The sequence below is a fragment of the Crassostrea angulata genome, chromosome 9 (assembly GCF_025612915.1).
Source record: "Crassostrea angulata isolate pt1a10 chromosome 9, ASM2561291v2, whole genome shotgun sequence".
Lineage (NCBI taxonomy): Eukaryota > Metazoa > Mollusca > Bivalvia > Ostreida > Ostreidae > Magallana > Magallana angulata.
Window position 1 is genome coordinate 9,496,509 of NC_069119.1, and position 144,179 is coordinate 9,640,687.

The 144,179-nt window shown below is 32.8% G+C and overlaps 6 protein-coding genes, 1 long non-coding RNA gene and 1 pseudogene across 8 annotated transcripts; 5 read left to right on the forward strand and 3 right to left on the reverse strand.

Moving 5' to 3' along the window:
- Window positions 1–7,409: 7,409 nt before the first annotated feature.
- Window positions 7,410–48,448, reverse strand: LOC128163815 (low-density lipoprotein receptor-related protein 5-like). The gene is made up of 20 exons (XM_052827485.1): window positions 48,312–48,448; window positions 46,916–47,360; window positions 46,571–46,823; window positions 44,444–44,591; window positions 41,896–42,006; window positions 41,374–41,628; window positions 40,962–41,112; window positions 40,560–40,697; window positions 40,041–40,146; window positions 37,904–38,039; window positions 37,586–37,702; window positions 30,696–30,923; window positions 29,883–30,063; window positions 28,818–28,945; window positions 28,556–28,712; window positions 23,830–23,942; window positions 23,165–23,290; window positions 19,025–19,195; window positions 18,072–18,195; window positions 7,410–7,647 (listed from the first exon to the last, which is right to left on the reverse strand). The coding sequence occupies exons 1-20, from the start codon at window positions 48,373–48,375 to the stop codon at window positions 7,455–7,457; spliced, it is 3,345 nt and encodes a 1,114-aa protein (XP_052683445.1). The 5' UTR covers window positions 48,376–48,448; the 3' UTR covers window positions 7,410–7,454.
- A 6,849-nt stretch (window positions 48,449–55,297) lies between these two features.
- Window positions 55,298–66,281, reverse strand: LOC128163331 (uncharacterized). Its single transcript, XM_052826900.1, has 12 exons — window positions 65,952–66,281; window positions 62,643–62,746; window positions 62,234–62,379; window positions 61,148–61,259; window positions 60,935–61,050; window positions 59,333–59,430; window positions 58,764–58,909; window positions 57,575–57,739; window positions 57,037–57,170; window positions 56,087–56,229; window positions 55,795–55,853; window positions 55,298–55,444 (listed from the first exon to the last, which is right to left on the reverse strand). The coding sequence occupies exons 1-12, from the start codon at window positions 66,211–66,213 to the stop codon at window positions 55,298–55,300; spliced, it is 1,632 nt and encodes a 543-aa protein (XP_052682860.1). The 5' UTR covers window positions 66,214–66,281.
- Window positions 66,282–77,554: 11,273 nt separating this feature from the next.
- LOC128164002 (sarcoplasmic calcium-binding protein-like) lies at window positions 77,555–88,757 on the forward strand. Of its 2 annotated transcripts, none has more exons than XM_052827711.1 (2): window positions 77,555–77,713; window positions 87,936–88,757. In XM_052827711.1, exon 2 carries the CDS (start codon window positions 87,954–87,956, stop codon window positions 88,491–88,493), a length of 540 nt encoding a protein of 179 aa, XP_052683671.1. In that variant the 5' UTR covers window positions 77,555–77,713; window positions 87,936–87,953; the 3' UTR covers window positions 88,494–88,757. The 2 variants fall into 2 exon arrangements, with proteins under 2 accessions (XP_052683671.1, XP_052683672.1); XM_052827712.1 differs by lacking the exon at window positions 87,936–88,757 and adding an exon at window positions 83,215–84,137.
- A 3,086-nt stretch (window positions 88,758–91,843) lies between these two features.
- On the forward strand, window positions 91,844–96,577 carry LOC128162417 (uncharacterized; annotated as a pseudogene).
- Window positions 96,578–96,697: 120 nt separating this feature from the next.
- LOC128162416 (sarcoplasmic calcium-binding protein-like) lies at window positions 96,698–97,585 on the forward strand. The gene has a single exon (XM_052825615.1). The coding sequence runs from the start codon at window positions 96,807–96,809 to the stop codon at window positions 97,350–97,352; it is 546 nt and encodes a 181-aa protein (XP_052681575.1). The 5' UTR covers window positions 96,698–96,806; the 3' UTR covers window positions 97,353–97,585.
- Window positions 97,586–100,011: 2,426 nt separating this feature from the next.
- LOC128163899 (sarcoplasmic calcium-binding protein-like) lies at window positions 100,012–100,852 on the forward strand. The gene has a single exon (XM_052827582.1). The coding sequence runs from the start codon at window positions 100,079–100,081 to the stop codon at window positions 100,622–100,624; it is 546 nt and encodes a 181-aa protein (XP_052683542.1). The 5' UTR covers window positions 100,012–100,078; the 3' UTR covers window positions 100,625–100,852.
- A 4,363-nt stretch (window positions 100,853–105,215) lies between these two features.
- LOC128164250 (uncharacterized) lies at window positions 105,216–105,901 on the reverse strand. The gene is made up of 2 exons (XR_008240923.1): window positions 105,616–105,901; window positions 105,216–105,495 (listed from the first exon to the last, which is right to left on the reverse strand). It is a non-coding gene; the product is annotated as an uncharacterized LOC128164250 (long non-coding RNA).
- Window positions 105,902–107,586: 1,685 nt separating this feature from the next.
- Window positions 107,587–109,931, forward strand: LOC128163252 (sarcoplasmic calcium-binding protein-like). Its single transcript, XM_052826794.1, has 2 exons — window positions 107,587–107,745; window positions 109,254–109,931. Exon 2 carries the CDS (start codon window positions 109,260–109,262, stop codon window positions 109,797–109,799), a length of 540 nt encoding a protein of 179 aa, XP_052682754.1. The 5' UTR covers window positions 107,587–107,745; window positions 109,254–109,259; the 3' UTR covers window positions 109,800–109,931.
- Window positions 109,932–144,179: the final 34,248 nt, after the last annotated feature.

Below are 144,179 nucleotides of genomic sequence, written 5' to 3' on the forward strand. Positions count from 1 at the left end.
CACGTGGCTTCTGTTAATGAAACAACTTTATTAATGCATAGTTTAAACCAATAAACACGCACAGTAGCAAGGCTTTTCTTCACACATGTTCACATGCATTCATTTCAGAGACATGAGTGATAAAGCAACATCAGACATGTACATGCAGATCATGTGCGAATCCGGGGGGCGGGGGAGGGGGTCCGAAGGATAATTGTGTTTCCCGGGGGGGGGGGGGTCCGAGGCATATTTGCGATAATTTTACTGTGTAAATTTCATTAACTTCCATTTTCCGGGGGTGGGGGGGGGATCCCTCCGACCCCTCCCCCCCGCCCATTAGATCCGCGCATGCAGAGAATTTTAATGTAAAATTATTCAAATGCATGCCTTCAGTTCACACATATGTAAAACATATATATTATTAACGCACGTGTAACATGGTTTTTAGAACTCATGTTAACCATGTATTTATTAACATATGTGTAACATGTGGTTGAGATCTACATATGTAAAACATGTGATTTACATATGTTTAACATATGTAAAATCTAACGTATGTTAAACATATGTGATATTGAACGTATGTTATCACACGTATGTTAACCATGCGTTTCTCAACATATGTTTAACGTACGGTTTGACTTCACATGTGTGTAACATATGTTTAACGTATGTTGTACGTGTGTTAAGTTCAAACATGTGTGAAACGTATGTGGCACAATTAGCTGTGTAGGCATAAAAATAGTGTTGATTTTAGTTATAAAAGCCGTGACCCTCGATCTTATACTGATGCCACAGAAGGAGTTCAAAGTTTAAGTTAGAAATATAGAGGAGAAATATATAAAGATCTTCTCAAAATCTACAATGCTTCAATTTGTAAGATTGCAAGCATCCTTAATTGATAATATATTCTTAAATAATAAAGCTGTGCCGACTGGACAGGGGCCCCAAAAAGGGTTCAAAGTTAACGAGATATATATATAAAAAAAAAATTCAAACTCTTCTTCTTGAGAAAAATGATTCTACCGTTAGTGAAAATACTATGCAAGGATCCTAAAATAATGTAGATTCTAAATTGTTAAAGCAAACTATAAACCCAGGACCAATACTGGGGCCCCAGGAAAGGGTTAAAATTTGAAAATTGAAATAGTTAATTATGCTACGAAATTAATGTTACAAGGAATTGTTGTTCAGGTGAGCAATTTGGCCCATGGGCCTCTTTTTTGGTTTACTTTTGACGTTTTTGCTATTTATAGTAAAATTGGCAATTTGCCTGCCTACAGCCAGGATTTTGGTTTCAGCAAAGCCCGACAAAAATACGTTGTTTGGTGTTCCGTGTCGATTTGAAGATTCATGTAGTAAGGATTAGTAAATTCCAGTAACAAATCACAACCCCTTTTGCTTTTAAATGGTTTAAGAGAATCGCTTTAAATAAGGAATAAAGAATCATTCTTTGATTATTATGAAGTGATAATTTTGGTTGGGGCGTGATTAAATCCAATAAAGCCCAAAGAGCTTTATGATAGATTTGATCACGTCCCGACCGAAATTATCACCTCATAATATTCAAAGAATGATCCCTTATTACTTATATTTATATAACATTAAGCCATCATACGATTAAATATTTAAATTTAAGTAAGCAAACCCTGCTGGCGCCTCACTTTGGCGTCATTTGTATTATGGGTTATATAGTACAAAATCGAGTCGTAGTGTTATCACAGGCAAAGAACACTGAAATTGTAAATATATACAATTAATGCTAAAAGAATAAAAGTGTTAGATCATTAGATGCGAGTTTACATGGCTTTTTAAAGACAATTCACATAGTTTGTAAAGTTGATAGGATATTTCACATAATCGTTTTGGTTTTTTTTTTGGTCTGACTTTAACAGTTGCAAACCAAGCCATGCATGAATTTTTATACAAATTGATATCACCTTGTATGTAAACAATAATACATGTTTTTCTTAAAATAGAAGATTAAGCATACTGTATTTAATAATATTGTCGACTACCTTTATGCAAGTGTTTTTTCATGTCTTATTTGGTTTGTTTTCAAAGCGACTCATATTGAGATGCAGATAGAAAGCGTAATAGCCGCTTTGCTTTGCACTGTGTGCTGTATCTTATTGCTGATTTCATTTCAATCTGCAACAAAAAGATTTCTACACGTTGCGATAATCCTTCCTGGTGGTGGTAAACTAAATTCATATTTAGAATTTTGAATTTTAGTTTCTCGTGTTATCAATTCTAACATGTTTACAAATAAATATGTTATTAAAAAATCGAGCTCTCCAGAATATTATTTTGTTTTGACATTTACAAAATACTTATTTTTTTTTATAACAAAGTCTTGATTTTTTGTAGCATTATATGAAAGCGTTCTTATTGGTCGAACTTCAAAAGCTAATGCAAACTTCACTGGAAACTACAGTGACGAAGTGGAACAAGAATTAAAGTTTCCATACTCGATACTACTAGCTGGGATCGGGATGGTGTTTGCTGCAATAGGTTGGATTTTGAGTATTGTCATGTACTTCAAGTTACAAAAGCAGGAATCACAAAGCATGCAAGATCTGGATCTACCTGAAGCAGCCATTGTCTTGCGGAATTATGATGATATTGAGGCTGCAGATACACTCAACATCAGATCACAGGCTGGCTCGTGATTTAAGAGAGTTTAAATATACAAACCTGAGAGGACCAAGCAGTCACTGAGAATGCATTTGCATCAATTACAAGATCATATGAACAAACTATAGCTTAAAACTATGTTTGAACTTTTGAGCGCTTTCGCTGATTATTTCAAAGGACTAAACTAAACACATTTATTTTTGTGTCACATAACCAAAAAAAAGAAATAGAAATAAAACTTGGTTATAACGATTTAAAGGTTCAAAGCAGCATAATAAATTTGTCATTGATGTCCTAATCGAGATCTAATCATCTCCATAGAACTTAGAGTTAAAAGATATATATGTAATGAAAAAGATCGACATTTTTTGGACAAATTGTTTTTTTTTTTTCGGGGGGAGGGGAGGGGGTGATTAAAATGCAAAGAATATTTGGACAAATTGGGTTTTTTTTCGGGGGTATGGGAGGGGGTATAAATAATTGTATATAATTGGCCTCGATTTTGCACATGCTCTCGCACTCTCTCTCTCTCTCTCTCTCTCTCTCTCTCTCTCTCTCTCTCTCTCAGGAAAGCTGCATTGTAAAATTTAAGAGTTTTTTAACCTGAACGTGCATAATAAATGCGCAAAAATACACAGTTACGTTTTTACTTTCGTATCTTATAACCACATTTTGCCAGCTTGTAATTATCAATGAAATTGTCATGTCAATCAAGGCACTGAAGACACGAGAAAACGAATGTAAAATGTAAAAAAAATGTTATAAACGATATTTGCTGTGTAATGATCCTGTTCAATATGTATGATTGTTTTCAAATGTATACTATCATTAGGATTGTTTAGGTATATTAAGATTAGTCATAACTGTAATAAACTATATTCTAGTTTCTTATATTCGATTTAATTAAACTGGTACATGTAACAAAATAATATAAATCCAAGAACATTATATAAATAAACTACTTTCAAAGAATACTTGATAACATTATGCAGGAAAAAATAATCAATTAGTTTCATAATGAGGATATTGATATTGCTTATGAAGTAAATACAACGTTAATTACTGTCTATTTTTATGGTTGATAATAATCACTAGAATAAACCAATTAAGCGTTACGACAAATCCTGCAAAATGCACTAGGGCATTCATCAGTATTACATGTATCTTCAAACTTATTGTGCTGAAGTTGGTTTGATCAATGTGCTTTTATTCATATCAGACCTAAGGCCAACTAAAAGAAGGCAAAATCGTATAATTCGTAAATGCACGGCATTAAAATATCGTCAGCTATTCGTTGAACAAAAGGCGAAAATGAATGGATAATGGAACTTAATAGTAAACATTATTAAAATAGTACTTAATTGTTTTTCCATGGGATTTTTCTCTATTCTTCGGGTTTTCTCTTGCCGATTTTGTGAACACGATTTCTTAGACTATTCTAGATTTTCCATTTAATAAATAAGATTTGAATGATATTGTTTTGAACTTAATCAAAATTATTTTTTATTGATTTTGTCAATCTCATTGTATAAAACTAAACGTATGGATGATTAATTGATTTTTGAGAACCCACTTGTCCATTAGGGTTCTCCTTTACAGAAAAAAGCAATTGGGTTTAAAATTATATTCATGGTAGACAAAAGATTGTAAAACTAGATATATTTTACTGTAACCTTTGTGTTTGTCATTTATAATTCAAATGGTTTTGCGAAGGAAATAGGAATTGTGTATAAACCTTTTTTGATTTATATAACATTGATACAACCTATCCTTCACACCAATGAAATAATCGCCATTGAGTGCATTTCCATGTCTTTCCAAAGATTCTACCAACTTCTAAAAAAATCTTTTGCACAGAAACGTGAACATAGAGAACTTGTAAATTCAATTTCTAAAATCAGTAATTAAAATCTTTTGCACAAAAACGTGAACATGGGAAAATGGTAAATTCAATTTCTAAAATCATTAATTAAAATGAAGTTGTTAATAAAAAATAATCAACGCTTCAGTTCATTTTTTTTAAATTATAGATTGTCGATGTTTATAATTAAACCGCTCGCTTTTCGGACAACTGTAAAGCGGAAGCAATTTCAAATTTAATTAGAATATTTTCTATTTTGATTATGGAAATTTGGTCTTTTGTAATCGTTTGGTAATTAATTGATTAATAAAAGTGGAAAATGTAGTTCCTCTCAGGAAAAACCCAAGTACTTTTAATTGTATAACAATCAAATCCTTTTTGAACTTACGACATTAAAGGGCAGAGCAATTTTAGCCAAAATATTATTTAAGTCTTATCATTTTACATTCAGCTTTAAATCATTTGGAAAAAACGCTAATTGTCAGTATGCAATTTTTTATTGACCGTATTTAGGGCTTATAAATTACTTCATCAAAACGATATAAAGGAAGAAAGAAAAAGATAAATTAAAGAATAAAATACTTGGTTTGTCTTTAAAACAAAATAGTAATGATTTTAACAATTCAAGGTTTTGATGGTAATTTAGAAGTCCAGTCCATGTAGTTCTGAACGGTAACCTGTGCAATGTACAGTCAAGCATATGCGTTTTTTCAGTTAGTGTAAAATCATAGCACGTGAAAGCACTTTTGTTGTTTGCTGCTGTTATACATTCCAATTTCTTGACCTTTGTTTTACGTTAAGGTCTGCATGTAGTGCAGACATGGAAAATGATATGTAAACACCCTCATACAGTTAACCAATGCTTGCTTTTTAAACTAGTAAATAATGTTTAGTGTGTAAGTTTTAGTTTTTGTTACATCTACTGAAGGTTTTATCTATCTTGATTTTTATAATGAATTTTCACTTGTTCCTAAGACATTTTAGGGAATAGAAATATGTTTAATTTGTTAGAAATATGTTGATGATAAAAGCATTTTGAGCATTTAATTTAAGCACTTTAGCGCTAACAGGAATATCAACAATCTCGTTTATAGTCATATTTTCGTAAGTTCTATGGTCAATACAACGACCTTGTCAGCAAATACAATCTTCTACTGGGTCGCATGCTGACTGATAATTTTCAAATTAATTGTTAAACTGTAATTAATCTCCTAATTTTCTAAGGACATTTCTGGGTTTTCTTTCGATTTCGACAAAGAGCACACGGCAGGTGTGACCGGTCAAGAGAGGGTGCCCAGTCCTCCTTGTCACCTGATCCTACCTCTATCTTTTTAGAGGTCCGTGTTGCTCTGCTTTGAATTTGTTTTTCGTTTTATGGAATTTTGAGAGGGTTGACAGTTTGTTATTGATATTTTTCATACAAAACTGTTTTGCTCTTTATCGATTTTATCTTATGTAAGAAATGTAAGAAAACTTTTTTACATTTTGTTTTTCAAGACATAGTCAACGTTAGTAGTTTAAATGTGGTGAATATTTTTATACTTTAACACCTCTAATAAGTGAGCGTAGTTCTTCGTGAAGACATCTTCTTCGATTTTAAAACTAATCTTCGCAGAGTATATGTCTTTATATAATATTCTACATTTTCAATATACCACCGACATATTTGTTCCATAAAAAAAATTAATAAACAACCTTTATTGCAATCATGTGTTTTAATTTCATTGCAAATTATGTTTTAAATAGTTTCCACATGTGCTTATGTGATATATATATGTATATATATAAGGGTGAATTTCTATATATGTATATATATATAAAGGTGAATTTCTCGGTGCTTTATGTATATCTTTATAATTCACTATGGCCAGGTATATGTCTATTTGAGAGTTATTGCAATGTTTGTGCTTATTATATGTATATATCTATGCAATGGTTATCGTCCCGATCCTCTCAAATTGTCGTTTAACTGCATTCCACCTGTATCTCGAACGACCGTGTAGTGAGCGACCAGCGCGCTAGTTTCCCTTCGTCATTGAAAGCAAGATTTTTGTCTTGCATAGATGGCCCAGTGGTTAGTGCGGTGGCCGCTCACTGCTAGGAGAATGAGTTCCAGAGGTCATGAGTTCAAGCCCCGGCCGGGGCGGAGGTGGAGCTCCAAAAAGGTGAATAAGTGTGCTATATATATATATATATCAATATATATATATATATATATATATATATATATATATATATATATATATATATATATATATATATCACTTTTATTGATAACAAATAATAAAATTATCAACATAATCAAACTATCTGCACAGATTATTTAAAATTATTTGGAATTTTTTTCCAATCATCAGAATACGTTTGTAAAATGTATATTATTAACTGATAAATAAATAAATAAATAAATGAATGAATAAATAGAAAAAAAAGTTTAATGCAAAGTTTGTTAACTGATATTTAACTATGTATCTTTTATTCTTTAGTTGTACATTTGAATGCTGTGTGTTTATTGTAGGGATATAAGAGCTAAATTGGTCAATTCTTCTTCTGATATAAATTTTTACAAATTAAATTTGATACTAAAGTTAACAAAATAATGACATGCATAATTTTTCTAATGAAGTTTAATATAAGTGGACATTTGTGCAATGTTTATATTTGTAATGATCTTTTTATAACATTATCATGATAAATACTTTGCTTATAAAAAAGTGTCTTAAAATGTAAAACATTTCTCTTTTAAACGAAGAGTTTTAAAGACAAAATAAACAAAAAAGATAAGAAAAAAGATATATTAAGAAACGAGCATTTTATATTCTGGGTACAAATTGAGTCAATATAGTTCTTTTCCTCTGTTGCTCAGTATAAACGTAAAACTACAAATAGTTATTAATGTTTTGTCTACGACGTCAACATGAGTCATTGTCATTCCTTCCATTCGCCTCCTGTAACTGCTACAGTTCTTCAAATGCACTCATGCTTCATATATTGGGGTAAGGTATGGGTTTGTCACAGACTCGTCATCTAGATCTTCATCATGAATTATGTTATACACAGATACGATGGAATGATAGTGATTCTTAGTTCCTAAATACAAATATCCTTGGCTATCGTAAGATATGTACTGGTTGTTTATTGTATTTGCTGACGTTGGGTGATGTGATCTTCTGAAAGTAAACCGATAGGTAAATCAATTAGTCTTATCTACTTTGACAAGTAGATAATATTGTGAACACTGTGGCGTGTGACATAGTACAACGCTTATCAAAAACAAATTAAAAGATATACAGATGTTTAATATATATCTCAGAAAAGGCTTGAAAACAAAACGCCTCACCCAGAAGTTAATAAATTCCACAATGTCAATATATTTTAGCGATTTCCTCATATGTATGCATTCTTTTAATTGTTATATAGGCAAAACGCATAATGAAATCTTGGTATTAGAATTATTAGATAACTAAATAAATTTTGATAGGATTTTTCAATGTTACATTTTTGCGGAATTTCAGAAATAAAAACCTACAAATAAAATTGTGTTATCAAACATAGCTTTCATCAATCATATAAACAAGCAAATCCAAGAATACACATCCGCATCGACGGTTTTAGTCCAAGTTTGCCCTGTTCTAATAAATGCTAAATACAAATATCTTATTCGTCCGAACAAATCCCAATTCGTCCAAACAAACAACGTATTCGTTTGAACAAATCCTAATTCGTCCAAACAATTAACTTATTCGTCCGAACAAATTCTAATTTGTCTAAACAAATTGTAATTAATCCAAACAAAAAACTTATTTGTCTGAACAAATAACTAATTCCTCCGAACAAGTAGCTAATTCCTCCGAACAAATAGCTAATTTGTCTGAACAAATCTTAATTCATCGGAACAAATAAGATTTTTTTTATCTGACCCTTCCACGCCGCCGTATCTGTCTCGCAGTAGCCTCCCCGCAACAGATTTTGAATTTGATAATTTTGAGATTCGAGGTTTTTTGGTTTTTTGTTGTTGTTTTTTTTTTGCTCGTCGGGATAGGATAATTTGGATGTGGTCGTCTCCCTCCAATTTAAAAAAAAAACATTCTACGTGCCTGACGTTACAGAGATTAATTCTATAAAATATATGTTCATTGTAAATGACAATTTTCATTTTTTTTTCTTGAAGAACTACATGTATTAGTCTTATGTCCTTATTGTTCGAACTTCGAAGCCACTGCAAAGTAAACGTTCCACTCCTGAAGAAGGAATTAGAAAAAAAAAAACTTAGTCTTTTTATTTTATTCAATTAAATTATTAATTTTCCCAGGGTTTTTTTAAGTGTCCTAATTGCTCGAACATAAAAAAAAACTAATACAAACCAAACTTTACTACAATCCACAGTAAAGAATGTATAGGAGAATTAGAGTCAATTTTCGATACTGCTGGCTTTGGGTCCTATGTAATGCAAGTTATATAACCAACGAATGCAGAATTTGCAAGATCAATTCCTTAATGAAGTTGCAGAAACTTTCCCTGAGGTGTCACAAGATCAGTAAATGGCAAAGACTGCATATACATGTACATAAATTATGGGATCTCTTGATCAGGATAAAAGAGAAACCTAAGAAATTATAAGATAATAGTGTCGTGAGCTGACATAAACTTCATATTCACACGTCATGATTTCACAAGATGTTAAAATTACTGGGGCTGCATATAAAAAATATACTTTCAACCAGCTTTTAACTATCTTTTTCTCGCTTCTTTCATATTGTTAACAAAACGATATAATTCAAAGTTCACGAGTTTTTTTTTTCAATTGAATCTTTTTTTTGAAAGTCTACTAACTAAACAATATCTATTTTTTAATCAAAAAATATTTCAGTTTCAATAATTCAAAAAACGTTAACTTGTGTTTAATTCCAATAAAATAAGTAGCAAGAACATAATTAAAAATTGTTTGAATGCATCAATTCTGTCAATCATTTTTTGTTCATGGTTAAAATACAATCAAATCGTTTTAATATATGACTTACAAATGATTAACATACCATTTCATTTTTTTTCTGTTCATTCAGTTCTTGCAAGAAATAAATATTTTAAAGGGCTATGATCTGTTTTATAACTGAATATATAAAATTACCAATATTTATATATATATTATTAGAAGGTTTTTTTCTGTTTATATATTTACCGATAAATCACAGTGTAGTATATCCGTTCTTATTAATAAAAATGAAGACCTGAAAAACAATGCTGACATAGTCATTGTGCTAGTATACATTAAATTGAATGAATCTGTTGATAACATTACTTACCTGTTTTTTATGTAAATAAAAATATTGTAATGAAAAAAAGTGAAAATATGAGCGACAAGAGATGAAGACATTTTCAGATATACTGCTATGTTTGGTTTATGGGGGAAAATAACCAATTAGTTTCATTATGATGGTATAAGTATTTGTTAGACCAGTTAAATGCTATTAACCCCTGGCTTATTGTTGTTTAGTAGAATGGATAAAAGTATCGCTTTGTAAAACATTCCTTCAAAATGTAGTAAAACATGTATACTGTATCTTAGTCAAACCGAAAGTGCCGAGGTTGAATTATTAATTTGTGTCCATTGATCGAAGGCTGTAGTAAAACAACATACTTAAATCGTAATTATTTCACTTTGTGTATGCATTGTCGACGTATATTTACTTATATCAATAGACACAGTAACGCACGTTTTATTGTTCCAGTATGTTTTATTTTTTTCCTCCAAAATGTCACTGATCGTGGCAATAGTGAAAAAAAAATGATTCATGAAGATATAATAAATTTCAAATACAACATGTATTAACCTAAGTCAATGGCAAATAAAAGAGTCACGCCCTTAATGGACGTTGTTGTTTATTTCAATGTATTGTTACAGTATAATTGATCGATTGTGATAGCACCAGAATAGAAAAATACAAAACTCATCTTTTCATTATGAATTGTCTAATTATCTGACAACTTGCATCAGCATAAAAAAATAATCAACATTGTGTTCTTTTTTTAATTCATTTAAAGAAGATAAAAGTTTTATTGGGTTGCATTATTCTATACAATAATTGAAATATAATATTTTATGGTTAAAATCTCCCATATTCCTAAGTCACAAATTGGGATTCAAAAATAAACAACTGTGTCAGTTTGACAAAGTTTTTGAGATGTATGTTAATTATAAAAGGAGTGCTCAGTGACTGTTATTGTTTTGTCAATCAAATTCGTCTCTTTATTTTTGTTTTGACATCAGGAAACCATTTGTTTTCGAACTAGTGGGATCCCTGATTTTTGTGGGGATTTTTTAAAATTTCCGATCACTGAATAACCCCTACATATCATTTATTTATACCGCAGTCCGCTGCTTGATGCAAAACAAAGCCATTTCTTAGTAACTGTGATATATGCGTAAAATATATTTGTCTCTTCAGTTTAAACACACCCGAAGACGTGATATTAGTTGAAATTCAAAACGTTGAAGTCATTGGTAAAGTATGTTTAAAACTTGTAAGACGCATTTTCTTCTAAGCTATCCTTTGATATTTCTTCGTCTTTGTTCTTTTTTTTTCTTTTTTTTAACATCATCAGTTCATGAGTATATTCTACCGCTCATATAAATAATTATATCGATTTTCTAGTTGTTTAACATATCAAACTCAAAATTCATAAATTCTTATGTTTATTATGCTAGCAAATCGCTATTTTGCGCCTCTGTTGTTAAATTGACTTGACTTACCAGCCTTTCAAAACGTTACTTTATTTCGGAGTTGCAAAGGTTTATTTACGTCACTTTTAACACAGCTACAAATCAGAAACGATCAATTAGGGATGTTAACTCCTGAGAACCATTAAGATAAAGGTCAGGGATAAAATAAATGTGTATTTACTTTATTTGTGACTCATGGCACACATGTCTTTTTTTAATACTTGGTCCCAAGAAAAATGATTCTTTTTCTAAAATTATTGCAAAGTTTTGGCATGGAAATTGATGGAAGTTAAAGAAATCAAAGAAATATATATATAGTTTGTACTGTCATTCAATTATGATGTAGATAAAGCAAGAAGTTGAAGAGAAGTAAATACTATAAAAGAAAAATCTAAGTAAAAATTAAAGAAAAAATTGTTCTAGTGGGTTGTCAGAAGAGACGTTAATTTATTTTACTTCAACAATTGTATTTTGCCCCCCCCCCCCCCCAAAAAAAAAAAAAAAAAAAAAAAAAAAAAACAATATTTAAGTTTATGACATAAATTACGTATATGAAATCTTTGATGTTCGCTGTTTACACAGAGTAATTAACAGATATTTGCAAAACCCGGCACCACAATACTTGGCATTAAAACGTCAGTAAGTTATACACACAGTGTGCTCAAAGGATATTTTAAGGTATAAATTATATTTGCGGAGAAGCCAAGAATTTAAAAGTATGTAAATATAACCATTAAATCATTATTTTTTAAAGATATTTTAAAGATATTGTCACAACGTACCGCAGCAATACGTGTATACTAACGCACGTTTCTAAGTTTGTATGCACACACCATTCCAGTTATGTGGCTATATCTCAAACGTATGGTGTATCTTACCCGTGTGATAAACCTTTTGCTTTATCAAACGGGTGATGCTTTATCAAATACTTCCGACCCGAACATTTTTTCACAGTCCCTTGCTTCAACGCTTTAGTGACATATTTTCGAAGACTTGCTATAAACCCCTTTTACTTTCAACATAACTATATCTACTAAAAAATTGAAATTGGATTTTGTCAATGATTTAAATTACAAATATGAAGGAAAACACACAACTGCGTAGCATAGGTGTCGCAACCGGGGGCTGGGATGGGGCGGGTGGGTTTGCCACCTGCCCTCTCCCCCCACTTTTTTGCCAAGTTATACATAACCGTAACCAAATACATTTACGTCCCTTTTAACACAGCTACAAATCAGAAACGATCAATTAGGGATGTTAACTCTTGAGAACCATTAAGATAAAGGTTAGGGATAAAATAAATGTGTATTTACTTTATTTGCTTTTTTGTCAAGATTTTTTTATAAGTTCAGCCCCCTTTCAACTTTCAATTTGCTTTGTGTAGTTTATAAAACTGCAAATTATGTTAACTATCAAGGAGTTCATTTTGACGACGCGATGAAAACAGAACGCTCTGCTTGTGTTTATATACAAGAACTTACCGAACTAATGTTTCTTAAGACTTTTATTCTACTACCAGTAGGTATCCATATTCACTATTTTCAATTTCAAATCATAAGGCTAGTTTTTTGTTTTATAAAACATCAACAACTGTTCCTCGTTCGAGTCAATTCAAATTAACGAGCATTCCCAACTTTGTGTATGTCAACAAACTTGATTATTCAAGTCTTCTGCTGAGTATTTACATTTAATCAAGGGAGTAAGCTCTAAGCAAAATTATTCAGAGCTAAAAGTTATTTCGAGGTTTTTCAGTGAAACTTTACATTAAACCAGTTAGATTTATCTCAGAATTGACGTACTATATTGTATTGAGAAAGGTCACAATAGCCACATAACACAACGTTGCATCATCGTTTTTAATTTTTGAAAAAAATCAATTCGGATCATCTAAGGGACTGTCTCAAAAGTTTCTTAATATAGATAAAATTGTATGAGATAAATAGAACATCTATAATTATGTGATTTTATATTTGCTTTATCCAACTCGTTGAAATAGTTATATTCGCTCGACAAGCCTCGCGAATATATACACCATTTGAACTCGTTGGATAAAGCAAATATAAAATCACACATTTTAGATATCCTCTATGTATCTTTATAAAAATGATATGATTATTAAATGTATGACTACAGTCCATTCTTTCGTTTGAAAGGGATTTATAGTACAAGGAGGCGGGGCAGCGAATCGCACAGCCACGTGATTGTGCCGCCTCTCTGTATCCATAAATCACTTATATTTACATTCCACGTATTAATTGATTGTAAAGTTTGTTGAAAGTTTCGGCACTGTGAAATACAAAAGGTACACACACGTTAACATGGCAAGTTTTATTATGATGTCACGGACCTTGAAAATATGAAACTGCAACATTAAAAGCAAAAATCAAAATGACGCTTGTTTCTGTTACAATGGCTCTTTCATTAAAATGAATTTACCCTTAAGATCAAATAGGAATTTTTAGGTATAAACCACATTTGCAGTCAAGGCATGAAGTTTAAAAATATTGTTTCAGGCGTCCATGATGCAATTAATGACGATATTTACCATCGAAACAAAACATTTATGATTTTTAAAATGACTTTTTTTTGTCACACACATTGGTGCATATTAGTAAGTATCTTACATTCAAGAAATGTGCGATAAATGCAACGAGCTCATTAAGTCTGAATTTGTTTTATCTATTCATGTTAATTCATATCAATGATACAGATATCTATTAATCAAAGAATTCAAATTATGACATTGCGGAAAGGTACTGAGAATTCATAACATACGGCATTTAAAATGACTGAACGGCTAGTCAAACTTGTAAACTAACATTTTTACTTTTAGTTCAATTATCGGTAATAACTTCGAAATGTAAGTGAAAATTATTATTCTTAACATTTATTTTTATACATTGTGCATAAAAAACGACCAAAAGTGTCAAAAACTTTAATTTATTATTTATAAATACATATGAAATCATGTTCATTCATTACTAATCGTACATGCTTGAGCGATTGATACCTATGACGTCACATATGATGGCACGCAGCAATTGCTTTCAAAATATGTACATTGTAAAAATCAAACGATTATGCTAAATATTAGTGTTGAATCGGCTTCAAAGGACTAAGTGCGGTTTTATGCATTTTTTGCCCCCAAAATCAAAGTTTTAGAAAGAGCTTTTAAAATAAGGTGAAAGATAGTTAAAATCATGTTGGAAATAAATGTGTAAAAGGTTATCACCACAGTGACGTCATAATGTAGAAATGACGTCATGAAGATTGCATTATTTTGATAAATTGATGATTTGTGGCAAAATATGGGTGTTTTCCGATGGTTTTTCGACTAGGAAACATCGAGCGCAGGCTTGCTCAAGTACCATTTTTTAGTATAATGTGTATAACTATCTGAATAAAAACATATGTTAAAATCGCACTTGAGCAGACCTGCGCTCTATACTTCCGAATGCAAAATATAGAGCAAAAATGAGAATATTTTCATTTGTTTGCATATTTGCGGGAATTGGGTCATTTAAGTGACGTCATAGATAAACAGCGAATGAGCAATGATGACTAAAATCAACATCAACGTTATAGGAATCCTCTATACAATGATTTGTGAAAATTTTATTTTTATACGATACAATTAAGAAATTGGTTGAAATCGGGGGCAGATATTTGACCATACCGCACATAGTCCTTTAATTGATTTTACGTCAATGTGCAAAAAAATAATTCTAAGTGATTTTGAAAACGTGACAAAGACCCTCCAATATTTTTTTTTTCAATTCAACGATACCGGTATTGAAAAATCGTAAATAAAACATTATGTAAAAAGGACTATCATAAAAAAAATATATAAAATGGTCTCCTAATATGTAAGTCTTTTTTTTTCTTTGTACAAACATAAATGTAAAGTAAGTTTATGATTTTCGTTTTGATTCAAATGCCAACCATTTAGAAATATGACTTCACAAACTTCAACATTCCACATTATTGTTTCAATTTTTTTCCATGTTCAGAAAACATTGAGTTGATGCTTAAACAAACAAAACAATTTCATTAGAGGCATATCTATTAACAACTAAACAGAGACAAAAATATGTTCTTCTTATACAAAGTGTCGCTCTATATTACAGCATCAAAATATATAAAAAGTCTTAATATAAACTTTATGGAAAAGTGTTTACAATGAAAAAGTTCCAATTTTCTTTTCTTAGAATAAATAGGAATAGAATTGTTTTAAATGAAAATTTAAAACATTTATTTGTTAAAAGGTCACTCGTCACTTCTTTTTATATTTCTGCCCATTGTCTTTTGTCAGCTTTCAAATACAAAGAAATCTGTTACATTGTTTAATTGATGTAAAATGGGACTTATGTATTTTTCCATCCAACTTTTTTTATCATCATGATCATAAATTTATTCAAATAAAACAAGTTAAGGGTTACTGGTGGGTGCGTTATACCAATTATGCATTGTATCATAGACATGATTGACAGTATGGTAATGTTTTTCAGGACCAGTATATCCACAAGTCTCAAACGTAGAAAGCGTTTCATTTGATGTATTTAAAGGGGGGCTTTGGGGCAAGTTTCTGAAAGTAATGTTTAAGAAAAGTAATGAACTAATGAATGTTGATCTATGATTATATTTGAAACTATTATGTGGTGTATTGAAATATATCCAAGAGTTAAATCCTTACGAAGAGGTAACTGTAATGTCAAAATAAAGCAAGCATTCTAATAGTATTGCTTGAGCAATTAACGTTCCAAATCGGCATATGTGAAAACTTGGTTAAAAATTGTTTTCTAGAGGAAAAAAGTCGTGAAATATTCCCTTTGATATTTTGTTTGTTTGTTTGATTTTTTTTTTTTGGGGGGGGGGGGGGGGAGGGGGTCTATTATAGTTCATTTGAAAAAAAAAGAAGCGGCGTAGTACTAAAAACCTATTGTTGTTCAATAATTGTTCAAGTATCAATTCACATTCATGATACAAATAAAAAAAACAAATTGCTTTTGCTCCACTGTTACTTATTAATATAAAATGAAAATTTTAATAATCATTACATGTGTATTATTTGATGTTATACAAATATCGACTGGAGGGCATCATTGATTATATTAGCCCCGAGAGTTTTTGTAAAAGGGACCTTATATAGTCAATGTTGCCCAGAAACATAAAAATGCACAATATATGTTTACAATATATGTTTACATTCCCTAACTCATATTTTGTTTGAATGCACATATTCTAAGCGATTGGGGTAATGTAAGGGTTTGCCATGGACTGATCTTCATCATAATGCGCCACATTGTACACAGACATGATTGAATGATAGTGGTTCTCAGTTCTTGAATATTCCCTTTCAAATGTCACACGTAAGTATTGGTTATTTAGTGTGTTTGATGTTCCGTCATATAAATCTCTGAAAATCAAAAAATCAAGAAAATTAATTAGTTTCAATTTCACACTTTTGAAGGTAGGTAACAAACACTGAAACGTGCAAACTTTCTAACGAAAACCGATTTAATTTTTTTTTTACAAAGGTAGTGGATACTTTAGTTTCATATCATTTAAACAATTAATGATGCAAGCATAAATGCATTGTTCTGTTGCAGGATGTATAATAAATTTTTATCGATATTAATAAATTTCCTGGGGGTGGGCCTAGAAGGGTAGTAGAATCTTAAAGACAATTTTAAAAAGATCTGTTTTGTGGATTAAAAAAAAACTCATGCTAAAAATGAATTACGAAACAAAATCACGAATTAATAACCTCACTTAACATAAACATTCTTAAATCCTTGCAGCTATATTTAAAGATTTTATTTAAGCACATAGTATTCCATTTTTGAATAAATGTGCTGCAGACAAGTTCCTTATATACAGTGTATAGATTTTTAAGTGGAAAAAGTAATATGTTCTAATAACTACTTAAAGAGATTGGCAAAAAATGATTACTGGTTGCAGTATTGTTTAAGCTGAAGTTGATTTTTTTTTCATAATTTTTGCTCGTAAACGGCAGATTTTGTAGTTTTATATGTTAATTTGTTTTGGTGGTTAATTTGTTGCTTTGGTGTTTTAAAACATCATTAATGTGGAGCATTTACAAGTATTTGTACTTTAAGAAAACGAACAATATATCAAGTAATTTGACATTTTATATAAATACGCCGAGGGAAAAACGAAAAAAATAAAGGTTAATTTTTTGGAAGTCGATTTTAATCAACTCTCCAATGCAAGTACTCTGGCAAACCGAAAGTAATACAGTGTTTGGACCTAAGCACAAATCATCATCGCTGACAAGACTTAGTTCTTGAAAATAATCGATAAATTCGCTGTAATGAATTCTGAAGCACTGTTTTTTCGAGGAAACTTATTTATAAATACCATGAAAATAGTCAGATTTTAAAATGTAGGAACAATTTAGATATTTTTTTGTAGTGGTATGTATTCCTATGCTAGAGATTACTAAAGTCTCGTTCAACAAGACGATCGGTGGTTTCCGTAAATTTTCGACAAGCAGACAATCTCTCTTGCGTGTCGGAGATTAACGGAGACAGCCGAACGTCTGGTTGAACGAAACTAGAGTCCAATATTGTTTGGATCTATACAATTTTTCAAAAATATTTCGGTTACTGATACGTACCTTGATGGAATTTATAGTATCTTTAAATATTTCACGGCATGATTCATATGGGTTTTCGAAATTCTTTTCGGAAAAGTCCGAGTATTCATATTATAAAAAATGTGCGTAATTCAAATACATACATGTGTAAACACCACTTGCCATGCATAATATCGTTGATACTAAAATAAATAATAATCAATAAAATCAACTCCCGTCAGTACTTCAGTACTTTGATTCTTTTCAAGTCATACCGAGAGCTGTTTTGTTTCTTGACCAAGCAGACCATTCCAATTATTCCCATGATAACAACAAAGGCACCTAATGTGGATGCTCCGGCGTATAGATACATGTACGTTATTTCCGTTTTTCTTTCCTCTGTTAGAAAACAATAGAATTATTAACTGCAGACGAGCGTGTAATATTGTAAAAGATGCATAGTTAAGGTAAACTCTTATCATTTCATTGCTTTTCAAAAAAAATGTATATTCAAAGTAATGAATTTTAAAGGCATATATTGTAAAAGAAATTTCTACTTAAGAGATTAATACAGAATTTTTGCATTATCCTTAAAAAGAATTTTTTAGTTTGATAATATACTTTATCAATAAAGTCTTTGTACATATGTAAATAGTGTGGGTTTTTTTACCTTTATTTTATAGAAGATAGAAAAACAAATGCTGTTTGATTATTTAAATATCTCTATGTAAAACAAACATAATTGTACAGCATTCTATGAGGTTGTATAATAGGTCATGTTGTTTATTTTATAAATGTACATGTATTTTAAATTGATACGATGATCAAGAGATTCGATTGATGTCCTCATTTCGTATGTTTTACGATCGATACAACGACTTTATCAGCAAAGTTTATACAATCTTCCGCTAGGTCGAATGCTGTCTGACGTTTTTATACTTATTGTTAGTCCATTTTTAATCACCCAATTGTCAACGGATTTCTTGCTGACCGATAACACGACGGTATGACCGGTCATGATCAGCAAGGGATGTTCACTCTTCCATGGCACCTGATGCTATCTTAAATACTGTAGAGGTCCATGTTTGCTTTTGTAATTTTCCTAATATGAATTTTCTTACAGTGTTTCGATTATTTTTTTGTTATTATTGTGACATGCATCAACAAGATGCTTGAGTTCATGTTGTATATATAGTTTATGAAAAGTTTAAAATACTGTGAAAATTACCTTCACAGAGTATGTCAAGTGATGGTATCCATTGCCCAGCAGGGCCACATAAAACAGTGGTATTTGTAGCAAGCTGAAATCCGGCTTTACACTTGAAGTCACAAGACTGTCCAGGATAGGCGATGCAATCAATGAAACTTAGATTCTGCTGCACAGTTTTACACTGAACCACTGATAAAAACAAGAGGCCCATGGGCCACATCGCTCACCTGAACAACAGTTTCTTGTGACATTCTACTTTGTAGCGTATGCTTTTTTCTATTTTAAACATTGAACCCCTTTATGGGGCCCCAGTATTGGTCTGAGGTTTATAGTTGGCTTTAACAACATAAATAGTAACATAGGAATGAAAATGTGTAGCACTACGGCGGGACCGCACGTACACAGCCTGAAAAAATGAACGTAGAAGACTTCTACATCAAGAGGAATAACTCTCAGACTGTACAGAACAACATCAAGAAAGATAACTCTTGGTTCCACTACATTTGAGTTTACACAATTTGAGGATCCTTGCATAGTAATCTCACAAACTGTAGCATTATAGTTCTCGAGAAAAACTTATAAAAACATTTTCAATATATTTTTCTATGTTAAACTTTGAACCCCTCTTGGGGCCCCAGTATTAGTCCAGTGCCAAAGCTTTATTTATTTGGAATCTACATTATTTAAGGATGCTTGTATAGTAATCTCACAAGCTGAAGCATTATAGTTCCCTAGAAAAAGATTTTTCAACATTTTCCCTCTATATTTCTATGCTAAACTTTGAACACCTCTTGGGGCCCAGTATTAGATCGAGGGTCACGGCTTTTATAATTTCGAATCTACACTATTTGAGAATGCTTACGTAGTTATCTGACAAATTGAAGCATTGTAGTTCTTAAGAAGAAGATTTTAAAATATTTCCCATATATACTTCTACATTTAACTTTTAACCCAGCTTGGGTCCCCTGTATTAGTCCAGGGGTCACTATTTTAAAACTATCAAACCTACATTATCCAAGGTTGTATGCATGCAAGTAATCTCAAAAATTGTGAAGTATTGTAATTCTTGAGAAGAAGATTTTTTAACATGTTACCTTTATATTTCTATAATAAACTTTGACCCCCTCTTGGAGCCCCAGTATCTGTCATGATTTTACCAATTAAGAGTCTACATAAGCCAGGGATGCATGCATAGTAATTCCACAAACTTTAAAATTGTAGTTTTTGAGAAGAACATTGTTAAAAGTTTTCTTAATATTTTTTAAAATGTTAAAATTTTGATCCCCTCTTGGTGCCCCATTATTTGTCCGCGAGTCACGTTTTTTTTTACAAATTAGAATCTACATTATTTAAGGATGTACATGTATGCATAGTAATCTCCCAAACTGTTGCATTATAGTTCTTGAGAAGAAGATTTTAAAATATTTTCCTGTATATGTTAAAATTTAAACCCCTACTGGGGCCCCACTTTTTCTCAGGGGGTCACGATTTATACAATTTAGAATATTCACTCACTATATATACAACCTTTTGTGTAAATATTGGCATTTTTGGTGCAGTAGTTCTTGAGAAGAAATTGTTTAAACATTTTTCCTATGTAGTTCTATTTTAAACTTTGAACCCCGCCTGGGGCTCCAGTTTTGGTCCGAGGGTCACGATTTCTAAAATTTAGCGTCTTCACTATACATATCAAAGGCTGGAACGCCCACAAAGGCCTCGAGCTGGCATTTTCTTTAAGATAGGTATCATTAATTTAAATTTCTGTACCAATAGTCGTATATCAAATAATATCAGAATAAAAATATTTTGTGTAACTAAATTCGTACATATTATAGTATTTATTGCCAAGCAGACAACATACAAATACACATAAAACATGGGTTCATCATCAAGAGTTCACAATAGCCCTCACCGTGCACCGGGACACATCCGTCCTTGACCAGGGAGCCCGCGGAGATCACTACAGTATTAAATGTTACTATATATTCTTACCAAAATTGCACGACTTGACATACAGATTACAAATTCAAAACGAACTTCTGGGAAAAAAATCCTCTTGACATATTTTTAAACAACGCTTCATTTACAATTTTCTAGCAAAATACACAAGTGCATCCAGCAAGGCGGGAGACTTTGTTTACCTCCAAGTTACACATATGTTTGAAAATCAAGCCCGGGCCTTTACCCCCCCCCTCCGGAAACAACACAAATCACAAATTCAAATGACCTCGCATTATTACGAAACTGAAATAGTTAGACCTCTTACACATTGTTTTTCATCTTATAAAAAAATCAGCTCCTGTCGCGTGCGGAAACGCCCCGAATTTAAAGGAAAATTCGGTAATTATTTTGCCTCAGCCATGTCAGTGAAATACTATCAGGTATCACAACACTATTTCTCTGAAGGTTCACGTCAAAACATGGCGGACAGAATATAGAACCCAGTTTTTCCCTTTGATTTGAGGGTTTTTCCTAAAAGGTGGATGCCCAATTTTTTATGAGGTGTAAATTCAAGTATTTTGCTTCAGATGATATGCTTAAAAAAAATTGAAGAGGCCAAGAAATATTTTTAATTTTGTTTCATACAGAGTGGGGTGATTTGGCTCCAGGCATGGTTTTCAAGCACCTGCTTGACTTAGATGTAAACAAAGTCTCACGCCTTTGTGGATGGGTAGGTATTTTTTGGTACTGAAATGTACAGTAAGAATAGTACTTTAACATGGGAAAGGGAAACGTCTGGGAAGTTTGTTGTACCTGAGTGAGAGCAGTCTAAAGGTGAGTGGGTTTGGTAAGATTATATAGGGGAGTTTAATAGTGTTGTGCAACCATATGACACCTGCACGCGCTGTCTGAGTTAGGTCGTACCTACAATAAGTCCATAAATACACAATATGCAACTATATTTTTATATGCAATTTTAACATCACCATGTGACTGTATACTCAGTACATTTCCTTATAAAATACGTAGTGATGCATTTGTAATACAATGAATCATAACTCATCATGGTTACAAAAATCGAAGGAATTTCAAAGTTTATAAATAAATTATCTTCTTTCTGCTTTAAACACTCTTCAAGTTTGAACAAATTTTACGGGTTTATCATTTGTATACGAGGATAACACATAAACAGTGTTTCCCTAACTATAATCAAACATACTTGTTTTTAAATTTAATTCCCGTGTGAAACAAAATTATCTATGGTCTGGTTGTTTACAAATAAATCCACACAACGTACGTTGATCTGCCGTATCTATAATGCTCAACAAAACTAGCTGCAATCTTGCAACAAAATCACAAGATAAATTAATCGCTTATATTTATCTTGGAGACCGTGCCCGATAACAAATAAATTTACATAATCATTTTTATTTTCATCAGGCACGGTATCCAAATAAAATGTAAGCGATGAACTAAAATAATATTTAGTGAATTTTTTGCACCTTATCATATTCATACGTCATTTCTTATTTAAACAACCTTATATACTTACACAATGAGTTGTCAATAATCAGGGAGACACAGTTGGGTTTTTTGGTGCACAATTTAGTTGAATAAATGGAACAAAAGTCATGTAAACATTTTTCCTATGTATTTGTATGTTAAACTTGGGTGCCCCAATTTTGGTCCGGGGGTCACGATTTTTACAATTTAGAATCTTCACTATATAAACAAGCTTTTGTGTTAATATTGGCATTTCTGGACCAGTGGTTCTTGAGAAGAAGATTTTTTAAACATTTTCCTATGGATTTCTATGTTAAACTTTGAACGCCTGAGGCCCCAGTTTTAATCCGAGGGTCACGCAGTGGTTCTTGAGAAGAAGATTTTTAAAGACACGCACCCTATACTCATTGTTTTGTAATTATCTCCCGTTTGAAAAGGGCTGTGCCCTTTATTTTAACAATTTATAATAAGGATGCTTTGTACCAAATTTGGTTAAATTTGGCCCAGTGGTTTTTGAGAAGAAGTCAAAAATGTGAAAAGTTTACTGACGGACGGACGGACAGACGACGAACAACGGGCGATCAGAAAAGCTCACTTGAACCTTCGGTTTAGGTGAGCTTAAAAGAATAAATTATATAAATGAAATGCTATTTAGACAAATCTGCAGAGATAGCCTTTATATAATTCTGGCATATTATTTATTTCACAACAAACCTTCTTCACATGTTAACTGATCCGATAGAAGATTAACGTTGTCTTGGCAACCACATGTTCTTCCAGTTGGAGTCGGAAAACAGAACGTACTGCATAATCCATTTTTGATAGAACAGCTTGAACTTACTAAGTAAGGAAAATAAATAAATAGTTAAATAATTAAATAAATAAATAAATAAATAAAGCAAGTTAAAATAGATTTTTCAATTGCAAACAAATGCATCAGCACAAAGACTTTTGAAAAAATTCATTCTTAGAATACATTGTTTTACCAAGAATATGTGCAACTACAGGGTAAATCTTTTTTTTGTTCTTAATTGAATGATTACTGAAAGGTTTGTAAAATGTGTTGTACAGAAACATGTCTTTTAGTCACATTTTAGTTTCGAAGAACAAAGTGTAAAGAAACACTGATCATAGAACATGCAATGTACTGTAGAAGCCGATATATTCGTTGAGGATCTAATTTCGTTATTTTCGCTTTACAATTAAGCAAAGACAAACACGATTTCTTATTTTATTCTGACTGTAGTATGAATTAACGTCGTGTATTAAAAAAATGACACTTCTTCAAAAACATCAGAAGACAAAAATTGCATTTTGGTTTCAGTAAAGATTATACTTATACAGAAATAAGAGTATATTTTTGGTTATTTTTGATTTACTGTCTCGAATTTCATCTGCATAGATATCTAAGCTATCAAGTCGTCCAAACTCTGGATGATCTGTCATGAAGTTCACCTTAGACCCCGTTAATTTATCCATTTTAGTAATACGTCTGTAATGTTAAAAATGAAGTCATAATATTATCCTTTTCTGATTCAAGTAACAAAATACAACATTTGACATAGAGAGAAGAACTCATCATAATTGTTTGTATTTTGATATGAAAATCCGATACAAAAATATATATATATATATATATATATATATATATATATATATATATATATATATATATATATATATATATATATATAAAGCACAGAGAAATTTACCTTTTTTGAGCTCCACCTCCGCCCCTGCCGGGGCTTGAACTCACGACCTCTAAAACCCATTCTCCTAGCAGTGAGCGACCACCACGCTGACCACTGGGCCATCTAAGCAAGACAAAAAATCTTGCTTTAGATGACGAAGGGAAACTAGCGCGCTGGTCGCTCACTACACGGTCGTTTGAGATACAGGTGGAATGCAGTTAAACGACAATTTGAGAGGATCGGAATGATACACATTGCATAGATATATACATATAATAAGCACAAACATTGCAATAACTCTCAAATTGACATATCAATATGTAATATGTAATATTAATATATAATGTTTGTGCTTATTATATATGTGTGTATATTTGCAATGTGTATCGTTCCGATCCTCTCATATCAATTGGTTAATGTTCTTTTTTTATCACTAGAAATAGTTTTAAAATTGCTATACAGAAACAAACGTAATCTATCAAAACTTTTTTTCACAATTCATGATATCGTTATTGACAATTATTAAAATATAAATTGAATTCAAACGATATTTTTTTAAATCGTATCAACTCATATGAAAACATATTCCTTACATAAAACAAAGAAAAAGTATGATTATTTGCATAAGAAAAATTTGTATTTATTTCTATTTTTTTCTCAAATTTATTCATAACATAATCTTGGGAAGAACAAAATAAATGAAAAAAATCAGACTCAATATATGCATGACAACGGATTTACCACGAACTGTTTAGGATTAGTTCCATTCACATATAAACTAGTAGAATGTATTTTAACAGTACATGCATGGTTTTTACTCTATTCTTCTTTAACGATGCTCAGTTATTTGTTTAACATTTTATCTTAAAAAGGTGTCCTTTATCTTATATCAATACCAACAGCTTTAAAATAATTATTATATTTTCAATAGAGGCGAGTGATCATCCAATAAAATAACATACATTACAGAGTTTGATTTACAGGTTTAGACGATTGCAGACGTTACCGATGACCAAGGTAATGATTGATAATTACACAGTGCCGAAAAGTTTCAATTTAAATAGGCGACTTCACATGGAATAATCGTACGAACTAAAGTTGCTCGCATAACAAATGGACAGCATTTGTATCAACACAAGTGATATCATTTCACCGATGAGATCACACAGTTAGGCTTATATACAGTAAAATACCTTCGATTTGTTTTTATTGAATTCGCCATTCACTCTTTTCAACATAAGATGCCCTGTGGACTGTCCTATGCCAAATTAATGTCCAATATTTAACGCATTGCCATTTATTTGACATGAAACACATGAAAACAAGTTGTTTCTTTGATGGAGGATCCCCAATGCCACCGTTGTGATTTGATGTAAAGCAGGCACCAGCCTTGGTAAGTATTCTTTCGAACATTTCTTTACTTATTCGAAAATGGTATCAAAAGTCAACTGTCGAAAATAATGGGATGATATGTCCAACTTACCCGGTTATCCGTTGTGACATATATCATGTGTTCATCCTCTCTGTCATCCAGTAAATTTTCAAAAACATAAAGGCATAGCATTTTTTTTTCTGCCATCTTGACACAAACGCGCGAATTACTATCTTTGTCAAGTTAGAGTTTTGCAAATTAGGTGAAATTTAGACATATGACGTCAGTTGACCTCAACTTGACGGTGTACCGAAGTTCCAAGTGAAGTCGCCCAAAAACGCAGGGGTGTTAAGGAAGCATATGGGCAATTTAGCATCTTATTTTGACTGTTATATTCAAAATCGTGAAATTAAATAACTATTTTAAATACGATCAAAAACTTAGTATTATCCTTTGAAATAGATGTCAGTGCAATAAAATCGGGTAGTACATTACTGCCACATTGGTGCATTATCACGTGACAACTATAAATAGCTTACGTATATTCCTTAACATAAAATGAGATAGAACAACACTACCCCGCAGTTTCCAAAATAAAATAAACATACCAAGTGAAGGCAAAACATCTCAGTTTAATCAAAACTGCTGCTAGAATCTTATGTTTTTCTTAATTCAATAGTTATTCATCCGGTTCTCGTAAAACCTTCCCAACTTTAATAAAGTTTGTACGGAAAACGGCAAGTTGCATCACAACAACACACAACATGGGATTCTAGCAGCACTTTTCAATTTAAGCATTGATCAAACTAACGATACGTATAAAATTTCAAGTTCAATATATGTCGGGTAGTGTTGTTCTAGTCGGATTTTTATATCGTAAACAACGACAGAGGAAAGCCTGGCCGAGAAATAAAAGCAAATTTACATACCTTCTAGCGAATGATTGATAAAACTATTATCTCTCCCAGTATTCTTATGTTCCATTCTCAATAAATCACACCACAATATTTTATTAGAGTTCTTAGATTAGTTATATTTTGAATATGTTTACAATGTTTTCCGATCAAATTCACACGACATTCAACTTTTAGTCATGACGTCACCAATGTGTAAATCTACGTAATACAAAGTGGGTTGAAACTAATTTCTGAAAAAAAATTTGACTTCAGTTTTTTTATTTGCTTTTGGTCTACGTTTCGTTGCTTAGATAATTGAATATGTACATAATAACTAAGATTTGTGATTTCACGAAATTACATGTAACTCAGAATCCATATGCTTCCTTAACACCCCCGCGAAAAAACCCACATACGAATGACGACTCTACATTACATGTACATATATCACCAAGAGTTGGTTTAAGAAATAACGAGTATACAGATACATAAGTGTTTTGTTTATAACAAACTCTTTCAGGAGATGTAAAACATAGGGAACCAGGGGGGCTGGGGGGGGGGGGGTTGAGTCCCCGCATTTTTTTTTTTGCAAAGTTAGACCTAAACATTTGGCACATAACAGAGTAGAGGGTTCAAACCCCCCCCCCCCCCACCCCCACTTTTTTCGCAGAAAACATAATTGTTCCTTAATGTACCTTTGAAAGATTAAGAAGTTGGAGTCAAAGGCAAACTAGCCGCCCTTCCCTCCCCCCTCCCCCGGATTAGGATTTTCATGATTTGGGGAAAAAATGCTATGGCAGGAAAGATTTTGGAAGTATAGGTTTACCCCCCCCCCCCCCTCCACGGATTAGGATTTTCATGAATTTGGGAATTAGGTTTTTTTCTCTCAATATTTCTGAGGATTAGTCTAGCCCCCCACTTTCAATTTGCTTCCGACGCCAGTGTAAAAGTCTAGCGGCCTTTTGAAACAATTGATATTTGAGAATAGTTCCGAATACAATCTGATAAAACGTTTCACGCGATTCATTGTTCGAAATGCTTTGCACGCCAAAACTCGACAGACTTTGTCCGAAACGCTTAATGATTTACACGAAACACTTCACGGTCCATTAGAAACGCTAAACGGTTTTCATTAAACGCTCAACGGTTTACACAAAACGATTCCACCCGAAAGTCACATACCTTTTGATGTAGTTGTACATTTAAGGGTCCGTATTCGTATCTTTCACACAAGTTTAATTATATATGATATTTTACATACTTTTTTTGTAAAAATAAATTTAAAAAAATTTCTGTTTATTTTCCTTTTAAAATATTCCAATTTTCACCCCCACTCTGCAGCATTTTGCTTTAAACAACCTTGAATCTACACCTCTAGAGAATGCTTTGACACGTGCACGTTTCAAATTTTCAAATTATACAAATAAACCGGAATCTACACTACATGATTATTCCTCCCTATTAGTTTAAATGCTTCTTGGCAAACAGTTTTTTTTTAGATTTCTGAAGATTATTCATTGATTTCTATGTAAAATATCAACCAACACTTGCTATCTTTTGGGATCAGGATTTGAATAAATTTAAATCTGTACTAGCCGATGATTTTTTCACACTTGTTTTAGCCAAAAAGATTTCAAAAAAAAATAAAAAAGATTTTTAAAATGCAAAATAATTTTCATTAATAATTATTATAAATTATCTTTCCTTAAAAGAGGGAATAGCTCTTCATTTGAACAAGCTTGAAACTCCTTCATCTTTACAATTTTGTGCCAAGTTGGATAAAAAAAAAGCCCAGTGTTGAAATGTTTACGGACGGACGGACAGACACGACACACAGACAGACAAACAGATACAGAATGTGATCAGAAAACCTCGGCTGAGATTTCAACTCACGTGAGCTATTCAATGTGTAAAACTGAAATCTTATTGACGAAAACATTTCTCACAGTTCATAAAGTGGAGTAATTCTAACGAATAAGTGATTTGCATCTTCTATGTTCACTACATGTCAATATATTATTCGTGGCAAAATGATTAATTGCCGTCAGTATGATAAAATGAAGAAATAAATTTTCAACATACACCAATTAGTTCAAATACAATGCATTTGATGAAATTCAATCAGTATCAAATATATGGAACTTACGCTCGTTGCCATGCCGTGTAGAAAAGAAACTGTCCATAGACCACAATATCATTTATGAAAGCATTAGAATCAATGGCGAGGACATGGCGATTCCCCCCATCGAAATTAGAGGATTCAATCCTGTTTTTACGTCCATCCGTCCAATACAAGCGACTTGCTAAAGTGTTGGTAATTGGGAAAAATGAAGGTACATGAACAATTCATTAGAGTATCTTATTTTTAAGTATGCATGAAAACAAAAATTTCGTTTGGAAAACTTTACATGAAAAATCAATAGTTAGGCTATTAGGTGAATCAATTCCTGTTGTTGCGATGTAATGTTTGGATGTTCCATCCATATGTGTTCTACCAATTGTAGTCCTGTTTCCAGTTTCTGTCCAAAAGATATATCTAAAAAAAAATTAAAAGTTGAAGAAAAAATATATTTTATATAAATTGTTACTTCATACAACTTTATTTTCATCAATTGGAAACTAGAAAATGAGCACCAATGATTGTAGTTGTATATATTAGCATATTTTTTCTTCCATAGAAAAAAGATGCCTTTATTTTAAAAGAAAATATTCGAATTACTGTATCTTGTATGCAAAACCACAAATTAAGAGTTGGGGCCCCCCTCTCAACTTATTGTAATCGGGTTTGTCCTTTAAAAGCATCACTCGGAGCTGGACATATTCACAAAAGGTGGGCAATGTATTTTTTAAAAAAAAGCTCGTTTTCTGCATCTGGCAGAATCCCACCCTCCCCTTCCTAACGATTACACTTTTTCTTTTTTCTGCTGTTGTGTTCTTTATGTATATCAGGTCAATAATGAGGACAAATAAGTTTGATTGTGAGAATTTTCAAATAAATATCCAAATATTCGTCATGGTATAATTACCCGTATATCGTTTGCGCGCACCAAATCAACTTATGCCTATGTATTGTTGTGCTAACTTGTTGAAAACATTGTGAAAATTGATTTGTGCATGTGAAGTTGCTAAACTGTTGAACCAGTGAATTGTGTAAAATTGTACTTGTCGTATTATCTAATTCAATTTAACAATAACTCAACATAACTATGTATTAGATAAGTTGAATTACGTAAGTTTGTGACCCTCAGCGGTAAAACCAGGGTGGTATAATATTGATGACATGTTGCCTGTTGATAAATATGTGTTTTGACTTTTGTTTGAGTGGGTTTACCCAGATGTTGTCAATGGCATTCCGCAATTCATTTATGCCACAGCCAATGCTCGCAAAATAAACCTTGAAGCATAATATTTTTGGCAATATTTCTTTGCAAAAATGATAATGCAAAACACCATATCTATTATCGAGAGTTTACCCTTTTGAGGAATAAAGAGCAATATCTCTTGGTTGATCTAGGTTGTTCAACAGGGTTTTGTGGATTAATGTGGCTCTGTGAACCACACCAATGTATCTCTCATATGTAGTATCTCCTACAGCCGTATAGTAGAGATTGCCCGTCGAGTAGTCAATTGCTAAACAGAGGGCATACGAAAAACCTGCAAATTACGTCAACTTATTATAACACTAGAAACAAAGGTAATTAAATGATATATATATCACTTAAACAATGAATGAAATTCTTGTGCAATGCTTCCTAAGAACAATTGTGAAAAAACAGAGTTAATTTTTACTTTTTTATATCATATCCCACTTTAAATGTTTAGATTCCCCTTTTTGTAACGATACTTTGTGAAATGCTGAAAGAAGCTCTGTTTGTTTTGGTTTTTTGTTCTTGGGGCTATTTCTGGTGTGTTTGTTTGTTGGGTTTTGTTGTTTTGTTGGGGGGTGGGGTGTAGCTTATTTGACAACCAGACAGACATACCGCTTATATAGAATATTAATGACTCCTACTAATAATAGGGGTTAACGTTTTGACTCTGACAATACTTTAAGACCAAATTCCATATTAGGTAGTCGATTGACAAATGAATTAAATTTGTTAATTCACGACCGATGAATGAAAGATACAGAATTCGTTTCAACGCCAAACCCAAACTTTCATTAAAATGAGACAAACACTATTAGATGTATTATCAAAAATTAACTAATTGCATATATACTCCTGTGAAGTATGAATGTAACATAATGATAAGAGAATTCGGCATTTAGTTCTTCTCTTAACTACTACCTGGAGCGTATAATAACTTTTTATTTTTTCCTTGTAATGTTGTTGATATTATTGCTTTTTCTGTGACATCTGAATAGAAAAGCGTCATTGTTGATTTGTCCAGGGCTAGTCCTGTCGGTTTTTTAATTGAAAGAGGTAATTTTACAACACGTCCAGTCAGGAGATCAATTTGTAGTATTCTCCCATGGGAATTATCTGTTACTGCAATGAAGTTTGACGCAAGCACATCTGAGGTGAAAGAAAAATATTACAGAACAATTCAAATGAAAATTTCAAGAATCTTTTTGTGTATTGTATGTGTTTTTCTTTATAGCAACTTATAATAATTGTTAAGAAAAATTTAAACCAAATCTGAATCATTAATTTAGCAAATTGACTATGTTAAATAAAACACAGGATAAATGACTATCTTTACGTTCTCCTTAAAGGTTGCTTAAAAATGCTTAAAGGTAGCTTAAAGCCAGTCTTTGAGCCACCTTTAAGGTACCTTTAAGTTTCAATGTGGCTTAAAGGCGGCTTAAAGATGGCTACTAGGTCTTTAAAGGCGGCTGAAAAACTCTCTTTAAGCCACCTTTAAGCCACATTTAAGGATAACTTATAGGTTCTTAATGTCCAAACTTCTTTAAGCCATCTTTAAGCACCTTTAAGCCATTTGAAAAAATCCGTATTCAACATTTTTCTTAATTTACCGACAAAATGTATTAACTATATGACAATTTAATCAGCTGTGATCAATGGACAGATATATATCCAACCTATATGCGAAGTATTTATTTTTTAAAAAGCGGAGCCGTGCGTCTGGACAAAAAACACACCTTGTGTGTATATCCTGTATAATCTGTGTTAGTTTTAGGGTTTTTCTGAGGTTTATCAAACAAAAGATTTTATTTAGATATACACAAAGAAATAAAAGCATATCTAGACACACAACGCAGCGATGTTAACAAGTGAATTTGATTATACATGATTCGTTACAATAGATAAGTAATCAATGTATATTCTGTCGCAAGTTTCAATGATTCCGAAACAGAAAAGGGTATTTAAAACGGTTTTTGTTTTAAAAGAATAAAATGAACAACAAGAGGCCCAGGGGCCACATCGCTCACCTGAGCAACAATTACCTTAATTCTGATCAAATTAGCATTACAGTATCAAAATATCTTGACAACCGAGTACAGTAGATATTGCTTAAAAAAAATGAAAATCTGTCAATATTTATCCACCTCTTATTTTTTGGTAAATACCAAGCCCCTTTTGTTGTTGTACCTGTAAGAAGATTTTTCTCTATTCCTATATAACCCCCCCCCCCCAATTTCATGGCCCCACTTTTCTCTAGGGAATCATGGTTTCATCAAACTTAAATCTGCATAACCTGTGCTTTCACACTAAGTACTGAGTTTTGAACCGAAAACTTTCCCAGAATACTTTTAAAGATTTTCTCTTTATATTTCTATGTAAAAATTCAAACCGCCATCACGGTCCCGCCCTACCACTAGGGACTGTGATTTTGCAAACTTGAATTTACACTAACCGAGGATGCCTCTACACAAGTTTAAACCTTTTCTGGCCAAATAGTCTTTAAAAGGAAGGTTTCTAAAGATTCTCTTTATATATTCCTAAGTAAAAATTCATCCCCCATTGTGGCCCCACCCTACCCCTGGACTATTATTTAAACAAACTTGAATCTATATGATATGGGGATGCTTCCACTCAAATTTGGGCTTTCCTGGCCTAATAGTTTTGATAAGAAGAATTTTAAAGATTTTCTCTATCTATAAAAATTCATCCCCTATTGTGACCCCGCCCTACCCCCAGGGACCATGATTTGAACAAACTTGAATCTACACTTCCTAAGGATGGTTACATGCCAATCTGACCTTTTTTGGCCAAATAGTTTTGAGAAGAAGATTTTTTTAAGATTTCCTCTATATATTCCTATATAAAATTTGATCCCCCAATTGTGGCCCCACCCTACCCCCGGGGACCATGAATTGAAAAAACTTGAATCTACACTATCTGAGGATGCTTCCACTCAAATTTGAGCTTTCCTGGCCTAATAGTTTTTGAGAAGAAGATTTTTAAAGATTTTCTCTATATATTCCTATGTAAAACTTGATCCCTCAATTGTGGCCCCACCCTACGCCCGGGAACTATGATTTGAACAAACTTGAATCTACACTACCTGAGGATGCTCCCATTTTAATTTGAGCTTTCCTGGCCTAATAGTTTTTGAGAAGAAGATTTTTAAAGATTTTCTCTATATATTCCTATGTAAAACTTGATCCCCCAATTGTGGGCCCACCCTACACCCGGGAACTATGATTTGAACAAACTTGAATCTACACTACCTTAGGATGCTCCCATTTTAATTTGAGCTGTTCTGGCCTAATAGTTTTTGAGAAGAAGATTCTTAAAGATTTTCTCTATATATTCCTATGTAAAACTTGATCCCCCTATTGTGGCCCCACCCTACCACCGGGGACCATGATTTGAACAAACTTGAATCTACACTACCTAATGATGCCTCCACACAAGTGAAAGCTTTTCAGGCCGAATAGTTTTTGAGAAGAAGATTTTTAAAAAATACAAATTTTCAATAATTCTCAATTATCTCCCCTTAAAAGAGGGCGTGGCACTTCATTTGAACAAACTTGAATCCCTTTCACCTAGTGGTGCTTTGTGCCAAATTTGGTTGAAATCTGCTCAGTGGTTCTTGAGAAGAAGATGAAAATGTGAAAAATTAACAACAACGACGACAACAACGACGACGACAGACAACGGACAACTTGTGATCAGAAAAGCTCACTTGAGCCTTTGGCTCAGGTGAGCTAAAAAAGGTTAAGTTTACAATACAATAAGTTGTTAAAGTTGGTTTCTGGAAGAACAGACTTTAAAAATTTTCTTAATAAATTCTGACAATTTTTTAAACTTTTTTTTAAACTTTAGTTTTTAAGATCTGTGTACAAACATAGAATTGTGAGCAAATCTCTGTATCTTGCTTATAATTCGAAGCTTAACACTCAAATATGGTTAGTAAATAGAAATTGTAAACAATTAAACACAAGCTAATGCACTATCACAAATAAAGAACACAATTTATTTTTTCGAAATGAATCATATATATATACATGTACATGTATATACCTACATATTTCCGACAGCGATATCAAACCCTATTTAAACTGAAAAAACTTGAGAAAATGCCGAGCATCTCAACAAAACCTATTACATTAATCTACCATTACGCAAAAGATAATGCCGAATTACAGATAGAATGAATTGTATTTCAGTACTTTTTTGATACATCAGATTTTGCTTAATTTGCGCAGATAAACAGTTAACTGTTTGATTTATCGAAGTTTCTGTTTGATTTGATACGTAAAAATCACGAAATACAGACGATAGTTCCCAGGCTACAAAGCATAAATAATGAAAACGAAACGAAAATTCGAAAAAGCTAACACTAACGTCATGTGTGAAAACTGTAAACGCATTCATGGCATTGAAATATTTAGCCTCAATTTACTTCACAAAATCGGCACGAATATATTTTGCATGTTTCAAAAATTTCCCTTCATTCGCGAACTGTTGCACAACAAGCAAATTCATCATAGTCAGATCGACCCTTTTATGTATAATGTCATGGCTGCTTTAAACAAAGAACCTCGTTTTAGAAGTATGGAATACGAGTCTTGGTAAAATGGGTATGCAAACCCGGGCCGTGGCAAAATAAAAGCCGGGGCAGATCGGCAATCGTCAATTCCAAATACGCATTATTTTGCAGCAATATTTACAGCAAATACAAATATACTGGTCCATCAAATATCCTGAAATTTTAATGAGATTGGCGGATTAATAACTGCCAATCTTTTGTTTTGCCCAGGCCAAGTCTTGTCTACCCATTTTACCGGATGCCGAGCCCGAAGCTATTAAACTGATTGAAACACGCCTTTCCTTTATTATTCGAAATAACTCAGATTTGAAACAGAATCAGACCTTAATTTTTGCAATTTATATTTTCCTTCCCATAAGGATAATTTATGCTAAACTACGTTGAATTGGAATCAGTAGTTCTTGAGAAGAAGATTTTTAAAAATGCACCCAACTTTTTCTACAGTTTCAAGGTTTTCTCCGCTTTGAATACAGATCGGACTCTTATTTCTGCAATTAAATTCGCCCTCCCATAAGGATGCTTTGTGCCAAATTTGGTTGAAATTTGATAAGCGGTTTAAGAGAAGAAGTTCAAAATGTAAAATGTTTACAGACGGACAGACAGACGGACGGACAGACGGACGACGGACAAAAAGTGATCAGAATAGCTCACTTGAGCTTTCAGCTCAGGTGAGCTAAAAAATTCAAAATGCCCAAGACGAGGATTGAACGCGTGACCCTTCGTTTACCAGCATCACCTCACTCCATCTGCGCCAGGGCAACATATATCCTGTCCACATATATCTTTTAGTTTTTAATTTATTTTATAAATTACATGCATGCATGAATTTAGAATGAAATACGTATTTATTCTTCAGTAAACAATTTTTTATAGCTTAATGGAAACTGTTCGGCTTCCTGGTACTTTGTTAATAAATAAAAACCGAGTAGATATACGTTCACCTCATTCATAACTTATTGAAATGCATGGAAGAAGATGAAACTATCTTTTAAATGCATTGAAACTAATAGGGTATTAGTTCTACGCATTTTCCCGGTTTTCATGATCACGGCGCTATTCCAGCAAGTATAATTTTAATAGTATTGATTATTATACATTTACAACTGATCTAGAATAACAATAGAAATGATATATGTTAAAATATTTAATTGTATATGTGATTTTTAAACTATTAGTTCTATTACAAACAATGTTACCAAATACCGGTTACGTATTTACTGCGAGTGAATGTTGCAAATGATGTATACATATACATGTACATACAATTGTATGATATACCCGGCCGGGCATGTGACATATTTACTCCAGACCTATTAATATATTTCAATGATAATTAATAAGCTTCTAGATTTTACTCTTCCATACATGTAACTATAATTTGTAGACGTTACATTTTTAAAACCCAGAGTTTGGAAATAATATTTTCAGAATGAATTACAAATGTAAATAAACTTTCATTCACTGGACTTATTGTATACACGTACAAACTAAGATTACAACGCTTTAGAAACCCTGACATGCACCTTGGCACACGACATACCTGTTGTGTATTATAATATCTTGTATATTCTGTTTTAGTTTCAGGGTTTTTGTTAAAGTTGGACAAACAATAGACTTTTATTAGATATACACAAACGAACAAAACTATGTCTAGAGAAACAAAGCAGTAATACCCACAGGTGCTTGAGGACAGGATTGATCCCCCTTCCACCACCACCCCCAAGTATATTGACCCCTGGGACTTTATTTTTTTTTTTTATTAAATTATTCTTTAATGATATAAGTTATACATTCATTGCACAAAATTACATAAAACAAACTTTTTAAAAAAAAAATCAGACACTCTACGTATATAATACAAGACGTTTGTTAACTTCGCCTGCCAGCCGAGAGGCACTGCCGATGAATATTTGGTGAAATTTACAATCAAACTACATCTACCAGTAAAAACGCTGACCTCATGACATAGCCCGATAATTCCCTTCACTGAATATCTCCATGAGAGAGAGAGAGAGAGAGAGAGAGAGAGAGAGAGAGAGAGAGAGAGAGAGAGAGAGAGAGCTTTCACCGATTAATTTATAATAGGAAACAAACATACTTTTATATAATTTCACCGATTAATTTATAACAGGAAACAAACATACTTTTATATAATTTCAAGCGCATATTTAGATACAGAAACTGCGCTCGCCCCTTTAATAATTTTGACCCCCCCCCAAAAAAAAAAAAATAAAAAATTTTATAACGGCAATCAGTATCCATTGGAGCGGTGTTGATAATAGCGATTTGTGTTCAATGGAGCGAATTTTTAAGCCACCTTTTCACCACCTTTAAGAACTTGCTTAAAGATTGTTTTTCGGCCTGTGAAATATTTTGTTCACGATACATCATATCCCTTAGAAGGAACATCTTTTTATTTCAAATCAGCATTAAAAATGCATTCATTTGATTTTTTTTAGGATTAAAGCTCGAACTCCAAAAATTGTTTTATTTTCCACATACTAGGATTCCTTCGTAATAAAGTTCAGAATCAGTGATAACGTCATAATGAACTTTGAAATATCAACATGCTTTCGTTGGTTTTTATTTTTTGCGGAATATGAAGAAAAATACATGACAGGTTATGTAAATTCTGTTATGATCACTAGCTCTATAATCCGCCTGAATTACCAATTTGAAAGAAATTATCTTAATGTTTATAATTACACATTCCATGTGACAAAATGATAAAATAATTTAAAAAGTCACTAAGATTAACTAAATTTTGTAAATGTCAAATGTACATTAGTAAATTAGCTAGAAGAACAATCAAATCGTCTGTTATGGGAATATGAATCTGACATTATCATGATTATTCCGTGTAGTCCGTTATTTTTTTTACGTTGCTGATTATTATTAATTATACCAATTAATTGATAAATGGGGATTGTGTATTTCAGTCCTGCAGGTTTTTACAAAACGATAAATTGCAATCCCTTATCGTAAACCAAAAGAGGGAACTACACTCGGCAGATGCCAATGTCTAGTAGTGCATGTAAATCACTGTATTGTGAAAAAGGTTATTTTTATTTTTGTGTTTAGCAAAAGTATTATTTTGTGAATTGTAAGTTCTGTAATTTGTCATAAAGACTATGCTTACATTTACATTGACTACGGGCAAATTAGTAAGAGCTAAATAATATTATTATCGGAAGGGGAAAAAAACATAGGTACATACCGCTGTAACAGCTCTGGTCGGCTTGAAGTTTTAAGCCAACATCGCATTTACATATACGACCATTTTTCCTTGGAATACATATTTCTCCACATCCTCCATTTAATATATTACAGGTACCTGTTTCAATTGAATCACATTGAATAGCATTTTATAGAAGCAGCAATATATAAACAATGATGACGTTAAGTTATTCTAATTTGTAATCGTACGATAGAACAGTCCATACACCTGACATTGAGCTTTAACAACATTTTTGCAGTATATATGTAACTTTGCGCTTAGGATGGTGTTAACAATGGCCAAACAGCTGTTTTATACCTTGTCTATCGTTTTGTAGAGATGCATCAAACACAGTTACATCTCTTGCTTTTTTTATTGTTTTTACATATTTTTCAATGATGCCATTTCTTCTTGAAAAGAAAAGTCGTTCTCCGTATATCCATCCAAAACGATCCTATACAAAGAGAAATTGTGTTATTATAACATATTGAAAATTACATCTTTGATCATTAGTTACAGTGAGCAACAATAGTTACCTGAGCAACAATAACCATAACCCTGACTAAATGAGAAAAATAGTATTAAATTCAAAATATCTAGACGATTAAGAACAGTAGATCTAACACTAAAAGTTAAACATATGCTGATTTTTATCCACATATTACATAACCCATTTCGTTGTTTTAGATGTTTCTCTATTCCTATTTCCAAACCTCCCCAATCTTTGTGACGGCAATTTTCTCCAGCGACAGAATTCTTTTCCAAAAGTTTTTTGAAGATTGTTCCGAATATTTTATATGTGAAAATTGAACCCCCTCCTTTGTGACCACACGCTACTCCGGGGGCTATGATTTAAACTAACTTGAATGTTATCTACCTGAGAATGCTTCCGTACAATTCTGAGCATTTTTTGCATAATACTCTCTGAGAAGAATATTTTAAAAGATTTTCTCTTATATTCCTTTGTAAAACTTGATCCACCCTTTCTGGCTCAACTCTTCACCCGGCGACCATGATTTGAACAAATTTGAGTTTACACAACCTGGGTATGCTTCCACACAAAATTTAGATTATCTGGGGCTCGTAACATAAAGCATGCAAAGATTTTGACTTAAGTAGGGTCATAAGTAGGACTTAGGCGGAATCTTAGGCCCTACATAAGTCCTGCTTAAGTATGTCTTATACAGTAACATCAAGCAGACTTAGCAATGTCTTAGCTAAGTCATGTTTATGTTAAAAAGTAAAAACGTATTTTTCATTTCTTTTGTCGAATTTGAATGTATTGGTTTTTATAGATACACGTGCATGACATCTTTGATATTTGATGGGGTAGATGTAAATGTACAGACAATATATTCAAGGTGGCATGAGTATATATACATATGTGCCTAAAAGTTTTTAAAAAGCTCAAAGCGATGGATCTCGGACAATATATTCAGGCTATTGTTGTTGCTTGTTTGCTTTGACGAATATTCACTATTTTAGTCGTTCTCGAAGACTGTCTGTGGCGTAATATTTCGATGCCGATAGAACTGGATATACTATAATTATATAGTGGATTTCTTTTTATCTTTTGTTCTACCTCTTACCTCACCAATAAGGCAATTCACATATTCTGGGTATCATTTCTTCATTAAGTCGATATATTGAAATGAGGCAATTGTCGTCTTTCAAATCGCTCAGGATTTTTCTGTCTTCGAACGTCGTTTTTTAGTTTCAAGTTTTGCGAGTTTATATATGCAGTGACTTCTTGTAAACCGACCATTACGTGTTTACATTCTATTTAGCAGTCCACTTGCATATTACCGGTTTATGGAAAATGTTACAGATTATTACGACCACTGTTAATATTTATATCAATCAAATCAAAAAAATTGTATTCGTGAATATTAAGATATTCATTCTGTGTAAATATCATAATGTGATTAGTACTCTGTAATCATATGCTGAATTGAAATAATTAACAATAAAACTTCTAAATGTGTGAAAACAATACTTTTGACATACTTAAGTCACCTCTACCGGCCACCTAAGTTTTGGGTAAATTGTCTTAGCTAAACACTCTTCTAGTTACGGAATTAAATCTTAGAATGTACATAAGTCCTACTTAGCACTGTCTTAGACTTAAGTACCCTTTTTGTTACGAGCCCCTGGTAAAATTGTTTTTGAGGAGAAGATTTTTGAAAAATACCAATAGAATTTTAATGATTATAAATTGTCGTCCCTTTAAAAGAGAGCATAGCTCTTTATTTGGTTTATCTTCACTCCCCTTTACCCAGTGATGCTTTGTAACAAGTTGAAACCTAGTGGTTCTAAAGAAGAAGATAAAAATATAAGAAAAAGTTTGCAGGGACAACGACGACAGCCACTCACAAAGGAAATATTTTGATTAGAAAAGCTCATCATACGTTTCGGTTAAGGTAAGCTTAAAAGTAAAAAACGTTATAAAAATAACCTTATATACAACTATTTTTGTCGCTCCATTTGTTATGACATGGGTTTTGATATCTGAGCCGGTTGTTGTTGAACTTTTGAGAATTTTGCGATCTAGCCAATAGAGTCTGTCAAAATACATTGAAATTATAAACTGAACATACATTGAGATATTTGTTAAAAGACATGACACGATATAAGCTGATAAATTATACTTTTTGAATTTTTAATTGTTCATGTAAAATGTTTATCATTGTTAAATAATGTGTTTAAATGTTTTACCCTATGGATATTGTTTATAAAGCGAAATATGGTTAACTCATATTTTACATTTATAAAACTAATCATATTACTATTCAACAGTCAAAACATTTTCCAAAAAAACACGTAGAATTTTTATCATATTAAAAAGATATTTCAATTCCAAAAAATGGAAAATAGAAAATTCAAACTTAAAACTTCAAAGTTTCAGCCCACATCATGACAAAGCCTTTAATGCGACTTAAATAGAAAAAAATAGCTTCTTCTTAAATAGAATTACCTGTTACTCTCTACGTCATACTTTAAAAAAACTGGGTCTTCAAGGGAGTCTACGGATATCATAACGTTTGGTACATCTCTGAGCCACGATCCACGGACTATACATCTTTCAGATTTTCCAGAGATCCAGTAGAGAAATCTTACACAAATTGAATAACATGTGGTATCGGTTACAGTTAGTTTCTTAAGCATATGCTTACTATGCTTTCATTGCGCACATCTTATCAAGTGTTAAACCATTCAGTTGTTCTTTGTTAAAAAAAAACTACTGTTGTTTTTAATATTTATATTTATTGTAAAAAAAAACTGAAAAAAATGAGGGTCATAAAACACTAAAGCCAACCATTTCAACCAATTGACAGTGGCGTTTGATCACTCATCATAGGAAAAGTACATTGCTTACCCATTGTAGGGATCTACGGTTAGAGAAGCGGGGTTTTGCAGGTTGGCGTATAAGGTATTTGTGATCTGAGAATTTACTGAGAAAGACTGTAAACTTGACCGTTCAGGTTCAATCCAGACGAGAAGATTTGCTATCCAGTCAAAATTCAAGTCTATAAAGTGAACACAAAGCAATTCATTAAAATATTTTTTTCTTGAAGAAAAATAATTCTTTTTTTAAAAATAAATTTGGAAATAATAACATTAGATGAATGTATTATATTAAATGATTTTGAGAAAGCAATATTAATTGATTGATAAATAAGTTATGTTATTATCTAAACTAAATTTGTGTTAAACATACATGTATGCGATAAATTTGAGTTGTTAATGATTTTTTTTTAAACTCGACTTTTATACATAAAAAAGAATACCTTTTGCAGAAAAAACTGATGTTAAAACACTATTTTGTCGGGATTTGATGTCGTGTTTCTTAAGAACATTGTTTCTACTGTCCACAAAGTAAATGATGTCTAACTTTGCGTCAACAGTCAATGTCTCAATGACACTGCTAGGAATATGCACATACACATATTTACTCAATTGTCCGTTAGCGGAGTGTATCTCATGCATAGCAAACATTGTGGCATTGTTTACAATAAACCCCCTCCTAAAAAAGGGGGATGCCTCTACAAAATAAAAAATGGAAAACAATCACTAAAAAAAATAAAAAAAATATATTTAACAACTAAGTATTTAAGTATTAATATTTTGCTTCAGTTTACATGTACATTTATAAAATTAAATAAACTAAGCGTTTAAAAAAGAAATCCTCAGATATGGGTCATGATGATACTTGAGTTTACTGTCAAAACAAATATAAGTTCACACCTATATTTATTTGAAAAATTTTCTGTTCTGTTAGGTCCAATACAAAATTAAATTGATAAAAACACCTGTACAGGTTTTGCCATTTTTATCGAGATCGAAACCCTCGAAACACAGACATCGAGGCTCAGACTCTGTGTTGATACACAGGTGATGACAATTTAAGGTTGAACAAGGATCTGAAAAATAAATTTACTTCTTTTGATTAAAATTGACAGCTAAAAATGTTTTCATTTTTTATATGTTCTTTTCTTGACCATAGTAAGTCAAAACACATTATGTTATTTTAACAGTAATCTTCCTTTAATTATAGGAATTAAACAAGCTTAAGGAATTCAAATTGCTATTCTTCAATTAATCATATTTTCATGCGAAATTTTTCTTGTTACATTTTTATGTGAAATGATGCTCTAGTCTTGCTAGAAGACATTTCAAACCAATAACGATAAGATTTAATCACATTTTGAATCTAGTAATAGTACATTGCTGTTTGTAATATTCATAAATTATAAAACCGATTTTCTATATTCTTTAAAAAGAACAACTTAGAAACGGAATTTTGTCATTTAATTGAAGCTTTTGATTACAAAGATTGAAATATAAGCATCACAGTTGCTGTTCATTTTTTTGCGATTTATAATTCATATTTCTTTAAAAGTATTTCAAATGAACGCCACTTGGCGCTTTGACCTTACAAAAAATGGTTTTAATACAGTCAGTTCAAGAATATCTTTTACAACATATACAATTACATAGCATATCATTGAATCATTAAAATATTATAGCATAACATTGAAATATCAAATAGCATGCAATCTTGTAGTTTCTCATTCGTCATGTCATAGCATAGCATACAACATGATTTTATCGGTTTTTAATGCTTTTTTTTTCAAAAGAATTAAATGTTCACATTGCAGCTCTTTGGTAAACTTTGGAATCTCATCATTTTCCTTCGAAATGTTTGGAACTCTTCTGTGTATGAAGGAGTTTTTGTTCAAATATCATAGCATAGCATGCCATAACCTGATATTCTATATCATTAAGCCCTTTTTTCAATTCCTCATATAAATTAATTTGATTGCATTGAAATCTTATAGCTTATCATTAAAATAGCATACCATAGCATAGCATAAAATTTGAAAAGAATATATGGATGTAATGACTGTTAACTTAAAGAGCCAGTACAGCTGAAAACACATGTGTGAATAACTTCAGATTTACTTATTGTATCGTTAGGAAATAAGAAATAACGTTGATTGTAATAGTTGAAATACATAAAAATTGCTTTCACATACTTAAGGTAATTAAGTAAGTTACACGTAATCATTAATTTTAATGAAATAATTAAATTTATTTCCTGGATAACTTTGTAATACATTCATGAGTAGTACAAAAATACCGAACCCGATCGGAAATTTTTTTAAAGTCGGTTTTTTGATAAGATGCGCCGTACTGTCTCTGTAAATTAATTATATATGAGAAATTCTTTTTTGAAAAAAGTATAGCTGAGCTTTAATTCTTAGTTGTTTTTCCTTTTTATCCTGGGGCTTCCTTTGAACGTATTAGTTAAACTCCTTCACTATGCAATGCACTTTGGCAAACTTTTTGTAATTTTGTAATTTTCGTGTGATATTGGAGCATATAATTGAAAATAATTCAGTAAAAAATAACAATAACAATGGCAGTGAGAAAGATGATAACAACGGACAAATGACAGACTTAAGAAAGTTTAATCGGTCATTTGGCTCATGTGACTCTTTTGTACAGCTCTATCGAACTTAATAGCTAGAAACAATTCTTTTTAGGACTTCTATGGGTGTAATTCTTCGTTTCCTTAATTTTATAGATAGTTAAAAGGAAATTATTCATCTCATTTTCATTATATTTTAAAAATATTTATTTAATTCTCGAATCCTTGAAGAGTGTGATAACATAATTATGGCATATGTATTTTCAAACAACTATAAATGGAAATTATTGCATTGGAAAGTATATGAAGTGTTTTACTTTCGTTACAAAAGTTCAGAAAAGTTATTATAATTATAACACTTTGTAATTTTTGCTATATAATAATAATATTTGCTGATTTTCTGAAAAACGGACTTTTTACCTGCAATGTTGACTCGTGCAATAACGTGCGTCACTATTAAGAAACTGACATTTTCCGAATGAATTTATAGAATGCTCATGTTTTAGAATATCAAAACTTACCAGTGTCAAAATACAACGCATAGATAATTTGATTTAGATTTTTAATTCCATTTATGTTGTTTTAACTTATTGGGTACATAAAAAATTAAAATTACATGTACATTGTATATTAATTTTATCACTTTTAATGTATACAGTTAATCATGAGGAGGTTAAGGTTACAGTTATCCTAGAGCAAGCCTATTTCCTACGGCGAAGCCAAAGAAAATGTAGGCTTTTTTTAAAAGGAACCGGAATCTTGATGACTCCTTCAAATGTATACTCTAATTATATACTTAAAAGAGTTGTAAAAATAGAGATTTATTGGTATCTTGAATGTTGCTTTTACTTGTCAGGCTATATGTATTGCCAATGATTTTATATCTTCAAACATAAACTATGTATATTTCAATAAGCACTTCTTACTGTAAAATGAAACTTCGGGTTTAGTATCATACACAGTGATTGAAGTAGGTTGTGTTGGCTCTAATATCCTTGAGTAACGCATAAAGCCTGACGTTATATCAAGTGCGAACATTCTCCCTGGTTCAAGACTCACTGCATGCAGCAAATTCTGATAAATAAAAAGACATGAAAATAGTTTAAGCGTATAAATCAGTGATTTGGTGTTACACAATTTTTTTATAATCAAGTTAGCACTGTGCAGATGAGAATCGTTAATATAATAAGAAACAATCTTAAAGACACCAGTTAATACTGGTGTGACGTCACACGAGGAAGTTTTTTTTACTCGTGATTCAATAAATGTTGTCAAACACTTTCATCTAATATTCCTTTTTGAATTTCTGATCTTATGGACATAACCTACAGTTTAAGATTTTATGCAATCCAAATCGAATGCTACTTGTGATAGCAAAAACCATTTACGAGGGTCAATCAAAAAATACGAAGACAATGTGTCTGTCCATCATATATTTTTCATTAAAGTCAACACTATCAGATTTATCTGTGCACCAACACTTATGTTATTGATGTGCGAAGTTTTAGTCCATTTGATGAAACGGTATTTTTCTTACCCCTTTTTAAAAACAACATGTTTTGTCACCACGGCGCACGGTAACGTTCAAAACATGACGTCAATATTAAACACACACAGTTTATAGATAAACCCCATCTTTATATCACGCTTAGTCTCTTGTGCCTCTCTTCTTACAATTTAAAATTGCACTGAACCACTTATCATCTTATTTGCACACATTTGTTCGAGAATCATAAGTTAGTTCTTCAAAGTTTTCATTTTCTAACAGTCTATCTCTTGGTTTACTGTAACGATAACCCTGAACGTCGGTTGACGTTACTTTTTTTTTTAACAAATATTTACAGATATTCTACTCTCTTTCGGACTGTTTTATATTCAAAATACAATTACCACGACTCCCACAAATTTTTTTACAGTTAAACACAAACTTGCAAATAATTGTTGACTTATTTTTTTGCACCATTGAGCATTTTCACAGCTTGTGTCGGCTTTTTCCTGGGTTAAATCCATTTTGTTTGTACTTCTCGTTGCGCCGTGACGTCCGGCGACGTCGATGTTTTTAGTCAATTCTAAAGATAACTATCTGTCATTAGTAACTAATATCTGTTCGACAAAACAATATATCCCGTCTTTATTTGGAACATAGAATACCGAGACAAAACTTAATTTAAGGTTTCAATATTATTTGATTTGAAGCCTAATTTATAGAGATATTACTTTCAACATTATATGGTTTATTGTTGACATAACACAAATTTTGACCTCATTTTTGCAGGATTAGATTCTAAATAATTCTTAGAAATAAAGGTATTTATTAACTTTTGTTCTTGCAAATTGTTTGAAACTGTTGTTAAATTATGTCTACCAAATTTAGTAATGATATGACGTTAAGTAACATAGCTATGACAAAAGTCTTCGTATTTTTTGATTGACCCTCGTATAAGAGCTTTCTTTGATACCTGATTCATAATTATCTGACATATATAATGAGTAAGATTTCTAAAGAACACCTTATTTATTTAAAGTGAATTTGAATTATTATGTTGTATATTGTATAATTGTTTGTGATACCGATATAAAAAGTTGGTTTAAACTTGTTTTATACTGTATATATATTATTGTTAAAGACACCAAATCTATAAATAGGTTTTTTTAACATGTGATCTTGTATTCCATTACTTAAGGTGGAATAACACACCTGGAAAAAGTCACTTAACAGTAAATTATTTGATTATGAAAGATATAATGATAAATAAACTGTACACATCTCAAAAAAGCAAAAAAATTGCAGATTGGGGATAAAAAATGAATATCGACAAAATTCAACTCAGTAAGAAACAACAAAAGTCCCTGCTGGATTCGAATCGGGACGTACGGATCACAAGCCCGACACTTTCTCCACTCGGCTATGTTGTAAGTAACATGTTATCGTCGATAAATTCCTTTTAATAAAACGAAATGTCGTTTCGATCAGAGGTAAGCCATTTTGTGACGATGTGTTATTCCACCTTAAATTAACAATTAGTTATCCAACCAACTTTGTTTATAAGTACCTGATGGTAGGCCACACTTGTCAAAGACCAAAGGTTCATGCGTCTTATTACTCTTCTGTTGGATCCGTCGTAACTACTGCCCTCTATTGTATGTCTCTGAACATCGGCCCAATAGAGTTTTTTATTTGCAGTGTCTACTGTAAGTGATAGAACTCTAGACAGTCCTTTGTATACTATGGTCACTCTGTCCTCTCCGTCAAGGGAGGCCTTTTCGATTCTGGGATTTGGACCATTGTCAGAAAAGAACATTAGTCTGGTAATAAAAATGTTACTTCATTCAAATTCTGGCATTTAACTAAAAAATTATCTTGATAAAGCTTGTTAAATCTCGTTATTAAGTGTTACCTGTTTTCCGGATCAATTGACAGTCCTTCAGGTTGATTTAAATCCTTGTGAACTATGATTTTATAAATTGTGTTGTTAAAATTGTTTGCTGGTTTCATAGCAATCCATTTTAGTAAGGAGTCGCACCAATACACATTATTTGATAAATAGTCAAATGCAATCTCTCCAAACGCAGCGGATTTGCCTTTAAACAAAATTGACTGCCGACGATCTTTCTTACGCCAGATAGAAAAATTTGAAAAGATATAGATAGTATTAACTATGGATACAAAGACAGAAGCTTCCTTTGGATTCGATGCCACACTGTAAATATGTAGGTTTGATAGTCTTATTTCAAGGGAAGCATTTCTAAAAGAGCTCGTCCTCGTCTTTGGAATTTCTTTGAAAACTCTGATCGAAAAAGGGTTGATTACTCCCAGAATAATACCCTTTTCCTCTGGAATACCTTAAAAATACAAATAGATAATATCTGCACTATTTTTAAAAGATTATTGGATTTATGCTAAATCAATTTGGAGATCAAAACTAGTTTTCGAAGCCAATTTTTAACATATTGCTTTTATATTTCATTTTGGAATAAACAGGCAAAATTGTAATATATGACTGCAGAAGGGTTGCCAAAAAATCAAAATTAGACATGCAAAGAAAAATGTCATAAGATTTTAAAGTGTGGCAAATATAAGGCGAGTGTAGGGTTACCACTGTTGCATTGAACACAAAGGATAATCAGTGGTGCAGATCTCAGCTTCCAACGCTAACAACATTTGCAAACAAATTTTCATAACGCACTAGCGTGCGTTATTAAATTTGTATGCACACCGTTGCAGTTCTAAGACCACATCTTTCAAAAAATAAAGATTCAATGCTTAATTATTAGATACGTGTAACATTTAAATATCCTATAGATTTGAGGAATAAATATAAAGATATACAGTATTCATAGTGGGCACATGATATTCTGAGATCATTGAAAAGCTTCTTTTTCAAAGATCAACTACAATTTAAATGTTACTACAATGTATAGATTATTAGATCTTTACTGTTTTGACCCGTAATAACAAACACATGTAGGGTTGCATAATACTTTGAACCATTTACAGCCATGACATTTTCGAAACAGAGAACTGTAGTTCACGAATACATCAATTATTTTTTATTTAATGGAGTATTTAGGTGACAAGAAGCACACGCGCATGTAATGCGCCAACATTATTTGGTTGAAATCAGAAACTTTTATATGGTCGCCAGAACAGTTTCTGGCGACCATATATTACCAATATCCGCGTCATTTAATTTATTGGACAAGAAGATAATTGTATATGATACATTGGCCATCAAATTATCCTGCGGTAGCATCTGATCATCTGGATTTATTCTAAATACAAATTACACTTACCAGAGCAGAAGTTTCCTAATAATGATAGAATTTGAAATATAAAATTAATCTGTAAAAACGGCATTTTGACTCTTTAATGCACCAAACGCTTTGCAGAAAAAATAAGTTTTTCTGTTGCACAAATACAAGGAAGTTTTATCAAACACATTCACGATATAAATAGGAAGTCTATTAACGAACGTTATAAGAATAAATGCACTAAATAAGAGTGTTCCTTTTAAATATATACTTTCTCCAAATGAAATACAGCTTTAAAATTATCTGACTTCTCTGGTGATTGGACAAGTAACATATCTTAAATAGCAAATGTTCTGTTTATAGAACACTGAAGTTCTGGTTAAGAACGTTTTTAAAGTGACTGTTGAAAATACTGATATTATTGGGTTCAGCCTTGAAGACTTTCAATTGCATCAGGGGATTTAATTGCGATGAAATAAAATATAAAAATGTTAGAAATGTTATTCTATCTATCTATCTATCTATCTATCTATCTATCTATCTATCTATCTATCAATCTATCAAAAACGCATACTGTCGATATAAAAACATCTTCACATCAATGTTGAATAAGGATAGTGATAATATATAAATAGTGCCTGTTTGGGAGGGTAACAGTTGAAATTGACACCCCGAGAAAACCATTGTCAACCGACGCGAAGCGGAGGTTGACAATGGTTTTCGAGGGGTGTCAATTTCAACTGTTATCCTCCCAAACAGGCACTATTTATTTTGTTATACTGAATGTCTTAATTTTACTGCTTTCATATAGGAATAACGTGAATTCTACAGGGAACCGTACGCGCATAATTTTCGCGCATGTAACATTTTTTAATGTTACCCGTTGTTAAGTTCGTTGCTAACGCTGAGGGTAATAGAAAATATTATTAACTGCGTCTTAACCAATCAGATTTCAGTATTTAACATGAAAGTATAACAATAACTGTTGTAAATTTTGGGGAGTTCTTTGTTTCTTCTATCTAATTCTTTTTTTTTTCCAAATTCAAGAAGAATTGATGTCTTTGAAAATTTTAGTCTGTCAGAAAACAGAAATAACGACGGATCTTTTTTTTAAAATGTGGTTTACTCAAAGTTGGAGATGTATAATTCTGGGTTGATTTAAAGTTTTATATCTATAGTAAAATTTGCTTATATTTACAATTAGTGTATATTTCCCCTTATTTAAGCATTGGAAATCTATGTCGTTAAACATTAAGTAACACACTTGGCGAATGAGCACAAGTGAAGGTAATCACGTGTTTTACATATATTTATTATTGTGAAATGAAATGAAACTTAGATAATCATTTTAGATAATAATTTTGATATGCATGTTTAAGAATAATCTTTCAATCATATCTTTTGCATTTCAAAAAAGTACTATATTTTTAGCCGTTAAAAGGGCTAAATATTGTATTTTTAACAACTGTTCCATCAGTTCTTCACACCACTGACATAGAGTGTATCCAAAGGCTTTGAAGCGATACAAAAATACTTCATACACATGAATATCAAAGAGAATGTAACGATTGTATGCTTTTTTGCAAAAAAAGGGGGGGGGGTATTGTTGGTCCAAACCAGACAGTGTAGACAAACTGAATACACTGTCTTCTTCGACTAATGATATCCGAAATTAAGTATCCAATGCCAAAGTAAATTGAACCTTTATTGACTTAACATTGGCTTTTATCATTAATGGGATGAGACTAAAACAAAACTCGATAAAATGGCTTTTTTTTTTCATTCTATTGCCTATTAAAAATAAAATTTAGCATACAATAAAAAAAATTAATAAAAGGTATTATTTGTTAGCCAATACCATATAATGGGTATTTTATTGTTGTAATTTTTATTTTTACAAAATATGAGACAAATGTAAAAAAGAAATGATGCAATTCTGAGGAGCTATTATGCACGTTCAGGCTAACAAAAAACATTATCATCAACACATTGCAGCTTGATGTAAAACAAGAAAAGTTATTTAAAACTGATCATAAAAAGTAAAACGAATTAACTGTGAAAGAAGTGGTTTTGCGTTTCTTTTCATTTAAAAAGAAATTCCAAAAACAGTATTTGACCAAATATTTATGCATTAAACATGCCGATCTTTTTCATTTAAAATAAACCTTTTGGTAATCAAAAAAAGCTATATGGCATTCGGCCGTGGTTTTGACGCTTGTGTCATGTTTTCTTCTGTAAAATTGTAATTATAAACTTCAATGTTATCAAGATTACGATACCAACATGTTGACGTTAATGATACATTTAATTTACTTCCTGTAAGGCTTGTAATTATTTAAACCATGTTTTATTCTATTTGGCTTAAAGACATAAAAACAACAAAGTATAGTTTTTTCGTTTCAAATACATCAGTGGAAGATTGTCCACATTTAAAGGAAGATATCAGTGATACCATAGTCCTGTAACCTAAGACTTGTAATTGGTGTATATGCATTCTCAATGCTATATTGATACTCTAAGGTTTGTAAATACATCATCCGTTAAATCGCGAGTCTTCGGATGATAGATGTATTTGCAGATTAAGTGTTACCAATATCCTGAATGATCCTGCGAGATTATGCGTCAGATTCAGATCTTGCATGCTTTATGACGCCTGCTGATGTAAGTCGCAGTGCATGACGATTCTTAACAATCATACAACTTATATTGTAGCAAACAGCATCCCGATCCCAGAATCGAAAATGGAAACTTTATTCGTCGTGTAAGCTCAAATTTTTAGATTTCAACAAAGTTTGCATAAGCTTTTGACGTCGACCAATAAGAACACTTTCAAACAATACTGCCGTTAAATAAAATCATATTTTGTAATCATGCAATAGGAAATAGTAATATATTGTAGTGTTAATATTTCTTAAATTAATTAAGAACATGTATATATCTGTTAATTTCTTTAAACATATTGAATGAGGAAGCACGAATAAAAATACCACAAAGATGTTCTAGGACAGTTATATCCATTTACCTCTAAGTGGATTTATTTTCTATAAGTTAAAAGATTGAGATCTATTCATTTTCTTTTTTCAGTTTTAAAGATTCAAAAAATGGTAAAATTCTAAAGAAAAAAAAAATTGGTTTAAAGCACAATGAAGAATCTTCACAACCTATAGAAATCTTTTTGTTCTAGATTTAAATGACATCATCAATTAAATGCATCATGCAGAGCAAAGAAACGTGGCTATTAGGCTCTCTGTCTGCATCTTAATGTTGTTCGCTGAAAAAATATTTTAAAACATAAACACTTATGAAGCGAGGGAATTTAACATAATCTAACAAAAAAAGTTCTAGTTTTTCTTATAAAAAATCGATTATTTTTAATTTAAATATAAAGTCAATTCTTTTTATATTAGAATGTACAAAATCCAGTTTTTAAACACAAAAGTTAATATAACATTTTTCACAAATGCACAAACAACTGTTCTACTTTTGTAGAGGCGTTTTTCCGAGTTGACCCCTTACTGTTATCACCTCCTGCTGCTTTGTGACCTCCGGCAATGTCATCTTTTTTTTAAGTTATTGTCAATATTGATTAGAATTATTTTTAATTAGTAAATACCCACATCCTACAATATTTTGTACAAATATTTTCATCACAATACTCAATTGCAGTTTTAAATATTATTTGGTTTTTGGCCCCAAAATGTAGAAATATGACAATTAATATTTGGATTATTGTCTCTATAGAAGAACAATTTTATATGGTCCGTGACCTCAGTAACGTGCAAATACTTCTAAAGTATGACATTAAATAAATTCTATCATTTTAAACTAAATAAATTAGAATGTTTACCTAAATGTTTGATCAAGATGCAGCAGCTAATGCAACCGTCGCTTCAATCAACATTAAATTAAAAGTTTAGAGTTTAAGAATAGGTTAATCGTCTGGAATGTAGAATGATTGTCCCCTCCCGTTTCTTTAAAATTTCTTTAAAATTAATCTGTCAGTGATATAGCAAAAAAATCTATTCATAAAATCTATGTTTTAAACCGCACAAACATCGAATGAATTTTGATATAAACCTCTTGATGCAAGTTTTCTTTCCCGGGTTCTTAGAGATGTTAATTTTTTTTTTATCTAAATCTTAAATCTAACGTTTAAACCCGTTATTACATACAGCAGTCTGTTCTTTGCAGCAATAAATGATAAACAAAAATGAATTCAAATAGTATTTTATGCTGTAAAAACTTTTTTGGGCCCCCTCCTTATACGATGAATCTACGACCACATTGTTGATTTTTCAGACACAATTGAATAAAAACGACCTCTTTAAAAGAGTTTACAACATTACTGTTCAAGGATAAATGTATTATCGCTATTCTTAAGAAAAAATTACAGCAGAAAATCATCTTGATTTGTAGCCATCTGTTAACGTTGATTTTGATATAAGATGAAAATAAAGGATGGGCCTTAGTAAAATAGAGCGATATGCCTGTCAATACATTGTAGTCCGAGGCTCGTTGAGGGAAAGGGGAGGGGGGAGCTAGAACTTATCAGAAATCTTGACAAGCAAAAAAAACCAAAAGATTTCAGTACGGCTATGTTTAATTTTGCAAAAAACGTGGAGGGGGCCTCCCCCTCCACCCAGTTCCGACGCCTATGCATTTATTATAAATGTAATAGCTCCTAAAGTTGCATCGTCACGAATTTGGTCAAACATTATTTTTTCGATTTTAATGTTTATATTGCTTTAGTAAGGCATTTTTAATTAGCAACCAAAATTTGAGTGTCATTTGTTGAGTTATAAGCGAGTTACAGAGCTTACAACTCCCCGATATGTAAACAAAGCTTTTGTTTACATTTTGAATGTTGGAGTGAAAATTCCAGTTTTAGACCTAAAATGAATGTGTTAATCGTTACAAACTGTTTATTTATGCTTAAAAAGAATAAGAATATAGACAAATCTTCTTGAAAAAGATTGTTTACTGGTATATTGAACTTATGTAAACAAAAACAAGGCACGAGCCTTGTTTACATGACGAAGAATTGTGAGCCCTGTATCTTGCTTTAAAAAACTCATCGACGAGCACCCAAATTTCATCTGATCATAAGAAATTCATCCATAAAGCATTGTAAATAACAAAAACAGAAAAATAAAATTTGACCAAAATCGTGACCATGTCCTTTTAACATATCACATGACAACATTTTTCATTCGAGCTTATTCATCGATCAAGTGAGTAAGGTTATAAAACGTAGCACAAGTTCACGCCTGGTAAACAACCATCGTTTATAATGCGGAAGACCAATTAAATTTTTGAATGTTATTAATTTGAGCGCCTTGAGGTACAATTTTCCTCTTTCACATATAGGAATTGTTTTAATAAAATACAATGACCAGCTAGTACAATGTAGTTGAGAATGAATATGTACCTATATGAATATTTTCATATATAATTTGATCGTTTTATAAAGTGAGGGGGGGGGGCAGAACTAAAGTAATGGGAATTGGAAGTTAAGAGTGTACCCCTACCAAAAATTTAGTTTTATATATTGCATAGGATCTTATTTTTGGTAAAAATGGTATTTCATAAGGGTACAATGTCAAAGATAAAGTGTGGGAAAATAAGTGTAAAAATTTAGATACAGTTTATTTTATGGTATTCTTTTTTTGTTTTTCTACCGAGGGGCCAAATGGCACAATATCCTTTGAACATCCATATAAAGCCATTGTTGCTCAGGTGAGCGATGTGGCCCCATTGGCCTCTTGTTTTTAGTATAGAATAATTTTATTATTCATTTTGATGCATCAATAGAATACAGACTTATGTAACCTTTTTTTACATGCACCTAAGAATGATTTTCGGAGCACAAATTTTAGCTTTTTTCATTTACACTAATTTTACAAAAAATGCTTTCTCGTAACAAATCATCTCGTGTGTAATCGTAGTAAATTATATAACAATAAAGAAAGTGATTGTTGGGAAATGTTTATGTTTCGTTATGTATGATGTGATGGTATGATTTTGAATATCCATAAAATCATTTTCCAAACATAATTTATTGATGATTTTATTCAATAAGATATTTCTAAAAATAGCAGCAGCTGTCATAGTTAGTAAATTTCATTAGTCATCTATAAAAGGGGAAACATGAAAGGTTTTTTTTTTTTAGAATTTCATGTAACTATTAAACAAAGTAATAGCAGTCTTGGTTTTCAAAAACGATCAAAAAAACTTGCATTAAGGAACAAATGTTCTCATGAATATAAAGCTTTTACAAATCCAGGGAATTTTGCAGCATGTCTGGGATCTGCAAATGTCACTCCCGAGGTAAACTAGGAGATATACCTGTAAAACGTAAACAAAAGCAACATCCTCATTTGTTTTTTAATTCATCTATCGTTGTATGTAACAAGATAGCAATACATGCCAGAAAGGATGAAAGTCACTAAATACAAACAATAATTTTTCATTAATCATAGAAGTTAAGCACCCCGTATAAAAAGTTGACCTTTCAAAGCAAGAATCCGTTCATGGTTTCTAAGCGATTGATCAAATTGATAAGGATTAAACCGGAATTTGTTGCACGTTGGAAAGTTTGGTGGTGCAGGTGGCATGTCTTGGATTTCTCCTTCTTCCATGACCAAACTCATCCCTCCGAAAAAATGATGAGCAAAGTGGCAGTGGAGGAACCAAAATCCTTGAGAAACAATGAAAATGCTACCAGTTACTGTTTTTTACTATGGGAGTTCTGTACAATACTTGAATATCGATATCTGATCAGGTAACAGACTTTGAACGACCAGTGAATATTTATCTACATTTGATTGTGTTTATTTTGAAAAGTATGTTAAAAATATAATTTTTGATATCTAAAATCAGACATCTTATATTTGTTGAAGAGTTTACACTTATTCTGTTAAATTGGAAAATCATTTCAAATTATTGTTGACTGCTGTATATCCAGTAATTATCATCATTATTAAATTTTTAAAAATTCAGTTCGTTACATGTAATAGAATCATTCAAGTTTATGAAATCATTGTCTTACCAAAGGAGAATATGACCATTTCTATTACGTTTCCAAGATCTAGTTTGAGGGTGTGAGTACATGAACAGCGGGTCCCTGTACAGGTGTCGGGTCCACAAGGTGTAGTGGCGCCGGGACCAGGATACGTCTGCAAAAAAGGAAGATAAATGTCTCATATTATATTTGGAAGAAATTTTTCAATGACAAAAATACTTTCATTATATGATATTTTTTTCTATAAATGTTGATACGGTGGCATTTCTATTAAAGGGTGGTCGAAAAAAATCTTTTTTACCCTCACAAGTGAGGAAAAATATCCAAATGACATCAAATTATTAGAAAAGTAGAAAAGTGTCTCTTTCTCGGAAACACCATGAATATAAAAGTTAGATAATGAGTTGTTTCAGCAATACTTTTAATCTTCAAATTGAAATATAAAGCTCGTTTGCAATCTCATTTTAAAATATACGCTAAACAATATTACTTATTTACACAAACCTGAAGTGCCAAGGTTGGCCTGACAAACTGAATTCCATTTATCTGTGCTCCTCGTCCAGCTTAAATGATATATATTGGAGTTATCGAATACATAAAGAAAACACAGAAATGCATACGTGTAGGTATTGTACATTAATGATAAATGATAGGGAAAAAGTTGTTTTGCAATAAAGCTAAAGTTTTAAAACATTATACATAAATATTTCAATAGTTTGCGTTTCTAAATGATGTTTAAATTATTGATGTTTTAAAACCATATGTAATGAAAAAGCTAAATTATAAGAAACAGTACGCTCGACATTAAAATTCAGGAAAAACAGTTGCTTCCGTCTTCCAGGTTGAACGATTGGAACTGGCGTTTTCTTTAATGTCCATTGAGTGGATCTAAGTCTTGTCAATGGTATACCAATAATGTTGACACCGGCAGGGTAGAGGCTGAATTAGACGTTACAAAAACGGGTCAAATATAATATTGTACAACTTTATTTCAAATGTGCGCTTCAGTATAAATGAGTAGGCGTTTGTGATATCAACATCCGTGTTTGACATTTTTATCTTTTTGTCTGCCGTTTCACACATAATTAGCAAAAATTGTAAATTCCTGCTTTACTGTAAACGTATTTTATTTGGCGAGCACGATATTTGGCGGAAATTATTTTTATGATCAAGTTGGTGTTGATTTCAATTCGTGCATTCCTAAATGTGACTACTTGTATACATATATGCATGGCATTTAGCGATGTACTTGATTTACCGGAAGTCACAATCCGCCAAAACGCTATATAGAATACACAGCCAAATAAAGTAGGTGTACAGTACTTCTGAATGTATGTTTTTAGGTAAATAGAGATTTTATAAATTTCGTACACAGCATGTTTATCAATGTAAATGTGTTTTCTGAGGTAATAACCAGCCAATACGTAGAACATTATATTATTTAAATGCTAATAAATAAAACATTCAGTGCTTGATATAGTTACAGTTTAAAACTAAATAGCAAGTGCTTGTAGTGTATACTGGTGATTTCAGTATCTAGACTGAACATGTCTTCAATTCATATTTATATCCAAATATCTGATTAACAGCTACGCATAGTATAGTTTGAGTGTATATTACATAGTACATATTACATAGTGCAGTTAATAGTTATATAGTTTTAAATTAAGTAGCAAGTGTTTAGACTGTGTGATTACAATATTTCGATTGAACATACTCAATAAGTCTTCAATTTATATTTCATACCCAAATATCTGATTGACAGCTAAGCATGGTCTAGTTTGAGTACAATCTCTATGTCTGATGATCGGTATTCTGCTCTCTTCTACTCCTTGGTAATTCAATATAGCGTAGGTACGGTCACGAAACGGTACAGGTTGCTAAAAAATAAGAAGGTTGCCATAATTTAAAAAAAATGGGTTGAATGGATCAAAAGATGCCCAGTGAAATAAAAAGAAACAAACCAATCCTTAAACAATAACTTATATGATCATTCACTTTGTATATTTCCTCTGGATACAAAGCAATGAAGTATAAGTAAGGTTTATCATTGAACCAATTCTTAAAAATAATTGTAATTCATTACATCTATGTTTATTAATATGCTTTCTGGCACTGAGCAAAGGAACATTACTTTATACAGTTGGAGCACTAGTCCTTAAATAGACTATTTTAAAGAGGATTTTCAGTCAACCAACACTCTCTCTCTCTCTCTCTCTCTCTCTCTCTCTATCCACGAGTGTAATTCATAATCTTATGAATGGTTTATAAAGATAAAACTCACCCTGCCGACACTAGTAGCAGTTGAAAAGATATTAATACGGTAATTGTCTATAGGTCTGTCGGTAAATATAATGAAATCCACTATTTCTCCGGGTTGAGTCACAACGATATCAGTCTTATAAGGTTCTACGTCGTTCCCATCGAATGCAACAATGATTAACATATGCTAAATAGATTGAAAACAAACATTAACATTATATGAATAAAGAATAAGCACTGGATCGGAGACATTAAAATTGTGTATTCAATTTGTATTGGTATACATGTACATGTAGCTCTTGATCATATGTTTTAAACACGACTATTATGATAGTCAATTAGTCACCAGAACACTTGGATTTTAACAACTATATGATGAGTATGATATTCTAGTTCCTTTTAAGGCACTGTGCCGGATAGTTATGCCAGTGCCAATGCGGCGTTTTTGCACCCGCCTAAGATGTTGTATCGTACAAATCCATATATATAAAAAAAACAGTGTCTGGAAAGAATATAGCCACTTTTGGTTATAGTGTGTCTCACCTGACAGGTGAGGTATTGACTATTAAAAAAATAATATCCCATAGGAAAATAATAACTCCTATAGGAGAAATAACTTTCCTACAGGAAATACTACAAATGCTACAGGATTTTCTAAAATCGTATAATAATTGAATTGTCAATATATGGAAAGTATTCCCTGCAGGAATTTGATTCAGACATGTAGTTTTCCCATAAAAAAAAATTGGGAGTTACTCAGATTTTAAAATTATATGGGAATTTTATTCCAATCCTGTAAGAATTTTAATTCTAATAGGAAGTTCTTTTATTCCGGTAGGAAATCTCAAATATTCTAAAGGAAAATTGTTTTTCCTTTGAAAAAAATATTTTCCTGTAAAAATTTATTTTCACCTGATAGGTGAGATACATTAATAACAACGGTGATTATAAACTCCTTACGCAAATGTCTATCATATAACATATTTGATTTTTTTTAGGCATGCAGCTTAGACGGGTTTAAAATGCCACCTTTGAACTTGCATTATTTTTCTTAAATTTTTATTAAAATATATCTTTGATGGATAAAATATATGTTTTTCCACATTCAAAATCAAGATTATTGTTGAATATAACTCATATAAGTGTTGTTAAAACAAGTTGTTTTTTAAACTTTTAAATATCGTATTTTACCATTAAAAATATTTTCTTACGTCATCAACAGAAATCTCAAATGCTATATTAAATCCCGCGTTGATTGTTCTGAATCTATAGTACCGATTTGGCCTCACTCTAAACGTTTCCAAAGGTAAGTATTCCCTCTCGGGTAAATTCGGATTTCCATTGATAAACTTTTGGCCTGCAATAATTTAAATATATTTAAACAGAACGCTTTTAGCACATGTATTTATAACGTATAATATTAATATCATGGGCGCAAAATAGTAACTAGTGTTAATGAAAAAATGACATTTGGTGATAACGAACACTGCTGAAAATCAAATGTTCAAAGAAAAAATACAAAATATTTATGCTGATATCAATCAGTACAAATATTTTTTTTACAACATAATACATGTCTTTTTATCAGACTAATTTACATCAATTTTCGTTATTCTGAAAAACACAGGTACTTTTCCTAGTGAAAGTAACACGCTACCTTTTTTAATACAATTTTTAAAAGAAACTATAATAATTATTGTATGTCATCCTTAGCGAAATCTTTCTTCATTTTTTCAAATGTTTTCTAAAAGCAAAAGTGAAAAGTAATTTTTGTCTATACCTTTTCCATTGACAAGGCCAATATTTAGAGGTGTAAAAAAGGTGGAACCATCATAGTTAGTGGGGAGTGGCACGCACTGGCTATCATATTCATCAAAACTGTAATTTTGAAAATAAAAGAAGTACACATATTTCAGACATTAAAACTTTCAATTGCAAAGGCTTTTATAAAGCTTTTATCTACAAATGGAACAAATCATTTAGTTTAGAACCGCAAATTTTTAACTATTTTTTTAAAATTTTCCTAAGAGATGTTTCTCAAAAAACAAAAGATCATTTTATTTTTCTACCGAACTAAAAAAAATCTGATTTCTTTGTAATATATGTAATTATTGAGTCTAAATTGGCATCTTAGGTTTATCTAGAATCCCTTTTTCAGTTATTATATAAATGCATCATTAAAACTGACTTTGCATTCAGAATATCAACTTGTCTTTGAAAACAGGTCATCAAATGAGCATTTGAAAACAATATCGAGAAGTTATTGTTTTTGCATTTGAGGAACGTTGGGGACAACAAATTTACCTTTAAATTCTTTAAAAAAATGATTTTGTAATCTATAAACTTTTATTTTACAAAGTAAAACGGATAATACATGTATATTAGCTTTAAAAATTGAATTTAAATTTGTGTATATCTTTCTGAAGAGTTTTTTTTTTTTCAAGAAGATCAATGTTGTCCCAATATGGGCACTGCCATCAAGCCTTCTAAAATTATCTGATATGACAAGTAAAAAAATATATAAAAACATAAAATTTTGGTGGGGGGTTCTTTTGCTTTGAGACAATAACCTTTTAAACGACACATTTTTGTTTTTATTTTTTCGGTTTATCTGTCTAATATTGATTTTACTTTTTACAAAAGATTTAGATTGCAATCATTTTTGCAATTTCAGTGTCTGTTTACAGCGTTTGAGAAAAAGTACATATTAAGGATTTTGTGATTTATATGTAACAAATTCCCACAGCATATAATATTTTGAACATATCAACTATATTATTTTTTTTAATGAATAATCAAGCTTTTCTGAAAAATAAACATTAAATGTATATATTTTGATGAAGAGCTAGGTTAATCATATCTTTATTTGTTATGCCATCATTAATTTCTTAATTTTAACTTTTCCTATCATAAAACAACATATGGACTAAACTGAACATTTGACACCGTGTGCAAAGTGTCGTCTTTGATATGACAAATGTCTCACTTCAAAAAGCATTTATTCAAAAGGATTAAGTAATTAACAAGGACCTCGTCAGTTTTAAGAACTTGTGTTCGAAGCATTTGTATATGATTGTGCTACAAAATATGTTCAAACGAAAGTTATTAGGGGCAGTTTGTTCCATGAACAAAAATGTATATTCTAATACTATATACTGGGAAATATTTACCCGCGTTTAATTTTCACCCCTTTTGCGCTTGTTGTATGTGGGCAAATTTAAGACCAGACGGATTTCAAATAATTTTCATTAATTAGAAAGAGTATTTATTTTTGTGCCTGGGCAAATTCCAGACGGAGAGAGTCTATTTGCAAATTTAAAAGGGGCGGAAATAATGTAGGGCGAAATAACCATGTATACGGTAAGTCACTAGTTTGACTTACAATGCGAATTCGCCTCTAACTGCTTGAAGTTTCTCGATTGCTGAAGTCCTTAACCAATCGACAAGTACAGCAGTGAACTCGGCCTCTACGGCAGGAATTATTTCTGATGGCATAACCTGTATTTAGAAATGATTAATCTTGTAGACAAACTTTCAAAGGGACAAAAAACTACTGTAAGTGTTCAAAAATTGATTAAGAGTATGAAATTGTTACTAAAGGTGGTCGAATCCTTGGCAATACGATGAAAGCACCTGCTAGACCATCTGACCTCAAGCTATGAACATGACCATGATACCAATGTGATCCCACAGGGGAGGCAACAAACCTGTAACAAAGTCGGCTACGTAATCTTGGAATCTATTTATATTGTTTAACGATAACAGAATCATGGATTTCTTTTTCTACTTTATTAATATTATTATATTATTTTTTATTTGTTTTTCATAATGGTGTACGTTGGTATGTCTTACAAAAACGAAAGCTTTTTCTCAATCATACAATTATGACTGTACTTTTCTATGTCTTTTTGATATAAATTTTAAACTCAGGAATAAATAACTTTTAAACTACTGTAGATTCCTTATTTTACGCGAGTACTTAATTCCGCGATTCAACGATTTTCCATCAAATCGCGAGAAGATAAAATCGCGAATGTCGAAATTTTAGCATAGTTTCATGTAGTTTACATATGTTTGCAAATTAAAAGCGAGATTTTAAAATTCGCGAAACGGGCTTCTCGCAATTTTACGCGGATATTAATTCCTCGCGTTTAATTAGGAATTTACAGTATATGATTTGTAAATATGTTTCCCTTTTGAATAGCATCTTTTAATAAACATGTTTGTCAATAAAAATGTCTCCCTCTCATATTATTGACAACTTTTCTAAGCTGAATCCTTTTTGTGTTTTAAAAACTTAGTATGAATTTGTCACTTTTATACTCGTTCATTTAAACATATTTTTTTTCGCAGTAACTTTCATAAATGTGTGTTATGTATCGTCCTCATTTTGCTAACGTTTTGGTATAGAAATTAAGTTTGCACTAATGTAAATCTAATTACAGAAAGATCATTTTGCAATATTTCAAGTGTTTTTTAAGGTTTTCTGAATATAATCTTTAAACATTATATGTTCAATAGTACTAGTTTATCAATGCAAAAATCTGAAAAGTTGAAATGTTTGATAAGTTATCCTTTCAACTACCCTAACTTTCAAAATGCATACGCCCTGTTGAGTTCTTCAAATCTCAACTGGCAAAACAAAGTCAAGTTATTTACTAGAATTTTAAACGATACCAACCTATATTCAAACGTTTGCCCCGGAAGTATTGGGCAGTGTGATATCATGCTGGACCCATCCATCCATGGTGTGCCTCGATGTAACATACCATGCCAATGAATTGCTACACCCTCCACCTCTAGTTTGTTGTAAACGTTGACAGAGACCTAAATGTGAATAATATGTTTTTTTTAAACATTTTTTAATTTTAATTCGATTTTCTTTTTTGTTTAAAGTTCACATGTACATTTGTTTAGTTCAGGCAAAATGCCAAATTTTGATTTTATTTAAGATTAAAGTATGGATTCAAAAACAAGATTTATGAAAACATAATGTATGACATTCAGAAGACCAAGTGGCTCTCAATTCATTTATTAAATTTAAACAATGTATGTACTAAGTATGTGAATATACTCAAAGATTTTCTTACAATCTGGTCTTCAAATACCACAATGTTGGGTGATGGGATTTCCCCGTTGATGGCGTACACCAGTTTATACCGTCCGTCGCCTGTACTTACGTCGTCCCTTAGCTCTGTCAAAGAATGAGAGAACTGTGCGTGTAGAAAATAGTAAAGCTGATGTTGTGTATGAAGAACAGACATTGTATTAATAATGAATGGTCTTACATTTTCTAGCGTAGTTGTCTGTTATAAAAATACAAATCAAATTTACTTGTTAAGTGTAGAAAATTATAAAATTGATATTGTGTTTAAAGAACGACCATTTAAATTCAATTTAAAAAGACAAAAAAGAAATAATGCAAGGGCTTACACCGACTACATGTCTTCAAACAAATCAAATTTTATCATATGTAGAGAGTACTGTGAAAACTGTAGAATGAGACGTTTTGAAACTTTGATGGTTCTGGTATAAAAATGTTAATATGATATGATAATATGCATGTATTATATCTACATCAAAAACTAAATCAAATTTGCATATCATTGCAGCAATAAGGTTTATAAAAGGAGGAAAATATTTCAAACAAACCAATCAGATCTTGATAACTAATCAGGTAGTACCAGAAGTGATTCATCTGAAATTTAACCGATCCACGAAGTATGGCTTGAACATATCAATATACCCAAAAGATCAAGTCACGAATGAGAAAAAGCTAGACATGAGTTTAAAATGCTAATAGCTTCAAGGCGGTTCTACAAATGATAAACTCTAATAACCATTTTTTTCCTGCCTTGAATAACAACATTCCACACGTGGGCTGAAAAAATAGGAAGTTTTTACTTTGTTGCATCTTCATAAAATATATAATGAAGAACGTATTTAATTTTAAACACTAACGTTCATTTGAAAGGAGGCCGATTTTGCTGTTATTAAAAGGCAAAAGTATATAACTTTCAAAGATAATTGGTTTCTATGGAAAAATTATTCGATACTGCAATAGCAAAAAAATCGGACCATGCAGCTTGAAGCATTAACCTGCAAGGTTATTAAATCAAAATGATAACAATTCTTTCAGTTTTTCAAGGAAGATATTTATTCCATTAAAGAGGACACATGCCATTTCAAAGACTGATGTTAATTAGGGCAAAATCTAATTGAAAGCAAGTTTAATGACTCAAGAAGTATAATTATGCATTTATCATTCTTTACAACAAAATAATAAATAAAATTTCGTTAAAATAGCATTTCCAGAATTGTCGTTGTTAATCAAATACACTAAAATTAGTTCATGTATATGAACAAGAAATGCAATATGTTTGGAATAAAATTGTTATTCAATCTTCCGTGTTTGCAGTAAACCAGCAAACATATCACTTATAAACAATGTTTCCTTTTCGAAGAATTATTTCGCCTTTCTACTCGTTGTATACAATTACTATTACAGACATCCAAGAATCTTATACTGTCATAACTTTATTTTTTTTAGTTCTCAGATTCATATACATGTAACAGTTAAGTAATAAATTCAATCTTTTTAAAATACGGACCTCTTTAATAGCGCAATAAATGCACTATTTTAGAATCTTGCATCGGGATCATGAAGCAATTTCAGACTTAAGTCAGGTATAAAAGTATTGTTTATCGTGATATGACGATTGAAATGTGTAATTAAAAACTTTATACCAAGACACCTTTAAAAGCATTTGAATTTCGTCAGTATTTTTCATCAAAAGACATTAACACAGTTTACAGTTTTTTACTTGATAAAGTATAAAATTGCTTCCTTTTCCTGGAGCTAGGCCTCTGGATCATTAAGCAATTTCAGACTACGGTCAAAATTTCAGTCATAAAATGAATGTTTATCATAAAAACGAGTATGATTTGTGATTAACACGTTATAATAGGACACCTTAATAACATATCAGTTTTTATCAGACATACATGTAGTAGGACATTGTACAAACTGTGACTGAGATAGCTTCATGATCCTGGGTCCTGTATTTTTACTATGATAATTGTTAAAAGCGAATAAAGGCATTATAACTCCAAACACCCTATTCCCTTAATCCACTGACAAGCACAGGATGAACCTCTGCCATTCAGTTAACTGAATTTTGACTGACTTGTAACTAAAAGGTGACTGAATGGCATAGCTGTGCCATTCAGTCACCTTTCCAGTCCTTTCAATTAACATTCAGTTGACTGAATGGCAGTGGTTCATCATGTAAAGACACGAAGTCCAAACTATATTGTATTTTTATAGAATGACTGAAAACATAGATACGTCCCCTTTATAATTAGTGAATAACTCCTGGCTCCACCCTCACCATAATTTTCAAATCACTCAAATCATTTCTTAATTAAAATCTTTTAAAAGTGCATAAAGAGGTTAATACTCAGACTTGAGGCTGAATATTGACTTCAGGATAGTTGGTGACGGCGAGGCTTGAGCTATACTTTTACTATAACTGTTTTGATCATTTCTGCCATTTAAAACATAATTAAAGACATAGGCTTTCTTTATTCTTATGTTGATGCTAGTTTAATTTGAATACAGCACAACTATAAATAGAACCATTTTAACAAGGCCTTGGGATCAAAATTTTTATTTTTATTTTTTATGTATAAAATGGTTTACTGTTGCACTTAAAATGATTGACCAAAATATTGAATGTTAAAGTCAAGTTACAAGCGAGATACAGAGGTAAGAATTGATTGTAATGTAAACAAAGCTCGAGTCTTATAGATGTTTACAAAAATGTAATGTAGAAAATTACCATTTTTTAGACAAAATGACATGTAAAAAACTATTTAAACTAACTCAATATCTTCATATATATTTTTATCAACAAACGAAAGTTACATTTGATTGAAACTTACACCATTACAACACGTATGTGAAAAAGACAATATTCGAGCTTTGTTTACAAAACAAAGAATTTTGAACCCTGTATCTTGCCTATAACTTGATATTTGATTTTCCAATTTTGACATAACATTATCAACTTTTATATTTGTCATTATAAACATCGAAAATAAAAAAAATCGTGTCTAAGTCCCTTTAACAAGGCCTTGGACGTTTGGTAGGATGTAACTATCTCTTTCATGCGTCAAAACAAGTAAAAATGACACTGGTTTCAAGCGAAATATACACCGATTGCGCTGTCTTTGCTCAAAAGCCAGACAAATTGTGTTGATTTCACAGACCAATGACCGAGTGGCCTACAATGAAATAGACAGGCCTACGTCACAACGCCGATTGACAAAACTACCCAAAGTCCAAGCTCTTGTTAAAATGGTTCTAATGTTTACACGAGTTTCTTGATGAGTCATACCTTCTCTGGTCAGTGGAATGAATTGCTCCCTACACACCACATTGGTCACTCGTCGTTGTAAGACTCCGTCTTTGAAGACAACAGGTTGAAACTGGGGATCATCAAAGTTGGTGTAATTGTACCACATCATGGTGAATTTGTAGTCCACGACAAAATCAAAGTAACACACATTGTTCCTACAGTTTTGATGCGGTGTAACCACTCGACTTTGGTTTTCCACCACTAAGAAAACCAGGACTACATATATTTGCAGCACTTTCATCCTGTAAAGTGCTCTTTTGAATATTGGAGGCGATATTGATATGCGTCGTAAAATATAAATTTCTATGCATTAAATTTGTTCTGTCTGTACCATTTGATAGGACTTTAAATTATATAATTTCCAATCATTTCCCCTTTCATGCCCTTAAATTGCAGCGCAATTAGCATGTGTCATTGTTGATTTATTAAGTGGCCTACTAAAAGTTAACCTCGTTTGTAATTTTGTTCTAATGAGGTAGGCGTTCTTTATAATCGCCACAAAAAACAAAGAAGTTCCTTGTCACTTTTTAGTGTTTGGTCGACAAACCATATAATTGCAGGACCTGCAAGATTGATTTATTTCAACTGTTGATGTTTTAGGTAACGGTCAAGAGAAAATTGTGCATTTTAGCTTACGTATAAGTAGCATTTTTACAAACACTGATAATCAAGTTACAAATCATGAAGGTAAAAGTAGAGTGCTACTCCATCATTTATTTAAACTGGTGTTCGGGATTTTTTTTTCAATGTGTAGATTACTTGCATCTCTGTTGTATCACAGGCACCTGAATTTTTATCAATCAGTCGCTTAATAAGTCATATATCGAAAAAATTATACCCCTACTATATATATATACACAAGGTGTGCAACGCCATTTTGACCCCCTCGTCGATTCAGGCTTCAATTTGCCACATAAATTAGATACGCCTACTGGTTTGCGTGTAACATTGAGTTCAAATGTGATATTTCTCACTATACATTTCGTCCTAAAGTTTAAATCCAACGCATTGATAATGCTATCAACTAAAAGTTATGTAGACTTTGAATTTCGTCCCGAGGCTCGATAGCCATCAGCTGACGTCACGAATTTTCAAAATGAAATAAATTTATAATTATTGTTTTAAAAAGTTTATGTATTAGAACATCCAGTGCGGAGTTGAAAATTCGTGACGTCAGCTGATGGCTATCGAGCCTCGGGAGTCTGCATGAATTTTAGTAGAAAGCACTATCAATATTTTACAGATAAAAAATAGAATTATCATGGAGTTGGCCCCACCACTTTTTTGGGAGTATGTAAAATATTGATATTAAAAAAAGGAAATGAGGAGTGAAATTGAAGTTATATAGTACGCCCCCCCCCCCCCCCCCCCCCCCCCCCGATTAGGATTATGAAGATTTAAGGAAACTTAAAATTTCCCTTTTTTTTTTTTTTCTTTTTTTTTGCTTGTCAAGATTTTTTGGATGAGTCTGCCCCCCTCCCCACTTTCAAAAACGATGCTACGTGCCTGCAGTAAATTGTTTGTGTTTAGCATTGAATGCTTACCGTCGGTTATATAGCAGGCACAGGTTGTACAGATAGTGTACCTAATGTTACTATGGTAGCACGATAACGATAGACCGGACTCGAACCCGGGGGCCCCTTGTTCAAATCAGTCTACGCTATCAACTGCACCAACATTTTTTATGGTGTTTTTTTTTACTATTTAACAAAAAAGAATTATAAAATCTGGCTCCATATTTCCGAATCAAAATCATTATTCTCAGATTTCTATACGTATTATAGAATACAATGCTGTGTTCGGTTAGGGTAAATGATTAAAGCATAGCAACGAAATATAAAACAAAGTCTTTTAGACATTTTGAAATGATTTTATCTAGTTAAAAGAAATAAACTTTTCAAGGATTCAGTTAAAGAGGAAATGCACATTTTATAAACATTTATATAGTAAGAGACTTATTTTAAAAAAATTGATAACAGTGAAATGATATTTTTTAATGGAAGTAAGCGCTGACCGATGTTAACTTCAACAGCTAGTAAACTACTTACCAAGATTAAAGATAGTGATGCATGGCTTGAGTTATGAATGCATAGAGATATCAAATCAATATACCGGAGAGTAGAAAAGAGTTGTCTTTCTTTTCAAGCATCTTCCTCCTTAATTAATCGAAAGTAGCTAGCTGATCGGCTTCTATCATTTGTTACATGAGACAAATATCCGGTATTAAACTTATATATTGGACATGAATGATTACATGTACATATTCCAAACGTTGACATATCATTTACGTTTAAAGGGAATAAAATTTTTAACATACAAGTTACTATCATAATAGAGTTTTCAGAAAGAATGAGAGAACGGTAGTAGGTTATTTTAATTGGGCGCTTTTGCGTCTCAGTGATTTTTATTGGTTTTTTTAGTCTGGCTTATTGCCCGGATCTAGAGGAAGATGGGGGCCTCGGAAATTCAATTAAATGGATTCATTTAGTAAGTTTACCGAAAATAAGACACTCGGATAGCCCCACGACCCACTCCACACCCCTGGCAAACAAAATCACCCCTCTGATACCCCCAAACGGGAACATAAATTTTCTGGTTTCTAGTGTCTGGATCCGCGCGTGAAATTTATAAGATAATTGAAGATGGTAAACAAAGTGAGAAGAAAGAGTTTTAAAATAGTTAATAGATTGTTTTATTGATTCAATAGGGCTATGAACGTAGCGGACATGGCCAAGAACAATATACTATCCTTACATTTTGACATGCGTTGTTTTATTATCTACTCCACTCGTAACCTCGACGAACCCACTAAAACATTTTATTGTTTGAATTCAAATATTTATGGAAATAATATTTCATCATTACATGTGAAATGTTCTATTTGTCCTTTCTGACATATATTATTTTTCAAATAATATCTGCAATATGACTACTGATATATGTCAGAAAGGACACTTTGACGTAATAAACTTTTTTTTTTTTGCATTAGGAATTAATATTGCTATTTGAATTTACTTTTTCCAGAATATACTTTGAATTAATTTCGTCGGTTTTAAAATGACAACAATAATTCCACACATTTCAGCTCTGTAAACCAAGTAGGCAGATATGACTCACGCCGATTTCCTCCGAGATTTTGGACGACTTGAACCTGTGGTTTTTGGACAATATTATTTCACCTACATGTTCACGGTACACGTAATTCTACACCATCTTCTTGTCTGGGCTGAATTAGCATGTGCTATTTTTCATGCATTTCTGTCTGCATGCAGCGCTTGTTTCGTCAGCTGTACTCGTGAATACATTTGGTAACACATGCTTTTTGTTTGCCTGCAACACTTTCATCATCACAATCACTTTTTTTTATTTGCCGTGAGAATGCGGCCATAGAAGTCGCGGGGAGATCTAAAGATAGATGTTTTTTTTTATTAATCCCTCTCTGGATAATCGGCAAAGTGTGTTGTACAGGGTGGATGAGAGGCTTTCAAATATCATAAATTATATATCAGTCTTATTCTATACAGGCATATAAATAAAGCAGTAATTGATTTATTAAAATCATAAAAAAAAATGAACTGGCCGTTAACTAATTGAAATTACAAGAGAATAATTATTTAAAAAATAAGTTCTTTTTTTTTTTGTCGTAAGTGCAAAAAAAAAGATTTGCCTTTCTTTCAACGTTTTTCTTCAAATGTCAAGCAGATTAATTTGTTTGAAATCTTCATGCAATGTCATGTATATGCACATGTACATGATGGACATGAATGTGTAATCTTGACAAAGGCAAGCCGCGCCGTTGATTAAAACTGATTCATATTTTGTTTTTCTTTCAATATTGAGATCTTGCTGTAGTTTACAAGTATAACAGTTGCATTTACGCACGTATTTGTGAAAACACAGTCTGGTGTCTTTTTTGTCATGACTGGATTACTTAATATATATGTTTACTTGTTTCTGGAAACAAGATTAGAAAATTCGATGTACAATAATTACACCAGTATGTACATTAGAATACTTATGTTCATATATAACTCAAAATGCATTATAATAAATTTAGGAACCAATTTAAAACAGTTAACTCTGTAAAAAAAAAAATCTACTTATAAATAATCATAGAATTCAAATGAATGCCTTCCAGATTTTATTATTTTTTTTCTTTTTTTTTTTTTTGGGGGGGGGGGGTAAGTAATAGACAAAAAGATAACGTGCATCCACATGAAAAGTGCATGCACGTGTAAATAGGCGTCAGTATATTATGTAACACAGAGCTATAGTACTCAATCGAGGAGCATGTAGATCTCTACTCAGCAATTCATGTCGAGCAAATTTTACCTGAAAAAATTCCAAGTCACGCGCATCATGCATGTAGTGAGTGTTTATGCCGTTGTAAATAAGATGTATTTCTTATTCGAATATCGATATTAAATGTCTAGTTTTATTTTCTTATATCTTGAATTGTGTTTTTCATTTTACACATCATATTTCGTAAAGGTAAAAATTGCAGAATTCGAGTATTTTTCAAAGGATCAAATTGATGCTAATTGGTTTTGAGCCGGGGGGGGGGGGGGAGCAAAATTATATATGCGTGCATTATTTTATAAACATAGTATATGTATCTGTACATATAAAATTAAAAAAAAGGAAAACTCTAAACTTTGTTTGAAAGAAAAAAAACAATACAATTTGTATTTTCCTGCAAGTTTGAACAATGTTCAAACCCTTATATCATCAACATAGCATCCATTTGTATAAAGGATAACGACTCCAACAGTTCAGGTAAAATATGACATATATTTGGTGGGTTTTCTCAAATTTCGACAAACGTTTACAGATAACGATTATATTTATGACTTATTTTCATTTACATGACAGAAAGGTCCAGTTACTCAATTTTTGATTTTTTTATTGTCGGTAACTGTTTGGTAACGATTTCGCTGTCAAAGTTGTTTTGAAGGGTTGAAAAGCTTGTCGGATGTACATTTCACATAGGTCCTGCATAGCATAAGCGTAGTTCGGGAGAATAACCCGTACAGCGTATACCGCACTACTTTTTCTGGCGTAGTAATACGCCACCATTACTTAATTTTTGCGCTAATTCTGATTTTGTCTTACGAATTTAGTTTTATATCACAAAAAAGTATTGCTATTCTGTTGATGCAGCTCAAGTAGAGAACATTGCATTTTGTTATAATTATATATTTTTAACTGTAAACGGATTGTTCCTCTTTAACGTAGATTTTGTTAAACCATTTTAAAAAAAAAATTTAATGAACATAAAACAAGGGACAACTCTCTCTCTCTCTCTCTCTCTCTCTCTCTCTCTCTCTCTCTCTCTCTCTCTCTCTCTCTCTCTCTGAACCACAGACTGTGAGCTACTGGTGGTGGGAATAATTTTGATTTGTTATCATAGAGACAGTTATCGAAATATCTTTCTAAAAATATTCTTACAATGATAAACTAGTTCAGCTTCTGACTATTCACCTTCAGCGAATTTCGATTAATATAAAGCACCTGTGTGATGCATTTTCTGAGTGTGCGTAAATTCTATTCAGTCAAACTAGTTTTTTTCTGTATACCTGACTGGCAGATGTATAATGTATAACTGTTTATGTCAGTGGCCCCAGGTATCCTTGAAAAAATATTATGCAACAACGGCTTGTTGATATTAACATGTTTGTATTTCATTTAATACCTTGGGATGTCAATTTCCTTGAACCCTCAATTATCTGAGTATTTTTTTTTCGTAATGACACCAGTCTCTGATGTTACGTACATTTAAAGAGTTCCATAAGATGCGAGATCGTTTCTTAGATTGCTCTGTGGAAACTGAAATTGTCTGAATTCTGATATAATTATATCATTGAGTGATATAATTTGTTTAGTTATTTCTGTTTTGTTTGGTTAAGTTTTTTTTAGGGTAGTTGTTTTGTTTTTGTTTTGTTTTTTTTTTGTTTTTTGGGGGTTTTTTGGGGGTTTTTTTTGTTTGTTTTTTTGTTTTTTTTTTTTTTTTTTGGGGGGGGGGGGTGTTTTGCCGGGGTGGGAGAGGGAGATATAACAGATCTAGAATGTTATCATGAGTACGTATGCTGAACTCGAAGATATTTTTTTCTAAAATCTTGACATGATTTATATATAACTGCATGTATCCACTGGCGGATTTTAGGGGAGCGTGGAGGGCGCACCCCCCCCCCCCCCTCCTAAAATTTTCAAAGTATGCATGACTGTAGATGATTTGATAAATTTTACATAGAAAAGTTAGCATTTTGTGTTTCACTTTATTTATAATTATGCCTGACTCAATGTTACACCTCATTGATACACCAGCTGTGCTATGCTGAATGTAATTCTGCTGCTCTATAAACATCTATAAACATCTGATCCTAATGCATGTTGACAGCCAATTAAACTGTGTTTAAAACAAGCAGTGTTGGTCATTTCATTATGGTGGCTGCATCAAATTCCCCAGAGCCCTGAACTTGGGGCTTCGACCAAGAATCGACTGGAAATCCCAGCAGTTTTGTTTCAAGTGTAGACTGCGCTGTCATTTCCCTATTCCGATGCACGCAAAAATTTCTGAATATATAATTGCATTTAAAACCAGATGGTCTATGTGCAATCATTAATCAATTACTGTATATTTTTTGAATTTTTTTCTAGGTAAATAGACTATTTTAATATAAGAATATTGAAGATTTGACGCAATTCAGATATTTCTAACAGCTAATAGGGGGTCGGATACCGTAACGTCATTAGAATGTTGTAACTTTGATAACCTGGTTAATTTTGGGAGTTCATAAATGCCTAAAATATTTTGTTTTTAATCCAATACATGTATTAGGTATAAGTAACAATATGTTATATATATGTTATAGGCTTTTGTGTAAAGGAAGTAAGCACCAAGGAGAAATAGTAGATGGCAGAAGTCTGGTGATTAAAAGAAATGAAAACTTTATCTATGTTTATTTTTATTGCTTATTTCATCTTTTAAAAGTGTACATAACTAAAAAAAATACCACTATGTTGAGCCTGGTTTTACCTTCAAAATACACGAAAACCCAGGAGCTTCCGGGGGCTTCGCCCCCCTCGGCCCCCACCAGGGCTTTGCACTGGACCCACGGGGTCCTCAAGGCGGCCCCCAGACCCCCTACCTCAATAATTTTATCCACGCCCCCCCCCCCCCCCCCCAGCTACAAATCCTGTATCCGCCTCTGGTATCATTGTAATACTTTGTGAAACAAAATGTTTAAAAGTGACAAATTTGATTAAGAGGTATGTATATATATTACACTGAGACAATGTTGCTTTGCAATTATTTATTTGGTCAGAAAAGGAGCAAACAACCCACGTGCACACGTTTAATAAGCAAATACTAAGTAGTACTAGAATCAATTGTCATCTTCTAAGCCAGCAGTGCTCACAAATCACAATAACCACACACAAAATGTCACTTTCTGATTACTTCATTATAATCGGCTTTGTACGACGTCATTATCAAACAAAAGGACAAAACTCAATTCAAAATTAGAGTAGTAAAAAAAATGTACTGAAATAAAGTCTAGATTGTGGTTAAATTCAAATAATTCACAAAATTACACGATATACATTTGTAGATCGTGTATAAGGTACTTATTTTTGATAGTTTGTATTCATGCTTAATTATACACTGAAAATTCCTTATCCTTGATTTTTTTTCATTACAAATTATATTGACACATTTCTAAATAATTAATACTGAATCCATTGTAATGTTACCTTACATCGTCTTATTTCATCTTCTAAATCTGTGAGTAATTTATTATACTGAAAGAAAACATGTCATATGTTGAATTAAATGTTGAATTAAATCAAAAAAATGTTATTTAGAAATGATTCAATACTTAAGCAAAATAAAAGCATTCTTTGCTTAACTTATCAAATAATTCGGAACTCCAGTAGCCTAACCTGTGATAATATGTGATAATATGAGCAATTCTACTCTGCGAGAAAAATACTGTATAATATCTCTCTGACATTTTATTTGCATGTACAAAACGTTTGATGAAGCATTCGTACGCTCTACGAACTTTCAACAGAACTAGCGACTTTTGACCTCTTCTGAATTTGGCCATGCTCTGAGTGTGTAAGACAAAGTCCTCAATCCCCTGCAAACTCGACAAGTAAAAACAATTCTAGATGTAACTTTTATCATCTGTTTGTTTATGCAGAAACATTTCTATAGAGAAACAGATGCGTTTGTGATAATACACAATCAAAACCCGGATTTCCACCAAAACGTTTAACGTTTGGAGTTCCCTTATCATAATAAACCTGTTGTAGTGTTAATTAAGCAGGCGGGACCTTGACCTTGGCTATCTTATAATGACCTTATTTTTGCAGGTCAACTACAGTACCGGTTAAACAATAATTAAGCAAACCAATGTTCATGATAAGAAACGTTGTTTCAATTATCTAAAGCTTATTATGGAGACAAAAAGGAGAAATGGTGTACGCTGGTATCTAAACAAATTGCTTTCTGGTAGTTTAGTTGACCTTAGCCAATACTATTGGCAGTTTTGCCCCATCAGAACTTCTCTGTACATGTCAAGTAACTCGAAAAAACTATTGCAGCTATGCATAACATCTGAAAGTACTTATTTCTCATAAAATGATGACGTTCAGAAATATTAGACACTTACAATATACCTTGTGCAGGAGAAAGATGTCTGCTGAAAGGAAACATGATGCTCTCTCTCTCTCTCTCTCTCTCTCTCGCCTGTCTGTCTGTCTCTCCTTCTATCTCTTCCCGTCTCTCTCTCTTCTCTGTCTGTAAGTTTCTCTCTCTCTCTCTCTCTCTCTCTCTCTCTCTCTCTCTCTCTCTCTCTCTCTCTCTCTCTCTCTCTCAAAATCGTGAAAAACCAGATAAACTGTCGACCAATTCTTTCTTTGTAAATGAGTTGTTGTTTTTTGCTTTAAATAGAAAACTACAAGCTCCTGCTATTATCTTTCAGGGTCTCATATTGCTAAATAGTTCAAGTGAGCATTCTTCCGCGGGATATTGTTTGATTATTCAAATAATTGAAAACAAAGATTATTCGATCATTCCAACTTATAAATATTGTTTGAACGCAAGAATTCAAAGCAAGTTTTCATTTTACCTGAAGACAAATAATTAATGCAAGGTTGTAAAAATAGTTTTTTTTCACATGTTTCTACTTAACAAGCAAAAAAAATGATCCATTTGGCTATTCGTAAGGTAACTTCCGATGGAAAATCCATTCAACGCATGCTTAAGAAAGAAAAAAGTAAAACAAAACAGAGGACGGTTAAAACGGCTGGTAAAGCATTAAAGACACATAAACATATTGGGCTAGCATCTCGGAGACTCATCGGTAGGTTCTATTAATTAGCAGACTGAGCCGCGGTCACTGCGAGTTTAGCTGAACCATTACTCTGCGAGCAACCTCTGGAAAAGTACATGTGGTTAGGTCTGTACTTTATCTATTTATTCACTCGTATTTTTTACATGCTTTATATAACATTACTGAAGGGATTAATAAGCTACTTGAGGAATAATGACTACAGATACATGTACATTGCTTGATTTTTTAATACACTTTTCGGAAAATATTTACTATGCAGCTATTAATTATGAATGGTGTTAATTGTTGTTTTTTTTGCATCAACCAACATGTTTTTGCACAGACCTGAAATATGAATATTTACAACATAGCATTCCTGTCCATTATGTCATGCGAAATTTTCATACACAACATGTAGTAGTAATTATGCAAAGCTGTTTATAAAAACCTAACGAGAGAGAGAGAGAGAGAGAGAGAGAGAGAGAGAGAGAGAGAGAGAGAGAGAATATCAGAGACAAAGACAGAAAGACAAAGACAGAGAGAAAGAGGTGTCAAGACGATAAAAGTGGCCATATAGACAAAACACCATTATGATATTTGTGCTTCTTCTCTAAAGAGCCCAAAACACTGACGATAGACAAAGCAGTTCATCAGAGAGCTGTAAAACTTAAGACAACTGTACGTAATGTGTTATAATGCCTTGATTCTCCAATTTATGTATGTTGTTATCTATGTGTGTTATTATTTTAGCAATTACTCACAGCATTCAAATTCATTTGGGTTTTCACTTGAAACTTTTTCTTACGTAAATGGAATATGACTTTGTTGCAATGTTTTACGTTTTACAGATTACAGACGTAAAAATCAGGAGAGAGAGAGAGAGAGAGAGAGAGAGAGAGAGAGAGAGAGAGAGAGAGAGAGAGAGAGAGAGAGAATGTTAATTCGCAAAATAGAAACACGCAGAATTAACAACAAGCATTGTCAAAAATAACTACACGGAATTCTATCGCATAAAATGATTATAAATTCTGACACTTTCAAATTTCATTCATTTCGAAAAAATCGTTACACTATAGCCACTAATGACAAAAATTAGTACATCATAGTACAGACATGTCTGTGTATTGTGACAGGACTTGAATAACAAAATCATATTAGTTGGAACGTAAAATGCTCGAAGTTAACATCTGTTAAAACCAATCACAAATCATTCCTCTCTCTCTCTCTCTCTCTCTCTCTCTCTCTCTCTCTCTCTCTCTCTCTCTCTCTCTCTCCTGTACCATATGGCAGCCCTGGGACCAAACCTCCGAGGAGATTGTTTGAATGAACTGACTGACATCTGACAGATATTTCTATTGTGTTAACTATGGAGAGAATTTATGAGCCTCTGTATCTGTTTAGTTCGTTGTTTCTACATGATTGCATAAAACTTGATCTCGATCCGTAGCATTGGTTTTTAAGTATAACCTGTAAAATATGAAATAGCAAATACATGTTACATCGGCAATTGAATGACTAAGTTTCTAAAATGTAAAATTTTACTTAGCAAAGAAAAATTACACCTATTAATTTTTTTTTGAAATTGAAAAATTCGGTTTCTTATAACTTGAACTTCACACAAAAAAAAGTCTTACGTCCAGTCTTCTCTTTAACATGTACGTGCAGACAATAATTAAGAGAGGAGCCCTATCCAGGCTAGGCGGGATCAAGAGACACATTTTTCATTACAGCCCCGTATGTTTTGCGTTTTTAGTCTTTAATTAGAAGCCAAGGCTGCATGAGTACATGGGAGATTCCTTGGCTTGTTTTGATTAGCGAGCTCAAACGATATTTTTTTCTTTTTGGTTCATATGGTTGTCCCCAAATAAACTCGGGAGTAAGAGCGAAGTGCCACATTTTTTCCGCCAGAATATCCTTCAAAAAGGAGGGTGGTTTATTGGAAGGCGGGTGGGGTGGGGAGTTAACTGTCCAATCATGAAACTTCTTGCTATGATTGGCAACAAGATTAAAATCTCGTGAGGTAGATGCAGGGGAATAGGCATCATAATTAGGCTATTCTATTAATTATCCTCATTGGCTTTCGCCGTTTGTCTGCCCATAAGATATGTTCGGAATCAATTTCTCTACATCAGCATACCCCCCCCTTTTGATTTTTTCCTTCCCCCCTGACGGTACCTCCGGCTTACTTAAGTGTTTTACCATGAATGGTGGGTATGCATTGATACCACGTCGTAATTGATTGAGCCGCTCAGAACGGTTCTATATTGTATCTTCAATCCCTACATAAAGCCACCAGTTGACGTCGATTCGGCCGCGAAGACACAGCAACTCAATTGCCATCAGGAATTCTCCTCCAGACCTACACATCCGGATTAACGTTTTTATTTAGATTTTAAAAACTCCGTAAGTATATATAATTATGTAACCTTCCTTCGCACCTCCAACCACCCAACCATCTACACCTTCCCGAATTTCTCTCACCAAGAATAAATTTTTTTGGAAAAAAAGAAAAAAATAATATCATAAGCATACAATTTTCAGAATCTATGGTAAAGATTTAATAAAAATTTTCGCTATATGTCTAATCTTATACCCATAATCCTTCTCCCTTTTAACACATACAATTCCTATTTTTACATATTGATGATATGGTAGGGGAATTTATTTCTTTAAGACACGAGAATGACATTCTCATTTTTTTTTTCGTTGAATAACTTCATACTGTTGTACATGCCATTTTGGTATTTTATTACTGAACTGAATACGATGAAAATCACAAGATAGCAAAATAGCAGACGACAATATATTGATTGAACGTAAACGAACGTCATATTGCAAAGTAACACGGAAAAAATTGCGATTTTATAAAACACAAATTGAAATGTGCCGAGACAGCACATAAATGAAAATAAGTTTAATTGCGTATTTAACGAGTTACAGTCTGAAGCGAGACTTAACATGTCTGTTGAAATTAACTTTTGCAATGTGTGAAACAAAAAAGAGTTGCTAACAACTGGTGTCAACTAAAACTCGTACAACGTGCTAAATATGTAGTAATAATGATCTGAGCGAGGTAAATGTCGAACCAGATAACTTGGTGCGTCAGAGAATCTATATGCATATAGACATATGGTTGTAATTAGATCTTCTGGTGATGATCTTGTACGAATCGCGGCCATAGCATCGGGTCTTCACAAGATGGTGTAGAGATAAACGTTTATCTACGCAAGAGTTATTATCCATAACCCACAAAAGAGTCCTAATTAATGATGTCGGTAATGAATGCATTAGATGATAGAGAAAGATGTGTGATGAGGGATGATTTTGTTTGAAGTTAAGTTAAAAGTTGGAGCCATAAGAAATTTGTAGAAGTTTTAGTTTGAGAGTTTTTACTGGTATTAATGTGTCTTCCGAATGAAAATAAGTTTGGAATGCGTTTGTTATATGAGTTAAAAGAACGTAAAATATTTGAGAGAGACAGAGAAAAAGAGAGAGAGTTTCAAAGTCCATTAATTACATCATTTTACTCATATCCGATAAATCGTCAAAAGCGAGTATAGATATACATATGTACAAATCAAAATGGCCATTTAAAAAGAAATTATTTTTTTATTTTATTGCCATTTTAGTAATTTAATTCGTTGACATAATGTAACAAGATAATATCTACTTCTTAACTCATTATACTGAGATAAACATTCATTGGAAAGGAAATTATTTAGAAATGTCGCCCGAACCCAGCATCACAATGCAATCATTCCGATAGCATGGTGATACATGTATGAACATAGTACTCATAATAAATGGGTCATCCAAGCACATGGACAGGGGATACACGGAAGCCCCCTCCCCTCCCCCGGAGAATTTAGACTAAATTCAGTTAGTAAACTTACCAAAAAATAGGCCTTGGACGCCCTAGCAAATAAACATTCGGACCCTTTCTGGGTGAAAAAAAAATGGATTCGTATCCATTTATGAGGACAACGAAGAATTTTGGGTAAGTTGTGCATCCAATTAGACTGTAGATGGATGTTTGCTTCGCCTAGCTTTATCGCTTGTTTCCTCAGCATTTCAAGGCTGTGGCGCGGCGTGCAATAGGAACTGCAACGTCTCTTTCAACAGCATGTGTCTACATGTGCAGGCTTTGACCGACTTGCAGCTTTTTACAATGACGTCACAGCGAGCGTTTCTGCCAACAATTGAGTTGTTTGGAATAACAATACCTTGCACCTTTATAATGCATATCTGTTGGCCATCACCAGTCGCCCTATTATTTCTTACACACAATTACTGGTGGCTAACACTGCGCTAGCAAGTATAATACCGGATTCAAACGAAAAATAAATGCGCCTCTTTTTGTAAACAAAAATTCAAAAAAAAAAAATCAAATTAATCTGCATAAAGTCGAGAAGCGTTAATGCCATAATTGTAAAATCAGCTCCACAGTATTTGCAAACTTTACTATCAATTTGAAACTGCGAAGCAAGATATCACGAAATCTGCCGTAACTCCTAAATTGTTGATGCGCTAAGCGAACAATGTTCTGCAAATGCAGATCCCCCTGCGTACGTTAAAAAATTTGTCCAATGCAATAGTATTCCGCTTTTTTATGCTTTGTTCATTGTTTTTTAATTCCATATCCATTTTTCATTATCAAAAAAAAACATCATGATATATAGCTTTGCTTGCTTAGACTAGAATATTAGTAATTTTGATTAACTGCATAGTAATAAATCGCGGTGTTTGTTTTATAAAATTTGAGAAAATGTGTTTAAATATAAGTGTGTTATCGTCTATTTCTTAGCAGATAATACATATGTCTAGTTATGATTAATTAATAGATAAACTGTTTGCACTGGTTATTTCAGTGCGGTGTATTAAGGGGGTTCAATTATTTGTTGTATTACCTGGTGGGTTTTTTTTTTACGTTTTTAAGAATCTTGCTTGATGAAACTCAAATAAGAATATCAAGCGCTGATCTAGCTAGCGGAGGGACATCATCCAAAGTCAAGAGTTTCTGGTCCGCTCCGCTCAACATAAATATTTTTCAAGAGCGGAGCGGACCAGAAACTCCGCTCTGCATAACTATCTTTTAAGAGCGGAGCGGATAAGAAACTCTTGATTTGGCAAGATGGAGGAAGAAATAGAATGATCACACTCCCTCTCTTAATAAAGGAAAATCTAGACTTCTTAAATTCATATACACGTAATATAATTACCAAAAACAGGCATAGTTCACAAACATCCCCTACCTCCGAAGCAACCATTAATTAGATCTTTAACATACCTCGAGAAAAAAGTCTTTGATCCGTGGATTGATATACAAAGCTTCTTGATAGGGAAAATGATAAATAGTACAGAAATTTACAATGTATACAATTTTTACCAAAATCAATATCAGGTATGAAAGACTTGTCTAATATTCAAATTCTTCCTCTTATAAAATTATCTTTATTATGTCTTCTTTTATGTTCTAAGAACGTTTATCGTACTGAACAGTAATTATTGCTTCTTTAACAATACAAAAATTAAAAAAGGGAACTATGAGAGAATAGCTTACAGACGTAATTATTTTTAGCTTTGTAATTATTTGTCGAGTCAGAATACGGGACAAAACTATTAAATCTAGAGTACAGTTAAACACGCATTATAACGAGCACGCTTATAATGAATTGACTCTTATAAGTGAATTTCATTCCCCGTGGGTTTGAAACATACTATAATGCTGACGGATATAACAAACTACGTTTTTAACTAAGCAAAAATGCCCGTCCATGGCACTTCGTTATAAGTGTATTTTACTGTACTTTCATTCTATTATTTTACATATATTTTAACAATCGTCTCAAAAATGTCCGTCTTTGTTAGGTTCTTTTTAATGTGGTTTCTTATATTTCACGGCATTTAAACTAATACATTGTAGTTATATATACAGAAGGCAAAATTTTAAATTGCTATTATTAGAATAAGGAGTTGATATGTCAGTATTATTTTAAAATGCAAAAATGTATTTTTATGCAGTTGATATTCATTAAGTAAACTGTTATATGTACAGTCTGCTAGCAATTTCGTCTATCTAGAGACTAATAATATGTAGAATGCAGCAAACACCTCTTAACTACATGTATATATAATTACGAGTACTTTTAAGCATTACTACAGCATTAATCGCTCCTTCTCGGGCCTTTTCGGCACTGCTCGGAATTTCCGAGCGTTGTCGGAAAGGACCGAAAAGTTTGCGATTGCCTCTAGCATTTGATCGCGTATATATGGCATACCTTTGCATGTGGGGGTAATTTTGGCGTATGGTGTTTTGTTCTGGCTGGTTCATTGGGGTCATGGTTTCTATATTGATGTCAAAGTAATGAACTCGATCAGTAAGTAGTCATGGGCGACCATGGCCAGTGCGCGAGCATGGAAGTATTTAATGAGTAAGCAGAGGTGGAAATCTACTGTTTTGATTACTATATAAAGCTAGACATAAACAATGGGATGTTAGGTTAACCGAGATTTAGGCAATTGCGATAGAAAAAGGGAGAAGATTTTCACATCTTCTATATTTGAATAGCGAAATATATATTTTATTTTTTTTAATTAAATCATTGTTTCAAAATAGTACAAGACGCATTGAAATACATGTATTGATGTAATTCAATATACATCTTGATACCGGTTTAAATTTTTCACAAAATGCATTCTAAATAGAATGGTAAAAGCTCAGTTTTCAAATTCAGTGTGTGGTGACTAGTTGACGATAAAACATGCTGCGCTACGCTGGTAGATATTATCAGTGTGAAAGAAAAAAACATTCATTGTTCATTTTTGTTTATTTCGAAAAACGAACTCATCGCAATGTAAACATGCATTCACTTAAAAGGCAGATGCTGTATCATATTAAATCTGATTATGAATATTCATAAATCTCAGCGCCTGTGTTTCATTTTCTTAAAGTCCTCATGGACGTTTGCATTTCACACCTAGATAAACAAAACCATAGCTCTTAAGTATCATGTGTTTCTAAAACATACGATAATTATTCAGGAAGAAAACCGATATTGTATCCCATGTGTTCTTAAATAATACGATGAATATTCATAAAGGTTTTTTTTTACATAGGGATAACCGATATTGTGCCCATGTGTTTTGAATCAAATGCATGTTTGTGTCTCAGCTCTTATTTGGCATGGGACATGATTTTCAAGGCTCTGTCCTTCCTCTAGTTACGATAGATTGAGGAATTCGTTTTCACCTTGCGGATGTTGAAATAAGAACCATATGTAAAATTGCGCTGTAGCGTCACAAAAGTAGTTCCAGATTAACTCTGGTGTGTATTAAGTAGGCAGAAGATATGCCGCGAATGCAAAAAGTGCTGATATGCGGCCTCGTTAAGTATTTATGAAAGAGGTGACCCAATGTGTAATTAATATATGCTTATGAAGTATTTAGTTAGATTAGTGCGCATTAATACCTTGTGCAATAATATGTTGTAGAGTGCACCGCTTCCAAAACTGCATACTAGGTGTTTGCACTCGGCATCACAATCATGATCACATGCTTTTTCCTGTTTTCTGATGCTTTTATTATTCTCAGCTTAGAGATGTGAATACACAAATAGACTAACCTAACATACAAAAAAAATAACGATGTCAAATTTACAAGCAAAAAATGTTTTACTCTTCAAGGTACATAATGTAGATTTCATGTCTTTGATGATGATACATCTAAATAAAAAGAACACAATGATGGATCTATGCATAATCTAAAAATAGAAGAAGAAAAGATTTTTTACAAATAGTCATACAATACAATGATATATATTTCAAAACTTTACAAAAATTCAGGCCTTTAAATTTAAGATTTCTCTCTTTTTTTGAATATTGATTTTTTTTATTTTTATTTAACAGATATCAAAACCAAAACGATGGAATACCTGACACAGAAATGGAAGATGTGGTACAAGTCTCTGGACGTTAACCATGACGGGAAGATCTCCATGGAAGACGTGGAAGAATCCAGGAACAAATTCACCGACCTCCACCATCTCCTTGGAGACAAGGCCGAGTCGGTCAAAAACGACATGAAGAAGTGGTGGACCACCTACATCCTGACCACAGAGAACCAAGAGATCTCCGAGGAACAGTTCCTGGCCTACCTTGGCGGACTTTACAACGCGGACAAAGCCGCCTTCCGGGACCGCATGCAGCAATGTTTCGATATGATGTTTGACGTCATTGATACGAATAAGGACAGATCCATCGAGCTGGACGAGTTTATCTTTGCGTGGAAGGCATTCGGACATGAAAATAAAGACCTTGTGACAAAGGCCTTCTCCTTGTTTGACGCCAAGGATGGACTCGTACCACTTCGTGACATCGTGTCCGCCTGGGTGCAATTCGTCACCAGTGACGACAGCTCAAAACGTGACATCGTTCTCGAAGCTTTTAAAACCGGAGTCTAAATTCTCAATGGAAGAAAAAAAAAACTTTTTAAAAAAAAATTCTTATAAATATAAATTTTAATTTAGAGAGAAAAAATATGTTTATTTCCTATTATTCCCTGTTGAAAGGAAACTGTCGGACCATGATGTAGAATAACGCATGAGTTTATGTTACTCTGATGGAAACTAATTTTATTTCGTAAATTTCTACTTTTATTTTTTTTTGCCAATCAACTCGCAGAGTACGTAATTATGACGTCATGACACACGATAGAGAGCGGTCGGCCGATCTCCCGAGTCTTTGTTCTCCACTTTACCCTCACATCTTATTGGTTTTTCACCAGACTCTTTTATTATTATTTATAAATAAAATATTTATGTGTTTTCCTATTTGTGAGGATTTTTGTTATTCCCGTGTCTGTAATGACACGGATAGATGTGCTTGTAATACTGCGCGATTGGTCGTTAAACTTGAGACAACCGAATCAAGGAAAACCTTTTTCTTTTTTTCTGAAATTGGCCAAAATGAAGACATTTCTGCAGTTACGTCTTTAAGAAATCAATAAAAAAAAATTTCTCTCTCTCTCTCTCTCTCTCTCTCTGTTTCTCTCTCTCTCTCTCTCTCTCTCTCTGTTTCTCTCTCTCTCAGAAACAGCTTTCGTACATTTGTATTGTATACGTGCAAGTGTTTTAACTTAGAACTCAAAAGATACGAATAAAACCATTTTTCTCCCCCAGAAGCGAAATCTCTCTCTCTCTCTCTTTCGCTCTCTCTCTCTCTCTTTCGCTCTCTCTCGCTCTCTCTCTCTCTCTCTCTCTCTCTCTCTCTCTCTCTCTCTCTCTCTCTCTCTCTCTCTCTCTCTCTCTTTTTACATGCGTAAAAAGAACATAATGTGTGTTTTCCGAATTTAACTTTGCTGCTGACCATAACTCTACTGGTCTGTTCGGGTTGAGAGGCCGCCAATGCTACACTTACACATGCCAAAAAAAAACTTGCAATTCATTAAGCACAAAAATATGTGATCTGTTTTGGGGTTTTTTTCACTTTTTTCTCTAGTTTCTTTAAACAAATCATATGCCAATCAAGTATATTTGAAACAAATAAATCTAGGGACATTTTAATACTGAATTCCCCACTTTACTCAAATGTGTCAGTAACTCCCCAATATTTCACAGTGCGATCGATTTTGCTATCCGCAGTTGGTTTAAAGAATAACTTACAAGGCGAATAAAATCAATTAAAAATTAATTTTCATATTAAAGAAAAAAGAAATTTTGAAAGTAAAATGTCTTTAAATTCATTAAAATTTCATATTAAAGTATTTCACGAATTGTGCTAAATATTAAGTGCAAAAGACTGAATCTAACCAGTGCTCATTTTTGTTCGCCGTAAATTGCACTTTTTAGCATGTGCGGACATATAAAGTTCAACTCTTTGTCAATCAGGAATTTCCCGTAGAGCTACCGATCTAGACCTGCAGCTAAATGACTATATAGCTTTTGTAATAAAAATCAAGTAATTTGAATGCTGGCACTTAATTAACTCAGTTAAGTCGCGAACTGTGGCCAGTGATTTTGAGTGTGATCCATCCTCTCTCACTTGCTGCTGAGGGCTAGGAGAACTCTTGACCGAGTTAAAGTTTTCAAAATTTTTATCTTAGTCGTTGAAACTGCTGATCAAATAATTATTTCAGTTGATTTGCGAAACTGAATATAAAAGTTGCCAAATTATTGGTTGAGAGAACCCCGAGCAATAACTAAATGGTGAAGTTTGGTATTTATGGCAGTTAAGACACTTATTCTGATTAAACAATCACAATGTTTTGATAACATAAATAAAGTTATGTGTATTGTATTTAAATGTTGAGAGAAGTACCAAAACATTGACATCATAATCATGATAACGTTCTTTATTGATCATTCAATAGACGAATCGTATTTCTAAAGAGATCTTTTAGAAATATCAATTTGAATTATATCTTTTGTGAGAATTCCACCTTAAAGGGGCATGGTGACAATTTTGGTAAAATTTTATTTTTCTGTTTTTATTATTTATAATGCTTTAAAAATGCATTTCTTAACGATCAAATGAAATTTCGGTGCCAGTCGATGAGTTTTAAGCAAGATACAGGGTTCACAGTTCTTCGTCAGGTAAACAAGGCTCGTGCCCTGTTTTTGTTTACATAGGTTCAATATACCAGTGAAATAATCTTTTTCAAGCCTATTTGTCTATCTTCTTATTTATTTTAAGCATAAAAAAACAGTTCCTAACGATTAACTCATTCATTTTAGGTCTAAAACTGGAATTTTCACTTCAACATTCAAAACGTAAACAAAAGCTTTGTTTACATAGCGAAGAATTGTAAGCTCTGTAACTCGATTTTAACTCAACAAATGAACTCAAATTTTGGTTGTCTATTAAAAATACCTTACTGAAGCATTATAAACATTAAAATCGAAAAAATAATTTTTTACCAAAATCGTGACCATGCCCCTTTAACTGGCGATAATTCTTTATCGTTCTAGTGCCGGCCAGAGCACGGGCCTTCGATTATTAAGCAGGCTGGGTGATCTATAAGTTAGTAATCAGATCTACCCTGGATTTTTACATACGTAATAAAGTATTATCTATCATTTTCTAAAAACATAATTTAACTTTAAAATGATTTTATAAAGAAGAAAATTAATATAGTACAAAAATGGATACTGTCATGAAGCCCTCTTAAGGTACACGATTCCAAACTGTCCTGTCTTTTTTCATCCTCGTTGTCAACACGCACCTGCATTTCATGCATGACCTACGTGTTTTGCAGGGGTTAAACTCCCGACTTACTGCACAAGGCAATTCAGAATCCTATTATTATACAAATGGTATGTTGTTATTTTGCTACTGGAAAAATCAATTTTCTTAAATTCACCAATTAAAATTACCGAAAATACACCGCAGACACCTCTTGAAAAAAAAATATGAATCCACGTGTAGATCATTTAGAAATTGCACTTCAGACTAGTGCAAAAATGCCACATTGGCTTTTGCATACATGTAGTTATTCAACACGTGCTATAAATAAATATATGCTGTGTAAACTGTCGAAATAAAAACCCATATGTTGCAGAGAAAAAAACCCACCCAAAATATACTTATTAATTGTTAATATAATTTGTTCAGCAAAACAAAGGATCCTTGCTATCAAACACTAGACGTATTATCCAGTATACAATTACAAAAAAGGTAAGAAAAAGAAAAACAATTAAAATTGTAATGCAGTTGTATAATTAAAGTTTTAACACCTCCACACTGGGACGTACTTCCTATCGAAATAAAAAATAAAATAATGTATCATCATCATATTATCATCATTTTTTTCCTTTGCTAAAATTGTTACTTAAAAACACCGTAGCTCAGTTGGTTGGAGCTTGATCTCCGCATATGTAAATCACGAGTTTGAATCCTTCTAGGACTTATTATAGTTTTTACATTTCCAAAAAAAATAAGAACACATATTTTCGTTAAAATAGTGTAAGATTAAAAAAATCAAAACCCGTAAAAGCATGTTGATTATAATGTACTTTTATCGAATTCTGGGCAATGATATTTACTAAGTACTATCATTAACGGCATTTTATGGTTTTTAAATGTTTACCCGTTGCAAATTTTAATCATGCGAGATAATCATAGGCCTCTTTACACTTCAAAGCTGGCATATAATTAAAGCTATATCACTTCACTTCGCAGTTAATGTACGGTAATTCCTACAGAGGTATGGTCGAACAATAACCTTGTTATTTGTTTAGAATATAAGCTCAGGTCGGTTGATATATGAACTCTGAAATTACAAAGGTTTGATACATTGGATCAATCGGAACTTCTTGGGCTTTTCCGGCATCGCTCGGAAAAATACTTTCCGGGCCCTGACGGAAACACCGGAAAGGTTCCGATTGACATTGGGTTGAACGTTAACTCATGCAAGTATAGTGTTTAGTCTCGGATTTGAATGGCCAGAGGGAAAATATGTACGTACGTGTATGCATTTATACAAAATTGCAGCTCATGCAAAAAATTACCATTTCAGGATTAACGAAATAAATAAGAAAAAGAAAAGTAGATCACAAAGTTACAATTAAACGTCATGAATCGCACGTTAATCATGTGACATTTAACATTTGTTTTTCATTTTTTTTTTACAGTTCTTCCTTAAAATCAAAATGGATTACCTGAATAAGAAATGGAAAATCTGGTACAACTCTCTGGACGTCAACCATGATGGCAAAATCTCCATTGAGGACGTCGAGGAGTCCAGGAACAAATTCACCAACCTTCACGAGCTGGTTGGAGACAAAGCCAAAGGTGTCCAGGTCAATTTTGAAGACTGGTGGAACAAATACATCTTTAGAACTGGGGCTGGAAAGGAAATCTCGGAGAGCGAGTTCGTGCAGCAGTTAACGGAATCTTACAAGAAAGACAAAGCCGGATTTATCAAGGAAATGCAAGCATGCTTTGATTGCATCTTCGACGTCATTGATACGAACAAGGATCGCACCATTGACGAAGATGAGTTCGTCTACGCATTCAAAGCTTTTGGACACGAAAACGAGGCTCTGGTCAGAAAAGCGTTTTCTCTTTACAACAGAGACAACCAACACGTCCCATTAAAAGACATTGTCAGCGAATGGGTTAAGTTTGTCACGGAGGAAGACTCCAGCAAAAAAGACATCATCATGGAAGCTTTCAAGGAGGGATTTTAACCAAACAAACGAACATTTGATCGGTCATATGTCACTTTTTTCTCAAATCCTCCTTAATTCTCACCTGATGGTGGACGGTAACCTTTATAGAGCTGGCGGCGCAACGGGAACGAGGCTCGAGCCGCGTCGACCGAATTTCCTCCTTTGACATTAGAAACTAGAGTGGGGCCCCAGAATCGGAAGTCGACGAAAGACCATGCACGACGTCGTGTTTCATTTAACCTGTTTTTTCAGAATAATCAAAATAAACCTTTCTATCCAAAATTTGTCTCTTTTCATTGCTTAATGAAAGGACCGAGGACCAGATTGTTCACCTGAGTAATAATGGTTATGCATGTAGCTGTGATCAAAACCATCTTACAGTCATTTTCAAGAATATATGGGCATATAGTAAATTATCTCTTTTTAAAGGTTAATAATGTGAAGAAAACGTAACATTTTTGCAAGTTAAATGTTGAACCTTGGGCTTTAGTGTTGTTTAAAATGTCTTAATTAACAATTTCAAATGAAAACTTCATCAGAATGCTTTGATAAATATTTTCATTATCATAAATTATTATAGTATCAGAGTTTTAGGATTCTTTTTATAGCCTTTAGTTTATAAAAAAAAAAAAAACTTTACCAGAGACCCCCGTATCAGTTTCAAGGGTAATGGTCTTAACAAAGTAAGTTTAAACTGAATTTTCTCTTTAGTATTGAAGCTTTCCATGAAGCTCTAGTATTGGTCAAAAGATCACATTTTGTACAACTAAAAAACTGCACGATGTCAGAATGCTTTCATTTTTTTATAACGTGTCGTAGCATATCAGTTCTTGAGAAAATTAACCAACATCAAAATTTGAACCTTTATGAAGTCTCATAATTGTCAAGTGGTTTTGAAAAATAAAACATTAACGCTGTGTAACATTTTCACGATGTTTGTATTAAATATCACATGAAAATAATAACTTTGTAGTTCTTGAAGGGTTCTTGATAATTACATCTGAAATTTTATTAATACATACTTGTATTCTTATGCAAAAAAATGTAAAAAGTACCCCCCATTCTGACTCCAAATCCCGAAGATCATGAATTTGAACATACTTCAATCTACTGCCCAGTGCTTCCATACAATTTTCCGGCCAAACATTTTTCAGACAATACTGTAGATTCCTTATTTTACGCGAGTACTTATTTCCGCGATTCAATAATTTTCCATCAAATTTTATTTTGGTTAAAACTTTGCTTACTGTGAACTTTCAACGAAGTCAGTCTGCGCTTAATGTAATTGAACTACAATACATCATTTTTAATTATTTGCAGCTGCAAATCGTCAATTAATTAATTAATTAAACTTCAAGTTTGAAATGTTAAAAAAAATCCTCTTTCCCTCTTCTGGGTCTTGAAACCTCCAGGCGGCCATTCCAAACTAACATTGTTTTAAGGATAGCCTTAGGTAAATGATAAGATACTTACAGCTCAACGATTAGAATAAAATTAGCTGTGGTGTCATTCCTTTATTCGAGCACCTGTTACAGTCCAATATGAGTGAGCTTCTCAGTATCAGACCGTTACCAGTGGTTACAGTATTGATATCCTTCAAAATGGGAATGTCTCAGGTACAAGTAAATCAATAATGAAATTCAATGACAGTGTTTTAAGTACGAAATACTGTAAACGTATTACATTTGGCTGTGTATTCTATTTAGCGTTTTTGGCGGAATGCAGCTTCCGCTAAACCAGGTACATTGCTAAATGCCATGCCTATGTATAAGAATAGTCACATTTAGGAAAGGATAATTCAAATCCCCGCCAACTTGTTAAAAAGCTGATTTCCGCAAAAATATCGTACACGCCAAATATAATATGTTTACAGTATGTCTCTAACACTGTATGAAAAAATCTCAGCCAGTTCTCGGCCCTCACGGGCCTCGAAACTCTCTAATATCTTTTTCATACAGAACTGTTTTCGGCATATTCCCATTACTAATGAGAGTAAAAGTATGTTTAAGATATCATGAGTGATACCAAATTAATTGTCCGTATCATGCAGGGTTTTGAAAATATTTTTTAATTAATACAACAATATCTTATGTTCGGATTTATAAACACTTGTCGGAATGCATGGTTCCCTGTAATATGTTTTAAGTTTTATATACTTTGATGAGCTATTAATTATAAATAATTTTCTTTTGTATCATCGATGCATTTCTCTTTCAGTTTATATTTTGATATCGGGCCTACTGCTTGACAGTTAATCAGCCTGTGAAAAATGTCAGATATAATAAAACATGCTCTGCTAGGAGGAATAAGACCTGCCTTTTATTGTAAAATCAAAAGATTTCTTGAAGTGTTGCTGGAAAGAATTTTTCGTCTAACAGAAACAAGTCTTTGATCAAACAAACTGTTAAAATAAAAGGAAAAACAAATTTATCTTCAACACAACGTGTTTCACTGACATTTTTTAATGTTCAGCAGGGGACAAAAGTGTTGACAAAAAATGGCGTATTGCAACGGATGAAAGAAAGATAACCTGGAAAGAAACAATCGGTACCTGTTTTAGTTAACTCAATAAGTGCAAAAAAGAATCTTTACCTGAGTATTTAGTTATGTGGAAAAACCTCGTTTAATTTATACAATATTTAATCCTTACAGAAATATGCAATAATGATAATATAAAGCCTAAACTGCATAGTTGCAAGTCTGATGTTACAATCTACATTTGTCTGATATTTACATTAGAAGTAATTACGTAATAGTTTTATCATTACACTCGTTATCACTGGTTACAACATTTCAGCATTTCAGATGAAAACCAACACAAGAGGTTTTTTTTTTCTAGGGTAAATGGTGTACCAGGGTTGTCCCACAATAGCGTAGACAGAACACATAGCTTAAAATTTGTTCCCTGCAATTTAAATAGACTTCTCTTTAGTTTCATGCCCAAAAATTCATATTTGTGGTGCATTTTTTTTTGTTTTCAGAAAACGAATAATTAGTAACAACAAGTTTTGTGAGGCGGTGCAATGTACGACGTCAAAAATCCCCATTCTTTACGTCGCTGCAAAATCCTTCATGTTGTTTTTAAATGATTATACCAGTCTTTGGTAGTTAATTAGGTTTATCAAATATGGATAAACCCTGTTATTTCATGCAGTTAAGCATATTGTTTGGGGCAAGAACTATAACTCTAGTAATGTTAATTCAAGGGCAATAACTCTACACTTCCTGGTCTTGGAGCGTGCGCGTTAAGCTCTTCCTTTTATATTCAACTATTCCCTGAGTCAGTCACAAAAAATCAACTAAAGAAATAATCAAGTTTTATGGTTTTAATCGGCGAGTTTTATTACTTTATACCGGTATATTATTACAATATCATGCTGAGGGTAAGGAACCAAAGGGCATCTAAGGCGAGAAGCCCATACGCAGCCGTGCCAAATGGAACAAATACAGTTGCCTCGAGTAGTGTATTGGCACGAGGTCGTCGCGGAAATCGTCGAGGAGGTCAAGTGAGACAGCCCGTTCCTCCGACACAAGCGACTCCTCCAACACCTGCGGATCCGACGACACCAGCGACACAGGCGTCAACTGAAGCAGGTCAGGGAATGTCACGGAGCGGGATGATTCCTCACAACATGCCGCCCATAGTTAACCCCACCCCAGACGCACCAAGTGCGTTGTCGTCACATGTTCCCATGAATCAAGGTACAGAAATTTATTTGGAAAATAATATTGACACGCCAAACCCATTTAACAGTGTTACTTCTATACTGGGATCCCATGTATCCCAAGCTCTCAACGAAAAAATTTGGAATGGCGAATTTGTTCATTTAAACAAATTGTTGCTTCAAGAGCCTTGCACAGAAATGCAAAATCAAATTGTTTTCGAGGGGGGTGTTTTTCAGGTCAAACCAAACAATAAAGAAACAAAAATTACAAACTTCTCGCAATGGATGGATGCATTTTTCATATATGCTTCTATATACTTAGAAAAACATCCACTACAAGCCATTTCACTCTTGAGGTATATGTCAACAATTAAAAGGGGGGCTGCTCGTAACAATTCAGGTTGGTTGGATTATGATGTGCAATTTCGCTTAAAGAAGTCTGTAGACTCCTCTTTAAACTGGGGATCTATTGATGCTGAACTATGGTTGTTTTACATGCAAACAGTTAATAAAACCCAATTGTCAAATCAGTCAACTTGTAGGTATTTGAAATGTTATGCCTACAATTATGAAGGTGTTTGTCAGAAACAATATTGCAAGTATTTGCATCAGTGCATCACATGTAATGCATATCATCCCTCCATTAACTGCTTCAAAAATAATCAATCTAATCAAATTCCCAAAAATGCACCTGCTCGTTCGGAAAATTGTAATTCCAACAACAAATTTTTCAGGAATCGACAACAAACCACAGGACGGCAAACCTACATGTAACTTGTTACATAAATTATGGGATATTGGCAGCACTCCAATCAATACATATAACTTCGATTCTTTACTGGTAAATTACCCTAACAAAGAAATAGCAACAGTTCTATCAAATGGGTTTAAAAATGGGTTTTCACTTCAATATACAGGCATTAGAAAAAAGGTTGAATTTAAAAACATGATATCTGCAGAGGAACATGCTGTTGAGTTACATGAAAAAATAAGTAAAGAAATAAAATTGGGTAGAATTTTAGGCCCCTTTCCCTGTCCACCTATTTCAAATTTGCGGTGTAATCCTATTGGTATCCTCCCCAAAAAGCAAAGGGGGTGGCGTATGATTTCTAATTTATCACACCCAGTGGGTAATAGTATCAATGATCACATTGGTCAGCAATATTGTTCAGTGTCGTACTCTACATTTGATCAAGCCTTGTCACTGATTCAGGAGATGGGGGAGGGTGCATTAATGGCCAAAATGGACATTTCAAGTGCTTTTCGATTGTTGCCAGTCTGTCCTGAAGATTTCTGCTTGCTAGGTTTCAAGTTTTTAAATTCATATTATGTGGACAAATGCTTGCCAATGGGTTGCTCAATTTCATGTTCATTATTTGAGATGTTCTCTTCCTTCCTTCACTGGGAGCTGCAGCAAAGGTCAAATTCAAGGGGGATCATTCATTATTTAGATGATTTTTTATTTACAGGTAGAGCAAACACAGCTGAATGTGAGATGTTAATGGCTCATATGATAAAGTTATCTGAAATTTTAGGGATCCCATTAGCTCCAGAAAAAACAGAAGGTCCATGTACACATCTATTTGTTTCTTAGGATTAGGCATTGACACAGTTTCAAGAACTATTTTCATTCCAAAAAATAAAGTTACTGAACTTTTGGAAAAAATTAATGATGCTTTAAGTTGTAAAAAGGTCACCGTTAAAAAATTACAGTCATTAGCAGGGTCACTTGCATTTGTGGTTAAAGCTTTGCCCTCAGGAAGAGCATTTTGTCGTCGTGTATATGCGGCTTTAGCAGGAGGTAAAAAATCTTTCCATTTCATAAGAATTTCAAAAGAAATCAGATTGGATTTAGAAATGTGGGTAGAATTTCTTACAAAGTTTAATGGCTTAACCCCTTTTCCATCTTTGACATGGCAAGATGAGACACTCAAATTTTATACAGATAGCTCAGGTTCAAAAGGGTGTGGGGTTATATTTGGCAGTCAGTGGTGTTATTTGGCTTGGCCTTCACATTGGTTTTATGAGACAACAAAAGATATTACTTTTCTTGAACTTGTGCCTATTGTTTTGGGAGTTTTTATTTGGGCAGAACAACTCTATGCTAAAAAGTTATTGTTACATATTGACAATCATTAGTTCATATTATTAATCAAAAGTCTTCAAAAAATAACAGGGTCATGGTTTTAATTCGAGCGTTGGTATTGTATACCCTTAGTTATAATATCCAGGTTAGAGCTATACATGTTCCGGGAAAAAATAACAATATAGCAGATGCTATTTCTCGCTTTCAGTGGTCAAGATTCCGACAGTTGGCTCCTACAGCAGACAATTTTCCATGTCAAATTCCTGCTCCATTTTGGGAGATTATTCATCAACTATAGATCAACTGTTAGAAGCCAGTATATCTGAAAACTCAAGTAAAGTTTATAAACAAGGCATCCAAGCATTTTTTAATTTCAGAGTTCAAGCTTCCTTTGAGCATTTGTGGCCACCACCTATAGATCATATAGTAATGTTTATAGCTTATATGAAGGAATCTGGATTTGCATTTTCAACAGCAAAATCTTATATGGCTGGTTTGAGTTTTGTTGTAAATTTACATGGTTGGCAGAATGCTACGGAATCCTTTTTGGTCAAAAAGTTGTTAGCAGGATTTAAAAGGTCATGCAGAACTCAGGACATTAGACAACCAATTACATTGTCTTTATTAACACAAATTACCAGTATCATACCACATTTAACTATTTCTTCATATGAAGCACATTTATTTCAGTCAGCATTTCTCATTGCATTTTTTGCTTTATTGAGAGTAAGTGAGCTAGTGGCATTGGAAAGAAATCATGTTCAAATGTTGGAGGATGAGTTTATAGTTTTTGTGGGTTGCTCAAAAACAGATCAATTTGGTAACGGTTCATCCATTAGAATACCCAAAACACCAGATTCTTTTTTGATGTTTCAAATTTTTCAAAAATTTCAAAGTCATAGGCAATGCATTCAAGCAACACATCTATTTGCCCACTGCAATACTAAACCATTGACTCAATATCAATTTTAATCCATGCTGTATAAATCCTTAAAATTCCTAGAGGTACCTACAAATTCATTCAAGTCGCACTCATTTAGGATTGGAGGTGCAACTTACCTGTACTTAAAAGGGGTTTCTGAAATACAAATCAAGCACATGGGTAGATGGAGTTCCTCGGCTTTCAAATCCTACATAAGACCATGTTAATAGTATTTTTAGTTTTATGCTGATAAATCATACATAAATTTCAGATTCAGTTTGGATCATTGGCTCATCTATTATTCATTGGGCACATAAATATGCAGAGACCACAAATCAGTTAAACCTTGGATTAAACCACTTTACCATTAATTGGAATGGTAGAAGGGGAATGGTTTGGGAGTACTTGTATACAACTGTGTCAAGTATGTTAATAGCTAATAAACAACCATTTTGATAATTCACTGCGGTGGTAATAATATTGGGGACCCTCAAAATACCCTAAAAGGTATTCAAAAATTCATGAAACTAACTTTATCTCAAATAGCAGACCTCTTGCCAAACACTCTCATTGTATGGTCACATATATTACCTAAAGTAATTGGAGGCAGTCTTTATCAACCATTGAAGGTGAAAACTCTAGGCGTAGAATAAATAGTGCCATTGCAACATTTGTTTTGAAAAAGCTTAATGGTGCATCTATCAAATATCCAGATATCCACATAACTCAAAAGAGATTATTTAGATTAGATGGTGTGCATTTGTCAGATCTGGGTAACAATATATACATAAATTCCCTGAAAAATGCTATTGTGCAGTTTGTGACATCTTCCTCTCGCACCTATCCTGAAAATATACTAGCTGATATATCTCTTGCAAGTCATGGTCCGTTTACTTATCTATCTTATTATATATCATATACATATATCTGAATCTAGAATGTCCAAGTATAGACATTCTTATGTATCATATCTACAGGTGTCATTGTTGTCAAAATTGCCGCCTGGTATTGGCGGATGGTTCACGTGACAGTGTCCGTGATCCATTTGGCATAATTTTGATTAGAATACTGTCTCCGTGGGGCACTGTTTTTTCCAGGCTCCTCGGGTCAAGAGAGTATTTCTAATATTGTATATTACATATATATATTTGATATATGCTGCCATATTGTTTGAACGGCGCATGTCGAGTTCAATGTACATGTATGAAATCTATCTGATGTACATGTACTATATATCTGACTGATATCTATCTGATATTCATGTACTTATCTAATTTTTGCACATTTGATTAAACGGCCATGACAACTACGCCAAACAAACAAAAGTCTATTTAGTTTTGTATATACATCAAGGTAAATATCTGAATCATAATTGTCTGTTGTTTTGATATTGGTATTAGGTAGACACATGAAAACCATATTTATTTGGGCAAAGGTCATGAAATAACTACAATCGTTGTAATTTGTTTTAGTTTACGTAATCGAAAATTACCTATTTAGCGAAAAAAGCCTTTTTAGAATAAAATCACAAACGATATCATCTACTTATATACGTATATATAATACGTATAATAGTAGCTCATAATAGCGAGCTATTTGTTTTACATGCAGTACATGTATTTCATTTCAAGTCTAGACGGTTCATCTTCATAACGAGAATGGAATACCTTGTAAAAAAATGGAAAATGTGGTACAACTCTCTGGACGTCAACCATGATGGCAAAGTCTCAGTTCAGGACGTGCAGGAATCAAAGAACAAATTCACCATCTTTCACGAGCTGGTTGGAGAAAAAGCCAAACGTGTCCAGGTCAATTTCGAAGACTGGTGGAACAAATACATCTTTGGAACTGGGGCCAAAAAGGAAATATCGGAAAGCGAGTTCGTCGAGAAGTTAACGGAAGCTTACAAAAAAGACAAGGCTGCCTTTAAAAGGGAAATGCAAGCATGCTTTGATTGCATCTTTGCAGTCCTGGATGCTAACAAAGACCGCAAGATTGACCTGGACGAATACATTAGATCATTCAAGGCTTTTGGACACGAGAACGAGGCTCTGGTAAGAAAGATATTTTCTATGTCTAATGTCAACCCCGAAAATGAGGCGTTGCCTGTAAAAGACATCGTCAGTGCGTGGGTTACGTTCGTCACCGAGGAAGACAGCGATGTCAAAGACATCATCATGGAAGCATTCAGCGAAGGCTTGTAAACAAACATTTTTATTGTTTATATGTCTTATTTTCAAACTCTTCTTACTTTGTACTTGACAGTAAACTTCAAACATTTGGCGCAATTGGTTCAACGTCCGAAGTAAGAGTTTCCTTTTCAATAACTAGAGTTGGGCTCAAGAATATAATGCCGCCACAAAGACCATATGCCGACACAAAGACCAGGGAACGTTTTGTTTCTTTTTAGAACCAATAAACCATTCTATGAAACACCTGTATTTTTTTTTAACTTTAAAAAAGGTATTTTTTAAATCAAGTAAATGTCATACTGGAGCCTGGTTCTTGTTTAAGGAAATAGCCAAGTGTTGATCTTAAATCAACGTGATTGATTGATTGGTTGATTAGTTAGGCTTACCCAATTTAGATTTAAGAGATTTCCATGTAAAAATATGTTTATTTTTTAGATTGTTTCAAAAGTTCAGAAATTTAAGTTCAAAAGCATTACGCGTACGTATTGTTTCGAAATTATCAAATCTGCCTTCCATGAATGGTACTGAAAAACTGCAGGGCAAACGGAGAGGTGGACAATAAAAAAAAATTGCAAGCAGGATATCGAGATACGATGAATCTTGCCCAGATATATTAGATTTGTTATTTGTTTTATTGATTTCTAGAGTGTAAAAATTTTATAGACAATTTTTAACCATTATTATGAGTTTTATTCAACGAATAAAGAAGGTTGCCCCACAACTCTTCTGCTCTTTCGAATACACTAGTGTTGTTAATTATTTTATCATATCATTTCATTACGTCTTCCTAACAATGTTCCTTCGTCAAATATATCAGTTGGAAGTAATTAATTATTGATCTTTTAAATGGTTATCTAAAGCTTGAACAGTTTTCGATAACAATAGCAAAACAAATTCCTATGTTATAATATTATCTCGTTCGCCAATCACGCTTTCGACATGTAACTCCTGTTGAATGTTTTGAAAAGGTACATAAAAATAGTAGGTTCATGCAAAAATTGATAACATGCCTTTTCTTTTGTTTCATTTTGACTTTGCCACTTTTGATGATTTAATAAGTTATCAAATAAGACAGTTAATAACAGTCTCATTCTATAAAATGTAGGTGAAGAATTGTAGCTCAACGGTAATGCAAGTTGACGAACCGTAGAGTTTCAGTTCTATCCATACAAAAAATTGCATACGGTTTTGGGCTTATGAAGTAAGTTTAAGAATATATTCTGTGAACATTTTAATGCTACATAATTTCTGATCATTTTATTCTAAATGTCTTTACTTGCCTCTGAATATCTTCAAATACCTACAGCAGACTTGTCAAGTAAAAAAAATACTTCATGTAATACAAATGAAAAGTTGGCGTCATATAAAACAAAAAATGCCAACAAAAATTGCCAAACAGCAATATCCAGGGGAACATGCTGGGGATGGGGGTGGGTTATTCTGACGAGATATTCTGTTTGTTCACACTACCCACTAAAGTCCACCAAAATGACGCTGAAACTTGTCACGTGTATTGACCCACAAATTTGATTAGTCAACAAGCATTGTGGGTAACCCCTGATGCTGAACCCCTGAAGGCATATTACATACAAATAAAATACATTTAATGAAATCTAATAAAGTTTTCATAAATGTTATTATTTAACTATAATACTGTGTTATGTAATACTTTCTGATACAAATATTTGGTATTAAGATTTTTACAGAAATTTTCCTTAATTGGATTAATAAGACAGAAACCGTGCACAACTTTCTGTGCGCAACATATTCACTTTTGTATGTTTGGTATTAAGATGTTTACAGAAATTTTTCTTAATTGGATTAATAAGACAGAAACCGTGCACAACTTTCTGTGCGCAACATATTCACTTTTGTATGGATGGAACTGTATCTCTTTGGTCCGTCAACCAGAATATACCTTGGGGCTTTAGTTGTGCAGTTATATAGGACGGACCAAAAATGTGGTTTGCACCATCGTGTTTTATAAAATAACAAAAAGGCAAAGAGAACTGCATTTTGATCAAATATTCAGATTTCTTAATAAATCTATATCTATCATTCATTTTGTTCCTTTATACAGATTTTATTGCGTAAACTGTTTGCTAATTTATCTTCCAGTAATTAATAAAATGTGTTTAAGAATTGTGTACAAGTAATCGATGATTTGAATTGGTGAATTCTTCAGATAGGTTTGTGAGGTTATCTTTTATTTTTTAGCATGATTTTATTGAAATGTATTGCCGTACAATACAGAAATATGCAATTATGATAATATGAAGCCTAAACTGCATAGTTGCAAGTCCGACGTAATTACACCCATTTCATACAAAAAGAAATGTAATTGTCCTTTGTAAGGGAGAATGTTTGAGGATATGAACATTACTGAGAACAGTATCACGTGGAATTTATCTCATGAATAAAGTGTAGGCATACAAGTTTTGTGAGGCGGTGCATTACGCGACATCAAATATCCCCAGTCTTTATGTTATGTCGTTGCAAAATCCCTCATGTCGTTTTATATGATTATATTAGTCTTTTGTATTTAACTAAAATCGTTGTAATGTGTTTTAATTTACGTATTCTAAAAAAGCCTACTTAGCGAAAAAAGCCTATTTAGAAAAAAACACCACAAACAATATCATCTACTTATATACTTACGTCATAATAGCGAGCTATTTGTTTTACTTGCAGTACATGTATTTCATTTCAAGTCTAGACAGCTCTCCTTTATAACAAGAATGGATTACCTGATGAAGAAATGGAAAATGTGGTACAACTCCATGGACGTCAACCATGACGGCAAAGTCTCAGTTAAGGACGTCCAGGAATCAGAAAACAAATTCACCAACCTTCACGAGCTGGTTGGAGAAAAAGCCAATCGAGTCCAGGACAATATCGATGCCTGGTGGAACAAATACATCTTTGGAACTGGGACCAAAAAGGAAATCTCGGAAAGCGAATTCGTCGAGAAGTTAACGGAAGCTTACAAAAAAGACAAGATTGCCTTTAAAAGGGAAATGCAAGAATGCTTTGATTGCATCTTTGCAATCCTGGATGCTAACAAAGACCGCAACATTGACCTGGACGAATACATTAATGCATCAAAGGCTTTTGGACACGAGAACGAGGCTCTGGTAAGAAAGATATTTTCTCTGTTCAATGTCGATCCAGAAAATGAGGCGTTGCCTGTAAGAGACATCGTCAGTGCGTGGGTAACATTCGTCACCGAGGAAGACAGCGATGTCACAGACATCATCATGGAAGCATTCAGCGAAGGCTTGTAAACAAACGTTTTGATTGTTTATATGTCTTATTTTCAAACTCTTCTTACTTTGCACTTGACAGTAAACTTCGAACATTTGGCGGAATTGGTTCAACGTCCGAAGTAAGAGTTTCCTTTTCAATAACTAGAGGTGGGCTTAAGAATATAATGCCGCCACAAAGACCATATGCCGACACAAAGACCAGGGAACGTTTTGTGTCTTTTTAGAACCAATAAATCATTCTATGTATTTTTTTTTAACTTTAAAAAAGGTATTTTTTAAATCAAGTAAATATCATACTGGAGCCTGGTTTTTTTTTAAGGAAATAGCTAAGTGTTGATCTTAAATCAATCTGATTGATTGATTGCTTGACTAATTGATTAGTAAGGCTTACCAAATTTAGATTTAAGAGATTTTCATGTAAAAAAAAAATTATGTTTATTACTTAGATTGTTTCGAAATTTTAGAAGTTCAAAAGCAATACGCGAACGTATTTTTTTTTAAATTATTAAATCTGCCTTCCATGAATGGTACTGAAAAAATGCAGGGCAAACGAAGAGGTGAAACAATGAAAAAAAAATTGCAAGCAGGATACCGAGATACGATGAATCTTGCCCAAATATATTATATTTGTTGTTTGTTGTATTGACTTCTAGAGCGTAATAATTTTATAGAAAATTTTTATCAGACTGAGTATTATCAGTTTTATTCAACGAAAAAAGTACGTTGCCGCTACAACTCTTCTGCTCTTTCGAATACACTAGTGTTGTAAAAAAAAAAAATTCATATCATTTCATTACGTCTTCCTAACAATGTTCCCTTGTCAAATATATCAGTTGGAAGTAATTAATTATTGATCTTTTAAATGGTTATCTAAAGCTTGAACAGTTTTCGATAACAATAGCAAAACGAATTCCTAAGTTATAACATTATCTCGTTTGCCAATCACGCTTTCGACATGTAACTCCTGTTGAATGTTTTGAAAAGGTACATAAAAATAGTAGGTTCATGCAAAACTTAATAACATGCCTTTTCCTTTGTTTCATTTTGACTTTGTCACTTTTGATGGTTTAATAAGTTATCAAATAAGACGGTTAGTAACAGAATCATTCTTTAAGATGTAGCTGCAGAATTGTAGCTCATCGGTAATTCGAGTTGACGGACAGAAGAGTTTCAGTTTCATACAAGAATAATCTGTGAACATTCTTATGTCACATTCTTTCTGATCATTTTACTCTAGATTTTGTTACTTTACTTATCTCTGAATGTCTTCAAACACCCACAGCAGCCCCGTAAAATGAAATGGTGTGGTTTGTTTACAGGTAAATATGAAAACTCTTGAGTCTGACGCAACTTTAATACACTTTAATTACGTTCCAAGATCGGTTAGGGTGTTTAGGGAAGCGTTTAAGGCGAGTAAAGTGGTGAATCAGTAATGAATTTCTCAGAAATTATTTGGTATTAAGATATTTACAGAAATATTCATTAATTAGATTAATAAGAAAGAAACCGTGCGCAACATATTCACTGTTGTATGGCTGAAACTGTATCTCTACGGTCCGTCAACCAGAATATACCGTGGGGCTTTAGTAGTGCAGTTATATAAGACCAAAAATGTTCGTGCGTTCGGTTTGCACCATCGTTTTATAAAATAACAAAAAGGCAAAGAGAAGTGATTTTGATAAAATATTTAGATTTCTAAATAAATCTATTTCTATCATTCATGTTGTTCCTTAATACAGATTTTATTGCGTAAACTGTTTGCTAATTTATCTACCAGTAATTAATATAAAGTGTTTAAGAATTGCGTACAAGCAATCAATGATTTGTATTCCTGAACTGTCTTCAGAAAATTTTGTCTGGTTATCTTTTCTTTTTTAAAGCGCTAAGCATAGCTGCAGCGCTTTTTTGTCGCCAGATTGCTGATCCTACTTCCACTTTCGATTTCGCATTTCCGAAATACCGCCACCTACTGGCGGATGCTAGAGAAGTCGTACCCTGGATAAGTCGTACTCGGGAGAACTCATAACTATGCAGTAGGGAAAACATATCTTCAAGCTATCCTGCATGCAGATACATTTGTTCTATTAGTATTAAATTGGCATTAAACTTCATTTATTGAATATTATTATTATATATATCGGATATGGGTGCTCCAAAAGATATCACATTCATGATGATGATTTCTTTCCAATTAGAATTTTTTGGGGGGGAAATGGGTGTTATATGCATTTGGTTGTGTATTAGGTGATAAGCAATGATTGGAATAACTTAGCAAAAACACATGTGCATCCATCAAGGCGTGAGAGTTTGTTACGTCGAAGTTACACGTGTGCTTGAAAAGCACAAGACCACAAGTCAAGAACTTTTCATCCATCCTCCCCTAAAAAAAACAACATGCATAAAAAATTCAAATGATCTTGCATTATTACAAAACTTGGATAGTCAGACACCTTACGCATGCTTTTTCATTACATAAAAGATTACCCTTGTCGCATGTGGAAAAGGCCCAAATTCGAAGGAAAAATCGGAAATTATTTTTCTTCAGCCCTGTTTTGACGTGACCTAAGATGAAATACTGTTGTGACATTTGAATCGGCGTCCATGACAACACCCTTTAAATTAAATTATGTTGGAACAAGCTACTTTTTACGTATGATAAGATGTGAGCTAAAGACTTAATTAAATTCAATGATATACCGCAGAAGAGACTGTCCATGATTTAACACTTTCTTCCCGGCTTAGCGCTTTCCAGTACTTTCAGTACTTTGATTTAAACATGATTTTATTGAAATGTATTGCTCAAACAATCGTAAACCGTACAACACTTTATATGCACAGCATTAAGCAATGAGAACATACGAAACAAAGCAAATAAATTGTTTAATTATAAACTATTAACAATTTAAAAAGAAAAACATCAATCCATATAATTTATTTTTTTCAATGGTTGTATTTCCCTATATCTATTTTATGTGGAGCTCTTCTATTAAAGGAGATCAATACAGTGTACAAATGGCCCGACATCCAGTCCCCTTCAAATAGAACGTCTCTAAAGTATATAAGATATTATTCGGGCAAGCAGCTTAAAAAGGACAGAATTTTATTGCAGGTAAACAAATTTAATTTACTGTAACATCGTACATTCAATTACGTAAATTACATTAAAATAGGTGGATTACATATATAATTAAAGCTGACATGAATTCATAAATACGCATTATTTCCCTTTTATCTCCGACTACCGCCATATTAGTTGTCGATTTCCATTGTTCTGCTCATCGCTACACACCCCCTATATAATGCCGAGAGCACTATTCATGCTTCACCGCATTCAGGTATTTCATTCACCCGAACACGTTACCTTGGACGAAAAGACGTGTAGATATCCAATGAATGACGAAACAAGCAGACTGAAATCCAGCCACAGATACTTCAAAAGTCCTCGATAAGTGTAGATCGTTTTCCTGTGTATAATATAACATCGCACATGCGCAAAATACACACTGTGGCAGATCGAGCAATCTCAATGATCGCATGGATTTTTAGAAACGGAGCGTGTTTGTAGGAACGAATGGAAACGATGTTACGTTGTTACTTTCTTGGATTGACTATCATTTAGCTACAGTATTGGATGTACTGCCGCTGGGGTTTTAAAAATGATGCAGACGTTATGCATTCTGTATGAACGACACACGTGTTCGATGTGCATGCGAAGTAAGGCAGCACTCTATGTGCAAAATATTACGGATACCTTGGAAAATCTTTCAAAGAATAAATATATTTTGTATTTTATTGATTGTTGATTCCTTTATTATTTATTACAAACATTTCACTACATTGTGTATTTCATGCATTCAGAAGTCCGTGCAACCTGAATGCCTCGATCAAAAAGCAACCGACCGCAACTTTATCAACCGGTATATATACCCCAGTGACAGTAGAGGAGCGATCAAAACTAATATGGCGACCAAATGCTTTTATGAATTCAGGTCAGCTTTAAGATGCTAATTTTAAAAAACTCAGATTTAGAAGGAAACATCATTGTTGCAAAATGGTGTATTAAGTTACGCCATCCTTATTTTCATAAACTTTTTACTTTGATTTAATGAATTCCTGCTGTTAAGAACTGAACATTTATGTCCCCACGACTTACGAATTTCAGCAGTAGTACAATTACATGTATCTATTCTTTTAAGAATCAAAGGTTGAAAATAAATAATTTTAGATATGAATTAACCGGTGCAGTGATCTAATGGCTTATAGATAGCCAAAATGATACTGAATACAGGGTTATTTTCGCCCCAGGTGATTTTCGCTTTCTTCATTTAATTTTGCTGTTTAGCCCTGTCAGAGTTTCGCCCAGTTTTGTTTAAAGAGAGATAATATGATAACATTAGAATTCTCAAAGTCTTAAATTCGATCGCTGAAAACGGGGACAGAAATAAAACGGTGCAAATATTTCCCTGTATACAGTAACTACAGATTATTATTAAACCATACAAATTAAAATAGTGATGCACACAATTTATCAACGGCTTTCAATAATTTTTGGTTATATGTTTATGTCACCATGACCGAGCCTCTGACCAGTAACTACAACAATACAATATACAATAAAATATTTATATACAAAAATTACAAATATACAAAAAAGTTGGCAATATACGACTCGAGACGGTCCTTAGGCTCTAATCCTCCTGTCTCCGCCCATCACAATGCTACCCTGAATCATTGTCCATTGTGTCCACCAGTTCACCACCTCACCTGCTCCAGGTTATCAACTTCCGGAAACTCTTCCGGTCGTCCACCATAGCCCGTCAGTCACCATCACCTCTCAGGCCACTACACAGAGCCTCGTTCATGCATAGAATGTGACTAACCCCGGGAACCTTTAATTATAATGCTTACATAAGCACCATGTATTCATGACCCTAACCGGTCTCCGTATAAAACATTTAAACAGAGTGAACTCTCGACACTTAGATATAAATGAATAAAAGCAAACTTACCCCGTCTGGAAATTTAGTTATCAGGCAATTACAAAACTAAATACACGTGGTCAGATCCGTGTGGGGAAATCGTGCGGTCTGTCCAGCCGTGAAAAATTCAAACCTTATAAAGCCCTAACAATGCGGGTAGAATGACCCAGGTTGAGTCTATTATGCTGACCAATGCCAAATTGAAAAACATGAGGCTCCATAGGGGATAAAAATAAAATGTCTATCAAAACACTGGGGTTCAGTACGGGATAAATCCACTACATATAAAAACAGCTTACACTACAGCAATTACAAGGATTTGATTGTGACAGTTTACTAGAATTAATGATAAAACAGGTTGAAAACGAATATGCAAATTTTAAGCATGGTCATTGTGATTATTCATAATACATAATATAGTGGAGTTTGAAATAAATACCATAAAACTTGAAAGGTACTTTATCATTATTGTTCTAAAAATGCAATCGACCTAGCAATTTGCGACCAGGGCTCATCAAAACGATTCGGACAGTAAATGATTCAAGATCATCATCTCTACTAACTGCGTAAAGAGTTATTTTCGTCTAGAATAATTTTCGCCATTCTACACTTGCAAAAAGTTTCGCCACGTCTTGAATTCGCCAATGTACAGTTGGGTTTAAAGAGAGATCATTTACGATAGTGGATTTCGCCCATTCTTAAATTCAATTCGCCCGTTGACAACAAGGACGGAAAGCACGAAAATAAAACCGTGGGCAAATATTTCCTTTACTAAGTAGGCCTATACAGTATTAATTTGTCTGCTGCTGTCAATAATACACCATCTTTGAAAAACAAATTGACAACTCCAACAGAAGCCTAATATGATTTATGCAAAAGCGCTTTACTACTCTTTATTTTTTACATTATGTTTTTATGATCTTATATCAAAAGAGACACTTTTTTTCAATTCAATTTATTAGGAGACGTATCAAATAAAATCAGTGTCAAATGTATTATTTTAACTACTGCGCCATCTACATGGTGTGTTATTTATTAAGAACACGGTGGCCTATATAATCGTCATCCAGAAAATGTCAAGGAAAGGTAAGCCTTAGTAATATCCCAGCATATCAACATTATTGATAGCTTATTTTTTAAACACTGCCTTTTTGCGTATTTCAAAGATGAACCGATTGCACCAGCTTTCTTTCAACTTCGAATGATGAGATGGTAAAAGAAATAGAAAATCCAATCAAGCATTCTTCCTTTCCGTGCCTTCAAAATATTAATCAAGAATTTCAACACAGGCTTATTTACCGAGTTAACTTCATCGTTTCACGATCTCCTTTCAACTTACAAAAAATGCGGAATAAAGAAAACATAATTCTGAGACATGCTATCAAAATTTAAAGTTTGGTGAATTCGCAATCTAATAATAAATTGGTGAATTTCAAAAATCAATCAAATAATATATTATGAATTTTTCTTCTGTGCAATGTCTTTTTTGATCTACAAAATTTGCATTCAACCCGAATTCGGGCTTCAATCGATGACATCGGTCTATATAAGTATTCTTTGATCAAGATCACCGCAAACTTCATCGATCACCTACTCTCAGACAGCCGCATGACCCCCGTCACAATCGGTCAAATCAACTTAAGAAAATCAGTCCTTTCTGCCCTGGGTCACTAACGACCTTGACCTACAGAGAAACGATCAGAGGGGAGAACGACCCCAAGTCCATTGTTCAACTGTCTGTCAAAAAGTCCAATATCAAAAACCCGATCCGACCATTACAATGGTGCACTTTAATGATAACAAAGATCCCACAACCTTCACACGACTCATCTAATCGCATCTGGTAACAAATATTGCAAATTATTATTTAATTAACGTAGGGTGTCTTATTTGTTCGGATGCACCCCCGTTTCAGATTATGCTCAGATAGAGCGATGATAGCGTTGTGGGTCTTGGTTAAACCTTTGTCCATTTATCCGTTTGATCTCGAGCGGATTACGAGCTACGCATATCGCGCACACGTGACCAGTCATCCATATCTCGTCCTTTTTTATTTACCTGTAGTGACGGCAATTAAATGCTGATAAATCATATACTTACCTGGTATTTGGTTTTGGACCCTCATCGTGATCAAAGGATTGCATAACTCGTAATTATTTTGTAAGTTTTATTGTGAACATTTCTTATTTTTATACTTTAAGAAATAATATGTATTTGATTTTTTTTAAATATCTAAATACACATTTTTATTTGTGTTATCAATATTATATTAATCAGTTTTACCTTTCTATATTTTTATTGTTTTGATTTACAAAAGTATGGTACATGTACATTTTACAGCATTAATGTATTATCTTATAACGTCGTTCACATTTATTTCAAAATACAAGATGCATTATATGAATATAATTTCATAAAATGTATATGCATGATTTGTCCAACGCTTATATTTTGCACAGTATTCATAAAATGTAAGAAATATTGTTCAATAAGGCTAGTATCATTTCTTTACGCATCTTTTATGATATTTCGGGGACTTCTAAATCGGCTAAAAATTAATAATTTTAGTAAAGCAACTATTCGTTCTTCCCTTGATAATTATTATATGGTGCATATATATTATTTTGGAAAGTTACGTGTATAAGTCTCAGTGTAAAAGTCACGCAGTATATTTTGAAGAAAAAAATAGGCAGTAGTAAGTGAAATTAATTTTTAAAATATCCTAATAACATTTTGGAGGTAAGAATTTCTGTTAACTTCTAAATCTATAAACCCGAATACAAGAAACAATATTCAAATTGCTAGATATTTTAGTTGCTTTTTAAAATATGTGCATTGAGATAGATTGATAAAGCGTGGAAACCATGGTTTTGTTAAACTGTGGCAAAATTTGAATGTCATCTTAACATGGCAATTTATAAAATATACATATATCAGTGTGAGAAAAAAAGGTCTGTTCATTATTAAAAATCCCAGATGAGATAGAACTACACGACTCGTCGAATAACAATTAAATTACATCATAGTTTTAACTTTATATCGATTTGTTGGCGGACATGTGATCATTAATTTGCGCCAAAGGCCAAAACTTCATTGTTCTAGTCTAACCAATTCAATGATTTAATATATGGCTCAGTGCAGGCGCACGAAAAGGCAACGTAATGAAATGCACTGTTAGCCCATGTATTTGGTTTTTAATGTTAAATGATAGCTACGTACTTATACTGGCCAAAAACTGATAAGTATGTATTGATACAAGATTGATGAAAATTATCTGTCTGGTTTAACAGGGGAAAATTATGACACGAACTTTTCTTGAACCCTGTATTACTGATTTCCTTTTAATTAAGACGTTATCATTAAAGAGAAAAACATGTTGATAGAATATTCACCAAAATGATTAATAATAGAACTGCATTAGGGAGGTTGGGTGGTCAACAAAATCATCAGATCTGCCTTAAACTTTGACAAATGATAAAATATGCCATAAACCAACATTAAGTAAAAAGACAATCCAAATATTTCAGACTTAAAATTTGAGCATTTTCCTATATCTTCATACAGAGCTCTTTTTCAGATGGAGTTAAATATTGCCTTAAAATGGCCACGGCCACCCAGCCCTCTTAATACGATAAAAAAAATTATATTTACATTATATTAAATTTCAGAGAAACATGGATTATCTTACAAAGAAGTGGAAATATTGGTATTCCTATCTAGATGTAAACAAAGATGGCATGATTTCTTTCGATGACGTCGAGGAGTGCCGAAAGAAATTCGCAGAACTCCACGGCCTGAAAGACGACAAAGCCAAATCCGTCAAAGTAGATATCGAAAAATGGTGGAACAAGTATATATTCCGATCAGGGGCCGGAAAAGAATTAAGCGAAAAGGACTTCCTTGACATTTTGACCGCCGATTACAAAAAGGACAAGGCAAAGTTCAAGAAGAGCATTGAAGAGTGTTTCACCGAGGTTTTCAAGGTCATCGATATCGACAAGGACCGAACCATTGACCTGGACGAGTTCCTGTACGCCTTCAGGGCGTTTGGTCACGACGACGACGCGATCCTGACAACAGTGTTCAAATCCTACAAGGCATCCAATGATAAAGTTCCCATGAAGCAGTTGGTAGATTCCTGGGTCCAGTTCGTGTGTGACGAGGACAGCACGAAAAAGGACGTGCTGAAGGAGGCCTTTGAAAAGGGAATGTAATGAATCATCCAATACATTTTCCGTGTATGGCTGCGAATGTGATCTTCCTTTGAATGTGTTGTATTAATAAATAATGAAGACATAAATTTTTGATCTCTAGAAAATTTAAACAGTGTAGATTTTTTTTACAAATAAAATTGATTGGTTTTTTTTCTATTTACTTTTGGCTTTTAAGGTCACTTTAGTCACTTAGGTGACCTATTGCTATTTTGTTTTGTCCATCGTCGTTCGTCTGTCGTAAGCTTTTAGCCATTTCTCTGGAACCAATGAATCAATTTCAAGGAAAGGTAGCATATAGCATCTACGAGTGGTAAGGGAGAAAAAATTGTGAAATACATGGCCCTGCCCCCTTGGGGCCCGAGAGTTGGGCTTAAATCCATTAAAATCAATGCAATCAAAAATTCTTCTTTTTCACTCCTAGACATTTAGCAGTGAAACTGCTGGCATTATTGTAATAAGCATTGAGGTATCTACCAATGTGAATTTCAATGCCTCAATGTCAAGAGTGTGACTCTGATGATTATATAGTGAAAATGTATTCTTTGAAACCTTCACCTCTGTTCCCTGGTCCTTGAACTAAGTACATAGTTATGATGAGGAAGAATGCATCTTCCGAAATTAACAATTTTATGGTCCCTGGGTTAGAGTTTCTAGTGTTGGGGGGGGGGGGAGCTCTAATGATTATGACGAGAAAATTCACATTAATTCTTCAACAAAAATCGTCTCCTCTGCTCCCTGATATTAAGCAGATGAACTAAGTTCATAGTAATGATGAGGGAAAAGGCCTCTGCCAAAATTGCGAAGTTCATGGTCCCTCGGTCAGGAGTTCTTGTGTCAGTTGCAAATCCCCTTTGCCTCTAAGTATTAATAAGCAGATAAACTATAAGACTAGTACATAGTTATGATGGGGTGCCTCTTCCAAAACTGTGAATTTCATGGCCCCTAGGTTAGGGGCTCTAAATGAATGGAGTAGTAACACTGTGCCGGATATTTATGCCAATGCCAAGCTGGCATTTTTTCACCCGCTTAAGATACAATTTCGGAAAAATTCATATGTTCCAAATGATATACCAGTGTCTAGAGAGTGTTTATTTAACCACTTCTGTTTTAATGTGTTTCACCTGACAGGTGAGATATTTACCTTTGAAATTTATATTTCATAGGAAAATGATAATTCCTATAAGCGAAATGATTCTCCTACACGAAATATTGACAATCCTAGAGGATTTTCGAAAAATCCTTTAGGGATTATATTTTCTGTAGGGATTTGCTTAAGTTAAGTAGTTATCCTAGGAATTTAAGATTTCCTAAAGGATTTTATAAAATCCTATCGGAATAAAAATTCCTATAGGAAGTTCTCGTATTACGATAGGAAATTTCAAATTTCCTATAGCAAAACTGTTTTACCTATGGAAATAAATTTTTTCCTGCAAGAATTTATTTTTGAAATGTAAAAATCTCACCTGACAGGTGAGAAACAATGATAACAAAGGCGGTAAACTCTTTAAGCAATGGTTTATCATGTTGCATATTTGCATTTTTCGATATATGCAACTGTGACGGGTGAAAAATGCTACCTTGGCACTGGAATAATTATCCGGCACAGTGTTTAATTCTTTGAAAATCTTCTCTGCTTCTATGTATTTATCTGATAAATCATGTATATACAGAGTGCCTTTTACAAAATTATGAGTTTCATTGCCCCTGGAGCAAGGGTTCTTGTTTAAAGGCAGGGCTCTAATGATTATGCAGGGTAGGGTGGTGTATTTCGATTGATTATTTTTTTTTTACCTTAGATTTGTTTAATTATGTCACTGTACATGTATGTTTTGCTACATTTTTTTTTTTTTTTGAAATTTAGAAAGTTTTTTGATTAATCAATCTCTGAATATTAAAATGATTTCATTAGCACTGTTATTTTAATGCACATGAATGTACATTGCAAAAGCCACACTGCAGCTACTCAGGTGACCGATAAGGCCAAAGGGCTTGTTGTTTCTCTTTGTTTTGAAAAATATCCAGTTAAACTGTATTTGTTTCCATAAAAATTGATGAATAGCGTGAAAACGAATAACTTATACATCGATATCCTTTCGATTGTCTTACCAATATATAAATCACAATGTATTTTTATTCATTCTGTATTGCATTTTTACACGTAGAAAGGAATTTTTGGTTACGTTCGTATTTTAGAAACATTGAAAATATTGTTGTCCAATTAACTTTGCGGGCTCGGGTATTCTAATGGTACATCATCTTACTCTGAATCTAGCTCTAGCCAGCAGATTGACATTGACATATACTGTGGAATCATTAGAATTGTTGGTTCAAGTTTTATTAATATCGCAGATTAAAAAAAAATTGAGAAAAAGCATGTTTATCAGTTATAAGTAATTCTAGAAAATGTTGTGTCTAATAACTTGTAAAAAAAGTAAATACCTTTCTGTTCCAAATCAGGATCATGATACAATGATTACATTATATTAGTGTTAAAGCAAAAAGGTTGAAACACATTGATTGGAGTGGAATTCCATTTTTTCGATCATGGTGCGGTAAAATGTATATTTACACTTAAGGTTCTCCGCGGTTTCCGCTTATTATTTCTACGCTGCATTTGTCAGATTACGCTGCATTTGTCAGATGCAGAAGGATAAAACGTACGCTCAACTAGGACCCCAGGTCACCTGCTTATTCACAACTACCAAATCTGTGCACTCCGCTACAAAATGTAGTGCATTGCAACAGCAAAGTGAAAGTAGAATAACTAGTACCACTACTTAGCATTTAGAAATGATATACAACAGGCAGAAATGTATTTTTATTAAAGAATACCCCTCTAAATATTGGAAGTATACCATAGAGGATAAAAAATACAACATTGACTGTTATTTGAAAGATATTTGATATACGTTATATAGAGATAAGGTGACCTGTGGTCCCCCTAAGGATATATAAGTTAAATGTAATACAAAGTCCTCCTCATTAAAATATCAAAGTACTTCACCTTCTTACTCTGTATACGTAGGTGTAGCCTGTAGAAAGAAGTAGTTTTGCCCCCCCCCCCCTAGACTTTTTACTGATACTTTAATATAATGGTAAAATGATTTGATAATAAATTACATTAGATGACATCTGGTTTCCGAAATGGATGCATGCCAAAACAGTTTTGTATAAAAAAAATATCTGACATTTTCGAGCCCGTTAGTCCATACAGAGCTGTTTTCGGCATACATCGTACTAAAAACACTGCTATTGAATTTCATTGTTTAATTACCTGAGACAGTCTGATTTTGAAGGATATCAGTACTGTAACCACGAGTAACGGTCTTATTTTAAGAAGCTCACTAATATCGGACTGTACATGTAAAATTTTAGACTGCTGGAACAAAGGAATGACATCAAATTACAACAAAGGCAACCTTATAAACTTAATGCTCTAGCTAACATCTGGTTTCGTTATTGTCATTACGGAGAAGGTGTTCCCCTGTCTACAGGTGTTGCATGAGTGTTGGAGTTCACCACCCCCCCCCCCTACCACTTCCCTGGACTGGATTTTCACACATCAAATTAAAAAAAAATATTTAAGTTGCTAAAATAAACATAGTAAATACGGATCTTTTGTGAATTGCATCTAAGAAATAAATGAAGACGAGCAAATCGTCACCCCTTTACCCCCCCCCCCCCAACTTCCTTTGACGACAAAAAATAAGGAATAAATGTGATCGAAATGTGTACCGTTTTTGCTTGTTTATAAAATCAAATCTGAACTTTTGTGTTCAGTAGATTAGAGTATAATTTTTCACACACCACATTTTTAACCTGTTGTCTCCTTATAAGTTATGCAATCTCTGGTCTCCCCAATGATGTACAATATATGGCGAACTCTGGTTTACGTATTTATTATCATCTTTATGTGACACATGTTCCCTCTAACAATTATGTTCTTCCTAATAAACAATATAAATATAGTGCATGATTTTCGTCTTGTAAAAAGACATAAGATAATCTCTGGTATCCGTATTGATTTTCAAAATATAACATTGATTGAGAAGCTAAGGTGACCTCTGGTCTCCTAATAGACATTGGTTTCTTTACAGTGGATGAATTCTGCATGGTAATTCTCCATCTTGTAAAAGAAGGTGGCATCTGGTCTTTGTATTAATGAACAATTTACTACAATAATTTAGGTCTAAAGGTGACCTCTCATCTCCTTATTGATAATTCATAAAATTTTATCCCTAGTCTCTCTACCGTGGATTACTTTGGTCTCTCTACAGAGGATTACTTTGTTATATCTACCTTATGAAATGAAATAAGATGACCTCTGATCTCCTTCTTAATTAACAAAATTATTACGACACATATCCAAGACCTAAGACGAACTCTGGTTTACCTACAATAGATGATATTTTATGATTCTTCATCTTGTAAAATAACATTAACGGATCTCTGATCACCGTATTGATTTACAGAATTAATAATTATACTACATCAATTTCGATCATAAGGGGACCTGTGGTCTCCTTTTGGATATTCCACTTAAGGTGACCCTTGGGTCCCCTACAGTAGATGACTTTTTTGAATCTCCATCTTGTAAAATGACATTAAGTGACCTCTGGTCTTCGTTATTAGTTAACAAAAATATAACGACATAGATCGATTACCAAAGATGACCTTTGGTTTTCCTACAGTGGAAGGCTTGTTGGGAATCTCCATCTTTTAAAATGACATTATCTGACCTCTGCTTAACGTATTGATCTTTGAATTAAATCTAAACCTTTTAGAAACTAAGGTGACCTCTAAATTCCTTTTAGATATTCCTCTTATAATGACCACTTGGTTTCTCTACAGTAAATGCTTTCAGGTAAATGTCTATCTTGGAAAAGAAGGTGACATCTGGTGTTCGTATTTATCAACAAACTATTACATTGATTTAGGACATATCGAGATCTATCATCTTGAAATTCCATTCAAGCTGACCCATGATCTAACAAATGGATGACATCTAGTGAGTATACATCTTGTTTAATGATATTTGGGGACCTCTGGTATCCTATTGATAAACAAAATTATTGCTACATTAATGTAGGACATAAGGGGACCTCATGGCTCCTCATGGATATTTTACTAAATGTGACCTCTGCTCTCCCTACAGTAAATGACTTTTTTGAATCTACATCTTGTAAAATGACATTAGGTGACCCCTGATTTCCGTTATTAATGGACAAAATTATAACGACAGACATCGATTTCCAAAGGTGACCTTTAGTGGATGGCTTCTAGGGATATCCATCTTGTCATTAGCTGACCGTTTCTATATTAAAATTATTTTATTGATGAAGGACCTGAGGTGACCTCTGGTCTCCTTGTGCATATTTTTACTTCAGGTGACCCCTGATTTCCCTACCATGGCTGAATACCTATCATGTAAATGACATAAGGTGACCTCTGGTCTCCCTATAGATAAGGAAAATAATCATTTAATTGATAGGGGACATGAACTGACCTCTGGTCTCCTTATGGGTGTTTTTGTTAATGACATACGTTGACATCTGGACTTCATGTCATTTTAAGAAAATTAAAACTACATTGTCTTTAGACCCAGTTTGACGTCTGGTAGCCTTATAGATATTCACTTAGGGTAATCCCTGGTCTTCCCACTGTGGATGGTTTTGGTAAATCTTTACCTTGTATATTGATATTTTGTTAAAACTCAGGTCTCCATATTGAATCAAAGAATTGCAACGTCAATCTAAAACTATTGGTGATCTCTGGTCCCTTTTATCGATTTTTTACTTAAGGTGACCCCTGGTCACCCTACCGTGAATAACCTTAGTGAATCTCCATCTTGTAAAATCATCTGAGGTAACACCAGGTAGTCAAAGAATGGATGAAGACTGATCAATCTCCATCTGCAAAATGCATCTGCCGACCTCCAGTTTCCGTATTGATATACAAAATCACTACGACATTTGTGTAGGAAATACATGTAAATAGGTCACTTCTCTTTCTCTCATGATATTTCAATTACTACAGTGGATGACCGGTCGCTCTCAATCCTGTAAAATGACATAAGGGGACCCCTGGTCACCCTACAATGGATGACCAATGACTCTCCATAGTGTAAAATGACATAAGGTCATGACTGGTGACTCTCTGTTCTATAAAATGACATAAGGTGACCCCTGGTCACCCTACAGTAAATGACCGGTGACTTTCTGTATTGTAAAATGACATAAGGGGACCCGTAGTCACCCTACAGTGGATGACCGGTCACTCTCTATCCTGTAAAATGACATAAGGTGATCCATGGTCTCCGTATTGATATAAAGAAATAATACAACAGTGATAAAAAAAACTTAGGTTACCTCTGGTCCCCTTAGGCATATTTCAAACAAGGTGATCCCTGGTCTCCCTACGTTGGATGGCTTTGGTAAATCTTCACCTTGTATATTGAAATATTTGTTAAATTACAGAATTACAACATCAATCTAAAACATTGATGACGCCACTTATTCATTTTTCACTTAAAGTGACCCTTGGTTATCCTACAGTGAATAACCTTAGTGAATCTTTATCTTGTAAAATGATCTGAGGTAACACCAGGTAGTCAAAGAATGGATGAAGACTGATTAATCTCCATCTGCAAAAAGCATCAGCCGACTTCCAGTTTCCGTATATATTGATTTACAAAATCATCACGACATTTGCGTAGGAAATACATGTAAAGAGGTGACTTCTCTTTCTCTCAAGATATTTCACTTGAGGTGACCCCTGGGCACCCTACAGTGGATGACCAGTCCCTCTCCATCGGGTAAAATGACATAAGGTTCACATAATCATAATGACAGAAGGAGGTGACTTCTCTTTCTCTCATGATATTTCTGTTAGGGGTCATCCTACTGTGGAAGACCGGTAACTCCCCATAGTGTAAAATGACATAAGGTGACCTCTGGTCACCCTACTGTGGAAGACCGGCAACTCTCCATGGTGCAAAATGACATGAGGTGACCCGTGGACATCCTTCAGTGGATGACTAATGTACTCACCATCCTGTAAAGTGACACAAGGTGACCTCTGGTCACCCTAGAGTAGATGACCGGTGACTCTCACCATCTGTCATATAACATGATGGAGAGTCACCAGTAATCCACAGTAGGGTGCTCACAGGTCACCTTATATCATTTTGGAGAGTCACCGGCCATCCTCTGTAGGGTGACCAGGGGTCCCCATATGTCATTTTACACGATGGAGAGTCACCGGTAATCCACTGTAGGGTGACCAGGGTTTCCCGTATATCATTTTACACAATGGAGGGTCACTGGTCATCTGTAGGATGACCAGGGGTCACCCTATGTCATTTTACACTATGGGAATCATCGGTCATCCACTGTAGGATGACCAGGGCATCCACTGTAGGATGACCAGGGGTCACCTTATGTCATTTTACACTTTGGAGAGTGATCGATCATCCTCTTTAGGGTGACCAGGGGTCCACTCATGTCATTTTTAACTATGGAGAGTCACCGGTCATCCTCTGTAGGGTGACAAGGGGTAACCCTTATATCATTTTACACGATGGAGAGTAACCGTTCATCCTTTGTAAGGTGACTAAGGGTCCCCGAATGTCATTTTACATGATGGAGAGTCACCGGTCATTCACTGTAGGATGACCAGGGGTGACCTTATATTATTTTACACAATGGACAGTCATCGGTTATCCTCTGTAGGGTGGTCAGGAGTCACTTTATGTCATTTTACACTTTGGAGAGTCACCGGCCGTCCACTGCAGGGTGACCAGGGGTCTCCGAATGTCATTTAACACGATGAATAGTCACTGGTCATCCACTGTAAGTTGAACAGGGGTCACCTTATGTCATTTTACACGATGGAGAGTCACCGGTTATCCTCTGTAGGGTGATTAGTTGTCACCTTATGTCATTTTACGCCATGGAGAGTCATCGGTTATCCTCTGGAGGATGATCGGTGACTCTCCATTGCGTAAAATGACATACGGGGACCCCTGGTCACCCTACAGTGGTTGACCGGTGACTCTCCATTATGTAAAATGATATAAGGTGACCTGTGGGCACCACGCAGTGGATTACTGGTGATCTCCATCCTGTTATATGACATAAGGTGACCCGAGATCTCCGTACTGATATAACGAATTAATACAACAGTGATAAAAAAAACTTATGTTACCTTTGGTCCCCCTAGGCATATTTCATTTATTCATTGTGTAAAATGACATACGGGGACCCCAGGTCACCCTACAGTGGTTGACCGGTGACTCTCCATTGTGTAAAATGATATAAGGTGACCTGTGGGCACCCTGCAGTGGATTACTGGTGACTCTCCATCCTGTTATATGACATAAGGTGACCCGAGATCTCCGTATTGATATAACGAATTAATACAATAGTGATAAAAAAAACTTAGGTTACATCTGGTCCCCCTAGGCATATTTCATTTATTCATTGTGTAAAATGACATACGGGGACCCCAGGTCACCCTACAGTGGTTGACCAGTGAGTGACTCTGCATTGTGTAATTGATGTAAGGTGACCTGTGGGCACCCTGCAATGGATAACTGGTGACTCTCCATCCTGTAATATGATATAAGGTGACCCAAGATCTCCGTATTGATATAAAGAATTAATACAACAGTGATAAAAACAAATTAGGTTACCTCTGGTCCCCCCAGGCATATCTCATTTATTCATTGAGTAAAATGACATACGGGGACCCCAGGTCACCCTACAGTGGTTGACCGGTGACTCTGCATTGTGTAAAATGATATAAGGTGACCTGTGGGCACCCTGCAGAGGATTACTGGTGACTCTCCATCCTGTTATATGACTTAAGGTGACCCAAGATCTCCGTATTGATATAACGAATTAATACAACAGTGATAAAAAAAACTTAAGTTACCTCTGGTCCCCCTAGGCATACTTCATTTATTCATTGCATAAAATGAAATACGGGGACCCCAGGTCACCCTACAGTGGTTTACCGGTGACTCTCCATTGTGTAAAATGATATAAGGTGACCTGTGGGCACTCGCAGAGGATTACTGGTGACTCTCCATCCTGTTATATGCCATAAGATGACCCGAGATCTCCGTATTGATATAACGAATTAATACAACAATGATAAAAAAAAAACTTAGGTTACCTTTGGTCCCCCAGGCATATTTCATTTATTCATTGTGTAAAATGACATACGGGGACCCCAGGTCACCCTACAGTGGTTGACCGGTGACTCTCCATTGTGTAAAATGATATAAGGTGACCTGTGGGCACCCTGCAGAGGATTACTGGTGACTCTCCATCCTGTTATATGACATAAGATGACCCGAGATCTCCGTATTGATATAAAGAATTAATACAACAATGTTTAAAAAAAAAACTTAGGTTACCTCTGGTCCCCTTAGGCATATTTCATTTATTCATTGTGTAAAATGACATACGGGGACCCCAGGTCACCCTACAGTGGTTGACCAATGACTCTGCATTGTGTAAAATGATATAAGGTGACTAATGGGCACCCTGCAGTGGATTACTGGTGACTCTCCATCCTGTTATATGACATAAGGTGACCCGAGATCTCCGTATTGATATAACGAATATTGTACAACAATGATAAAAAAAACTAAGGTACCTCTGGTCCCCTAGGCATATTTCATTTATTCGTTGTGTAAAATGACATACGGGGACCCTGGTCACCCTACAGTGGTTGACCGGTGAGTGACTCTGCATTGTGTAAAATGATATAAGGTGACCTGTGGGCACCCTGCAGTGGATAACTGGTGACTCTCCATCCTGTAATATGACATAAGATGACCCAAGATCTCCGTATTGATATAAAGAATTAATACAACAATGATAAAAAAAAACTTAGGTTACCTCTGGTCCCCTTAGGCATATTTCATTTATTCATTGTGTAAAATGACATTCGGGGACCCCAGGTCACCCTACAGTGGTTGACCGGTGACTACATGTATGCATTGTGTTAAATGATATAAGGTGACCTGTGGGCACCCTGCAGTGGATAACTGGTGACTTTCCATCCTGTTATATGACATAAGGTGACCCGAGATCTCCGTATTGATATAAAGAATTAATACAACAGTGATAAAAAAAAAGTTAGGTTACCTCTTCCCCCCCCCAGGCATATTTCAATTAAAGGGGCATGGTCACGAATTTGGTCAAATTCTATTTTTCTATTTTTCCTATTTTTCTTTTTAGAAATGCTTTAGACATGCATTTCCAATGATCAAATGAAATTTGAGAGTCATTCGTGGAGTTGAAAGCAATATACAGAGCTGAGAATTCTTTGTAATGTACACAACGCTCGTGCCCTGTTTTTGTTTACATAGGTTCAATATACGAGTAAAAAAAAATGTAAACCGGATTTATCTTTTAATTTATTTTAAGCATAAACAGTTTCTAACGTTTAACACATTCATTTGAGGTCTAAAATTGGAATTTTTACTTGAACATTTAAAATACAAACAAACGCTTTGTTTACTTTGCAAAGAAGTTCAAATTCTGTAACTTGTTTACAATTCAACAAATTACACTCAAATTTCGGTTGCTTATTAAGAATGCCTTACTGAAGCATTGTAAATATTAAGATAGGAAAGGTGATTTTTGACCAAAATCGTGACCATGCCAATATAATGTAACCTCTGGCTTTGGTAAATCTTCACCTTGTATATTAAAATATTTATTAAATCTGGTCTCAATATTGACTCAAAGAATTACAACATCAATCTAAAACCATTGGTGAAGTCACTTATTCTTTTTTTTACCTCCCTAAAGATAAAAATTATTACGCCATTGATTTCAGACCCACGTTGACCTCTAGTCTCCTTGTGAATGTAATTTGATATTTAGCCTTCTTACAGTGATCGACTTTTGGTAAAAATCCATCTTCAAAACTACATTAAGGTGACCTTTGGTCTCTCTATAGATTCACAATTTATTACTTCATTGATCTAGGACCTAAGATGGCCTCTGGTGTAATTTTGAATAGTTTACTTAAAGTGACCCATACTCTTTAGACTTACAAAATTATTTTATTTGTTAAAGACCTAAGGTTACCTCTGGTCTCCTAATGGATATTCCACTTAAGAGGACCTCTTGTCTTCCTACAGTGGCTGAATCATGTTGAAGCTCTCCACCTTGTAAAATCTTGTAAAATGACATAAGATAAACTCTGATCTCCCTATAGGTGAACAACATTTTTATTTGATTGATTTAATACCAAAGGTGACCTCTAGGCTCCTTACAGTGGCTGACTTCTGGTGAATCTCCATCTTCAAAAATGACAAAATGTGATCCCTGGTCTTCTTATAAATTATTAAAATTATAACAACATTGATAACGGCCTATATTGACCTCCGGTCTTCCTTTGGATAATCTATTTAAAGTGACCCCTGGATTCTCTACAGTGGATGCCTTCTGGTGCAGCATCCTTTACACATTTTTTTAAAGACAGAGTTTGGTGGTGAACGTTAAAGCATCAGGTGTACCTTAAATTTTAGAAATTATGTTTTAAGCTATAAACTATATCTTTTTGTAGAATTTTATTATGAAGGAGATCAATATAATATAAAAATGGTCACGATCATCGAACCTCCTTACTATGTGACCTCCGGTCTCCCTAAAGATTAACAAAAAAATATTACTTCAGTGATCTAGGACTAAAGATGAACTCTGGTGTCATTATAAATGGTTCATTTAAGATTAACAAAATTATTTAATTGGTTACCTAAGGTAACCTCTGTTCTACTTATTGATGTTCAAAGTAAGGTGACCACTAGTCTCCCTACAGTTGCTTCTGGTGATTTAATCTCTATCTTCAAAAATGCATAAAGGTCAGACCTCTGGCCTTTATTTGGATATTTCACTTAATGTGATCAATGGTCTCCCTATATAGATTAATAAGGTTATCATTTCATCGATTTAGGACCTTGGGTGACGTTGGGTCTCCTTATTGAAGTTCCACTTAAGGTTAAGGTGGTAGTCTCGTACAGTGGCAAACTTTTATTGATTATCCATCTTCAAATATGGCATTAGGTGAACTTGGTCTTCCAATATATTACCAAAATTATAACAACACTTGATTCAGGACCTAAGGTGATCTCTATTGATATCGTTTTTATAATGATCCCTTGTTTCTCAACAGTGAATGGCTTCTAGTGAATATGTATCCTTAAAAATCTATAAATCTCTAGGCACGTAGCATCGTTTTTGAAAGGGGGGGGCAGAGTCATCCAAAAAATCTTAAAACTCTTGACAAGCAAAAAAAAAGTTCCCCAAAGTCTTCAAAATCCTAATCCGTGGGGCAGCCCCCCCCCCCCCCCCGATGCTACGTGCCTGCATGGACCTCTAATTTCCCTATAGATTAATAGAATTCATAGGTCCTAATATAATGTGACCTCTAGGCATATTATGAATATTTCACTTAAAGTGACACCTGCTCTATTAATTACCGAATTTTTTTTTCTCTCTTCATATTTAGGACCAAAGATAACCTCTGGTCTCAAACGAACATTCCACTTAATTTAACCCCCGGTCTCTCTAAAATGACTGACTTCCAGTAAATATTAATCTTGTAAATTGTCATAAGATGACCAGATGACATCTCCCCATTGATATTACACATTAGGTGACCCCTAGTCCCTACAGTGGATCACTTCTGACGAATCTCAATATTATAACTTTTGTTTCCGTATTGATTAACAAAATGATGACGACATTGTTTTAGGACGTAAGGTGACCTGTGTTTTCCCTATGGATATAGAAAAAAAGAAAGTAGATTTACATTCTTATCTTAACTTGTAAAAGAGTTCCATAAGTGCTCATTAATACACTCATTTTGGAGAATTATTTTCGGGTGACCCAAGGTCCTAGTTGAGCGTACGTTTTATCCTTCTGCTTTCAGATCCGGTTATTAGTCATAACATATATGACGTCAAGCCAGTCGTCCATAAACAACTATACTTGAAGCAATCGTAATTGCCAGTAACGTAGTCTTAATTGTTTGTTATTCTGATAACAGATATTTTAATTTCATCTGCAATAAGTGAGGATGGGTTTTTATCCGGTAAAATTGATTTAATTAAGTTAGAGCAATATGAGGCTGGAAACAAATGAATGAAACGAGAATTACAAACCATGCAGAGGAGGCTGGAAAGTCAACAAATTCACCTTCAGATTCCATTAAAATTTTGACATGATTTCTGTGGCCATAAATAAAAATTTATTACATAAAAAAATATTAATTGAAGAAAAAATTTTGGTTTTACAATTAAATTGAATACTGTAAACCAACTTTTTTTCGCAACGATTTATTTCCCTATTCAGTTCCTATAAGCTGGTTTGCGATGACTAATGATTGCAATCAAGCCTTCTCCAGACCCGTCTTGTTATAAGATTCATAAGACAATGACAGGTTCACGGTGAGAAATAGTGGCGACGACAAGGCGCTCGCGAAACTCGCAAAAAATGTCGCACGCGAATTAAAATTGGTTTACAGTATTTTTCTATATCTTTACAAACGCCTTATTTGCGTTACAAAAACTTTTGAAAACGCGCTATAAGGGCTTTATGATAGATTTGACAACGTTCGACCAAATTCATCACCTCTTAATATGAAAAAAAATGATGCCTTATTACTTATATTTACAGTACACCTTAAAACAACATTTTAAAACCATTATTTTTATCATGAAGCACGCTCTATGTATCACTACGCGGCGCAGTCAATATACATTCATTGCATGATAGTGTGGAAAATTTAAAGATTTATTCCCGAGGGAAATATGATTTTTCTGGGGGAATAAATCTTCATGTTTCCCGAGCATTCATTCGATAAAAGTTTTGTTATATTGAACAATATATGATTACATTAATACGTCGATTTCTAATATTTTTCCGACTTGTCGAAAGCATTTACGTCGTGATTGTTTGGGGTTTTCGTAATTGTCTCTCTTTTCTTTTATAGATTCGAATCAAATATAGTAAAATTGGTTTTTTGTTATGTAAAGATAATTTAAATCATTAAATATTTATGATTTGATCATCTTTGTCAACATCGTACGCTTAAATTAGCTTTTTCGTACATTTTGAATGAAAAATCCCGAGACTTCGGAAGAAGTCAGACACGATATTTATTCCCTGGGAGACACGACGTTTTGTTCGCCTTGTCACTGGACGCTGTAGACCAATTAGATGACGTCTTATATAGAATAATCATATTGAGGTATAAAAATACCGTTTGTCGGTTTTGCTATAAGACACTCCCATTTTGTTTCGCTCATCTTTTATGAAATTATTGAGCTATATGCTTTGAAATTGATTCGTTATGTTATCATAAATAAAGACAATTGAATAGATTAATATTGTAAATATTTCTCCTTTAGAGCTTATGTCCTCCAACTTTTTGATTTAGTTATTGGAGTGGCATATGCTTTAATTAAAATTTTAACGATCCCCAATGTTATCTCTTATCTATCAATTCTAATTTCATATCTTGTTATTCCTGTCTATTGAAGCAAATAATGCATCGTAACACTTTTCGCATATCCGGTCTTTTATATGTTAATGCAGTTCTGGAAGCTGTTATAAATGACATTACGTTTTGGTATCTATCATTTTAAGGGAAGGGTCGAATTGTTGGAGAGAGAAAAAGGTGAATTATGCAAACCGTTGTGTGAGTTACAAAATTTGAGGTCTTAAGATAATTTATTTTAAGCATCCTTAATGAAAATGTTTAACTTCGAGTCAATAGTATTTGCTTTATAAAACATCAAGAAATGTTTCACGTTCGAGTCAATACAAAATAACGAGCATTTGCAACTTCTGTGTACACTTAGTCACACTTGACTATTCAAGTCTTCAGTATTTCAATTTTATTAAGTGCTTGAGCTTTAACACAAAAATATTTAGATATAAAAATTGTTTCAAGGTCTATTTTAGTGATTTTATATTAAAACAGCTCTATTTATTTCCAAAGTAACGTTCTAAATTGTATAACGCAAGTTCACGATGACCGCATAATACAATGTAACATCATCGATTAGAATTTTAAAAAAATCATGTTATTCAAGTCGTTGTCTGAAAAGTTTTATAATCTAAATCAAACCGTATGAGATAAATATGCACTACAGTGTTATTCTATATTTGCTTTATCCAATTCTTTGAAATTGTTATATCCGCTCGACATAAATATAAAATTGCAGAATATAAATATCCTCTACATATACAATTCATAAAAACCAACTCATTCATTTACATTTAAATATTCAGTAAATACAAAAATATTAATCTGAAGAAAAATATATTGAAGAAAAAAAAACTCTTATTAGAATAATCCCAAGATTACGGAAGATCCAGGGTAATTGTTGCGTTGCTGATAATCTATCTGATAATTTATAGTGACTAAGTACACGTAAGCCCATGGAAATTAGTTAAATTAGCTTTGAACCGCCTCTTCAAGCAGTTCTGCACAAGAAAGTTTCTCTTCTCAAGGTACTTATTATGTAATCTCCCAGGAAAGCTCTGGACATTTCCGTACTTTTTTGTCTCTGTAATTGAAAATCTGAATGAAGAAAACTTGTCTCGCAGGATAGGTTGTTTTTATTCACTTTTACTCTACTTGCTTTCCACGAATATATAATCATACGACTTGATCTGAGGGAGACAAAAAAACATGTCATTTTGGTGTCTTTGCCGACGTATTCCTTTAATAATAAATGCATTTTCCCCTTTCATTTTTAATTAATTATATTGTGTTTGTGCATTAAATATATGCATTGTAAATCACCTCAAGTATGCACGACAAAATATTTTTTTTATCGTTGGGTGATATGTTTAAATGATTTTGACGAATAAAATAAGCCTTTTAATATCGAAAAAAAAAACTGTTTCTTCATAAATCAATTCATAAATCAATAAAATACAGACTGTAATCATTATTATAATATATCAAGGTCGAAATAATAAAATCTGTCAATATCATTGCTTTTGTTATATAATTGTCAACAGAATATAATGATTATTAAAGTAAAAAACGATGGCAATGAGCCTCATCTTATGAAAGGGAGTGGGACACGAACAGTATAAAAACCGGATCATGTATCTCTTTGCAGCATTGGAACCCTTGGTATCAATATGAGTAAGTACAATCTATAAATTTTACCATTTCTTAAGACTTTATATCTTTTACGTTGTTGATTCTCAAATAATATTCTTATGTGATGGAGATTTTGACCTTAAATCATAAAGTATATAACATCCTTCAATAGTTTTTTTTTTTTAATTTAAGAAATAATGAAGCCCTAAAATAAATATATGGATGTGCATCGTTAAATTGCTTTTAATTTTTTTAATCACTATCTACAGCTTTATTATAAGCTAATTAAATCCTTTTTAATAGTATCGTGTCGTAATGTTTTCTCAATAGTCTTGTGTTTCCGAAAATCGATTTTCGTTACGTGAATTTATTCCAAAATGACTTCTTTTTCCAAATTACCTGCGACACCAGATATATAAAACCTTTAGTCTTTATACATATATGCATCAAAACTATACTGCGTGAAAGGGTTAAAGCCACACAATTACTCAGGTGAATTTTAAAAATTCCTCTATTTTACTAATACTTTAATTAAAGTCCCTAAAATTGCCAAAAACCTATTTATAATATCAGAGTATCTAAAATGTACTTATTGTCCGGTCAAATAAAAACTTCTGATGACGTATTTACTTGCTAAAATAATCACATAGACTAGCTTTGTAAAGTTTTTTAGTTAGTTTCGAACCCTAAGAGCTCTATAAAATAAGCTTTCTTATAAATAAAATCATTTATATCAATAACCATAAATTGACGGTATTGTAATAAATATTAAGTATAAATAAGTAAAGAATTAATAATTGGGAAATTTAAATAATTATGGCATTTAAGTTGAAATAAAATCTTAAAAAACAATTGAAAATATTATAGAACATATCTGAATGCTACGTAAAATATTTTGAAAAAAAATGTTGATGAATTATACTTTCAGAAACATATCACTCCCGTTTTCATCGGTTGAATGCGACATCCACTTTTTTTATAACTAGAAAGTCAATATGATGACGACTAACTTTGATTTTGTATCGGCAATGTTCGATGCATTGTCGTAGGTTAAAGCTGTTACAGTTCCAAAGTGTTGACTGGCGAGACAATCATCAGGGGGTAGAGTTAAATGTTAGACTATCGGAAACCCATGACACCGGGAAATGAATTATATGTGGTCCTACGTATTACTGCTTCATCGAATTAAAAAGAGTGTTATCAAATCAAAAACTAATGCTGAGATTTGTCATCAAACCTTGTACAGATGAAATTCTCATAATAAGGCCAACTGATTGTTGGCTAATACACATGAATACATGTTTTGTTATCCGTAAAACAAAAACGATATTTATTTCATTTATTTTGACTTTTTAAATCCTTTCATTGTTATTGTTTTTTAAGGGGTTTTTTCATGTTATTTTTTGCATTGTAGAACTTCGTTGAAACATGAATTGTTGATTTTAGTGAGCTTTTCTTATTTTTCATAGATACAACTACTATGACAAAGTGTTTGCTTATCTGTACCATTACCTTGTGCTTAACGGTGTTGTCGTTAGCAACACAATCCCCCGACAGAAATAGTCCAGAAGAAACCAAACATGAAAGGTCTGTATCAAAAGTACATGGTATGAAATATTTAAAATCGAATGTAGAGGTTTCGCTATTTGTTCATGAAATGAACGGTTTAAACGTCTGATTAATTAAGAAAAAATAATGTTGATTATCGACAAATAAAAAAGATCATCTTGCGGTATAGAACAAAATGTGTTTCTTAAAATTAATATAGATATATTTATTTCCAAGTGCCTGACCAACTGAAAAAGATAGTTTATATAAAAACATTGTAGACTGCATATTAAACCTTTAAACAAAATTAAAGTGACATAAAATAATAAAAAAATATATCGTCATACGCTAAAAAACACATTGTTTTATTTTTTCCATTTTTCCTAAAATTTTTCCATTGAAATAAATCCGTTATTATTATTTTTTTTTGGGGGGGGGGTGATCATGCCCACTTGCAATTACTTATACTCAAACAATGGAATTGAATATAAGTTTGTTTCTTTTTTTATCTGTTGGACAGGAGGGAGCCACGGGGCGTCCTTGGTGATCTGGATTTTGACATGCTTAAAGGAAAGAACCGAAATCGCCAAGTGGGGCATGGACTAAATATTTCTCATTAGTAAGAGACATTTTGTAAACTTTGGAATATCATACATTTATTGTATAATCATGGTGAGGAAAATATGACGATTTATTCCCCAAGGGAACATCATATTCTCTTATGGCAACGCCTGAGGGAAACATGATTTTTGGCAAATATTCCAATATTTCCCGAAGGTCTATGCAATGATTGTTTATTATGCAGAATATCAGGTGATAATATGCTTGCATTCGTTGGATTCTTATCCTTATGAAAATTATGTAAAGCAAAACGTAGTGGGTGTATACTGGTTACTTACAATGTTAGATTTCTGATATGAAAAAGACAATCGGTTGTTGATGTAATACGATAAAAAAAAACCGCTCATCCTCGGGATTTTTCTTACGCATGAATTGTTAATTCTTTTGGCTTCAAAATGGGTCAGATATGAAGCGAAGTGTGACGATGACAGGTAAATTTGTAGTTTTAATGCCAGGACACGTGATTGTTTAGAACAAGTCATATAACGCATTATACATGGAAAATTATCTTAATGAGGTATAGTAAAAAATATTTCGCAAAAGGTCAGGACACAAAACGTTGATTCCGTAAATCCCTCTCATCGAACAGTGTTTTTCTTCTACAAATACAAACATACATTTAATGGATGTACAATTACATGTATATAAATTTTCATCAAAAATAGATCGTCGTTTATTTTCTTAAGGACCGTTTATCAAAATCAACTATATCAAATGACCCCAGTGTCTTCCATATTACATAATTCCATATGCACTTTATTGAATATGTGTTAAATAATTTTTGCTGTTTTTTTTTAACTTCAAGTACTTATCCTGTGTATAAACTTTCTGTATTTTCTTTTCAGTGGAAAATGATACTCTGCAAAAAAGAAACCGTTTACCGTAAGGTGTTTTTAATTTGTTCCATTTTTTAATTTAATGTTTCACATTGAAAATAAATGGTTTATAATACTATAGGGACTTTGAACAGATTGGTCAGATGGCTGCTTTTTTCAAACATCTTTAAATAAGAACAGAAAATCAATACAGAGAAGAAAAAGAAAACAATATTAACAGAAACCCAACGAAAACCACCAGTTTTGTTGAATATATGTGTTACGTTTTCATCAGTTTGATAATAAACTAGTACAATTTTATTTGAATTTCATACACAATAAATTTTAGCGACAAGAATGCTTTCAATTTGAATATAGTGTCTGTTTGCATGTTTTATATCATTACTGCATCATAATTCAAAACTGTTTTATCAACAGTTTGTTTTCTAACTATTGACGACTAACGGAATGAATAGTTTCTTTGACCTTTGACACATATTCTTTATCAGTTGAAAGACTATTATTAAATTTCCAAAAACTACGTCCTCTCTTAAAGAGATAAAAAATAATTTTAGGTAAAACGATAGAGTGGTCTGACCTGTACCCTGGCTTAATTATATAAATCTCAACTAAATTGGAAAAACTATTAGAAACCAGAAAATAATCAAGACGACCTTGCTTTAATGGGTTTTTTTACCCCTTGTATAAGCATTTTTATCTGGATGCAAAACTCTATAGTGATCAAGAAATTGTAAATCCTCCATGACTTCTAAAACTTTACAACGAGCCTAAGGGTTATTTTTATTACAATAATTATGGGAATATTAATCCCATAATGGATGAAACACTAAATTAAAATCACCACATAATATATGATATTCATTGTCAAGTTCTAAAAATATATCTCTAATATTTCCTTGAAATTGGAGATAATCTCAATTTGAGCCATAAATGTTTATACGGGTTACCCTGTTATCTTCAATTGACAAATCTAATGCAATTAAATTACCCCCTGTCCTTTTTTTCACCATGGATTTTAAGCTTAAAATTGATGTTAAAAAGAATACATACACTCCTTGAATTTGAAATGTAAGAATTAAAACAGCATTAATATCCCCACTGAGATTCAATGAATGGTTCATTATCAGGGATAAAATTTTTATCTTGAAAACAAATTATTGAATATTGTTTTTATTTGTAATCATTAATGACATCTTTACGTTTACTAAGAGCTGCAAACCCCTGACAGTTCACCGTATCTATTGTTATATTACCTTGTTATGGCATCTGAAAAATAATGTGAAAAGCAATATAGAATGACAGAGAAAAGAATGGTTTAGAAAGTTTTGTAAATCCGTGGCAGTTCACCAAAGCTACACGTATTAAGATACTGTCAGTCGATGGCATAAACTTGTGAACATGAACACAAAAACATCAAAAAATAAAACAAAGTAATAATAAACCAATGGATAGTTTCCTATAAGCAAGCAACCATTTACCAGCCCATGGTTAAGCCCAAACACACACGCACCTGATCTTACATTCACACAGTCATTCATTGTTTTAGAGTATTTTGACTCAAACCACTACCAGTCACAAAGTCAGGATATTTCGATTCTCAATCCCGATCAATATAGGACACCCCACACCTTAAAATTTTTAACTTCCTTCCGACAGTTTCTAATATGTCAAACTTATGACGAACCCCTTTCTGGTACAGTACGAAGATTTTTTCATTGTAGTGCCACGCATTTTGGATTCGATCGTCATTTTTCAATTCGCGCAGAAGTTCGGAATTTATTTGCATGATATGGACAAACATGAGAAATCTTTTCTTCACCTCTTCCTTTGACTTATTCTTAATGATCTTCATCTTTACTTCCCAGTTCATATTTTTAGCGATGTCTGGCCTCGTTTTTCCTAGTGCATCTGGGATTTTAAATATCGCCAGTACATCCGAGGAGTCGATAGTCACGCCCGCCGCCATAATAGAACACAGATCCTCCCGTAGGTTTTCCTGCCCTCAAATTTAATGATATTCTTTTGGTAGTACTGTTGATTGTTATTAGCAAGTGTAAGGGTAGTTTCCGTCATGGCCTGGTACCGCTTTAAAGTGTCCATCAGTGTTCTCAATTCTTGTAGCTGGTCAAGTAATTTCTCTCGCAAAGCCGTTAAATCCATGTTCACACCATGTGCTATATCTTTTTATGCGATTCGTATTTTTTTGTCTTGCTGTCAATCTTGTTTTCGAATTCAATTTTGTCCAGAACCGTTACGCTTTCTGTGAGTTCTTGTGTTAAGGTTGCCTTTACTTCCTCAAAAATTTCTTTCTTAATCTCGCTCTTTATTATTCTGTTTGCAATTCACCAATGTTAAAGGCTACTGGACACCGTACTGTGTGTAGATAACTCGAGCAGTCTTACGTGCAAAGAGTTCTCCTCAGTGAGGAAACGTGCTGTCGAATTTTTTAAAGGTTAGAAAATAATAGTTGTGGTTTGAATTTTCAAAAACTCAATTATATTTTTGTTAAACTTGGACATACCTAAAACAAAATGAAAAGGAAAAAAAAATTTATTTGAGTACATACATAAACCTGTCAAGTTGCCTAAAATAAGCTAATATTTGTCGTTAATAGAAAGCAAAGACAGATTAAAAACCAAGCTCAAGTATGGTTGATGTTTCAGAATGTGTGCACTTAAATTGTTGTAAACAAACATTAATATATTTATTCATCTTAATCGAAATGGTTGCCTTCAAAGAGCTTGACAGAAACGCACATAGTAAACTCCATCTGGACAAAATTGTTGACATGGATCCACACAGTCAATCCCATTCGATACGAAAATGCTAACAGGAACGAACATAGTGAACCACATTTTGACGAAAATGTTGCCATCTTTGGTTTTGGAGATTCGTTGGAATATGTCAGTGGAATTTCTTTAAAGATTCAAGACCAAATTGCATTTACATGTAAATAAACTATAGAAAGTATAGATTTTTGTTTTAAATGTCTGAAAAACTAATTTTCAGCTTTGTTAAAGACATATATTTCAGAGTACGTAAAAAATGTATGTTTCAGGTTCGGAATATTTTGATAATTCATATGAATTATGTTTTTCTTCATGTCATGTTCCGTTCCTGTTTACAAACATGTGTTTTAATACTTGTCAGATAAAATGAAAAAGGAAACTATGAACAGTTCAGGATCAATACAAGTACTTGAGGCAGTCGTCACGGTTGACTTTCTATTAAAAGAACATGGTACTGTATAACACAATCAGCTTAAATTTGCTAGTAATTTATCTAGTATACTCTGTCCCAAGATTCTGCTTCCACGTTTTGCATAATATATCGATAATAATAGATACCTTTGCAACCAAACTAAATCCATTCAATGGAATGAAAATATCACAGATTATCTCTTTCGAAACTTCCGTTTTGAAACAGAACCAAAAACTAGAATGTCTACGGGGATTTTGCATTGCAAAAGACATGAACGTACCCGGGATGATAACGTTAAAAAATTGTCCGAGGTGTCCCGAGTACTCCAGAATGGAGAAAAGACGTAAACACTTTCCATATTGATTCTCCGTAAGATGTTTGGTTTTTGTGTTTGTTTGTACCTGTGAAATTCTCCGGAAACAAACAGATGATGTATCGATGAATTTATCGATTTTAATTGCTCTTTATTGATAGGTATATATATTTATATTAAAAGTTTTTGAAAAGTTATGGAAGCAATAACTTGGGACAGACTGGGGTATAAGCATACTGGTTCACTTTTCAATGTATTTTTAAATTTAATCTAGAGCAGTTTCTGCTTAACGTGTAGAAAACGAGAACGCGATGTATCTATAAACTTTTAATTAATAATATAATTCTAATTGAATTCAATTTTAAAATCCCTTTATATCGTTTGAAGGCAAGAGGCTAAAGTAAAGTTCTTATACTTTTCTTTTATTTTTTACAACTTGGTGTAATGCAGTTGATTGATCGGCTTCGAGACAAGGACATGTGTTATCCTGTTTATTGTTGCTATATTCGAAGCTCTGGGGTATGTTTTTATTTATCTATTTTAAATATGAAAACGTCATATTTTTTCATTCAAAAACATAAGTACATGTAATAGAAAACTCTTTCTCTCTCTCTCTCTCTCTCTCTCTCTCTATCTCTCACTCTCTCTCTAATAACTATAACCCGCATGGATCATTAAAGAAGGCATTTTATTGTTTATATTAACATCTTTTTTTTAACCACTTGTCAAAAGAAGATAAAATTCACTCAATTACTGTTAATGTACATACGTACGTTAGCAAAAGCAAACAGCCAAATGGTCTCATGGTTATTTCATGCTGTCCGTCATTTTTCTTAGGTAGTTGTAGGTCTCGACTAATCGATCAACTGGGCGTGTCAATTTCAGTCCTGTCACTTTCCTGTCAGTTTCAGCCGCTGTAGATTTACCAATCGATAAACGGGGCGTGTATATTTCAGTTTGGCTGTTTCTATAAAGCTATGAATTAACTATAAGTTTCCGAAAAAATAGAGGGAATAATACTTGGTGTATATATATATATATATATATATATATATATATATATATATATATATATATATATATATATATATATATATATATATATATATATATATATATATATATATATATAAAACAAATGAGGGTAATGGTAAAAATGGTCAAGCGGTAATAGTCTATTATAGATTAAAACTCCTCTAAATTGGTCATGAATCTATAGAAATAAAAAAAAAATCTTTATTTTGAAGTGGAATGATTTATTAATTGTAAACCACTTACAATATATAGTACTAATTAAAAGTTAAGAAATACATCAAAATTTACAAATCTTTGTGCCACTTTTATTTATCAAACACTTGAAACATTTATGGAAAAAGTTTTTTTAAAGAAAAAAACTACATTTATTAGTATGGCATTGGATATTTAAAATTATGTTAAAATCACCTGTATTGTGATACCTTCCTACAGTGGCGATTTCACGACTATTACTCTGGGTCTACCTCAAAACAGAAAAGAAACGGAGCACAAACCAGTCACTAGAAATTTGTTTAAATTTACAATAAATATTAATTAAATAACATGTTGCTTTTTATGATGAAAGTTGGTTTGTATTAGAATGTTTATTTCGTGAATATATTTAAAACTTATTCCAATTATGTGATTAAATGTGTTGAAGCTGCATGCATACAAAATAAATCCAAGTTCATTATGCTGAAGAAGAAAAATAATTGGTTCTGTGAATAAAATATTTTAAGGAAAATAATCAATAAAAAAAAATGAGCGTTTTGATATGAAGTGTTGTTTTTATACAAAAATACTGAAAAGAAATGTTTCATATGGGAACATTTGATATATTCGATAAGAGATGTAAATTTTACTATGTAAAATTGCTTCATAAAAAATTCAAACCACCTTGTTACCAATCTGCATTTAACAAATTATTTAATATTGGCAGAGAAAATTGGAAAGATATTTATGAAAGAAAGGTTAAGAACATGTATGACAAAAGACTTGAGTTTAATAATAAGTTGTTAAATAATATTTTGAATTGTAATTCCTTTCAATACAAATGAAAATCAAGGTCTAATGCAAAATTTGAATTCTGTTTTGTGAAAAGGAAGACATTAAGCACCTTTTATTTGATTGTCTATTTGTACAAAGATTGTGGCAAAATTGATTAGTATTTTGAATTTCGATGTATGCTGAAAACACATCATTATAGGCTTATATTTAGAAAAAAAATAATCAAAAACAGTATTTTTAATACAATTATATCATATGTATCATTTGTGATTTATGAATATAAAATTACATGTGTAATAACAGAAATATTTTAGTCATGTAACACTTTTGAATTTTTTCAAAAGGTCTCTCTCTCTTTCTCTCTCTCTCTCTCTCTCTCTCTCTCTCTCTCTCTCTCTCTCTCTCTCTCTCTCTGAAATGGACTTGATGTTAAATTTTTCAAAAACAAAAATATATAAAGGTAACTATTAGAATTTATTCGATTGTTATAATTTGTTTAGTTTAGATTTAACTGCTTGTCCTGTCCCGGGGCAATCAGATATTGTAAAGGGTTGCAAATTTCTGAATAAAATATATAATAAGGAAAAAAGGTTCATGTCTTGTTTGGCATGACTAAATTGGGAAAGATGCTTCATTCAAATAATATAATAATGGTGTCTATAGTTAGACAATTTTAATTATAATGTTCGATAGTTTATTTTTTCCAATTTTCATGTGTGAAATTACTTCTATTTCGTTGCAATAAATATCTGATTGCGTATTCATTAAACTAAGTATTTATTTTGGGATAATTATCTTTTTCTTGTCATATTGTAAGATTTGATCACACTCTGACCAAAATTTTTACCTCAAAATATTCAAAGAATTATTACTTTTTACTTATATTTATATAATTTTCAACAACTGTACGATTAAAAATTAGAATAATGACATATTTATGTGATTTGCATTTCTTTTTATTGATATGCAAACCCCACTTACGCCCAAACAGTGCGTTATTTGAATTTATTGGACTGTACAATACAAAATTGATTTGAAGTGTTATCACAGACATAGGAACAAGCAAATGTAAATATTATCCAATAAGTAAAGCTTGTAGTAAACTTTTCAACGGTAAGTTTATTTGTTTTTAAAGACTAAAGAGTACTACAGTATATCAGGGTTTTTCCGCATGCATCCAATTTCCGCTTTGTTCTGGACGATTTCCAAATCGCGGAAAATATCTCAGCGTAAATAAGATACAAAGTTTTGTTCTTATAATATAGTTCTCTCTTTCCTTATGAAGTAAACAGGTATGTAAAAGTACAATGAACTGTGTTCAGTAAGTTTAGAGTAGAAATTGCGGGATCGGAGAGCAAGCGCCAGATAACAGGTATGTAAGCCTCATAGTTTATTTAATAATCCATTGACAAGCTAATTAAAACGGTTGCTATTCTTTCGTAAACCAATGTCTAATTATACCTGAGCTACTGGTATATGTAACGGTACATGATCTATTTATCTATGACTGTTTGCGTCTCTGAAAATAATTATCGGTAATTATTTAACATTAAGGAAATCGTGTAAATGGTTTAATTGTCCGAATTTTACATTATAAAGAGCGGCAATTAAGATACTTTTACCCTTTTACTTCACAGGTTTAAACAATCTTGAATTGTATTTTCACTATGACTTTGAAATAGTGAAAATTTGATTCGCAAAAATTTTATATACCGTTCTAGGTTCTGAATCGCGGAAATTAACATGACGCAGAAAAAAACCTTATATACGGTATTTCCATATAAAATCCGTAACAAACCTTGTTGAGACCACTGGGTGTTTAATACTACCAACATTACTTAAGATAGAGACATTGGACATTTGAACACGGTATAATACAGTAATTGCAATTTCTTAATAAAAAAAATCGTGCTCATGTCGCTGAATGATCCCGAGAAATTTCATCAAGGTTAGACTTTTTATTGTATTTGCTTAAAGAAATCATTTTTTTTTCTTTTAAGATATATGCGTTAAAGTTTACACAATATACAATAGAGATGCACGCTAAAAAACTTTTATAAGGTCAACTCTAGAAAAAAAAATTGAAAGACTTTGATGATATATCGAAAATTGAAATATTCGAGCGAGATGTCTTGATTTTTATGACATCTTGTTTGACAATAATTTAATAATAACTTTGATCACAGGATTTTGCTGTCTTTGATATTTTGTCATCAGGTGCATTTACTAATTTAGGGAGTGTTTTAATGAAAACCATCAAAATGTTTTGCGTCATAAAATATTTCAATAGATTACAATTTTACATGATCTCATGTTGAAGCTATATTTAAATCTCGTCCCTCGATGCCTAGAAAACGGTTTGCTATGAGAGCTGTAAATGTCGAATATTCTGAAAACACGTTATTAAATTCAACAATACAGTTAACCCTATATATGATTTGATAGGCAGGCGCGTTTAATCTTGAGAAGATTGTTAAAACAAACGCCGAAGACGAAGAATTACGTATTGTGAAATAATACATACCAAAGATTTTTTTAGCAAACCTCAAACAGTAATTCAGCCTTGTGATATATCTGATTGACGACATACACAATGTTAGGGGGTTAGATTAATGCCTTCTGGATACAAACTCATTCAAAACTAATATGACAACCATCATAAAAAAAGTCTTCAACGTTCGTAAGTATTATCAATAAAGCCCAATGCTATTATTCTTTTTAGTGTTGAATGAGACGTCCATTGTGAGTTTTTTGTCTATATATTGTCATCTACGCAAAAGTTGAGTTTAATATTTTTCTAAAGTATATTTGAAAATTAATTTTGACCTAATTTGCAAAACATAATGTTAAAATAAAATTGAAAATCTTAAATATAATTCAATTCCATTGAATAAGTAAAAATTTTGATGAAGTCGGAAATTCAAAGCAATGTAATATAATAAACACTGGTTTTGCATGTTTGCGATCGCAGTGGAAGATCAGCTATCGACCATCCAAAATTCTGAACTTTGAAAAGAAGTACTACATGTATTTCAAAGAAGGCTAAAGATTAATAAAATATGAAATGAAACCCCTAGCCTTCTAATCTTGATATAGCTATATAGCATGAAAGCTATCAATAACAAACTACCAAACCATCTATTAAAGATTGAATTTCAAAATCATATCATTAATTATAAAAAAATCACATCCACTAAAAATATAAGAGAAAAACCTAAAATAAGTTCATCAGTGTACCTTTGATGACACAACTGTTCAACCTTTAATGATTAACTTATGTATGAAATAGTACTGTTTGAAAATTTGCCTGTACCTCTTCATACATTATTTATCGTTATTGGTTGAAATAGTTTCATTTACAAAGGCCCTCAACTAGAGCTAACGCAATAAAAAGATATATCATAACTGATCAAAGATGTACTTATTTTAATTTTTTTATACTCTTAAAAGAAAATTAAAATCTGTAACTGCATCTAAAGGAAATATCACTAAATAATAAAAAAAAAATCAAGTAAGTGTCTTTAATGGTTTTTGATTTCGTTTTAACTCGTTACTATTTTTGACTTGATTTCAATTTAAAACTGTTTGAAAAGATCAAAAAAAAATTCTGAGTGACAAAGACGTTGGGGAAATGTTGCATTATTTTTGGTAGTCACTGTAGTTCTATTTCTTAAACTGAAACCTCTATTGACACAATTGGGTTAAACACTAAAACTAATTGGGTTTAACAAAAATTTAGTAATAACTTCATAACTACATGTATATTTTATTAAAACAAAATAATAATATAACAGTACTGTGTCAGTTTCTTTTATTGAATGCAAACGCTTTGAATCGCATATATGAAATTTAATACTCTTTTATCTTTATTCTTAATGTTAATTGTAGTCTCAAATTTTGGAGATGTTTGATCTTTAATCAAAATTTGATATTTTGCAAGAATACCTCTTATAAATGTTATACTATTCAATAATCAAATAAATAAAGATCCCTTTCTCTGCAATTCATTTATTTCAGAAAACAGACATGCTAAATGATCTGAAAAGAAGTCCTTTGAATAATGATTTACAGTGCTGCTATCGTGAAAGTTGACAAAACAATCCTATCCTATCTAATATACTGGAAAGCAATTAACTTCAACTCATGAACAGAATATATCTCCATGTTCTGATTAACTATCGAACAAAAAACAGTAAGATGATTACTTAAAATAATGTTAAGTTTGTAAACAAATCTGGTTTAGATAAATCTGATAAGACCGATTCCGGTCGTATCTAATCAACCTGCCGAGTGTCGATGTTTACGAAGTTTCTGGTAAAAAGATGTTGAGTTTCAGTTTTGAGTCAATTAAATTATTCTGTTTGTTCTGGCCAATTTTATGTGTATTGAAAAAGCATTTATAAAATAGCAATATAACATACTAAATAAACACATTGAGTCAATATAATCAATTTCCTTTTTCATAATCTTATTGATACATATTATATCGTAAATACATGACATCGTAGGAGAATCACATATTTACCCCAACTAAGATTTACTGTAGAATATGCTCTTAAAAGATGTGTACTCTCATATTGATAACGGGATCTCACATTTCAGAATTACATAGGCTTTGAGTGTAAACAATAAGATTCAATGTGGATACGTTGAATTGAAATAAGGTATAACCACATAGATATTCGTCAACAACAATTAACATGTCTCATTTCTTCTTGGAATAACAAATTCAATTTTTTAGGGTTTGCCGTATCTTATATCTTATATTTTTCGAAAATGTTTGAGGCACCTTGTAAAATACTGATTTGCTTAACTGATTGTCGTGCATATTTTTTTTAGAAATATTTGCACAATCCTGATTATCTATGTGTAAAACAGGCTTATTAATTACTTATGCAAAAAAAAACCAGTATTACTGTCTTTTCAGATTAAATGTTATTAAATTTTTTTAAATCCATGAAAATTTAACTTCAAATGAATTGGTTAATATAATTTCCTATGTTTGAGTATATTCAGATGAATTAATGGTGCTGCTGTGCTTAAATTATGGAACTTGATGGGCTGATTTTTGCAATATATTGACAAAACGAGAATCAATAACGACTTCTACACGGAGAGAGCTGAAAGCATTACATTTAGTATCACAGTTTTTAGGTACCTTTTTTCGCAAGAACGTTTTTGGGCAAAGAGATAATCATAATTACAAATAGATTTTGCAGAATGGCCAAACCGGATTGACTATCATTAACATTTGATATATTTGCTATATATTTATGTATTTCTAGGATTTTTTTTTCAATTCCTATAAATTTGATTACAAGGGCACTTATCTAACATCATTGATTGATGAGGTATTGGCAAATAAAGAGGTTTTTTAAGTTTAAAAATTCTTTCTGGGACTCGAACAATTTAAATATAAAGTTAGAAAGTTCATTTCTTTTTTTAAAAGTTACATAAAAAATAGTATTCACAAAATTCAAAAACTAGGGCAATCAAAGAATACCTAGACATTAGTGCTATCTGCCATACATATCTCATTATAGTACTAATTAAACATTAAACATTAAACAATGCAGCATTATTTATCTTTTTGATATGAAAAATTTCGTTTCATTTGATGGAAAGGTTTTGTTACTCAGTTATAAAAACAGTTTGTCACTACAGAGCACAATGACGTCAAATGGAGACGTCAGTTTAAATCTTACAGAGTTTAACAAAATACCCCTTTATACAAGACACTTTGTCTCGTTTGCCTTCCCAAAGCTTTTCACAATGATGGTTAACCACATGACATCTAAAAATTGTTCGAAAATTAGAGGTTTAAATGATCATCGATATTTTTGCCATTTTTCTCTTTGTTTACAGTGAGGTAAACGTTAAAAGTTGAATCTATACTACTATATTAAAATAATAGACTCGATTTTTTGGCCTTTAATACCAATAAATCGGAAGAGTATTGTCTTTTGTTTTATATATTCTAAGCATCATAGATACTTCAAGATTACCAATTTGTTTTCTTTTTTCCTCAATCAAGCTTCGCTATTTAATAATCAACGAAAATTCCTCAACAAATTTCGGAAATCATCTGAATTTTTTGTTTTGTAGTTTACAATCTTGCGCATGCGCATTTCACACTTATTCACGGGAAGCTCTTTATTTCATGTTTCCACAATATCACATTTGCAGGGCGTATAGAATAACCGAAATTCGCGGTAATCACCGAAATCCTCCCAAAATCTAGCAAAATCTAAAAAATGTGGGCATTTACTTTATTGATGGATAAACTTAGAGACAATAAAACATATTTGTGTAAATTTTCATTGGAATTTTTTTTTCTGTTCATCAAAGAAAATACGGGAGATAATTAACACAGTGCATTTACTAAAAGGTGGCAGGGGATAGTTTCGAAGGAAAGACCCGGTCATAATTTTAAAATAGAGGGAGAACCTGGGGTTCGGCTGGTTATTTGAGGGGTATAAATTGCTAGAATATTTATTGCATTCATTTTGTGGATAGAGGAGCTCATGTCAATTTCATTGGTATATGACACTTTAATACTGGTAGCACTTCATCAGATATGGAATGAAAATGTGAAAAAGGGCAATTTTTCAGAAAATTTTGAGACCGTCCCTGGCTATTCTTTATAGTGCTATATGTAAGTTGTACTTGTTTTATTCTGAAATGTTTCAAAATTCTCAAGAGTCGGGACCACGTGTCTCCTGCATGCAAACCAATTTTAGCAAAATTAAAAATCCACTGAAAAATTCATCCTCATATATGAACACTATCTGCCTCACATTTCCTCGACCAAAAAATATCCCCTGCCACCTAAAAAAATCCCGAGTTTCGAATGTCAACATGGTGAGTAAAAAACGTTGTTGAAGAAATGTTGAATTCTGCTGCAATAAAAGAATTAAACTTTTCGAAGAAAGGTATTAACAGCTTCAAATTGGTTTGTTATGAACAATTTGACTGTTATTTTCAATGCAACTTCATTAATTTTCTCGAAAATCGTTTTGGAGCGATTCTGCAATTTTCTGCTACATTACGGGTATATAGGAGACATTTTAAATGTGGTGAAGGCATTTCCCCAGACACAGTTACATTATTCCAACCAAGCAGAGTGTAGTGAAATTAATAGCATTATTGTAGGCTTAAAGCTTAGTTATGCAAATTTCAACAATATACAGTGTCGATGTATCTATTTAATAAATGTCCGATATCATATGCTTTGTCAACCCGTCCACGCACGGGTCAAAATATAGTGGTTTACTAAACCTTTCGACCGGATGCCTACTGATAATCTACTGTCTTTTGAACTGTGTTATGTGGAAACAAAGTGTGTACCTCCTTAAAAAATGCACAACGCGAATAACTTTTTATAGATTATTTTCATTCTGTATCGATGTTTTTCAGAGAAAAACCCTTACAGATATCACTCATCACTGCTTGCCGACCTTGGCAACGTCACCATCATCTTTTGTGGTCAATTTCAATGAAAAATCCCTGTCTTTAATAAATGATTTTGTTTGAAAACAGATACCTCGTCAAAAGTTGGAACATAGATTAACACCACATTACTCAAATTGCAGCTTTCAATTTTAGATATTTCTTAAATATTAAGAAAAACATGATTTTAAAAAATCAAATTCATTAAAATTATTGTTCAGTTTTCTATACAAGATGGTGGTAGTATGCCGTAAAGTGAGAAAAAACTCTTTCAAAAGTCCTCGTTTTCATTGACTCTCGCAAATTCATGAAGATGCTTTATTTTAACTTGATTCTCAAATTAAATGAAAGATATCAGATCTCTAATATACTTCTGGGATCGTCTGCAGGTTTCGTGTTGATGATATCTTTGTTCAAACTGTTGAAAACAAAACATCGAATAATCGTAAATATACCTGTTAATATTACTTTGGACTTTTTGAAAGAAAAATTCCTCTTATATGAAAATTAGAAATAAATCAAAATCAGCTTACATTAAACGCTTTCCCTCTTAAAACGATTGGCTATTTTCCGCTGAAAATACACAAAAATTTTAAAAAGGAGAACTGGAAGATTAATAAAACAAAAACTAAAAATTGAGACGAATATATCCACAGTGTATTCCTTATCTGTTCATATGGAATGCACTGAAATCAATTAACACTAGATACTGGTGATTTAAATTGACAGTTATAAAATAAACAGCTTCCTAAAATATCAGCGGAAAAACATACCTTTTAGAATCAGTATTTAAATATATTATATAAAATGCATCTGTGTTCGTGGGAGGAGAGGGATCCACTTTTTGTGGTCTTTTAGGAAATATAATAATCTATACTTATGAATTAAGGCATTTTGCAAATAAACTGCAAAATGCCTTCATGTGATGTCCGTAAGGTATAACTGAAATTCTACTGATAAGTTATTATTGTGAAATTAATTAAAAACCTACTTTCATTTTCGGTAAACAAGCCCGAAATAGCACAAATGAGAGTATGGTGGTGGACACGCTTTGGCGGATCCAAATCAGGGATAATTTCCATCAAAATATATACTTGCAATTAAATAATATTAAATGATTACGTATAGAATGAATACATTTACTGTGAGCCTATTTAGAGAATATATAAAAGTTAAGATTTGACAAATGTTGAATAAATAAAATGTCAATTCGTTTCTTTAGTGGGCGACTTAAGTTTTGATACTCATTCGCTTGCGAAGCACGACCTCTGGAGAGAGAATGGGATAGAACTTTTCAGAACAGGTAACAAAGAACGCGGATTGACTAATTAACGAAAAGTGTGAGACGAGTCCATCAGGCATCGCGGGCAGATCGGACTTCTATAAATATAAAAAGTTGATAAATAAAATGGAACAATTCATGCTTTTTTAGTATTAGTATAAAGAACTTTCCAGAACGGGGTGCCTAGAAACGGGTTGACTAATTGACATCATGGCGGAAAGTGTAGGGCTATCTAACAATCGCTTTTGACCAGCTACTTTGCGTCTGACAACTTTGGATTAAAATATGTATGCAAATGGATAATAATGCATAACCTAGCGTGTTTAATTTTATGCATTTTCATATTTTTACCACAACAGATCGGTTGTACACCTTAAACATTAATGAAGGGGAGGGATCTCATCCTTCGGTTATGAAAGTTATAATTTTTAAATGTATTACCGGAACTTGCATGTGGCCTTCATTTTTAATTAAACTGGTACAAAACAGTGTTATTTAAGGGCAAACACTTAGTGCGGGTATTACTGTCTAATGACAGCATCTAGTTTCATTACCGCTGTATTAATTTTCTCAAAAAAACGTTTCGGAGCAGATTTGTAATTTTTTGCTACGTTAAGTGAGAGTTATTTTACTGTGGTGAGTAAGACGGACCCCATGCAGTTAGTTTATTCTATCTTTGCAGAGTGTAGTAAAATTAATAGCATTATTGTAGGCTTAAAGATTGGTATGTAAATGTCAACAAAACGGCCGATGTGTCGATGTATCTACTTCGTAATAGTCTGATATCCTATGCAATGCTAACTCGTGCATGCACGGATCAGAGTCTAGTATAATATATTGTAACGTGCAAGGGGGTCACTGTCAGTGATCCCCGCGGGCCTATACCCGAGTTCGAATCGGATAGCCCTGATTGCTGCCAATATTTACAAGTGCAGACTTTAATCACCACTCCTGCACATATA

What these genes read in the sequence shown, in the direction of transcription:
- LOC128163331 (XM_052826900.1), bottom strand. Translation starts at nt 66,213, where the DNA reads ATGAAAGTGCTGCAAATATATGTAGTCCTGGTTTTCTTAGTGGTGGAA. An exon ending in TGGCCTTGTCAATGGAAAAG is followed by an intron (nt 58,910 to 59,332) that starts GTATAGACAAAA and finishes AAATTATTGCAG; the next exon opens with GCCAAAAGTTTATCAATGGA. An exon ending in GCTGTCAATCAGATATTTGG is followed by an intron (nt 56,230 to 57,036) that starts GTATGAAATATA and finishes CGTCTAATTCAG; the next exon opens with CCTCTACCCTGCCGGTGTCA.
- LOC128162416 (XM_052825615.1), top strand. Translation starts at nt 96,807, where the DNA reads ATGGAATACCTTGTAAAAAAATGGAAAATGTGGTACAACTCTCTGGAC.
- LOC128163252 (XM_052826794.1), top strand. Translation starts at nt 109,260, where the DNA reads ATGGATTATCTTACAAAGAAGTGGAAATATTGGTATTCCTATCTAGAT.
- LOC128164002 (XM_052827711.1), top strand. Translation starts at nt 87,954, where the DNA reads ATGGATTACCTGAATAAGAAATGGAAAATCTGGTACAACTCTCTGGAC.
- LOC128163815 (XM_052827485.1), bottom strand. Translation starts at nt 48,375, where the DNA reads ATGCCGTTTTTACAGATTAATTTTATATTTCAAATTCTATCATTATTA. An exon ending in TCTACAAAACGATAGACAAG is followed by an intron (nt 37,703 to 37,903) that starts GTATAAAACAGC and finishes CAATTGAAACAG; the next exon opens with GTACCTGTAATATATTAAAT. An exon ending in ACTTGACATACTCTGTGAAG is followed by an intron (nt 18,196 to 19,024) that starts GTAATTTTCACA and finishes GTTTTCTAACAG; the next exon opens with AGGAAAGAAAAACGGAAATA.
- LOC128163899 (XM_052827582.1), top strand. Translation starts at nt 100,079, where the DNA reads ATGGATTACCTGATGAAGAAATGGAAAATGTGGTACAACTCCATGGAC.